At 36.7% G+C, this 128057-nt stretch overlaps 1 protein-coding gene and 1 long non-coding RNA gene across 3 annotated transcripts; one reads left to right on the top strand and one right to left on the bottom strand.

Moving 5' to 3' along the window:
- Positions 1-27814: 27814 nt before the first annotated feature.
- DDHD1 (DDHD domain containing 1) lies at positions 27815-120088 on the bottom strand. 2 transcript variants are annotated; one of them, XM_077122608.1, is made up of 14 exons: positions 119266-120088; positions 119070-119229; positions 82891-83064; positions 73594-73722; positions 72376-72523; positions 64391-64497; positions 52876-52982; positions 43597-43859; positions 42217-42292; positions 38002-38151; positions 36475-36727; positions 35286-35477; positions 32638-32721; positions 27815-30536 (listed from the first exon to the last, which is right to left on the bottom strand). In XM_077122608.1, the coding sequence occupies exons 1-14, from the start codon at positions 119932-119934 to the stop codon at positions 30355-30357; spliced, it is 2694 nt and encodes an 897-aa protein (XP_076978723.1). In that variant the 5' UTR covers positions 119935-120088; the 3' UTR covers positions 27815-30354. The 2 variants fall into 2 exon arrangements, with proteins under 2 accessions (XP_076978723.1, XP_076978726.1); XM_077122611.1 differs by lacking the exon at positions 32638-32721 and having other exon boundaries at positions 119266-120087.
- LOC143651807 (uncharacterized) lies at positions 110675-115131 on the top strand. The gene is made up of 3 exons (XR_013160230.1): positions 110675-110925; positions 111788-112037; positions 114920-115131. It is a non-coding gene; the product is annotated as an uncharacterized LOC143651807 (long non-coding RNA).
- Positions 120089-128057: the final 7969 nt, after the last annotated feature.

The following is a 128057-nucleotide window of genomic DNA, read 5'->3' as shown; positions in this document are numbered from 1 at the left end:
GCGTCTTCCTTCTTCCTCTCCAAAGTCCGCTGGCTGGTGGACTCTCTGCTTCATGGTGCTGCAGCATTCTCTGCTCTCTCTGAATCTGCTTTCTCCAAAAGGTTTTCTCTTTTACAGGACTCCAAAAACTAATCAAGACCACCCGAATGGGTGGAGCCATGTCATCACCTGCTCCAGCTGAACAACCACTCTTGATTAAATCACATCTCCAGGGAGATGATCTAGGTACAGTCTCAAACATACAGCATTGAGTAGGGATTAGAAGAAAAGGCTGCCTTACAGAATGGGATTAGGATTAAAACATGGCTTTTCTAGGGTACATACATCCTTTCAAACCAGCACAATCTGTGTGATTTTTCTGTAAAACTACAACTACTATAATTAAAAAAAGGAACACATGGAGAGGGGGGGAAAAAGGAAATGGGTTGTACTGGTTTGAAAGTATTATGTACCCCAGAAAAGGCACGTTTTAATTCTGATTCAATCTTTTGGGGGCAGTCATTTTTCTAAATCCTGCTTCAATATTGTAGTGTGGGACCTTTGATTAGATTATCTCCACAGAGATGTGGAATGTCTGATTGTGCATGTGGCCTTTTGATTAGGTGGAGATGTGACTCCACCCGTTCCAGAGGATCTTCATTAGTTTACTGGAATCCTTTACAAGAGGAAACATTTTGGGGAGAGTCAGAAACCACAGAGCAGACAGAAACTTCAGAGCAGAGCCAACAGGCAGAGAACAGAGATACTGATCCTTGGAGATGCTTGGAGCCCAGAGGACATCGCCATGAGAAGTTAAGCAAGCCAGAACCTGGAGAGCCCCAAGGGAAGCCAAGAGATGAAAGCCAGTCTTGGAGAAGCAAAGTGAGGATGCCCCACATGGACAGAGACTGAAAGCAATGGAGCCCAGGAGCAAGGGCCAGCAGATACCAGCCACATGAGAGGCTACCCAGCTGTCAGAGGTGATCCTGACCCATCGGCATTTCCTGAGTGAAGGTAACCTCTTGTTGGTGCCTTAATTTGGACACTTTTACTTCCTCAGAGCTGTAAACTTGTAACTTATTAAATTCCCCTTTTTAAAAGCCATTCCGGTTCTGATAAATCACATTCCAGCAGCTTGCGAACTAACACATGGGTTAATAGCCATAGACATAGATGAAATTAAAAGAATTCCAAAAGAAGATTTTTCAGCTCTATGCAAATAAAAAAATAAAAATGCATTAAGTGGATGATTTTCTATTAACATATTAATTGATAATATTGTTCCCATAGAGAGAGATAATCAAAACAGCAATTACTATGATAATTGAAATGTGAAAGGTTGTCACCCTCCCTACAAGAAAAAACCCAAATAAATAATGCCCTAGCCACAGATTATTTTATTAGTAAATGCAAATGAAAACGAGGATAAGAGAAAAATCTCCAGACTCTCTTAATGAAGAAGCCTATAGCTAATATCAAAACCAGAAAAGGTTAACAAAAAAATAAATCACAGACCAATAGAACTTATGAATATCTACGCAAAGACTAAAGAGACTGTAATAGCAAACAGATGCAACATCATATAAAAAGAAGAGTACAAACAGTTTTTTAAAAGAGGACATCATGATAAAGTAAGATTTATACTTTATAGGCATGCAAAGATGGTTCTACCTTAGGAAATATATCTATATAATTTACCATATCAGTGTTTACAAAGAGAAAAATCATATGATCATCTCAATATGCTGAAACAACATTTTAAAATTGCAACAATTCTTAATTGGAATGTTTAACAAAATAGGAACAAATAAATGTGTGTGTGTCCCAGGTACAAAGCCTACGCTTACTAGGACAATAACGGCATTCCCATTAAAGTCAGAAAAATACAAGGATGCTTACTGTCACTATTATAATGAACCATCGTTTTGGAGGCAATAGTTTACACAAAAAGGCAGGAGAAATAATGAAGAGGCATAAAAATTGGAAAACAGAGTTGATATTAATCATTATCTGCAGATAATATGATTGTTTACCCAGAACTCAAGAGAAGCATGTGAAAAACGTATGACAAACAACGAGAGTATTCACTAAAGTAATCATGAAGAAAGTTAATACAAAAAAAATCATTAGCCTTACTATTCAGAAAACATTATGAAATTTCTGATATTTGATCTTTTTCTGACTAATAGAAAAGGCTATTTCATTTGGCTCAACCTAACATGCAAACAACAACTATACAGAAAGCATAAGGGCTGAAAGAAGCCATTTATAAAGGTCAGGATACGTTTAAAAAATGTTCATTACCCATACAATGAGAACTTAAAACCTCTAAGGGGCACAAAAGAAAACATGAATGTCAGATCTCAGGAAATAAAACTTAACATACAAAATGGATTCTCCAGCATGGGGGTCCCTTCAGTTTCTCTCCCTTAGCACAGGACCTGATGTGCTGGAAAGACAAATGAGTATGAACCTGCCAACACCCCACCGCCAGAGGCCAGAGGCCAGACCAGATAACCATGAGCCTAAAGACATGATCTGTACCAGCCTGATATGTCCCAGCAATGCCTGCAGCCACACGTCACCCCCACCCCTCTTGGGACATTTCTTTTCTTTAAAACCACAAGCTGTCAGAAAGCGACTTGGAGCCATTTCTCTTTTGCTAGCAGGTTTTGCTGGCTCCCACCTGCCTGCTCATCCCTTGCTTTCACTGTGTCCATTTATTTCTCTCTAGCAATAAATCCCTTAAACTTTAAATCACTGTCTCATGTGGACTCCTTTAACAACTCTGTGCCTAAGAATGAATGGAAAAGCAAACTCTTTGTCTTGTCTTCAGTGTCAATGAAGATATCTGCTTCCTCCCAATTAATCTTGAAATATAACACAATCCCAGTGGAAACACCACGAGAAAATTTTCAGAAGTAGAAAAACAGATTTTAAAGTTCTCATTGGAAAAAAAAATGTAAGAAAAGTCAACATCACTTTAAAAAAAAGGAAAATAAGTCCTCCTTTGAGGTAGTATAACAGTACAAAATTGCCATAATCCAAACATTGTGTTTTGTGAAGGAAGTCCATGGAAAAAATTCAAGAATTGAGAAATAGATTATTATATGAAGACAGTAAGCACAATAAAAGTGGCATTTTAAGTAAACAGGGAAAAGATTGATTACTCAATTTAAAAATAGTTAGACAGGGTGGGCCACGGTGGCTCAGCAGGCAGAGTTCTCACCTGCCATGCAGGACACCCGGGTTCGATTCCCAATGCCTGCCCATGGGCGGAAAAATAGGTTGGACAGATAACTGATTAGCCATTGTGGGGGGTGGGGAAGAATATTGTATTTTATCCTATATATCAAAATAATTTTGAGAAAGATCAACAAAGGTTTAAATGTATATAAGCTAATTTATAAAAGTGCTGAGGGGAAAACATGAGAAGACTTTTACAAGTAAATTCTTAGGAAGTCCTTTGCAGGAAGCAAGTGTTAAATGTAGCTCAGGAGAAGTTAGACGTTTTAGGAAGCCTGATTTCCCTCTCTAAAACTGGAGACTGGGTTAAGCTTGAACCTCTGAAAGTTTACCTTGTGGAGGTCTTTAGAGGAGGAAGGTATACTCCAGATGTCTTCTAGATTACCTTCTCCTTTGAAATTCAAAAGAAATTAGCTTGAACTCTTGTTTCCCTCCTCAGGGGAATCTGGGTGATTTATGAATTTTCCAGTTGCCTCAGGATTTCAAGAATTAGTTTCAGTTTTAAGCTTTTGCTACTGTTCTGCATTGCTTTATCCCAAGTAAGGAATACCAGCTCTATTCCCTCCTTCTCCCTCAGCATATCAGTTATACAGGCATCTGCGTATGGAGTGAATTTTACTGAAGATTGCTTGGTTTTCCTTTTTACATCTTCTTCTTTAAACTCATCTGACCTCCCTACCCTAGTGTTCTCTCTTCTTTAGCTCAACTTTCTCTCTCTCTCTCTTTTTTCTCCCCGCCCCCGCATGGGCAGACACTGGGAATCGAACCTGGGTCTCCTGCATGGCAGGTGAGAACTCTGCCTGCTGAGCCACCATGGCCCACCCTCAGTTCTCTCTTTAAACCATTTTACTCTCCAGTCTCTTGGTTACAGCCCTTTCTTTACATGTCCCCAAATTCATTAGAATGTTTTGCAAAACAATGGCTCAGCTCAGGAGTTGGGAACCTTGAGCAGCAGCAAGAACTGGCAAAGGTTTTTCTTTTGGTCTCTGTGTGGAGAAGGGAACAGATTTTTCCCCAGAGGTAAGAGTTACTTCACTGCCTTTAGGTAACAGAATGCCTACTGTTTTGGTTTTGAGTAATTTGTTTCTTCTCCATCAAGTAGATTTCAGAGCCATCTGGGTTAGCTTTTCCCCATGGCTAACATTATTCACTACATAAAAGAAACAATGTATAATGGTGCAGTCACTGTAGAAGTCAGTTTGGCAATTCCTCAGAAAACTAAATATTGAATTGCCCTATGACCTGGCAATACCAATACTCGGTATATACCCAGAAGAGTTGAGTGCCATGATGCAAACACAATACTTGCACACCAATATTTATAGCGTCACAATTACCAAGAGATGGAAACAATCCAAGTGCCCATCAACAAATGAGTGGATAAACAATATGTGGTCTATACATACAACAGACTATCATGCAGCAGTAAGACAAAATGATGACCCAAAACATACTACAAAGTGGATGAACTTTGAGAACAAAGTGAAATAAGTCAAAAACAAAAGGACAGATACTGTATGATTTCATTATTATGATGCTAGTAAAGCCTCCAGTGTTTTGGAGCAGCTAGAAGGAGAAATCTGAGAGGACTGTATGGTAGCCCATGACAAACTCTGGGATCTGTCCTGTAACTACTTGTTGAAGAGTGCTTTGAAAACCATTGCTTTTTTTCTTTCTTTGCTTTGTATATATGTTATATTTTATTTTAAAAAAACCAAAAACATTAAGAAAAACTATAGGAAGCTACAGTAATATTAGACAAGACAGTTTCCTGAAATAAAAAATTTGGAAATGTTTAGTAACATAGGTCATTACTATAGCAAAGTTGATAGTTGTAATAACTTTCTACTTGATATTTTGAGACTGTACACAGTTTTGATAGATAATTAAATCATATTTAAGATAGTGTTTAATATTTAGAATTTGATCGACTCTGATGTCTGTATCAGTAGATTTTTTCCTCCCTTGCTTTAATTTTAAATTGGTTTATAAAACATATTGTACAAACAGGTTTAATAATTCTTTAGATATTTTATTTAAATATACTTATGGATAAGCTAACTAAAGATATCCATTTTTGGTGGTTAATATTTCCACATATTCACTGTAAAAACATTTGCATCTTTATATTTTCCTGAAATCAGGAAAATGTTCAGTAACATAGGTCATTACTATAGCAATGTTGATATTTGTAATAACTTTCTACTTGATATTTTGAGAACATTTACAGTTTTGACAGCCAAATAGTATTTCAGTTATTGCTTAATATTTCAAATTTAAGAAACTCTGATATCTGAATTTGTAGAGTTTTTCCTTGTTGCCTTAATTTTAAATTGGTTTATGAAACTTACTGTGCAAATACAAATTTTACAATGATTATTTAGGCACTTCATTTAAATATGATTATGGATAAGCTAAGATATCCATTTTATGGTGATCATAAGTGTGTTGTTCATTTTCTTAAATAAAAATATTTATTTAGGGCGGGCCGCGGTGGCTCAGCGGGCAAAGTGCTTGCCTGCTATGCCGGAGGACCTCGGTTCGATTCCCGGCCCCAGCCCATGTAACAAAAACGGAGAAACAGAATACAATAAAACAAGAAAATGTTTAAAAATGTTTCCCTTTCTTCCTTCCTTCCTTCCTTCTATCCTTCCTTCCTTCTCTCTGTCTTTCCTTTAAAAAAAAAAAAAAAAAAAAAAAAATATTTATTTAAAAAGAAACAATCCAAAGGTAAACAAAACAAACTCATTTTTGAGACCTAGGTCCTGTGAGAAAGTACTCGATCTGGATCTAAGCCTTTTGAGTATATTTAAATACGATTACTAAAATAGGACCTCTCAAAGGCTAGAGTTCATTGACAAGTGTTATGATTTGAAAGTTATTTAGGTTACTAGGTTGACTTAAAGCCATGTCTGAGCCAGCAGAAAGTAGTTAAAGTTCTTCCTGAACACTGGCATGGATCATCCTACTTATAAAGATTCTGATCCCTTATTCCTCTAAAAGTTTTAGACATTTCTCTCAAATTCCCGACATTCTACAATCATCTAATATCTGCCTCTGGAATAATAACCATATTTATAGTTCTCAGGACTCTCAGGTAAGAGAAAAAGGAACATTTTCCTTCCATGTTATTTGGCTTATAACATGAAAACATCTCAGATTATTCCTTATATTATTGTATTTCTATTACTGCTGTATTGCTTGATTCTTTTTAATATTTTTATTGAGATATCATCACTTTCATACTGTCCATCCAAAGTATGCAATCAATGGCTCAAAATATCACCACATAGTTGTGTATTAATCACCATGATCATTTTTAGAATATATGCATCACTCCAGAAAAAAGAACTAAAGGAGAAAAGGAAAAAATGTGTACATCCCATACCCCTTATCCATCCCTCTCATTAACCACTAGTATTTCAATCGACTCAATTTTTGTTTACCCTTTATCTCCCCCTATTATTTATCTATTTATTCTTCCTTATTTTTTCACTCATCTGCCCAAACCCTGGATAAAAGGAGAATCAGACACAAGATTTTCACAGTTACACAATCAAACTGTAAAAGCTACATAGTTATACAGTCTTCTTCAAGAATCAAGGCTACAGGAACACAGTTCAACAGTTTCAGGCACTTTCCTCTATTCACTCCAATACACCATAAACTAAAAAGGGATATCTATATAACGCATAAGAATAACCTCCAGGATAACTTCTCGACTCTGTTTGAAATCGCTCAGCCACTGAATTTATTTTGTCTCATTTCTCTCTTCCATATTTTGGTCAATACAGCTTTCTCAATCCCTTGGTACTGGGTCTTGGCTCATCCCGGGAGTTCTGTCCCATGTTGTCAGGGAGATTTACATCCCTGGGAGTCAGGTCCCATGCAGTGAGTTCACCAGCCAAGTTGGCTTAGAGAGAGAGAGAGGCCACATCTGAGCAACAAAAGAGGTTCTCTGGGGGTGACTCTTAGGCATAATTATAAATTGGCTTAGCTACTCTTAGGCATAATTATAAGTTGGCTTAGCTTCTCCTTTGCAGGAATAAGTTTCATATGGTGGAACCCCAAGATCAAGGGCCCAGCCTATTAGAATTGGTTGTCCCAATGCTTCTGAGAATATCAGGAATTCCCCAGATAAGGAAGTTGAATATTTCCTCCGTTCTTCCCAGTCCCCCAAAGGGGACTTTGCAAATATTCTTTTATTCTCTGGCCAAACTACTCTTGGATGTATGGGATGTATCAGGCATCACACTAACCTGGACAAACCAACAAGATCTCATGCTCTATTCAAGATTCCATGTAATTATGATGTGCAAATAAACGGACCATACAAATTAAATTAGATAATGTGTTATCCAAAATATAAATTTTGCGCCAATTAAATATCTGTTCCTTCAGTTTCACACTAAAGTTGCAGTTTAAAAATATAGACCATATCATCCTTTACCCTGTATTCTAATTTACCTTAGTCTTATCCAGATCAGCTTCATTCATATCTTTAGTCAAAGTTTGATCACTTTTTCAACTTTTTAAACAGTTACTGTAAGGGATAATGCTGACTTTGACAGCTTCAGAACTCTAACTCTGAGTGTGCCAGTCTGAATCTGTGGTGGACCCCAGAAAAGCCATGCCCTTTGATCCTCATTCAATACTGCTGGGTGGGAGCATTTTGATTGTTTCCATGAAGATGTGACCCACCCAATTGTGGGTGGTAACTTTGGATGAGATGATTTCCATGGAGGTGTGTCTCCACCCGCTGAAGGTGGAGTTGCTAGAATCCTTTAAAAGAGGAAACATTTTGGAGAGAGTCCCTTTTGGTAGAGCCACGTGAAAGCCAGCAGACACCGCCATGTTTGCCATGTGCCCTTCCAGCTGAGAGAGAAACATTGAACATCGGCCTTCTTGAACCAAGGTATCTTTCCCTGGGTGCCTTAAATTGGACATTTCTATAGGCTTGTTTTAATTAGGACATTTTCTCAGCCTTAAAACTGTAAACTAGCAACTTATTAAATTCCCCCTTTTAAAAGTCATTCTGTTTCTGGTATATTGCATTCCAGCAGCTAGCAAACTAGAACACTGAGTCTCTGGTGTCACATAAATATCCAAAGTTTCAGGGAACAACTAGGTTATACGCAAATAGTTCAGTATCTCAGATTTAGAAATAACAATTACTGTAGGGGGTCAGGAGCAATAAATCAGGCCCCAGCAAGAAGAAGGTATCCGGAGTCACAAGATCCAGGGCAGGAAGTTCCCAGGAGTTAAAAATTGAGCAATAATCATTGTTAAGAAACAAAAAGAATGGGATGTATTGTGCAACAGCAAATGGCATTTCTCTGCTTCTGTAGATAAAATTGCTTGCTTACAGCTTCAAACCAAGATGTGGCTCAAAAAGAGAATGTCCTTTTTCCTGCTTCTGTGGATACGCTTGTGGTTTTTACCTTTATAAGCCCCCCTTGAGAACTCCTCAGGACTGCTCTCTGATTCCTCTTTCTTGAGTTTCTGAGGCAGTCACTGGCCGGCTAATAAAGACTCCTAATTGGCTTGCAAATTGCTTTGACTTGTGGTCTCTCTTCTGGTGTGCCCCACAACATTACAAGCTCAGAATTTGCTAAGACTGCTGTAAGAGCTTACAATCTAGGACCTTTACAATAGACCCCAACCTGATAACCCATGCTCTCGACTTTAATTCTCTGAATTTGTATATTATAGTTAGTCCATGAGTGAGGCATGATAATATTTTTCTTTTTGATTCTGACATTTTATTCAACATACTATACTCAAGGTTCATTCATTAATTTCCTGCCTCATAACTTCATTCCTTCTTGCAGCCACTCAGTAGTCCATTGTATGTAAACACCACAGTTCCCCCTTTCCTTCCTCAGTTGTTGTACCCGTAGGCCACCTCCATCCGTTGTGAATCTCGAACACTGCTGCCATAAACACCAGTGTGCAAATGTCAATTCCTGTCCCCACTCTCCGTTCCTCCAGGTATATACCTAGCCAACAGGATTGAAGGATCATGTGGCAACCTCACTGCCCTCCATGGGACTGCACCTCTCAGCTTCCCTACTAACAGTGAATAGGTACATCTCTTTCTCCACCTTTTCTCCAGCACTTATTTCTCTCTGTTCATTTTCAGGCAGTTTTATTCGCACATCATACAATCTGACCTAAGTAGATATCAACGGTTCCTGGTATAATCACATAGCCATGCCTTCACCACCATAATTTATATGAAGACATTTCCTTTTCTTCTGCAAAGAGTCCCACACCCCTTCCTCATACTACCCCCTCCCTGCCCCGTTGACATTAAGTTTTGACATAATGCCTTTGTTACATACATATTACAATGTTACTGTTGACTATAGACCCTAGCTTGCACTGATTACATTTTTCCCCCATATACTATCCCATTTTCAACTCTTTGCAATGTTGATATTTGTTTGTTCTCCTTCATGGAAAAACATTCCTATATTTGTACATTTAATCCCATCACTGTCCACTCTAGGCATTCCTAAATTATACCATCTCAGTCTTTATCCTCTATCTTTCCTACCCCTCCTCCCTCAACCATACTCACACTCAGCTTCATTCAGTGAACTTATATTATTGTGCTACCATCAGATACTATTGTGCTATCCATTTCTGAATATTTACAATCAATCCTGTTGCACATTCTGTACTCCTTCAGTACTAAATGCTCAATCTCTACTCTCTTTTTGTCTCTCGATAATCTGTGTCCTTAACTTTAACTCTCAAAATTCACGCAATAATGCTAGGTCATATTAGTTCATATAAACTAACCATGCAGTATTTATACTTTTATTTTTGACTAATTTCACTCAGCATGATGTCTTCAAGGTTCATCCACATTGCTACATGTTTCATGAGTTTATTCTGTTTTACAGCTATGTAATATTGCATTGTATGTATATATGGCAGCTTGCTGAGCCAATCATCCATTGATAGACATTGGAAATATTTCCACTTCTTAGCAATCTTAATAATGTTGCTAACATAATGCTGCTATAAACATTGGTGTTTCTATTAGTGTTGTACTGGTTGCGTCTTACAAAAAACCCACAATTTGAATAGTAACTCATGCATGCAATTAAAAATTCAAAAGGCATAGAAGGAAAAATTCAAAAGGCGTAGAAGGCTGTATAGCAGAAAGTGACTCTCCCTTCCACTCCTAACCCCTAGGATCTAATTCTCTTCTGCTGCGGAAACCACTAGTACTAGTCTTCAGAGGTATTTATATTTTCTAAAGGTATTTTATACTACTCCCACATTCTATACATTCCACATTCTCTGTACACTGTTCTAGGAAGTTTTCCATGCATGAATGTATAGAACTACCTCATCTTTAAATTTTCAATCTTTAAACTGCATTTATTCCATTTATGGAAGCTCCAGTTTATTTAACCAATGCTAATCACTGGGAATTTAGACAGCTTCTAACCTTCTCCTCTAACCAACAATTTTGCAGTGAATTACTTTATATGTAGATCATTTTTCATGTGTAAGGATAGTTTTGTAGAAGTACAATTGCTACATTAAAAGGTGTGGACATTTTCACATTTGACTGTCAAATTGCCCTCCAAAGGGGTTGTACCTGTTCATGTTTCCACTAGCAGTGTTTCTGAGTACCTCTTTCCTTGTACCCTCACCAACAGTATGTTAAGCTTTTTGACCTTCACCATTGTTATTGGTAAAAAACAGTATCTCACTGTACTTTCAGATTCTTCTTTGTGAATGATTTGAAATGTCATCTTTATGAAATTTTAAGTTTCCCTATGTATTTGTATTTCTGGGTGTTCTGGTCTTTCCATTGATCTTTCTTGTTTCTTCCTACACCATATTGTTTTGATCACAGTAGCTTTACACTATGCTTTACCCTATAGTTGTCTTATTTCCCTCATTACTCTTTATTTCATTTATTCTTGGCCATTCTTGTTTATTCTTTCTACATGAACTGGAGAAACAGCTTGTCTGGTTAAAAAAATCCGGTTGCATTTTTATTGGGATTGCATCACAGTAATAGATTATTTAGGAAGATTTCATCACTTGGTAAAGCTCCTCATTGAAGGCTTACCATTTCTTGTCCATATCTTCTGAGTCATATCATCCTTTTGCTTATAATGAGAATGCTTTAAATAAAATGCTATCTTATTAATTCTTCACAGCAACTTTGGGAAACAAGTGGGGCAGACAGAAGGGATTAGCCCAAGATTATATTTGGTAGCAAATCCTAACCTACTTTTATATCTAATATTTGATAATGCCTCATCAGACTTTATCCAAATTATAACAACAACAACAACAACAAAACAAATGTTTCTACTAAGGGTTAAATATTCCTATTGCAAAATCCTAGCAAGACCCAAGTGAAATTCAGCTGTGTATTTCTTGCTTGATACTCTACGGCCAAATACTGCAGAATGCATTCCAATCATGGAGTAACAATCTCAAAAGAATTTTGAAACCAGAGTTGGCTTGACTGCTGTACAATGACACCCAAGATCTTAGCCTATGTTCCAGATTTTTCCCTTTTTGGTTTTCTAACAAGTTCAGTTATGCCTGGGAATTTGCTGAATATGGAACTTGGATCAGTGACTTCCTGAGTTTGGAACTAGGATCAACGGTACTTTTCTGCCCAAGGGTTTCTGAATTATAGTTTTTGGACATAATGTCATTATTGAACTGAGACTCATGAGGCCCTGACACAGGGGACAAACCAGAAGGGACGTTTGTGAATTGGTTTATGAAGAAGTCAGAGATCCTGAGAGAAGGTTCTTTTGTGAATACTGCGTTGCATACCTGGGCACATTGGAGATGCAGCTGGAGAATTATCAAGTCTTTAAATAATGATTTAATGGATTTAAAAGCCATCTTTAATGCCTCTTGACAAATGGCCCTTCACTAAAGACTGGCCAAGTCTTGAGAGACTAACAGTTATCTGCAGCAATCTGGGTACCTCCTACTGTCACCCTAGGTCAGTTAACATGGGGAGAGCTGCGAAAGAACCTGCATTAGTTACAGAATATTTAGGACACAAGTACATTTTGACATACATCTGAATGATTTCTGAATTACATTTCCAGAACATATACTGTATTCATTGATTTGTTTTAGCCAATAATCTCATTGCAATGTGTCATTAAAAGCTGACATAAAAATATTTTTAAAAATATATAAGCTGTATGATATACATATTTAGGTAATGCTTGAGTTTTTTGCCATCACATAAATGAGAGCATTCTTTAGCTTGTCCCTCTGCAACAAAAAGACTACTGTGTTTTAACTTAGAATGTTATGCAAGAATCTGAATAGCATACAGTTTACTGAATGCTCAGCCTGTTTAGTGACATAACCAAAAAGAAGGATAAAGTCTAAAAGCAAAACATGAGGGCAAGTTCCAAGGGATGAAGCTAAAGGCATATGGATGATGAAATACTTAATTATGAAGCCAGAGACCAGGTTGTAAAATCTGGCTAGTAAAAGTATAAAGGTATACAACATAAATGGTGAACCTAATGTAAACTATGGACTATTATTAAAAATACAATTATAATATTCTTTCATCAATTGTAAAAAAGGTGCCACCCTAATGCAAAGTGCTAATAGGAAAAACTCTGTGAGATGGGGGTTATATGGAAACTTTTTGGCATTTTCCCATAAATCTACAACTTCTCTAATCAAAAAACCTAAATTAAACTAAAAGAACTATGAAAAGCCCATCACCTATCTTCAACAATTGTCAATTTATGCCTGTGGTTGAAAACAATTTTTTCATTTACAAAACTTCTTCATATACTTGGATCTGTATCTGAACAATGAACTCTGTTCCACTTTAATCAATGTGGTTATTTTTATAAGAATTACATATGCATTTATTTAAAACTATACAATCTTTACACTGCATTATGAGATAAAAACTACAATAAGGTATAGGCCAAGCTACCATAACAAACAGGCCCCTCAACATAGACTCAAACAAGATAGAAATTTATTTTTCTTGTGGACACTTCATGGTTGGCAGGTGGCTCTGATCCAAGAAGTCATGAGGACCCAGGTTCCTACTCTATTACCTCTCTGCCTTCCCTTCAGGTATTCCTTGTCCATGTGGTTGAAGCTGGCCCACCACCAACATACACCATCCAAAGATAAGCTACGAATGGGATAGCTGGCCAGTTCAACGGTCTCCCTGGTTTGTGAAACAACACAAGTGTTCCAAAACCATGAAATTAAATCTCTGAGCAGAGAAGTTTCATGATTGTGATAGTATTACATATCACCTGCCATTATTCCTACTGTAATACCACCTTAGGCTATAAATACACTATTTATATGTATTATAATAACCATATGTAATATGGTGTTATTAATGAACAGTGAGGCAAAATGGGCAGTAAAAGGACATTCGGATAATAAATTATGCATATGGTATAGAAGGTGAGGAGAGAATTTAAACCCAGTAAAATGACAATGACAATTTCATGATTCTCCTGTTAATAAATTTGTCTTCACCTAAAAGGAATACTTTTAGTAAACATGGCTGTGCTTCCAAGTTTTAAAATATATCTTAAGTGTCTATTAAATGCTGTGGTGATAGGACTCAGCACATCTCAGCTAAATGGAAATCTGAGTGTGACAAGCCTCTCAGAGAAATGTAAAACATGTGCATTCCAGTTCCTTTCTTTTTTTTTTTTTTTGCATGGGCAGGTACCGTCCAGTTCCTTTTGATGGCAATTTATTTAAGATTTATGGACTCCTTAAAGACTTCTGTGACGCTGGGAAATGGAGTGGCCTAGTAATATATATACATATATGTATGTGTATGTACATAGGTATGTAATATATATTCTAGAGAAAACCCTGAACGATTTCAGGGTCAACTCTGGAAAAGACTTCACGCCACTAAAAATGTGGTTCCAGGATGATTGTGATAGATTACAACACAGGATACTTTCAAACTTCTTAAATGTAGGGAATGTGAATGACCAATTCCAGGACTGCTTTCTTCCTAGCTAAGAATATTTAGCTGTTGTGCGTCCTGGAAGGAATGCAGGTAGATTACATTCATTGGGTAACTCATTGAGTTGCCCTTTCTGCTCAAAACCCCAAAGCAGGCAAAGCAGAATGTGCCCACCTTGGTTTGTTCTTTTTTTGTGATATATGATATTTCTATCCCATTTGCAAGAATGAGGCTATTTTTACTAGCAATCCAGGCCAGAAACAGGGAGTAGGCTAGAATTTTGATTGAGTAATACTCAGGTCTCTTTCTACAAATATTTATGAGGAATCTGATTTTGAGGCCCATCCAGAATGCCTTCATACACATGAAGCTGGGAGAGTCATCAGATCACAGGGATAAATATATATACATCGTGGCTCCACCATTTCTTAGCTGTGTGATCGTGGTCTGGCTGCTTAATCTTTCTGTGCGTCGGTTTCCTTGTTGTAAAATAAGGGCTAACAAGGGTGCATGGGTGGCTCAGTAGTAGGATGCTTACCTTCATGTGGGACACCCAGATTTGATTTCCAGACCACATACTCCCAACCCCCCAACCAAAAAAAAGGGGGCTGAAAATAGTATCTACCTCACGGAGTTATTATGAACATTAAATGAGTACCTAGAATAGTGCTGAGCAGTAATGCTTACAATGATTCTACGAAAAGCTATAAGATTGAGGATTTAATAAATTTGGCAAGCTAGTAAGCTCCCACCCCTGCATATATAAAAAATCATTAAATCTTTTTACAGTTGTTCTCGGTGGGGATGAACAAAATCCTTTGAAATGTGTGGTGATAACAATTATTTGCAACCCCTAGATCTGGCTGAGTAAAGCACTCATGGCTTTGATACAATTAAATGGTAGGACCAAGTGTTCTCCAATTTTACTATGATGAGGCAGACTCAGCCCCTAAAAGAAATGGTCTCAGTTGTCCCCATTGCTTGTGTAAATTTCCACTGCCATTATCTGTGAGAGCAGCTTCTCTCCCATACTACCACCTGTTTGCTGTGCTGAGGTATCCCTCCACCCACTCCTTTCCCCAGAGGACATCCTCACTTTAATACATGGTCAACAACCATCAGAGGCAAAGGGTCTGTGTAAGGAGTATAGTGCACCTCCCAAAATCAAACCAATTTACCAGTGACCATTTCCCACGAGCCCCATCTTTTTCTCCTTTGTTGGCAGTGGGTGAATCATAAATCCCTGGCTGGTATATATAGAAAAATGTCTGCAATTGGAAAAGCATTGGGAAAGCACTAGGAATAGGTTTGGTCTCCAATTATAAAAGCAGTGATTACTGCTTTCAAGTAAGTAAAAGTTCAATAAAAGCAATGGGTGCGTGGGGGGTTCAGGGGTAGAATGCTCGCCTTCCATGCGGGAGACCCAGGTTCGATTCCCAGACCATGCACCTGCCCTCCCCCTACTCCCCCCAAAAATAGTTCAGTAAAGGGGAAAAGATGGAACACAATCCAGGGTACAGCAAGGAATCCACGACAGCAAGTACAAAGGTAGAGACAAGTGAAAATGTATGAAGGAAATAGTTCTTGGTCTCTGTAGAAACTGTCACTGATATCACTACGGCACATAAGTTAGGGGAGTGTCTGTAATTATATATGTCTTGTTAGGCATTTTAGTTTGGCACAGGTTAATACAACAATCTGACTTTCAAAATAGCAAGCTCAAGTTCTATTTTAAGTTCATCCCGACATCTAATTCCCATCCTTCTGCCCCACCCCAATGTGGTACCAGAGCTATTAATTTTGCTTCCTTTCATTACGAAATAAGCAAGGTCCCTTTTGCCCAGTCTCTTCATTATAGGTAAGGTTGTCTTTTCTGAAGGCTTCTCCCAATTCAGCAATTCCCTTGATTTTGGTCACATAATTTTCTTCCTACTACAATGTAAACTCCATGAGGGCAAGAGGTTTTGTATTTTTAATTCATGTTTATTCCCAGCACTTAGAACAGAGCCTGACATATATTACCAGTCTAGATACAGTTCAGTACATTGAAGCACATAAAATATGCTGTGGAGGGTCCAATGAAAATTGAGATATGTTCCCTATCTTTAAAGAGCTTGCAAACAAGTGAGAAAGAGGCAAGTAATCAAACCCCAAATCAAGGCAAAATGAAGCCATTGTGATTATTGAAGTGCACGTTGTTAATTGGGGCTCACAGGCAGTAATTAATTTTAATCAGGGGATTGAGGTAAGGCTTTGCAAGATATTGTCCTAAGAGAATTTCTATTAAAGATGAGGTGGTTAGTCTTGGTTAAATTAATCACACTATTGCCTCAAGACTGTGTTTATAACCACAGAAGGCTATTGACATCCCAGGGGCTGCAAATAAAATCCCGTGGAAGCTCTCTGCCCTGTCTAGTTTGGGTCAGGCACCTATCTCTGGGCTAATGAATCCCTTGTTCATGGGAGGGGAAACATGCCATGGCCTAAGTCAGGTCCCTGTCACCTGGCTGTGGGTATAGACAGTGCCGTTATTGAGCTGTTAGTGTTAATAGGGACTCAGACAAAGCAGAAAATAATCTTAACTATGGGTGGGAAAGGCTGCATAAAAAAATATTTTATGGGATCAGTAGCTTTATCAGAACTACATGGAGTGTGAGGGGCTGGGCCGTGTTTCATAAGAAGGGAGGGAGGAGAGGATGTAAAAGGAGGAGGGAAAGGGTGCTTCATGGACAGAAACAGGAAAAGTGTGAGGCATTTAGGTAAATGGCATGTAGTATGCTGTGCCAGAAATACAGTTTGACTGTGGGGACAGGCAGTGGAGGAGTGGGTTGTAGGAACCTTGAATGGTAAGTGGAACCATCAAAGGATTTTAATTGAAATAATGGTGTGATCAGAACTGTGTGACCCTCTCGCTTCTCTGCTGAAATTCAGTCTAAGCTGTCAGACTAGCATGACCATGCCTCAAGTTTATTTCCGTCCCCATGTTAGACTTTTCTTTTTCCTAATAGTCCATACAATGTCCCACCTCAATTCTGAAATTAATCCCTACATCCTGGCCATTCATTTCTGAGTCTAAGGTTAATATCACTTCAGGTGATTACTTTCATCCAGAACTGAAATTCGTGGACTCTTACAATGTAAATATATATAAAACCCTATTTTCAGTCACTCTGGCATCAACCAAACAGCAGGGAATGGGGAGACGGGTGGAAATGTGGTAGTAATTGGTCCCAATCTGCATGTTTTTTTGAGGTTAGTCTTCTATCAGCTACCACATATCAGTCTGAAAGCTTGGAAACTATGGTCTCTTTTTGAATCTTTAGCCTAGACGTTGTGAGCAGATTATATTCTAAAGGATCAGAATTTGCCAATCGTTACCTGTATGTGAAACTTTATCCTTTGATGTTCTTGAGGTAACTAGTAATGAACCATGGCCACCGACCTTCCTAGAAGAACAGATGGTGGTGGCTGTAGCCAGCGCATGAATAGGTAGGTTAAGATCTTTCAGTCATCATAAATGTTTTGGGAGTGCTACCATAGACCATAGGACCAGGAGGATTGTCTTCTCCAGAATGCTTACAATGATCCAATCTTCAATGTAGGGCACAGTTACTTGCTTCTGGTGTAAAACAGTACTTGACAACTTAAGAGGGTGATCTTTACTGAATGCAATACTAACAAGGAGCTGTAGGAGGACACTGGAACTAGGGGTAGAGGAGAGAGAGATAATGAATGGACCAATTCGTTCAGAGAAAGAGTGTAATTTGGAGAAAATGCCACATTTGCCTTTCACCTCTTTGAAATTAAGTGTGCACATACCAGTTCCAACTGAGAGTTTTCAGAACTGGAAAATGTTAGACACAAAGGTGCAGGGTTTTTTTTTTGCAATCCAAGATATGACTGCAGAGATGAAAGAGAAATAATGCGTGCTTCAGTAATATTGGGGATTAACAGTTGAAAATGAGAGGTAGCAAAGGAAAGGAAAAAGAAAAAAGCCACTTTCTAAGAATTGTTACTACAGCCATTGGCAGTGCTTAGTACTGTTAGGGAAAGGGAATATACAAAATATGGCATAGAACCTGAAAGAAAGAAAATAATTTAAGGGTCTCAGGAGAGTCACAGTCCTAGCTGTTTCTGAGAAATGTACAACCTAAGAAGAAAAGGCAAAAAAAAACCCAAAAACCTCCCAGACTGACTCTTACTGGCAGAGTTTGGATTTATGATGACAGTCTTAGGACCAGAAAATCTTACACTTTCCTATCATAAAGCTCATAGAAAATTAAGTATTTTTAAAGTTTAAGAAGAGATGGTGGGCAGAGCTCTAACTTCTATTTCCTGACCAGCCGTTATTGGCAAGAACACTCTCCTATTGTTAAGTCCTAATAAAATGCGTGTCTTAACTCTGTGCCTGTCATGTCCTTGGTCTTTGGGCTGCCCTGATCCAAGCCCTCCAAGAGTTGGGATGGAACAACTGACCAGCCAGCCAGGAGACCAAAGAGCTGCTGGCTGTAGCAGGCATGAGTCTTGGAAAGGGAGACTCTGTTGGGGAAATTCCTCATCTATCTTCCAGGTAGGAGGGGTAGTTGCCCTCTAGATGAATGGGGATTGCTGCGAGAATATGGGGATGCCCAGAAAACTCCAGTGGGCTTGCTATTTTGCAGCAGATTTATTTAGCAGGACAACTAAATTTGTGTAAGAAGAAAGGAGACTGCCAAATAGTGGTAGCCATAGCTTGGTCCCTGTTAGGAGCCTTGCAGATGTTTACCAAGGCAGAACAAGAAGCAAAAACTACTGTGAGCTGTTTAAAGGATAAAGTCACTGTACTACAAAGAATTAGCACTCAATTATATCATTATCACTTTTAGATTTGACTAATGCTTCCTTTAGTATACCCCTAAATAAGGGCAGTCAGCCAGCTATCACCTTCACCCAGGAAGGAGAACAAAGGACTTTTATGGTGCTCCCACAAGGCTATTTACATAGCCTGACCATCTGCCATGGCCTTCTGGCAAAGGATTTGGCTAAATGGAAAAGTTTATTTCACTATATTGGTGATATCATGTTAACCAGTGACTTTTTCAGAACTAAAAGAAGCCTGAGGCTCATTGTTATCTCACCTTGAAAGTTGGGGATGGGCAAATAATCACACAAACTGCAAAGTCTTGTCTGTCCTGTCAAATGTTTAGCTGTTATATGGTTGGGTAAGACCAAAATTATTCCTTTGGCAGTAATTGATAAGGTACAATGTTTTCTTATGCCACATGCGCCATAACAACAAATGGCTTTCCTGGAGTTGCTGGGGTATTGGAAACCTTTTGTTCCTCACTTAGCCCAAATGTTAAAACTTTTGTATATGCTAATTAGAAAAGATGGCTCCTGGAAATGGAGGGACATCCAGTAGGCTGCTTTTGAAAAACCACAAGGGGTGATAACACAAGCACAAGAACTGGAGGACATAGATCTGTCCTGTGAATTGGATGCAGACAGCACTGATATTGGCTTTGGGTAGGGTCTGTGGCAGAGGCAACATTCTAAACAAATGCCACTTGGCTTTTAATCAGAATTATGGAAAGGGGCAGAACTGAGACAGTCCCCTGGAAAAGCAACCAGGCACTGCATATGCCTTTTGCACATAGAGGGACTGACGCAAAGATGCTCAGTCGCCTTGAAAACTGCCATCCCTATTCAGGGGTGGATGACCGACACTAAGCCACACTCTGGCAATGCCCAAATAAGCACACTGACCAAATGGAAAGCCTACCTGCTACAACACAGCATTTTTAATAACAAGCCTCTGAGTGCAGAAATGTACAAGATTCTGGACCAACGGCCTATATAGAAGATTCAACAGCTAAAGTCGCTATACCGGACACAGCTGTTGAAATGCGCACTATGGAAGGCATGGGTATCATTCCTGAGTCTGTTTGGTACACTGATGGGTCCACTAGCAGGCAGCCTCCCACATGGACAGCTCTGGCAGTACAAGGTACTGACACCATATGGTAGGAGATTGATGCTATGCAAAGTGGTCAATGGGCTGAGTTAATAGTAGTATGGATAATAATGGTGGTGCATGAGCCAGCAAACATGCTATCTGTACTGACAGCTGGGCTGTTTACAAAGCCTTTACTACCTAGATGGCAGTCTGAAAGCAGGAACAGTGGATAGTCATAGGTCACGCTTTCTGGGGACAAGAATTGTGGAAACACATCTGGGGTACCTGTGAACAACGGAAGTTCCAACAGCCAATCATGCCCCAGCAGCTAGTGGACGTCATTAGAAAGTGCCCTTCATGTTTGGCCACATGAGCTACCACACCAGATGAAACACACTGGCTGGTCACAAATCCTGGTGACCCAGTGGCAAGTGGATTACATCAGTCCTTTCCACTCTCAGAGGGGCTGAGGTGCGCTTTTACTGCTGTGGACATGGCTACAGAACAGTGGTCAGCTTTCCTGGTGGGGAAGGCTAACCAACCGGCCACTGTCCAAGGTTTGGAGAAAGTAAGCGCTCCAGATGGAGTGTCTGCATAAATAGACAGTGATCAGGGGATCTCTTTCACTGGCAGATAGCCCAGTGGGCCATGGGTCAGGACATCATGGGGATGTTCCATATGCCCTACAACCCTACAGGTGCAGGCCTTAGTGAAAGAATGAATAGTTTGTTAAAGGGACAGCTAAAAGATGATAAAAGATCAGGTCTTAATTCACTTTATTATAATGCTGAGGCCTGCAGCCCCAGTTCCTATTGAAATGCTAACAGCAGGCTCTGAGAATACAAATGAAAGGGCCAGCTGCTTTACAGCCCAAAAGCGGGAATGATGATAATATGTTTTCGCCTGTGCCTCTGACCATACAAATGGCCTTAGTGCTGACCTGGGCAGCTATGCTGGTTGGCAATCTTAAACCCATGGGGAATAGAAGTCACCCAAAATATTGTAATCTAATAAAAAAAAATGCTGGTTAAAATTTTTATCACTAATCCAGGGCCTCCTATTCTCACAGGAATCTTGATATAACTATGTGGACCCTTCTCAGGCCTAGACTAAGGATTGATGTCATGGTGGAGGACTCTCAAGATTTGCAAACGGAAAATATCTGATATTTAAAACCTCTCCATAATTTCCTCGGCCTGGTACCTTAAGGGAATTACCCCCTTAGTGTTCCCCCTAAACATCTTTGCTGTCACCCATAGCATCCTAGCAAACACCTTCCCATACTGGGCTTCAGTGGTAACTCACACCCACAATCAAACCCAACGTTGTATTTGTACAGACGTGCCGTTCTCAGGTGCTACCGGCCTTCCTTAGACTGTGACTGGTGAACTGGACTGTGTGGAACACCCTACTGGCTTGGCAAGATTTAATGCACCAGAAAATCTGAAAAAGAACCTTCTCATTTACAGGACGTTGCATGCAGGGACGGCCCCATGTCCCTGCTACCTTATATAACTCTCTACTCCATACTCCAAATAATCGGGAAATGGTTTGATTCCCTTTCTTGGCAACAGTGGCATCTCTTTGGGGTTATTATGTCTGTGTAGGGGACTCCTAGTGTTCTGTTTTTTCTTTTGCTCTTCTTTTTTTTTTTTGAAAGAAGCCACTTATTATTTGGAAATTGAAGCAGAAAGTTGAGAGTTCTCAAAAACCACTTCATGATAAGGTCAGGTAGGATTAGCCACAGTGTAAGGAAGTTTGGGGGCCGTGGCCCAGGCTTTCTCAGAATCCAGGTGCATTTTAGACAGTAAGGACTCGTACAAATCTTATGACAGTCTTCTCAGGCATGGCCTCTACAACTGATGGATGCTCTGAGCCCAGAAGTTCTGCTGTCCCTGTTAACAAGCCTCTACAGCCCATAGCAATGGGAATTTCCTGTCCACTGGCAACAACATCCTGGAGGCAAAATCTGGTGGGAAATCAGCTCTTCTGTCACCTTGGCTAGGAGGGCCTGCTGCAGGCCCTGAGTCACTATCCACGGCGGGACCCTTCTTCTCTGGAGACATTCCCTCCTGGGGAGGGAAGAAGGGGCATTTTTAAGGATCCATTCCCACTTCACTGTCCACCCCTGGCCTCGAGTTCCCAGCTCTGAGTCCTCTGGGGCCATGGTGATGGGCCTTAGGTCTGCCTGTCAACACAGCATCCTGGGCACTGGACATTTGCCTCCCTGGCAGCCTGGATGCTGTAGCCCACACAGGCCACGTGGAACCAAACATCACAACATTAACACTGAACCCAGGCCACTGTCTCTTCTTGGGGCACATGGCAGCGAGGGGCTGCACAATGCTCCCTACTCCCAACTGCAGGGGAGCCTTGGGGGAATTCACTGGGTGCTTCCAAGGACACCCACGATGATTTCTGAAGGAAGTTGAGGGGAAGACACAAAAGCCAGTGTCACTGGAAATCTGGAGGAAGCTAGAATTTGCCCCTGGTAAACCTGGAAACTCCAAAGCCTATACAGTGAACCCAGATAAACTCTGCAAAACCTGGAAACTTTTCCTGAACCTGTAGGGTGGGGCTAGATCAGTCCCTGAAAACCTTACAGGGTGAGCCCCCCAACTCCCTATCCTCAGGTACTTGAATAATGGGGTTAAAGGTGAATGTAAAAAGTGGGAACTGCATGTCTGCTCACTTACCCAACCTGGCTGGTTTATACCCACTGCCCCATCCCACCTATCTCATATTTGCTTTTTTATTTTCCTGTCAATAGAGCTGACCCAGGTTTTGCCGTTCCAACATCTGTTCCATCTGTCTACCTCTTCCCATGTCCACATCCCAAGCAGAGGGCCTCAGGCTGGGACTCTAACAAGGAATATAAAGGCAGACAAGGAGGACTCTTCACTCACCCACCGGGTGTCGGTGCTGCCTTCGCTCCGTGGAGTTTCTTCCTGGGCTCTATGTGAACGGGTGGGGGGCTCTCAGGAGCCCCTTTCCTCATTCAGTTCCACCCACACTCAGTGGGCTGATTTCCTCCGGTTTCTGGGAACTGGGGGCGGGGCAGAAGGGGTGCTCCCACTTCCCGAGGGAGTGGGAAGGGGCAAACTCTGTGGCTCACTCCTCTGCCCACTCCAGGAGGAGGGGCTGGCGCTGGGGCTTGCAGAGGCTGCCTGCGGGGTTGATGGTGGGCGTGGCCTTCGAGGCAGGCCGAAGGTGCTGAGGGGCTGCTGTGGAGCCCCCGGAAGAGCAGCATGGACCGGAAACCACCCCCAGCCCCCTCTTCTCCCCTAGACAGTGGAATGGTATTGGCAGCAAATTCCTAAGGGTTGACTCGGACTTGTTGGAACATGTAGAACTCTGAGGGACCGGTTCCTAGGGACCTGTCAGGCCACATCATAGAGATCTAGCCCTGTGGCCAAGCGGTGGGTGCCGCCAGCCCTGGTGGTGGCAGCAGGGCAGCATGGCTGTGCCCCTCCACACCACAGCATCCACTTCGGAATGCATCACCCTCCCCACTCCCTCGCCACGCACAGCCGGCCCAAGTTCATTTCCCAGTCTGATGAGAACTCGCATTGTACTTTGCGCAGCTGCACCTTTAAGCATACTCCCTGAGTAGTGTAAATTCAGGGCAAGCAGCAGAAGTGTGCAAACTTCGCTCTTAAACAACTGTGCAACTGAAAAATTTGGGTGCGGTCCCCAGTACAACACAAAACCAGGAACACGCCTTATAGCACCTCAGTTGAGTCAATTCTCATGAAGCAGTATTTGGGGAGCCTCCAATCTTTTGGGTTTCTTCAACGAAAATAGCGAAAGGAGCGCCCAGCGATCATGCAAGACAAACCAGGCCTTCCCCCTCCCGTGCCAGTAGGGTTTCGGATCTACCTGCGCAGTGGAATCTCGGTGTGGTCTGTTCTCTAGGAGGTGCCAGTCTCTGCAGCGGTCCTGGGCTCTCTGGTAGCTGTCTTCTACACTCTCGTTGTGGAATACGGATGCAATGTCTGCCCTATGGTTAACATAGTCTGCTGCGTGGGGCTGGATTGTGAGGGGCAGGGCCACGGCCCCCTCCATACTGAGAATAAGTTTCTGCACATAACTGCCTACAATGAGGAGGCAGAAATCAAAGGTCATTAGGTCTCCTCCGGGTGGGGAGTGGGGGTGGTGCTGGAAGAATGTACAGATGGTATCACCATAAGCAAAGCATTGAAACTGCCCTACCTTGATGACTGTTGATAACCTGCAGACCACTGTGTCATAAGACCCTGTTGAAGCTGTTCTCACACCCTTGTCCTAAACCTTTATTAAGTCTTTGCGCTCCTCACTCCTTTTGTGAAGCTCTAACTTCCGTTTCTGGATTGGCCACCACTGGGAAGAATCCTCTCTGGTTCCTCATTCCCAATAAAATTCATGTCTAACTCCACAAAAAAAAAAAGAGATGGTAGTGGGTGTGTAGTCAAGGGAAGGTATGAGTGACACTCATTCAGTATGAGAAAGTATTACAGGTGAAGTATTATCCTGTTTTTCATCTTACTCCAACAGAAGACCAGATGTAATTTTCCTAAGGAATAATTTCCCAACATATCCTGACAACTGTAGGGTGGGGAGGAAGCAGGTTGAACCCTGTTACGTATAAATGAAAAACCATAAGGTGACAGACAATACTAAGCACATTCTCGCCCTTATTCAAACACAAAGGCAGAGGAAAAGTTCATGCTACAATCTGCCAAAGACTATTTTTGGGGAACACACACACACACACGCATGTGCATACACACACTCAAAATAACAATGAAACTCTTCTTTCTGCAAAAAGTATATAGTATTTAAGTTAAAAATTTTTTAATTAACTTACATTGGAAGGTTTAGAAGTGACCTACTTGTCATGAATTGATAAAAGGCCAACATATAAATACTAGGGAAAGGAATATTCAATACTATTTAACACTTTGCTACTTATTTCTCTACCAAATTGCATTTTTAGTTTGAATAGAATACTAATAAAATCTTTCCTGAGTGTTTTTTTTTTTTCTTCCTTCTTCTTGGCTATTTTGATCCTGAGATATATAAAGGAAATCTGCCCAGATCTAGATAGGGTACTTTCATGAAGGTCTGGGAACAAAGGAGAGAGAACAACTGGGAGCAGTACTCAAGCCTGTAGACATCTGTCATCTGCTTGCTTCATGAAAAGCATCAAGTTTATAGGCTTTGTTGTAAGCCAAGCAGCCCAACATGGGCATAAAAAATGGAGAGAGCACTTTCTCCCCTTTGGGGAAGTTCCCTGTCTATTAGGAGAAATAGGCAGTATAGTTTAATAGACATGGGTGGTAATCAGGGGACCAGGTTCTAATTCTGCCTTATTCATCAGCTGGCCACATGATCTTAACAGGGTCGGAGTGGTCACGTGTAAAATGTAAAATCACATGAGGGAATTAAATGTGATCAGCATTTCTCTAAGTATAGTTCTAAGTCACAAGCAATGTTCCAAAAAAAAAAAAAAGTCTGTTTAAATAAGTTTAGAAAAATGTATACCATGTCACTCTTCCAATAGATTCAAATACATCTAGTGTTGGAGAAGCTCCCGAAGTCCTGCTTACAGGAACCTTTTCAATTTGGCATGTCTCAAACCTATTTTCGCACAAGACAACTATTAACATCTGTAGAACATGCTTTGAAAAATTATGATCTACACCCCTTCCGGTTTTAAAATTTTACTCTCCCTAATGGTATTTTTCCTTAGAGACTCCATCACGTCCATCTTTGCCTCTGTGTAGTCTTTGGGCTGAACCCAACATGATGCCCCTCACTTTACTTTCCCTGACCTTAATTACTATCTTAAATACTTACCTGAAACTAAAAAAAAGGTTGAACTAGATGACTTCTAAAACTGCGCAAACTCTGAAATTTTAGGAATCTGAACATTATCACAAGCATCCACTGAAGACTGAATCAGGTTGTCATTACAGTTACTAATGATTGCCAAATGGAACGTGAGATGAAATTATATATTCTGCCATTCTGTATTCTGCTGTAAGCTCTACATTATCAATATTTCCTTTACAACTTCCTTTCCCCTTGACTAACCCAAAAGGAGAATGGAGGGAGATAGCCTGGTTTTGTACTGGCTCCCTAGACCCAAAAGAGATCTAACAGTGGAAAGAGTTCAGCTGGCATGCTTCCTGCCAAATCTGCTGTTTGTAGGTACAACAGTTGTTTTTTATATAGGTAAAATATTGAATGTTAGGAAACTACTTATACTGTCCATACCCAACTGTGCCGGTTTGAATCTGTTGTGTACCCCAGAAAAGCCATGTCCCTTAATCTTCATTCAACATTGCTGGGTGGTATCTTTTTGATTGTTTCCTGGGAGATGTGATCCACCCAATTGTGGGTGGTAAATTCTGATTAGATGGTTTCCATGGAGGTGCATCTCCACCCATTCAAGGTGGGGTTGCTTACTGTAGCCCTTCAAGAGGGAACCATTTGGGAAAAGCTTCAGAGCCACCAGAACTGACAGCGAACAGAAAAGAGAGAGCCCCAGGGAAGCTGTTGAAGATTCCTGGAGAAAAAGCTAGCGAACATTGCCATGTACCCCGTCAGCTGAAAGAGAGAAACCTTGAACATCATTGGACTTTCTTGAATGAAGGTAACCTCTTATTGGTGTCTTAATTTGAACATTTTCACAGCCTTAAAACACATAAACTTGTAGCTTAATAAATTCTCCTTTTAAAAAGGCACTTCATTTCTGGTATATTGCATTGCAGCAGCTTGCAAATTAAAACACCAACCATTTGTATGTGCTTCAAATTCAGCCAGAGAATCATCAGATTTCTACCTGTGAAGGTTTTCAGTAATACAGGATTCCAGGCAAAGGCCTGAGTTCAGGGATGACAGCAATATTAGGATGAGATGGAAAACTTAAGAATAATCAATTATCTAGCATGGTTTTGTTGTGTTTCCTTTTCCCAGCATATGATTGCTACAATCTTTTTCAGTTCTGCCTTGATCCTGCTTTACCAATTCACCTTTCTTTAGTCCCACTTCCATGTCAACAAGATTATTCAAGAACATTATAAAGACAAACATACAAATTAAGCTTTCTCAATTGTCAAAATGCCTAATTCATCAATAGCTGAGGAGACAGAAATACTAACCAGTCTAATTAATCAGAAAGAACTTCAATTATTTTTCTTCTTACCTTATGGTAAAGAGCTCTTAGTTTGGCCTGATCTTTTTAAAAAATTATATTATTTTGGTTTGATCTTAAGAGGTTCAAATGCTATCACTAGCATAAATGGTTGAATTAGCTATGACAGTATACCGATGATTTCTTTTTCTTCTATCTCTTGGGGGAATGAAAAATTAGAATATGTTATGACAATAGGACACATCAGCCCCCAAAGAGAAAATAGAGAAAAGGAGGTTGAGGATTTAATGGTTACAAATAATGATCTGAAGGCTTCTATAAAACACACTCAGTGTATTTTAAAAAGCCGTTTAATAGGAGGAAATAAAACAAAAGGCCTTGGCTAAGACTAACTTTTAAGTAAAAATAAACCAAGATTTAACCCAAGACATTATTATCCATATTCAAACTTTCGGGAACTTTTGGGAACCTAATAGGATTAAAATTGAACAATTTGACCAGTACTCATGATAATCATCATAGCATGTACATAAAATAGAGAATAAAATTTTAATGGTATAAAAAACAGAACTTTTTGGCCAATTTAGTACTTGCTGGAATAAAGTTGCAAAATGTTACTCAGTAACTGACTCAGCTTCTATATCAAGCCAGAATTACATACTCTCTGGCTATTACTTGAGTATATACAAGTCCATCCCATGATAACATGCAGAAACATGGTAATAAGAATATGATAAAATCAAAACTACCGTCTCTACTGATGAAATGCATTAAAAACAAAACATCTGCTCAGTCGTGCACAAGATCTCATTTTGAAAAGGGGGTGTTGGATGCTGTTCTTTCCAAGGATTCAAATAATTCCCAGTGGTTAAATTTGACATCTCAATGTGAAAAAAAAGGTAAAAGATATATTTTTATGACTATGGGAGCATACTTTTCTTTTTACTCAAGGGCATCAAATTAAAAGGTTTGACAGACTTCCACTCTTCTCAGTGAAAAGGGTTTCTCACATGCCAGTGGTTGAGAATCCCTTAAATATTTAGGCATTTGAATGTTATACCACCCACAGCAACATATGCTCAAGTACCTTTAATGATGCAAGCATATGACATGAGTGATTTTCCTGAGAGCTTAATCAGAATTACGAAATTAATGGCCTATGAAAATGACCTGAGTTCATAGGAATCTCTAAATTTGAGAAAGATTGCTTTTACCTTTGCTAAGACCTCATTAAAAGCCTTTTATAGCAGGGGTTCCTTAGTGAGTCATGGACTTGGTCTTGGAGCCTTAGGATTTTTTTAAATACTAAAAAGAAGAGCTTTACGTTCTGCAAGTTCAGCGAAAGGTCAAAACAGACTAGAGTACTGATGGTGCTGAGTAAAACCTGCAAGTAAGGTACTGCTATTTTATAAAGAAAAGAGTAGATGAACAGTGAAACAAACAAACAAAAAAGTGAACCAGCTTTGTTCTGTTTGACAATGATACTGGGAAGCTGAGAAAATCTTTGCAAGAGAAGCAAAAACAGCACCTTAAGTGGAACCCAGTGGAAGCCACTCAGATGTGAGGGTTGTTTGGCAGAGAGGGTTACCTATCCCTTCTATCTCCTTTGTGTGTGAAAGCTCAAGAAAACAGAAGTAGGGTCGAATATTGGCTTCACAGTTATGTATCCAAACTATGGATTGCAACTTCTATTATTATGGTTCACAAATAACTAAGAGGTCATATGTGAATTATTAGCCACTAAACAGCATATAAAAGAATATGGTCTGCCTTTAATCTGCACTCATATGATTTGCTATGCAATCTGATTCAAGGCACTTTAAATGTTTTTGTGCCTTAGTGTGTATTAATATATAACATGAAAATAACACAATTACTTACCTCAAGGAGCTACTACACACACTGTTGAATGTACACTTTTTAAAGCACTTTGAGCTCCTCAGATGAAAAGCACTGTGGAAACAATTACAGCTGAGGAAAACCCTTCCAGTGCCTTAGAATCCTGAATTACTGTGTTTTATGCCTCAATCATGTTTTCCTGAACACTTCAACAACTGTTAGTGGCAATCCATCCCTTCATTAATGTTGTTTGGCACACAAATTTTTATTCATTTAAAACAGTTGCCATGCTCCATATTCCAAAGAAGTTTACTAATTTTTCAACAAAGTTAATGAAATGTACCCATTATGGAATACTCCATGTCAAGTTTAGAAAACTTCAACTTTCTCTGAGGTACATGTGACATAATAAAAAGTTCTTTTTTCCTTCAAAATAACTGAACTGATGTTATTTGTGTGAAACCACAAGTTTTTAATGAAAAAATACTGAAAGTCTCCCACAGTGTCTGTATATTCATCTGAAGAGTACAAAGATGGAGTTCTGAGAAAAAAAGGTCTTAACACTATATAAAATAAATGTAGTTTTTAAATTATGCTCAAAGAAACAGTGAAAAAAATGTAATGTTTTATACAATGACATAAAGCATTTAGGCAGAGGTAAATTTTTAAATATAGTAATTCAAATATTCTTTCTTTTTAGCATTAGTTTTTATAAACAAGTTAAATTCAGAACATTTTATATCTGTTATACTGCTCTTTCAGTGGAGCTGTGGAGATGGAAGTTTTCATAGAAACTAAAATAATGATACCATCTCATAATCTTTATATAGAATACCCTGGACCTTGACCATTTTACATTTATAACATATTTTGGTTAATATATTAGATTCAACTCATTAATATGCTTTTATATTCAGAAAACATTAGATCGTGCTTTATAGATTTTACATGCAGTTCACCCAAATCTTCCTCACTTCTAGGTCTTTCTTACTCAATGCTCTACAAGGGCTTCTGTCAGATTCATGTTCAAAATGATGAAAACTGCAAATAACTACTTTAGGCATGAAAAAAAGTTTTGTTTTTTAAATAAAATAAAGTGCTTTTAAGTTCAGGTATTTCTTGCCCTAACCAAACCAAAAGATACTTAAACCTTAAATCTCCATGTCTTGACACACATATTTTAACCAAAAAAAAAAATAATAAATCAGTTTTGGGCCATTATTGTCCTTCAAGTGTTCAGATTGGATCAAAATTGGGTTTTGTATCATTACTGTGCTCATGTTTGTGCATGAAGGTTAAAAGAAAGAGGGCAACATCCAAGGACGACCAGTAGGCTGTATGTGACGTGACAGCTGACCAATAGCGGCTCTCCACAAGACCTTCTCTGAGTTCAAAATCAATTCTGTGATCCAATTCCACTAAAAAGAAAAGAAATTAAATAAATGAATAAGGATTATAATCAAATACGTTCCATATAGAAATTCTAGAGCTAAGAGTAAAAATTTAGCTAACAGAAGTGATTTGCCTGATTGCTTTTGCTAAAAAGTAACTTTCCATGCTAATCTTCTGGAGGAAAACATTAAGGCAAAAGAGCCTTAATAATATAGGATTCTATTCGATGAAGTCCTTTCCATTGTATGCTCACGTCAATATGAATAATGGAGAAGGAAAACAAAAAATTCACTTGCTTGCAACATGGTGTTATATAGTATATTTGTAGTCAAGAGGCCAGGTTCAAATCCTAGCTTTACCATTTAACCTTTATGCCCGATCTTAAAATAAGGAACACATCCTCCTTACAGAATTTATAGGCAAGGCTGGCAGCAATAATGCCCATGGGATTGCAAGAGATTACTTGGTGGCTCCTTATATGTCAACTGGCCTTGTGGGGGATATGCTAGAAAATAGCCTATAGAATGTTTTCTTCTCCACCATGCTGAATACCTCATCAGAAGCAGCTACCAAACTTTCTACTCTCCATTACACTAACAGTGCCTAACACTGCACCTGGGACATACAAGTGTTACTAAATGTCTGTTTAATAAAAGAACAATCTATTGGGTAGCTGGGGAAGTTGAACTGGAGGAACAGTAGGGATTCTTAAGTGGAAGGTCTTTGTTTATCACACTGCTGTTCTCAAACAATTCAGTGAATTCAATCAAGTCTTTTCTAAAACTCACAGAAAATCCTTGCAATTCCTGTTAAGAGAAAATCACCCTAACAAATCAAGGCTGTAAGGAAATCTCACCGGATTCGTTTACCAATCCTTAGAGATAAATAACTTAGAAAAATGATCATGTGATCTTCAGGAACTCCTTTAAGACCATCAGTGGGCCACAGAGTATTTTAAGGGTCTTTCTTAAAAATGAAATAAAACAAAACACCTTAAAGTACGCTCTTTGTTCAGAGTGTCAAACGATGCTAAGAGGAAAGCTGACAAAACTGAGAAAACGTTGGATTTTGCTTCACACTGGGAATCTGATAATCCCACGTGAGGAAGTCATAATAGACCACTAGGGAAGGATATCATATATATGTTTAGCTATTGCTTATTAAATAAACACTGTGGCAATGCTATCTGCTCATTTAAAAGTGCTTACACATTTGTTATTTTTCTATTCAGTTACACTTTCCTGAGAAGGAAGGTCCATGGATCTATCTACACATTTTCAGAGATGCACATACCAGTTAATCTATAAAACATGTGTAAAATAGATTGAGATAAGCTCTTACAAAATTTGTTGTTGTTGTTAACTGTATTTTTTCCTTACTTCAAGTACAATCGGTGAATTCATAATAAGTCAAACAGCTTAAGCCCATATATGGACCTGTGGCATAGTAATGTCCTGATCTTTGACATTTTTTGTATTCACTGGAACATTTGTGTTAGATTCGTAAGTGTGTTCCGGCATACGAGATGGGAAGATGATAAAGAAGAAGAAACTGGAATTCTCTAGCATGATGAAGAGGAGTCAAGGTGAAATTAGTTACAAAGGAAAAAGGAGAAATAAGGAGAAAAACAGAAGAGATGGAAACATAGTACATCAAGTTGTTATTTTTACAAATTCACTTTCACCTGCCACTGCATAATTTCTTCCCAGACTGACAGTCGCGGGCTGAACCATTCTGATACAACTAGGAATGATTACATTCCTTCTACTAATGAAGCCCTTTTATACGTAAGTATAATACATGAAAAGAATAGTGAGCCTCTTTGAAGTCTTTAGGAAAACAGGGAAGAAAATGGCCTAATGCTTTGTTCCTCTCTCTGAAAGGTGCCTCCTTTGTAGGGGTATACAGTAAGTATTTAGTACATTAAGTGGCTAATCGATACTTAGGTTCAGGACCACTACTAGTAAAGATTAGGAAACAGGGAAGAAAATATGTGTTAAATAGTTTGCAATGGTAACATCCAAGCTGATTTCACAGAAGAATTGGACAAATTTTTCAATGAGCAGAAGAACTCTGAGTAGATCAGTTTCATAGTATTCTGAGTGCTATTCCTGACAAATACCATACCGAGGCTATTATCTTTATTCTGCATTACATTTTCCGGAAAAAGAAGTTGTGGGAGATAAAAGAACGATTCTTGAAGTCTGAAATCTGTGAAAAAAAAACATAAGATGCTGTAAAGGTTGGCTGATGTTTAAAACTGGCCTCCAATGATGCAGTGGCCAAAAGTTAGAGCAATACTCCCAAATAAGCTGACTAAATTTAGCATACATAAAGAAACATACACTTTGGTTTCTGTGAAGAGTTCTTTTATGGAAAATGTAAGCATAATTAACTTTGAAATATAATGTCATAATCTGTAAATTTTCAGAAATCCCCCAAATACATAAATCATTTAGGATGTTAGCTAGAAGCAAAACAAGGCTAAAAGAAACAGATCTTTTCTTTATATAACAGGGTATAAATACAGGGGGCCTTAAGAAATGAAAACAATAAAATCCCTGAAAATAAGCCTAGACTTTTCAAAAGAAACGACAAACAACTATATAAGATACTTCAACTTGATGACAACAAAATAAGCCAACTGACAACACATGCTCTTCAAAGAGAAAAACCCTGAATTCAATCTATATCCATTTTACCCTCAAAAGTGAGAGAATCAAAATTGGTAGCTTCAGAATAAAGGTTTTCCAGAAGAACTGAGGCAATCATTTTGAGCAGATGAAAGAAAAGAAAGGAAGTCAGAATCACCTAAAGACAATATCCCAATTCCAGAAACAAGATTTAAGGAAAAAAAGTTTCTTTATTTGCAAGATACAGGCAAAATAGCAACCATGACATTTGCTGTAAAATTTAGAAATTTGTCTAAATCAGGATTACATAGAAGCATATTACTGAAGCAAGTAAAAAAATTACTTAGACAAACCTTAAGGACTTGATTAAAAGGCAGAATCCTACTGTAGTAGCTCAATTTTAATAGTTACATCTATGTCTAGAGAAGGACATACGTAACTAAGACTCATGATTAGCTCATATTTAGTTGAGTCTATAGTTGACAAGAAATTTATCATTAGCACCAGTAAAGAGTTTTATGGAAGAATGACAGAAAATGTATTCTGTTAAGCTATCAAAACATAATGATGTAATATAACTAAGCATCTTTACTGACTGCTGTCTTGGAAGAATGGAAGTTGCTCAATTATCATTTTGAAATTACAATGTTAAATAGTCAATATTTAGCTGTTTTCTTCCCTTGGATCTGTTTTTGTCTTCTGTACTCTTTCTCTAGTGCTCATATCCTGTCCTGCTCTCCTTGCTCCCTCCTCCATCCTAATGTTCACTGGCATCAAGTTGTGCATTACCAACATCGCAAAGAATTGTATCTCTTTATCTAACAAGATTCCTTGAAATTAATTTTTTCAGAAGTTTAGAGTTTTAACATTTGCATGTCACAAAAGAATTCTGTATCTTCACAATCACATTTATGATATAAAGTAGAAATGAGAGCTTACATTAGCACTGGTATAGGTACTCTTGTAAGAAAAAAATATAAATTATTTACATAATATCAAAGTCAAAAGACTTGCAATTATAAAAGTCAGACTCAGAGTCTGATATAGAAAGAATTAACTTAAAAACGCCATTGGCCCAAACAGGAATGTTGAACCCTATCAATAATTCATCTTGGAGTGGGTCTGCCTGTAGGGGAAAGGTCCAGCTTCTTCCAGAACGGAATTACACTTTCCTTTTAAGAAAGTTTTATGGATGGCAATGAATGTTGGTCATTTTCAAATTTAGAGTAGCAGATACAATAAGAAAACAAGGGTACAAATATCTGAAACAAAATCTGTTCTATAAGTTTTAGGGAAAGAAAGCAAAGTTTCCCTTTGGCTATAAGTAGAGAAAGGAACTAGCCAGTTTCTGAATCTTCATTTCCTTATGTGAGTCAATAGAAAAACTGGACTTATCAGTCTTAATTTACCTGACGCTTAAAAAATAAGGTTCAAGTTTAGGTCCTTGGTAGTGAATATGTACTAAATGTATTATGCAAAAAACTACTCAAGATATAAAATTTTATAAGTTCACTGGAAAAAAATTAATAAAGCTCCATCCTAATGCTAAGCCCAACATAACTACAAAGATCTCATGCTCTATTCATTCAACTAAAGATTTCTTAGGTATCTAGTTCACACTAGGTAGCTGAAATAGGATGAAAGCCAAACAGGGAACCGATTAAAAGTTTTAAGCTTTGAAGTTCTCGTAATTAGGTTGGATGAAGGGAACTGTGGCATCAGGCATAGGATGGTTTTGGCATCGCAGTTTTAAAAAAGTCTCAAGACTAAATACAGCATAGAATTGAAGCGATTTCGTGTGGCTGTCAGAATTTTTAAGACTAAGACCATGTTTTTAAAAAATCTATTTTATAAAAATTAGGAGTGCTTACCCGAAGAGACTTGTTTTATGCTTGGTGTTTAAGAACCTGGTGCCACAAGGCCCTGATTATTAATGTTCTCTGCTATGGACTCACCAACACAGAGTAAAACTAAATATACCTGGAAAGTATCCTTCAGAAACAAAAGGAGAATGAAAAGCATTTTTTTCTTTAAAAGCTTAATGTATGCTTTAGATCCTGGACTGACGGCTAGTTGACTGTTAATATCTTAATCTTTGCTGTCCCCTAGTATAAATTTAAGGAAAGAACAGTATGAACTAACATGCAGAATCAAGAAAGCCGGAACTGCTGTGTGGAAGGGTCTGTGTTGCCACAGTGGTAGTAGGAGGTGAGGCAACAGGCTTCTTCTCGTCTTCTATCGAGTCTTTTGATGTCTCAGATGGGTGTGATGGAGATGAACGCCCAAATCTTGAGAACAACATTCCTCCAAGTCCCTTTCCAATGCTAGCTGCTCCTGTATTTTACAAAGCAGGGCAGTCATTCTGTTGAATTATACCACATATCAAGCTAAAGAGTGCTACCTGCAATTACAACCAACTGGCAGAAGGACAGAACCCTAGTCTTGTTTTTCCAGGGTGGGAACATACACTTCAAGAAAATTACAATCTATATTATAGATTTCTAAATAAAAGTGGTGTTGAATAGAATAAAAGCTGCACAAACTCTAGGAATTTAGCTTACAAACAAAGGGATAAAGGTTCTATTTTACTCGTGATCACTATTTATTAAAATATTTGGCAAGAATAAAAGCTTTAACAAAAGAGCCAGGCCACTGATATGTGTATATATTTACTATTGATATGCTTACTATTGAAATTAAGTGTTATGAATAAAACACCAATAAACAATCAGTGAGTATGATAAAGTAAAACAGCAAATGAGTCCAGTAGACAAAGCCTTATACTGCCATCTTGTGTCATATTGTATTAAGGCAGCTTGTAACCAAAAGCAAGACAAATCCAAGTGGCACACACTGAGCTCCATTAATACATAAAACATTGTACTGGTACTGGAGACCATTCAGAGAAATATTAAATATTCTTGCTGCATCAGGAGGCACACAGTTTGGGAGACTTTTATAGTACAGATCAGAGCACTGGTTAGGAAAGCCACCTTCAGAACTCAAGTACGCCCTCTTTTTTACAGAACTAGGGCATTAAAAACCATGTAATGCGCCTAGAACCCCAGTCAGTAGGAGGCCAAGATAAAAATGAGGGGCTTGATTTCTCTTGTCCATTCAATTATCACAAATTCTGAAACTACAGGATATGATCTAATTAGAGAACTTTAGGGCTTTCAACCTTCATATACAAACAGTAAAAAGGGAGTTAATTCTAGACATGGCAATAACTGGTAGAAATTGTATATCTAGTATTTCCAAGTCCCCCCAATTTAATGGCTAGTCAAAAAGTGCCAATGTTGATGGATAAAGAATACTTAAAAGAAATTACCTAATATGCTTGCTTTGCCTATATTGGTTATAGATTCTCCATAGTGTCGGCGAGATAAGACAGGTGAGGTCATTGGGCTTGGTATGGTCGGAACGCCTTCATTTTCAGAAGCTGAGGTAGGTTCTTTTGCTGGGTTGAGAAAGCTTGGCTTCATATGCTCATAAGGTAGAGGATTTGAAGTATTATACCAGTGGATCTGGACAGGTGATATGTTGCTGTAGTGTTTCAGTATTAACGGTTCTAATCTATAAGCCTTGATTTAAAACAAAATTCAGAGAAATACATCATTGTCACAATGCTTGGATTTTAGTAAACTGTTTCTATTCTGCAGCCTGCTGAATAGACAAGTTCTGACATTAAAAAAGCATTACTAAAAAAGTGAATACTAAAATAATTTATAATAATAAAATGAGTCTGAAATCCTCTTTTTATGATGTAATGAAGATTAAGGCATATATAGGACACAGGACAGAATATATAATGAAAGCTCAGAGTTCACCTATTAACTCAAGTTCAACTTTAAATTATGAAAGAATGAGTAAAATGAAATGTTTATTAAGGAAATGCTTATTCTTTAGCTGGGTGTTTTCATTTATATTTACCTTAATACCATGTGAGGATTATACATCAACCATATGAGGTGAAATACTATCATCTGCATTATATAGATAAGAAACAGTCTCATAAGTCAGTTGGCCAAGATCATGCAATCTTTATTTGATTCCCAGTTCAGTGAAGGCTATTTCTTCCATACTACAGTTTTGATTCTTTAATGTATGGGAAATTTTCTAAAATTTTTAGTGTTTATTCAATGTTATATTTACGTGGTACCACTAAAGATCCTTTAGAAGACTTTACATGATTATATAGAAGTATTTTTCATAGAATGAATGCTGTCAAAAATACTTGGTTTTAATATTTAGTTTTTATCCAGCCCTATGCCCAAAAGGATTTAAGGACTCATTTTCTTCATCTACAGTTTTATTTGGTATTAAACTCTTTATCTAATCCAAAATCCTTGGAATGCTTACACTAAAAAAGATTATTACAATACAAACATAATAGCAAATTTAAGAATCCAAAATTTTACAATTCCACCATCATAAAATAAACAGTTCTATGTTTTCATGTTTAAAACATCTGAATATCTTCATTTCTAAGAGGATCTACCAAACAGATTTCATTAGTGTGGCATGCTTTATAGAAAAAGTGTTTAAAGTGAGATTTTCAAAATTTATGGTTGCTGTGTTATGGGAATTACAACTGGTTAAGGTTTGAAAGTCCATTGATAATTTTACATTATGCTGCTGTAATACACATACAAAATGAGCAGATAATCTCTAATGTATTTTATATCATGAGTCCTAAATTAATTAAAACACTAATGTTTGAAAATATGAACTTTTATAAATATATCAGATGACTAAACTCTCTCTCATTACTCCAGTGGTACTTTTCAAGGTTTCTTACTGATTCTTTTAGGAACAATTTAATATTGAGAGAAAAATGTCTATATAGGCAACTCACCACTGGATCTGTCGGATGAAAAATATTTAGTAATCGGTTACAAATCTCTCTGGGTAAAATATGGTCTTGACTTCCAGTGTTTCCTGGGCGGATGCCACGCAATGCCAAAAAAACAGCTAGTGGGGATCCCATACAGAAGAAATTTTCAACCTAAAATAAAAAGTTATCCTAAATTTAAAAAATGGTGAAACTTTATCAACAGAATATGGCAAGACATAATAGATAGTAAAATATAAATAATAAAATTATCTCCAAATATGTTTATCTTTTTTTATGGGCCTTGTCTAGATGGTTTATCTGCATTATTAACTATATGCCCCATTAATCATTCTGGAACAATTATTTCCAGGAGCAATTTAGTTCATTACCTTTAAGTGTAATAACATGTAAAGAATGAGAAGAAGGGAAGGAGAATAAGGAAAAGGAAGATCATTTCATTGTGTCTGACTGTTTCTATACATTAATCAAAATTTCCTTAAAGCTACTATTTTGTGTGAAGAAATAAGCTGGGTGCTGTGAAGGATTTAAGGACTTGTAAGACAGTGATTCCCTGTACTCTTGGGGGGGGGTCTATGTAAAGTATTTTGCACTTGTTATAAAACAAGGACATAATAGGAAGGAGTGCTATAAAGCATAGAGAAATGAATCATTAATTCTAAGTCTGAGGGCTTTACAGAAAGTAGCAATTGCATTGGCCATTAAAGGATGAACAGATTTTTACAACTGGGGTTGGGACATTGGGGTTAGAAGGATATTCCAGACTGATACTAAGTAGCCGAGACAGGAAAGATCCTGGCTTAACAAAGAGAACAGAACAGTCCACTATAGCTGAAAAAGCATTGAATGTTGGGAAATGCAGCTAGGAAAGAGGATGTATTTGATTAAGAAAGTTGGATTTTACTTTTTAGGTAGTGTAGGAGAACAGGATTTGACCCATGTTTTAGGATATTAAACATGTATGGCGTATGGATGAACTGGAAAACTGAGAGACTGGTGACTTGAAAAAAGTTATGGAGCTACTGAAAGAGTTTAGACAAGGGATAATCTGAACCAGGGCAGGGCAAACTGTTCCAATCAGAAATGGAAATGCAAGCAGACAGAATGGAATCAACATGATTTGAATGGATAAGGAATGAGACAATTTACAAGATCTGGGTCTGACTGACAGGGAGGACAGTGGTTTCATTAATTTTAACAGGAAACGCTAGATAAATTCTGCTTTTGTTTATAAGTTTGAGGTATCCGTAATATATTTAATATGTAACTGAAAATTTAGGCCAAGAGACACAGAGTTGGTTATGTCATCGTTAAAGTCAGCATGGGTAGTGACCATCCTAGAAGTGACAGGTGAAGCCCAGAGAATGAATGAGGTTACCTAGAAAGTATACAGTGTTAAGAGGGAGGCTTTAGATAGAGCTATGAGGAATGCCTCTTCATGTAATGAGCAGGTGAAGGATGTGGAATTATAAAAGGGAGGGCGAAAGGAGGAGAAAGCCAGGATAATGTGGTATCATGGAAGCTAAAGGAGGACAGGCCTTCAAGAAAAATAGGGTGGTTAACAGCACTGGATTGCACACCAAACTTAAAACTTTTTCCCCTCTAAATCCATCCTACTCCTTGTATGTCTGGTCTTGATGAGTGAGACATCTCAAATCCATCCTTCTGTTTCATTCCTCAAAACTAAAATAAGTCACTCCAACAGAGTCTAATTCTAACATTTCAATTTAATGTCTTTCATCTGTACTTAACTGTAAAGGTGTCCATGCCTCAAACTTTATATTCCTCTAATCCTTTCCCTATAATACCGCTGGAGTGATTTTTCCCCTTTTAAAAATATATATATATTTTTAACATATAAAAATATATATATTTTAACATATGTATATATGTGTGTTGTTTTGGGATGGTATGTTTATGTCAAGGAAGGTTTAAGAAAGTTTTCTTTCTTTTTTTTTTTAAAGGGTGACTTCAACATGTTTGAAAGCTGAAGCAATTTAACCAGTGTTAATAAAAACTTAAATATATGAAAATGCATTTGGAAAATGTTTAGCTAGGTGCACAGATGAAAGCACAGATTTCTGAAAGGAGTAAGTCACTTCTATAAAGAGAGAAGAGAATAAAGAACAGAGAAGAAAAAAAAATAGTAGAGATAGATAAAGCTATGTAAATTCTTTCTGCCCAATACACACTCTTGTGTGTATAAACATCTGTAACATTTCCCCTGCCTAGCATAATGCTGTATGCATTAATGGATCAGGCAGTCCATGACATATTTGTTAAACTGTTAAATCTATGGAATTAACAACTTTCCTTCCTTTATGATAGGACTGCAGTGTGATAGACACAAAGATATTATTCTATTTCAGAAAAGGGTAATGATTGCGTTAGCGCTGTCTACATTCAGAGAACTTTAAAGGTGAAAGCGCTTTAAACATTTAGTCTAATCCTCTTGAGCAGAAATGAGTAAACAGATGAGTTCAGAGATTTAAAATAATCTGGCTAATGTTAACATCTACTTTGTGGCAAAGCCTCATCATCAGAACCCTCAGCCCCACTCTCCAGATCAATATTTATTGTCTTCTTTTCCTTTTTTTATGTTCATCGGTCAATTGTGACAGATCTAACACCTGTAATTCTGAAAGCAAACCTAATTGCTGGATAACAGGCATGGAAAGATTTTTGTTCCCTGCAGCAATCTGCTTGGAGTCCTAAATATTACTTTGTCAGTCCATCAGATAATTCCTTTTTAAATTTTGGATTTCAAAATAATTTCTCTATGAGTAATTAAATGGCATTAAATCTCATATTAGATATGATCAGGAGTTCAAGTAATATGATATCGAATTTTTAGATTTCAATATACTTAATGAATCGAACCCAACTTATAAGTAAAAAAAAGCTCAAAACATGTATTAGAGGAGTTATTTTTTCCACCAGACAAATTGTATACATTTAACACTGATAAAATACAATTTTGGTGGTAGTGATGGAACTCAAATCCCAGGTCGACTCCAAAGACCATGGCTTTTAAATGTATGGTATAATTTCACATTATAACTTTTAAATGTATGGTGTAAATTGGAAAAAAAAAACAACAAAAAACCTTATAAGTCATGGAGATAGGTTCAATAAGAAATTCTTACTGTTAAAAAAATTCCATCATTCTACTACTTAACCTGTATATTAAATTCTTGTGAAGAAAGAAACAGATTTCATGAAGAGGTAAGTAATATAGTATATTAGACGTGAGCAAATATTCAATAGGAAGTAAGCATTAGGAAACTTATGACATCGTCCATTCAACATTGTAAATACATTATTTGTTATAGGCTGTGTTCTTTCCATCAGCCTAGTTGATGTCAATCTCTCTCTGCCAGCTTGTATCCTTTCTAAACCACTGCTTTCAACGGGTCACTGATGCTCAAAAACCCTGAAAAGCTTCCCCCTACCCATATCAAATACAAGTTCCTTGCTGCTAGGTATTTTTGCTCTCCCTACAGCTTCTCTGCCCATTGTGGTCCCATAAACTCTAACCAAACTAGTCTGCTCACTCTTGCTCCAAACTAACTATATGTCTTATGTTTTTGGCATACGCTTCTCATTGATTGAAATGCCAGCTTTCCATCCTTGGAGTCATCAATGGCATATTTCCGCTTATTTTTCTCACCACTTACAAGTAGTTGGTCACTGAGTTCTGTTAATTCTAAATACAAGGCATTTTTTCATAACTCTACCTATACTTTTCCATTTCTACTACTACAAATTATTTGGTGTTTCTTGAAGGTACTATGAAGTTACAAGCCTCCATGCCTTTGTTTTATGCTGTTCCTTTTACATAAAATAGCCTTTCTTCCTTCCTCCATTTGGCAGTATCCAATTTACTGAGATCAAGTAAAAATGTCATTCCTTTGTAAATTTTTCTAGGCAAAATTAAAGTCTCCCTCTCTTGTATTTATCATTCTGTAATACTGCTAATCGCACCAATAGCACTGTGTTAAAATACACATCTTCAGGGCTGAGGAACTATCTTATTCATTCTTTTCTTTGTAGGATGCAGAAACCAGCAGTGTCCAACACATAGTATGTATTCAGTAAACAGTCATTTGAAAGGACATCAATAACACTTTCAGATGAATGCTAATGGCACGTTCTATTATGATGTTTTTTAAAAAAACATACTGAGACATAATAAAAATCTCATCATTCTTCCCTTACCTTAAATTTTAAGGCAGGTGTTTGTGTCACAGATGATGCCTTTAATCCATGTAACCGCTCTTCTATTTCCCTCAGCCTAGGAAGAAGTATGACATTACATATATACACACATATTTACTATTTCATAAATATTAGATGTTCATAGTCTGCTGAAGTGTAAAGAAAATGACCCATTATCCTATTCCTTAGATTAAGTTCTGTTAAGAATATTTAATAAATTTACCTTCTGGACTTCTAGTAATCATTTTATAAACTCTATTTTAAAAATGACATCAAATGGTTAACACCATATACAACATTTTTTCTATATTTAATAATGAATCTTAGAGATCTTTTCATTTCGTTGCCTCCTGGTCTACTTCAATCTTTAGAATAGCTATGTAACTGTCCATCAAATGGCTGAACCGTAATTTATTTAATCCTCCCCTGCTGATGAACATTTGGGTTCTTTCTATTTTTTTTTCCCATTACAGTGCTCAGAATTTACTTACATTTAATAAACAATGGAACAAAGTTACAAAAAATGTACAATTCATTTTCTGAGCCTGTTCTTAAAAAATGTTTTACTGGATTTCATGTATTGAAAATGTTATTCCGGAGCTTGACAAACTAGACATTTTCTTTCAAAAACAACCAATTATTTTGACACTCTAAACCTTATGTATCTAGCTTTTAGCACTTAAGATTCAAAACGAAATCCTTAGCCAACTTCTATAAGGCTAAAATAAAGGCTACCTGAAAGTAAACATTACAGTGAATTAAACTGCTGCTTTTATACAATGTCACACTTTCAAAATGAGTGATTTTCTTCCCCTACTGTTCTATTAAAATTGACCAGAAGAACTTGTATCATTAAGAGGATAAAGAAGGGCATGTAACTATTGATAAGGATAGGAATGTAGCAAAGAATTAAGAGATAGTATTAGGAAGGCCAAAATGATCCAATAGTTATAAAATCTGCCAAATGTACTTGACAAGAATAACAAAAAAGGTTTTAAAATTATCTTCAAAATAATAAGGTAGAGGCCTGTTTCTGAAGATCAGTAAAAATACAAACAATTACAAACTTGTAAACATTTTCAATAAAGAATCTATGCAGTAATTCAACTTGGAACAAGTTTTAGGTTTTACTCCCAACACCCTATGAAGAAAAGATAGAAGGAAATAAAGCAGGATGACATAATTTACTTTATACAATAGGGAAATGCATATAGTCAGAATGAAAATTAACAAATACTTTCTAGCTTAATTTGGCATGTTATCCAGTAATCTTTATACCCTGAACAATGTATTTTTTCTTCATTATGAAAATTTTAAAGTTCTCTCTAAGAAGCCCAGTAATTCCATGAGGACATTTTTCATTCTTTTAAGATATTTCACCTTTGTTTTGTTATATAGAGTTCATCGAGAAGACGCCGCTCTTCATAAGTCATCCATCGCTCATCAGGCAATTCTTCCTCCTTCTGCAGTAACTGCTCATACAGGCGAACTGGATTCCAGCCAGTCATTATGTCATAAGTGATTACACATCCCAAGGAATGTGACACTATTGAGACTTTACCCCCCTTCTCTTCAAAGTCTGGATTCCGAGAACAGAAAAGGGAATATAATCGATTCAGCTCTTGCTGAAGGCCTTTAACTAGCTGTTTGAAATAAGAAAACATTATCATATTAGAGTTATCACTGACTGCTATAAACTTTATTTCTAAACTCAAGTACATTAAGAAATTAAAATATACATTACTGGCCAAATATACTTCAGTTATTAAATTAACTTGGGTGCCCCTAACTTTGCAGAAATTACCATTTAGGAATATAGGCTGATATAAACTGCTCTGCAGTTCTTAAACCAACTATATGAGCCAGCAGACTTCACAGATTTTTTTTTTAAGTTTAGAGGTTTTAATAATGTGGGATGTATCTTTGTCCCTTTTCTTCATAGAACTGGTTTCTTTGAAATTTAGATTTAACCAATACTACTGAAATATTACACAAAGGTAGAATAACAAGGTCCGTTTGTACTCAAATCCATACTGGGCCCTGACCTGAATTTTGAGAAGGATTCTACTCTTCCAATCATTGCTTACAACATTTAGGTTATAAATCTCTTGCTTGACATTTACTTTCTCAACTCAGTACTTCTTGATTTGTCAGTTCCTATTCCTATTTGTATATGTAAATATATTAGTTAACCATCGTTTCAATTTTCAATTTTGTTATGTTTCAAGAGACGACTAGCCTCCATTAGCTTTTACTGATCGTTCTTTTAACCCGCCGACAAACTGAAAGCCATTGGAGCCTCACAGTTGGCAGGGCTAGCAGTGACATGATTGAAGGCATGGTGCCGTCTCTGGTCTCAGGGCTCTACAGTGCAACACTGAGGTCTAATTAAAGTTACTGAAATCATGAACTGCGTCTGATGAAATATTTTCAGCCAATGAAGGAAGAGAAGGACAAGATGAGCTGGTAGCATGTGGAAGGAAATAAGCTGCCTTTCTTCAAGGGAGGAATTAAAGTTTTAATTTCTTTGAATATTCTTCTTCCCAGGAAAAACAATAGAATCCCATGCTTTAGTGTAATGGTTGTTCAACTTTTAATGTGCATTAGAATTACCTGGAGGACTTGCTAAAGTAAAGATTGCTAGGCCACATCCTTGAGTTTCTGATTCAGGAGAACTGGGGTAGAGCCTGAGAACTTGCATTTCTAACAAATTCTCAGAAGATAATGATACCGCTGGTTTTTAGGAACACTTTGGTACATCTTTAGGAACCATGGCTTTAGTGGCAAATGCACATAAAAACCTAGGAAATGGTTTGTAGGTAAAATTCTAGACAATACAGTGTAAGGAGTATGCACTATAGTATGATATTACATGGCTCTGTTCAAAGGGAGTTATAATGAAATGCTTTGGACTAGGCTTTGATAAGATAATCAATTAATCCTTCAAATGTTATAATCTGCCTTATTTACAATCTACATGAAGGGAGGTATAGACAATGCTTAGATAAAAATAAATTCCTTTAAAAGCAAGACTTTTAAAACAGTTTTTACTTTTGGGTGCTTTGATTTTAAGACTTGTACCATGTAAACGTAGAACCACTCAAAGGTATGGAAAGTATTTAAGTTCTCTTGGCAATGATTACCCAATATTTCTGTTTTTTCTAAAAAACTAACCACCCAAATTTAAATTAAAAAATTAAAGGAAAATATCCCTAATAGTGATTAACCTATTTTATATTAAAAAAAGTTAAAGGGTCTCTCACTATATCAAATTCTTCATTAGTCTAGCAATCATATATGGATACCAAAACTAGGGTATCCATATATGATTTTCAAAGACATTCTGTTTAATACTAAGATACGTCAACATGGAATGGATCATTCAGTAGAAGGTTTCTGAAGACGTGATGATTTCATTTGTTTTGATAATATGCTTGAATAGAAATGGTCTTTGAATTTCCTTATTAGAATTTATCTCGATATGGTACAGCAATCTTTATAGGCAAGACATTATGATTTCAAAAGCAAACTTTTAAAATGGCTTTGCATTACCTCTCAATGCTTCTATAAATCATCCACTCAGTAGCAAAACAAGAAATTCAACTCTTTGTTATACCAAAAAGTCTACTCTAATTAGGGCTTTTCCTCCTTATTACAGTCTCCTAGCTAGGATCCCTTTGTGAGCAAGTATATTCATTTGGGACATATAACCAAAATTAATGACAAGTCCTGTGATTGTAATTTTATTAGCACTACAATATTATCTGGACAAATCAGCTAACCTCTTTCATAGTAGGCATCTGCTGGCTTTTCAAAAGCTTGCTTAAAAGAATTTCTAATTTTCATAACCATTTGTTAACAGTTAAAATTTATGAAGAAAATCAATCCAAGGGGGAAAAATAAACAACAGTTTCAAGAGTGAATCCAAACACAAAAATATATGGCCAAGAAATATAATTAGTGCACTGTCCTTTTTCCTGCTTCATGAAATTTTAATGAGAAAAAGTAACTTTAGAGAGTTTTAGACAGATACACTAACAAAATAATTTTCAAATAATAATGACAATACGACTATGATAATTCCTTTTGTAACTCTTCATTTTAAAATCCATTAAAAAGAGTTCTCTGGATTCTTCTTCCTAATAATGTTACTTTATTAAGGGTTGAAGTACTGACCAAATCGCTTTCCATGATCTTGATTCCTAACCATGGTTTTCCAGTGATTATTTGTATAATCACTAATTAGAATCCTCCCAGAACATCCCAGAATCTCAGTTGAAAGAGAACCAAAGATGATCTAAAGTAATTGCTCAGTGCTCACCCTTGTGACAATCTCCATTCTAAAGGTCAATTCCATATATTTTTTTGGCAGCTCTAGTTACTTCCAAGTTAATTACATTAAATAAACCTATTCTTTCCCATGCTTTTTATTCATTGGCCCTTATTTACTTTGTAGAGTTATAAGCCTATTCCCTCCTACTTTTTTCCAAGTATGCCTTGAAATATATAAATGGATACATAAGTACAACTTGTCTATGAAAAATAACAAGAACAACAACAAAAACCAAATGAGGTTCATTCATGGCATGACTTACTCCTAATGAACCCACCCTGGATGTTGTTTCTCACTACCTCCCTAAGGAAACACACCAGCCTTTTAAAGAACCGTTCCAGAATACTAACATCAACTTCATACTACATGGACTTTAACTTGCAGAACCAACTTCCCTTTTCTGAAACTAAAAACTTTGCCCACCTCTCATTTACTTAGCTGATGGAATCACATAGGATTGTTAAAAATACAAATTCCCAGGCTCTATTTCAGACCCTGAATCAAAATCTCCATGGGAAGGATCTGGGAAACTAATTTTTTGCCTTCCCTTTTTTTTTTTTTTTAATGTAGAAATAATTCCAAATTTATAAAATGTTGCAAAATAAAAATACAAAGACTATCATGTTCTGTCTATCCAGATCCACCCACCATTCACATTTTGTCCTATTTGGATTATCATCTGTTCTCTCTCTCTACGTAACATAGACACCCACAATTTTGGGGGAATCACTTGAGGGTATATTACATAAGGCATGGTCCTTTACTCCTAAATACTTCAGCTTATATTTCCTAAGACTGGGAATATTTTCTTCCATAATCACAGAAAAGTTAACAACTTCGTACATTTATATTGATAGAATATATTCACCTAATCTACCATCCATACTTCAATTTTGTCAGTAGACCTAATAATGTCTTTTATGGCACCATCCTTTGCCCCCTTCAGTACATGATATAGTCAAGAGTCAGATATTGTATTTAGCTATGTTTCTTTAGCTTCCTTTCATTTAAAGCATTTTCCATAACTATTTTTTAATCTTTTATGATATTAATACTTTAAAAGGACACAGTCCCATTCCAATTTTTTTTTAATTGGATCTTCCTCATTTTGTGTTCTTTAGGATTATTAGAATTTCATAAGTGATGCTGTGTCCTTCTCAGGGCATCACAACCCGAGGCATATAGTAGTCATCTGTCCCTCAATGGGAGACCTGGTAAAGGTGTTGCCTGGTTTCTTCTTTTTAATTAATAAGCAGTCTATGGGGACACACTTTAAGACCATGCAAATACTCCACTCCTCATCAAAATTGTACCCTACATAAAAATGTTCTTTCATCATCAATTCTAACAAATGCACCATAGTAATGTAAGTTGTTAATAATAGGGTGGTATATGGGAACTTTTATGTGTGATTTTCCTGTAAACCTGCACCTTCTCTAATAAAAAAAAATATAGGCTAAAAAAAAATGCCTTAGATTTAATATCCATTGGTGATCCTTGCCTGATTCTACTGCTACCCTGTGGCTAAAAATGGAATATTTTCTAACTCTAGCAATCCCTCCACATTCACTACTCAGACCTTGACATTCTACTGTCAGTAGGGAGTTCCTTTCTCCCTCATTTACTTATCTATTTATAATGTATATGGATTCATGAAGTTTTTAATGCTTTATATCCTTATTATAATCCTGTACAAAAGTAATAACCATTCCTTATTAGAAGTAACAATAGCTATGCAATTATTTTGGTGCTCAAATTGTTCCAGATTTGGTCAGTTGAAGCTCCTTCAATCTACTCTTGTGTCCTTGTGACCTGCCCCCATCATTCTTTTGAGCACTTTCTTACTAACTTCCTCACAAGCTGTTCTAGGTTCCACCTTGTACCTATTCTGTTCATGGCCAGAAATCAGCCTTTTTTTTTTTTTTCCATGAAACTCTAGTTCATTTCAGTGGGGAAAAATAATATTAGAGACAAAGATTTTGGTGCTGGGTACACTCATTGCAACTGGAGTAGCTTTCTTTCTTGGATTGCTGATAAATTGTAGTCACGGGTTCCCAGTGCTATATGGGTTCATATAGCAGGTACATAAACATGTATGTTTACATATATATACATACATGTCTACACACATTCCCACACTTTAAAAATCATGACTTCATACTGACATCTCCAATTTCTCCACCCTCACAGGACTTTTTTTTGGCAGAGGCAGGCACCAGAATCAAACCCAGATCTCCAGCATGGCAGGCGAGAATTCTGCCACTGAGCCACCACTGCACCGCCTCACAGGACTGTTTCTTGCCTGTATTTTTAACAAGGACCCCAATGATTGTCCTAATCAGGGACGTTTGGGAAATACTGCTAAAGATTGCTGATAAATTGTAGTCACGGGTTCCCAGTGCTATATGGGTTCCATGCGTTCCATGAATGTCATCTGTAAGAAAAGACTAAAGAAAAGCATTGGTGTTCTCTTCCCTACTCCTTTACAGTTCTCTCTTTTTATTGATACCTGTTTTACTCACTTACATTATGAGGATAATTATTTTTGAAAAGATAAAAGCAATTAAAAAGTGAGCACTCTCTTCGTTAATGGCCAGAGCTTTGACTCTGACACTTTCCTCTCTGTTTCTTCTTTCTGTTAATGTTAACTGTTATTACTTTTGGGTGACATGCCTCAGCACACTTGAGCCTTGAACATTCAGGAAACTTTTTTACGAGTACAATTAATCATCTATATTCATTTTTGGTTATACATTCTCAGCCATCCTCTTTCCTTTTTGTTTCCTTCACTGGTTTTCTGTGCTATAGTTCAATTTTGGAGCCTTAGGGAATATCTTTTAATGCCCAATGAACTATTTAAAGGAATATGAACATTTAAGTTATTGGTATTCTACTTCACCAACTAGGACAACTAATTTTAGAATTAGGCCTAGAATAGCAGTTCTCCTTGTGGCTTCTTTTACCTCTGGGAAACAAAATATGAACAGGGCAAGTAAAGAACATATTGAAGTCATGCTCACTTTTAGCAAATGTTTGGAGGCTAAAGTCCCTAATCTAAATGAAACCTAGACAAGTTCTGTGAAATGTGTGAAGAATAAAGTATCTGTTTCCTCCTTAGCTACATTATCAATCAGATCAAAGCAGACCTTGCCCAATACTGGTATATGGCAATGAGGGGATATAGAAAGAGGAATGGAGAACAATCTTAAGGGGATGGTAGTTGAAAGAGAAGGAAGATTCCCTAGGAACAAACCAAACAAACATACTGCTGTGGAAATGTAATGAATTTTGTAGAAGGGATCTTATTTAAAACAATCTAAAACCCAGTGAACAAATAATACTGCCAAAATTTAAGTACATTTCTCTTGAAGCGGGCTAAACACTTTTCTGATATTTTGGGTAAGTAGTTCTTAAAGTAGTTCAAAATAATGCTGTGTGTTCTACTTGGAAGTTGACTGAAACTAAAGGTTGCCTATCTATGAAAGTTAACTTGCAGAGGTGTTGATCTGAACATACTGATAAACACTATAAAGTTTTCTTCCTGTTCAAAAATACTTTACCAACCTTCTAGGAGTAAAATTTTGGTATTGAGAAAACAACTTTGGACCAAAATTCTACCTGGAGCTTTGTAGTTCTACCCATTTATCCCGCAATAATCTCCTAACTTTACTTTCTTCTTCATTCCATCTTTTAGAGCCAACCACCTAAACTGCAAATTCTTCTTCCTCAAAATGTTCGTCTTTGTACAGCTCAGCCCAGTATCTTCTGTTACTCTCTCCATATCCTCTCCTTCCAACCGCTGCAACTGCCACACCTAGACTTTGTACAAAATGGTCTCTTCACCTATTTGCCTTATCAGAAACTTTTTTTTGATAAGAATACAGAATAACAGAAGCTATTTTGGGGTATACCATTGTTTTCTCTCGTTTGATTTTCGAGATGGAATTGGTATGTGGGATAGAATTAAATTTTTTTCTCCCTTCTGAAAAAAATGTAAGACGTTTTGAATGAATGAGATATATAAAACACTATTTTCTACTGCCTTTACCAAATTCAAGTTACTTTATTTTTTTTACTTTTTTTTTGCTAGCAATGTCATTTTTAACTTTTTATTTAAAATAATTTCAAATGTACAGAAGAATTGCAAAAATAAAAATAGAGCCTAAAACACATATGCACCCTTTACTCAGATTGTCTTTTGGCTTCATTTTCCTTATCACTGCCTTCTGTCTCTCTGTGAAACATGAGAGTAAGTTATAAACATGGCCCATTTACCTGAAAATGCATCAGTGTTCATTACTTTATTTGCTTATAAAAATGAAAATTTATCAAAATGTGCTCAGAAAGTATAAGGCAAACTAAATCTACAAAGTTACGTTAATGCATATAAAAGCAAAAAATTTGCTAACTTCGAAATGTTTTACATGTTTATCATAAAGGTGGCTATAGGATACATGACCTTAAGAAACTTAGGTCTTTGAGAAGCATATATAATCTTGAAAGCATCAACATTAAACCCTATTGCCAGGGTCCACTCCATACTCAGTTCTCTGAAACTTAATTAGGAACATTTTTAGATTAGAAAACATCAGTCAAATAAAGCTCCCATAGAAAACATCAAACCATTCCTTCTCTTATGAAAGCTGATGTGCTACAGACAGCAAAGTAGTCACTGTATCATAGAAGAATTTTACTCATGATTCAAATATTAAAATAATCTCATATTGGTAGTACCTGTATTAGTAATTATTGACTGCTATGTGCCACATACTGATATAAGTATTACTTCAATTTATCCTTACAAGAACCCCATGAGGCAGCTACTATTAGAACACTCACTTCTAAAGATGAAGTCACACAAAATCACTAAAGGCAGTCTGTCTTTGGAGCCCAGATGCAATCTGCATAAAATAATTTCTACTGCATGGTTTTATAAATAACTTGGGGCCACATATGGTTAAGGAGAAATATGAAAATAAAATTTATCTAAAATACTATAATATTAAGCCTAAAACATTTTTTTTTCCAGGGGGGAAAATAGCACAATTTCAAAAATTCCCATGGATTTCTTTTCCTTACACATCACTTTTATATACATATGTCTATGTATTGTAACTCACTGTTTTTAACCTTCCTGAGGGCAGGAATGCATATCGTGGTACAGTGCACAGAATATAAATTCTTAATAAACAAAAATTTTCAATAAATATGTAGATAATCTCCTGAGTTCAAAACACCTTTAACCAGCTGATTCAGCACACATACATTACCAGATCTTAGAAGGAAGTTGTAATTGATCTATAGAGTTGGAATTCCCAATAAAGGAATTTTACCACAGCAACTAATTTTACTTTTTGTATTTTATTTTTGAAATGCCTACATTGATTTAGGATCTTTTCCCTGCTACCCCACTACAATCCTCCAACACTGAGGGGTAACAGTTTGCAGTAAAGTGGCCCAGTGTTAGTCAGTGCTTGGTACAGAGTAATTCTCACTAAATATTTCTTGAATAAATGAAACATTCAGTAAAGTCAAAATAATCACCCAATAAATAATGGGACAGCATGGTTATACTGTGAACCCAGAGAAGAGGAAAGGTGGAGAGCATAAGCGGCAGGGCTACAATGTCTGGGTTCAAGTCCTGGCTCTGACACTTACTAGGTGGGACACCTTGGGCAAGTTCTTTATCATTCTTTGCTCCAATTTCCTTATTCTTCAAATGAGAATAGTAATCTTACCAATTTTATAGGGTTTTTAATAGGATTAAACAAGTTAATATATGTTAGGCAACTAACAAATGTTATTTCTACGATACAGACTTTTTCATAGAAAAAGGACAAAATGCCTTTGGTAGAGATTCTCTCTTCCCACTGAATAAAGTTTCACCCTTCATTCCCCTTCAGGGTTATCTTTGTGATACATCAGCAGTACTACCATTTGAGAACCATATGAATCCATCAGATAAATGAGTCAATAAAAGTTAGTATATTATATGTAAAAATACTTGAAGGAAATTTCTAAGTGCCTAAAACTCTTTTGTGAAGGCAATACCCACAGATAGAATTAGTCAAATTTAAGAAATCTGTTATTTTTTCAAAGAGCTATTTTCTAATCAACCCTCAACTCCAAGACTACCCATTTTATTAAAGATCCCAATGTCTAGTTTGAAGACTATCAAATTCACTATTAAACGGAGCTGTTTACAGATTAATGGATTCCTGTAATTTCTCATTTGCTTTTAAAAAGGGCATAAAATGTTAAGTTCAGGACAGTTACATGCTTTCACTCTAAAATACCCAACAGCAATAAGACATCATAATACTTACTTCATCCCTATAAAGTGGACTAGTATAATACATTATGTCCATTGCACTGCTGTTCAACATATCCCTTAAACCTCGTACTTTGTCAGGAGTAATAGAATCAACAGTATCTACAAATAAAAAAAAAATTAAACTTCTGTGAGATCTCTGTTTTATGGGGGAAAAAAGTGACAATTACATTCTCTGAATAATAGCTCTTTAAGTTAATATCACTTAATATTCAAGGCTAGCTTTGATCTAAAGGACCTTCCCTTCTTGCAAAATATAAGAATAAACAGTAAAAGATAAAAGGGGTCATGAAAAGAAAAGGGGTATTAAAGGATAAAGGCCATTATCAAATCTATAAAGCTTCACTATTTTGTGTATATACTGGCTTTCTCATGTCAGTCAGGGCTACCCAGAGTAAAGCCAGGCCATCTTGGTACAGGTATCACGGGACACAATCTCACTCTTTTTCTATCTCCTCTTCTGTTTCCTTTATCTCTCTCTTTTTTTCTTTTCTATTCATCTTGGGCCTTGCAATACCCATGTGGAATGCCTAGAGCCACTGATGGCAAACCAACAATAAATTAAAAAATAGATAGTTCCTTTGTACATTATATGTATTATCTTTAGTGAATCAAAGATCCTATGAAGAACTGCCAAATTATAAATGTACACAGAGGCAAATAAATCAGCAATGGTTCTCTTCAGTAAATAAGATAAAATCAAAGTTGGTTTAATTTATTGCACTGCTCATTGCAAACAAGTACAGCCCTCCATATTTGGTCTATGGAAATTCTACCTTGGGAAGATTATTCAATTAAACACCTCATAAAATAGATATGCATAAAATTTTGCATTTCTTATGGCAATACAAAGAAGTCCTATACTTGGATGAATATCATGATTTCTTTTATCCTCCAAATTTCACTGCATCAGCTTAGGTTACTTTATTCTTATTTCCCATTTTAAAATAATTTAATAAGACTAGAAAGCAATGACTTAAGCAAAGGCTAGAAGTCTTTTCAAAGGCATAAAGAGAAATATTGAGGCTATTCATGGGTATACGACTTATTTATAGCCCATGCTTATTTTAAATTTAAAAGTGAAAGGTGTAAGTAACTGCCATGCTGATACAGAGTTGAAACGTCATTTTGATGCATCTTCCCCCAAATGTTTTTACTATGAAATATAGATACAAGGGTATGTTTAACATATATGTGAAGTTGAAAAAGAGTAATTTATAAAAATGAGACACATGTTCTACCACCTTAAGAAACTGAATATTACCAGTATCCTTAAAGTCCACAGTATACCCATAAATAATTGCATGAATCTCTCTCTGCTTGAAGAAACCATCATAAGAGGTTTTTTTTTATCATTCTTTTACTTTTCTTCATGGATTTACTACGTTTTCAACAATATTAACAATTGTAGTTAATTATGTATATAGCGTTCCCTATGTGCCAAAGCCTACTTCATTTTGCCCGTTTATGAACACTATGTAAATTGAGGCATTGTCTATGGCTTGTCCCCCCATTGTGTTTCTGTGATTCATCAGTGCTGATGCACATAGCTGTAACCCATTCATTTCAGAGACAGCAGTTTACTCTCCCTCTCCATATCTCACAATTTTTCTAGTCTCCTTTGAGAGACAATGGAGTTGCTTCTAGTTTTTTTGCTATTATAAACTATGCTCCCAATAATATTTTGTACATATCTTGGTACACATGTGTGAGAGTTTCTCTAGGGTATATATCTAGGAGTGAAAATGCCATTTCACAGGGCATATGTAAGTTCAACTTTATGAGACAATGTCAAATTGTCTTCCAGGGTGATAGTACATCTCCACCAACAACAAATGGAAGCTCAATAGCTTCGACAATGCTTGATATTGTCACATTCTTAGTTTTTTGCCTAATTGATGGGTATGAATGATATTTTCTTGTGGTTTTAATTTTCATCTCTTTGCTTACTAATGAGATAACCATCACTTCATGTATTAAATCCACTTAAATTTCCTATTCTCTGAAATTGGTTTTTCTACTGGTGTGTCTAACCTCATTCATTTAAAGGGGTTCTTTATCCTGAATACTAAATCTTTGGTGGCTATATCTATTGGAACATATTTTCCCAGTTTGTGGCTTGTCTTACTCCTATTTATGGCATCTATTGATAAACAGAAGTTTTAAAGTTCTATCTAATCAAATTTATCTATGTTACTTTATACTTGTACTTTGTCTTGGTTAATAATTCCTTCCCTACCCTGAGGTCATAAAGATATTCTCCTATGTTTTCTTCTACAACTTCTTAAAGTCTTAGCTTTCATATTTATGTCCCTGACCCATGTGGAATGTGAGGAAGGGCTCATTCTTTTTTCTTTTCTCCATAAGGATAGCTAGTTAACCAGCACCATTTATGGAATAGCTCACCCTTTCACCAATAATCTGTAATGACAGCTCTGTCATATATCAGATTCCCAAACTAGACATATATTTGTTAAGGAACTGTCTACTCTGACACACTGGTCTCTTTACCTATCCCAGTGCCGATACTAAACTGTCTCATCAGAAGTTAAATAATAGTTCTGGCTATCTAATAGGACACAACCTCCCCCTCCATCGATCCCTCTTATTCCGTGTTGTTCTGGTGAAACTGTTATGTACACGAGAAAACCCATGCTCTTTTAATCCAATCTTGTGAGTACAGAGATATTGTGGGTGGGACCTTTTGATTAGATTACTTCCATGGGGATGTGATCGCACCAAGGTGGGTCTTAAATTAGTTTACTGGAATCTTCAAGAGAGTTCAGAGAGACAGCTCAGAGCTGACACAGAGGGCAGAGAGATGAAACCAAGAGACGGAGAAGTTTAGAGATGCAGATGGAAGGCACCCCAGGAGAGGTCAGAAGCCCAGCGCTGTCTGAAACCAGAAGCTGGGACAGAAAGACAGCAGACGCTGGCACGCGCCTTCCCACGTGACAGAGAAATCCCAGACGGGATCGGCCTTTTTTGAGTGAAAGTATCCTGTTGATGCCACGATTTGGACATTTTCATGGCCTTAGAACTGTAAATTTTTAACTGCATACGTCCCCTTTGTAAAAGTCAATCCATTTCTGGAATATTGCTTTCAGTAGCTTTAGCAAAGGGAAACATGTACCTTGGCTATTTTTGACCCTGTGCTTTTCTACAATCATTTAAAAGTTGGTTTGTCAAGTTTCATGAAAAAAATCCAATTGGGATTTTGACTGGAATTACATCTATAGATCAATTTGAGAGAGTCAACATCTCTAGCATATTGAATTATCCCATCTAAGAAAATGATGTATCTTTCTATTTATTTAAGTTGTATTTCATGTCTTAGTTTTTCATTTTTAATAGAAATATACATCTTTTGTTAGATTTCTAGTAAACTTGTCTATTTTGATGCTATTATATCTTAAGAACTGCATTTTCTAACTGTTGCTGGTATATAAAAACACAATTACTTTTACATATGGATCTTCTATTTTACAATCTTGGAAAATTATTTTATTAATTCTAATAATTTTTCTGTAAATAGGCCTAATAAGTAGGCAACCATATAAACTGTAATAAAATAGATCTTTTCCAGTCCCTATCATTGCTTTTTCTTACTGCCCTAAAGACTTGAAGTAAAATGTTTGAGAGATGATTGGACATCCTGAGCTTGTTCCTGATTTAAAGGAAATGTTTTTAGCCATTCATTATCAATGAATATGATCTTTGCTGTAGGTGTTGGTAGATACCCCTTTTTATAATTAAAAAATTTACACACAGTAAAATTGACTTTTCTTGGTGCATAGTTCTATGAGTTTTAATGCATGGACAGATTTGTACAACTACCACCACAATCAGCACGCAAGACAGTTCCACTGCTCTCAAAATTTCCCACGGGCTATTTCTCAGAATTCAAGTCACCTCCCCCCCACTAATCCCTGACTATCAAAGATCTGTGTTCTTTGACCCTATAGTTTTGCCTTTTCCAGAATGCCATACAAATGGAATTATAAAGTATGGAACCTTTTGACATTGGCTTCTTTCACTCAGCATAATTCCTGTGAGACTCATACACATTGTTATGTGTATCAATAGCTCATTCTTTTTTATTGCTGAGTAGTATTCCATTGTATGGATGAACCCCAGTTTGTCTACCCATCAAATCACATAAGAACACATGGGTTGTTTCTAGTTTATAGTGATTATCAACAGAGATGTGTTAACATTTATGTACAGGTTTTTTTGTGTGAATATAAATTTTTTTATTAATTTTTTAATTAAAAAAATATAAAAACAAACGCAAACATTCTTAACTTTTACTCATTCTGTTCCGCATATATAATCAGTAATTCACGATATCATCATATAGCTGCATCATCATGATGAATATAAATTTTTATTCCTCTAGGGTAAATACCTAGGAGTGGAACTATTGAGTCAAATGGTAAGTGAATTTTTAATTTCATAAGAAATTGCCAAACTGTTTTCCAGAGTGGCTACACTATTTTGCATTGTTGCCAGCAATATATGAGAATTTTAATGACTCAGCATCCTGGCCAACACATGATATTGTCAATCCTCCCATCTCCCAAAATGAGCCATTTGAATAAGGTATGCAGTGGTATTTATTTTTTATGGCTTTAACTTGAATTTCCCTAATGGCTAATGTGTTATTTTGCCATCTGTAAATCTTCTACCATTAAATGGCTGTTCAAGTCTTTTGGCCACTTTTTTTTATTGTGAAAAATAACTTATATACAAAAAAGCAATAAATTTCAAAGCATGCCACAACAATTAGTTGTAGAACAGATTTCAAAGTTTGGTAAGGGTTACAATTCCACAATTTTAGGCATTTACTTCTAGCTGCTCTAAGACACTGGAGACTAAAAGAAATAGCAATATAATGATTCAGCAATCATATTCATTTGTTAAACCCTATCTTCTCTGTATAACTCCACCTTCTCCTTTGATCTTTCTCCCAGTTTTTAGGGGTATTTGAGCTGTGCCCATTCTAACTTTTTTGTGTTGGAAGGGGCTGCCAATAATATGGGATGGGGGATGGAACTAGCTGATGTTCTGGAGAGGCTGGTTCCTCTGCTTTCAGGACTTATCTGGTCTAGGAACCTATCAGGAGGTTGTAGGTTTCGGGGAAGTAATTATAGTGCATGGAACCTTTGTAGAATCTCATACAAGTCCTAGGTGCTCTTCAGGGTTGGTTGGGGCTTGGCAAAACATGATAAGTAGCAATGACTAGCTGAAGCATGCCTAAAAGTAGCCTCCATAGTAGCCTCTCAGCTTTATTTGAACTCTCTCAGCCACTGATATCTTATTTTTGCTCACTTTAAAAAGCTGTTTTTTCTGTTTTCTTATGTAGAGGTCTGAAAGTCCTTTATATAATCAGTTTATGAGTCCTTTATCAGGTATATATGACTTGCAAAATTTTCTCCCAATCTGTAACTTTTCTTTTCATTGTTTTAAAAATATCTTTTAAGATTCTGGAAAGGAATCTAGAAAAAAAAAAGCACCTAAAAATAATGGATGAGTTTTGCAATAGGCAAAAATCAAGTGTATTTCTATATTCTAATAATGAGCATATGAAAAACAAAATTAAAGAAAAATACCATTTACAATATAGCTCAAAAAATAAGTATTTAGATATAAAGATACAAATCTTAAACTGTATAGGATCTGTACGCTGAAAATTACAAAATGCTGATTAAGGAAATACAGAACTAAATAAATGGAGAAATATATTAAGTATGTATATAGTGTCCATGGAAATCCAGAACTAAGTAAATGGAGAACTATACTATATATCTATATCCATGGACATTGGAAGACGCAGTTTAGTTAAGATGTCAGTTCTCCCTAAATTGACCTAGAAATTTAATTCAATTCCATTCAAATCCTTATTGCTAGATCTGATATGATAATAGTTTGTTGAGGACTTTTGGTAATATTTCCATAAAGGATATTGGGCGGTTATTTTCTCTTCTTGTACCTTTTTTTTCTGGTTTTGATATCAGAGTAATTCTGGCCTCATAAAACAAGTTCAGACGTTCTCTCACGTCTTCTAATTCTGGAATAGATGTATAGAACTGGCGTTATTTCTTCTTTTAATGTTTGATAGAATACACCATTAAAACCGTTTGTGCCTAGTGTTTTCTTTTTTGAAAAGTCATTAAATACAAATTTAATTTCTTTAATATATATAGGACTATTCAGATTATCTATTTCTTCTTGGGTAAGTTTTGGTAGTTTGTGGCTTTCAAGGAATTAGTCCATTTCATTTACATTGCCAAATTTATGTGATTAGAATTATTCACAGTATTAAATTTTTAAAATTTGTGGTAGTCTACAGTAACCCTCTTTTTTAGTTCCTGATGTTAGTCATTGAGTCTTCTGTTTTACTTGAAAACAGTATGACTAGAAATTTATCAATTTTACTGATCTTTTCAAAAGCTAGATTTTGATTTCATTAATTTGTTTTATATATTTTATTTAATTGCATTTTGCCCCTTAGGGTGTCCTTCCTCTGCTTGCTTTTGGTATGTTTTTTTCTCCCTAGTTTCTTAAGGTGGAAGCTTAGTTTATTGATTTGAGACCTTCATTTTCACTCAGTTAAAAATATTTTCTAATCTCCCTTGAGACTTCTCCTGTGACTCACAGATTACTTGGAAGTGTGTTGTTTAATTTCCAAATATTTGGAGATTTTCTAGTATCTTTCTACTATTGATTTCTAGTTTAAATCCATTCAGGTTAGTTAATCACTTTCCATGAGCTCAATTTTTCAAATTTTATTAAAATTGTTCTATGATCCAGGATATGTATTTCTTGGTGAATGTTCCATGTGCACTTGAAAACAATGTGTATTCTGCTTTGTTGAGTGGAATATTCTATAATAGATGTCAGTTGGACTCAGATGGTTGATGGTGGTGTTTGGTTCTTCTATACCCTTGATGATTTTTACCGTCTATTACTGAAAAGTGAGTGTTAAAAGTATACTACTACAATTGTGGACTTGTCCATTTCTCCTTTCAGATCTATCAGTTTTGCTTCATATATATTTTTTTCATAATAGATTTTATTGATTGTTTTGAAGAACAGCACACAGACATTATGAACAATTTGTACCCAATTCTTAATGTATGTACTGGAAATCTAAAAAGCCATGTAGTCGTAATTCTTTTCTAAAGTTATTCCAGTGACTTTCCAGCTTAAAATTTGGAGGCAAGATTTCCTTAAGAGGATATCAAGTGCCAATATCTTCAAATGCTCATAGGCTTTTCCATCATTAAGTCCCAGTAATTTACAATTTAATATTAAACACAGTATATACCTACATATCCAATCTTTCACAGCATATAATAAAGTTATTAGGAATACTGAATGACCACAACCAAGGATATTACATAATGCACACAGTTCTGATAGGGAAAGTCAAGATCATGGAGCAGTTGTAAGAAACAATTTTACTAAAAAACATGGGCATAGAAGTAATTTAAAATGTCTGACATACAACAAATGCATGACTGACTTCAAATTGTCATATACTATGCAATGTATTATAGGGTATAAAAACTACCCCCCCTCCCCCATGGGATATTATTTTGACATTCAAGACAGTCAAGGCTGCCTGTAATTCAATATCCCATTATTTTCTGGTTGTACCAAAAAGTAAACAACCAGCAAATGATTTACCTTCCTAAAAAAAAGAATTTACACTTAAAAAATGTGATGAGGTAGGATTTCAATCTACTTCTTTAAAACATTTTTTCTAGAGTTACTAAAAAAACTTGCATTTACAAAACAGTTGATAAAAATATTCCTCTGAAATGTACAAGAAGGGAGAAACAGGGAGCACTGATAAGTAATGGTATATGATATTTATCAGACTTGACTTCTTTTTCTTCTGCTTCATCAGAGGCTAGACTCCTCATTTTTAGTTTCTTCATTTTCGACAGGTAAATCTTCCTTAGTTTCTTGGCCAGCTACTTCAGCTTGTTTTCTCTTTGCTCCCCTTTTCCTTTCGGTTGTACTTTTTTTGACTGAAGATTTACCCTTTCTCCCAGCCTTTTTTCAGCTTCCTTTCCACGTTTGCAGGAGCAGGTTTAGCTAACAGCCTCACTGACCTCCTCTTGGGCTCCTCCTTCCCTGTCCCTCCTGCCAGGCTGACCTTCCTTTTAGTCACCTGGCGGCAGAGTGTGTGCATGCCAGGTGCTGTGGGAGGTGGCAGGCTGAGAGCCTTTGGAAAGTTGGGCTGCTGGCTGCCCAAGTTGCTCTGCTTCATATTTTGAGACTCTACTGTTAGATGCATATACATGTAGGATTGTTATACCTTCTTGGTGGATTGAACCTTTTGTTTTATTATGCAATATCACTTTTCATCCTTGATAATTTTCTTTGCTTTGAAGTCCACTGACTAGTCAATTTTTCTGTTACTTTATTTTTCTTTCATCATAATTTCAATGTCTTCTTTAATTTCTTTAAACCATTAAATATATTTGTTTTCTCTGTCTGCTAATCCAACATATGTGGTCTTTGTAGGTTAGATTTAGAAATTGCAGTTTCTGCAAACTCTTGCTCATGATAGCTTGCTTTCTTATGTGTTTCAAGAGTTTAAATTAAGAAGTCACGTTTCTTGGAACCTCATCAACAGGAAATCTATGAGGCCTGCATTTAAAACGTGTTCTTGGAGGACTGGCATTTGCTTATGCCAAGAGCCCAAGGATGCTACTAAAATGGAGTCATTTTAGGATATGTGGTTCTCCCACCAAATGGTATCTGTAACTTAACATTGTATCCAGCTAGTGCTATGACAGAGCTTTTCTCGATTACCAGGAACTAATGAAAAAAAAGGAAAAGAAGAGGGGACAAAAGAAAATATCTTTCTCATCTTTGTAGTCTGACCTGTGCAAGTGCTCTCTTCTTCAGCTTATGTACAAATGAGCTTAGAAAATAGCTCATAGGGGTGAACCCTGATCCTTTCTGAGCATGCATCTCGTCTTGCATATGAGCATGTGGCACTAGGAATTCTCCGTTTACATGGTTCTGAATGTCCCCTCTTTCCTAGGAAACAGTTTCCTCACAGTCCTGGGCACTGCACTGTTACATCCTACAGCCAGCAATCCCTTGATTGCTTTTCCACAGAACTCTGTAGGAGAGCGCTGTGAGCTGCCTTCTACACACGGGGCAAGTTCGGGGGGGGAGGGAGGTGGAGCCAGTCTCACAGGCCACTAGTGGACAGATTCTACCAGATAAACCTGCTCCCAGAATGTGCACAAGGGTTACTCTGCTCCGTCCAGAACTGAGACCAGGGTTCCACACTGGGAGCAGGCCAGCTCTGTGCCAAGGGGGTGAAGGGTTGGGGTGGGGCAACAAGATTTTACCACTTTTAAGTAGGCTTTTTCTTGATTCTGTCCTAGCTCTGTGTTTCAGTGTTCTAGCTGCTAAAACAAATACCATACAATGAACTGGCTTGACACAGGAATTTATTGGTTCATGGGTTCAAAGTCTGGAAGGCTTGCTCCCTCCCAGGGTTGTTATCTTCTGGCTGGCCCACAATCTTTGGGGTTCCTTGGCTTTTCCATTACATGACAAAACACATACGGGTGTCTTCTTTGTCTTTTGGGTTGTTGACTTAAGAGCTTCTGGCTCCTCCCCATGTCCTCTTCTCTTTCTGCGTCCAATGTCCTTTGCTAATAAGTACTTCAGCCATATTGGATTAAGGCTTATGTTCATTTAGTTTGGGTACAACTTAACTAACAACATCTTCTAAGGTCCTATTTACAAACAGGCTCACACCCAAGGTTAGGACCTGAACGTGCCTTTTGTGGGGAACACGATTCAATCTCCAACACACTATTACTGAAGTCCTTTAACTGTTTTCTGGAGCTTTGAGAAATACGTTTCTGCCACTTTTTTGCTGGTTGTTCAAAGGTTTTGTGGGGGGATGGAGCCCTGAAGTGCCTCACTCCACCTTCTTGATTGGAGTGGACCGTCCACTCCGAGTTTCAACCATGCCTAAGCCACAGAAGGCTTTGTCTTCTATTTCCTGTGCTTGTGGTTTATTAAAAACCAGGCTCTCAGGCAAAAGGTGACTCTGATTTTCCCCAAAAGAATTTAAGAAACTTTAAGAAAAAAGAAAATTTAAATAATTTAAGAAAAAAAATAATTTAAGGAAGTTTAAGAAAAAAGAATAATTTTAAAAAGTTTATCCAGCATATTTTAGGTGAGGCATTTCATAAGAAGTATCTCTGAATATGTAGGCTGGTATTTTCCCAGAACCAGAAGTCCCTGTTGCACTTCTGAAGTTAGGCAATATTCTAATAGTGCAAAAATTATCTAAAATGGGACAAATCATAAGTCAGGAAGATCCAACACAAATGGCATCAAAGGGTGCACTGAGCCAAAAAAAAAAAAAAAAAAAAAAAAAAGCCAGTGACTGAAAAATAGCCAGCAGTAGCAGTTAATAAGCAAAGTTGTGGTGTAGCAAGAACACATTCTTTTGGGCACTTTCCATTCACCCAGATAAATTTCTCAGGCTCCTCAGGAATGTGAACAATATGAATGAACTAACATTTAACAAAACCCCTAAAGAGTTTGTAGCTTTCTATTAGGTTTAAACTATTGAGAGAATTACAGACTTATAAGGATCTTTGGAAATCATCTAGGAAGGCACCTTAGCATTGTGATGAACACAGGCTCTGGCATGATACAGAACTGGGTTCTGCTTGCCATTCTTAGTTGAGTTAATGTACCTTTTCAATAAATTTCAATAATTAAACAATTAAATAAGATAATCCATGTAAAAATGAACGACAGAGTGCCAGGCACATAGTAAATGCTCCACAAAAGACAGCTGCTAATATGTCCAGTGCACTTTTCTCATTATTCAGACATATAAATTAAGCTAAACATTCTATTTTGATTGATTAGTTTTAATAATCAGAGGATACAAATTTGTTAAGATATGCATATTTTGACTGATAACAGCTCTTTAAGGAATAAAATGAAAATGATTTCAACAAACACATTGTACAATCTCTTTACATTAGATTATGATTCACTTGCCTAAGGAATGCAGGAGCAAAACCAAACCAAACCAAATCTGAGGTTTTTATCTTCCAAACATAGGAGAGGAAAATTATTCGAAAGCAAATGTAAGCTCATGGAATAGTGGACAAGAAATTTTTTAAAGTATTGATAAATTATTTTTCTATCAAAAAATTTAGAAAACATTTAGTTCCTTTAACATTCTATTCCCTAAATACAGCAAAGACATGCATGAAAGCAGTGCTATGGGCGAAAACTGATTTAGTGTTTTAAAATTATATATGTCAAAATAATTATTTTGAAAACCAATGTATTTTAGTAAATAATCTAGAACAAAGAACATATAACTCAAAACAAAAACTGAAGAATTTCGTTCCCAATGAACAATCTTTTCTAAGACTTTCTACATTATTTGGCGAAAGTTTGCCATTGGTTAAATACTTCAATTTTTGAACAAAATGTACCTCCATCAAGTGTAAGTTTTGACCGCCACTCAACAGGCAGAAATTCAACATGTGTTGCATGGTTAGAAAAATGCTTTTCTTCTATCTTTCTTGCAGCTTCTCTCATCCTAAAAAAATAAAAGACAAAATGAACAAAGGTCCATCAGAGTAACTTCACAGATGCATTAACATAGTATAAAATCTTTAATCTGAATGTTTTAATTTACCTAAAATATTCTACTTCACTCAATTATATTTCAATTACTATGACACTAAGCAATAGTTTGCAACAAGAGGGTACCACCATTTCAAAGCTATTTTCCTAGATTTGCCATCTATGGTTTAAAATATTCCAAACTTTTACCTTATATTCTGAATAACTAAGTATGTTTTTTTATGAAAAATTTCAAAATGCATAAAAAAGTAGAGAGAATAGTATAATGAACACCATGTACCATCACCCACCTCCAAGTATTAGCAAGTTGTGGCCTGTCTTATTTAGTTTATTCCTCCACTCATTCATCCCAAAACACGTAGTTTTCAATTTTATATTTTAAATTTTAATACAGCCAAATGAACTTTTTCCCTTTTGGTGTCATATGAATTTTAACACATATATAGATTTATAGCTATCCACAATCAAGATATGGAACAGTTTCACCATGCCTCAAATCTCCCTTTTTTAGTTATTTTCTCCTCCACCCTCATATTTTAAAGCAAAGGAATAGTGATGAGGGTGGACATCACTACTTCATCTGTAAAGTTTAGTGCATATTTCTAAAATGTAGAACTATATATAACCTATTCAGAACTATTATCACACCAAAAAGAATCCTTTAATTTCAACAAGTATCTAGTTCAGATGTCCCAATTTCCCACTTGGACTATAAATGTTATAACAGTAAAAATTTCTGAGTTGTTTTCGTTGAGATCCAAATACAGTCTATGTATTGCCATTAGTCGACATGTCTCTAAAGTGTCTTTTAATCTATGGTTTCCTATTCCTCCTTTTATTTTTGCTTTACAATTTTTTTTTTTGTCCTGTAGAGTTTCCCATTGTCTGATTTTTATTGACTGCAACACTATAGTGTTATTTAACTGCTCCTAGATCCCCTATTTCCTGTGAATTGGTAGTGAAATAACAGATCTTGATTAGACTCAAGTTATTCTATTTTAGCAAGACTACCTCCATAAGTAGTTTTGTGTACTTCCAATAGGGGATATATACATTGTGTTTTCCCCCTTTTGGTGATGTGAGCAGTTGATGAGCATCACTTGGATGCATTAATTTATTATAGCTACAAATGGTATTTTTCTTAATCCAGCACCACTTACATGTTTATTAGCAAGGGCCATGAGCTTTTCCTACCCTTTTTTTTTTTTAATAATACAGGTTTTTTATTTGTTTGTTTGTTTGTTTTTGCATGGGCAGGCACCAAGAACTGGACCCGAGTCTATGCCATGGCAGGCAAGAACTCAGCCTGCTGAGCCACCATGGCCCACCCTCCTATTCTTTTGAAGTTGTGTTTTCTTGATTCAGCGTTTGCCCAATTACTTCAACCCTTTAACTGTAATGGAGCTCTGAGAAAGATGGCTCTGCCAGTTTTTGTTGGCTGTTTGAAGATTCTGTGGGTAACAGAACCTGAGAGTATCTCATGCTCCCATCTTGGTAGACCAGAAGTCCTTTGGACTCTTGTCAGACTGAGGAAGTTCCCTTCTGTTCCTAGTTTGAGTGTTCTTAAAATGAAAGGGTGTTGGATTTTTGTCAATTGCTTTTTCTGCAACTATTGAGATGATTATGTTCTTCATTTGTCCTTTATTTTATTAATATGGGTATTACATTGATTTTCCTACGTTGAACCAATGTTGCATTCCTGCGATAAATTCTACTTGTTCATGGTATGTAACCATTTTTATATGGTTATTTTTGATGTGCTGATACTCTGTGGAAATAATTGTGTCAATATTTATTAGGGATTCTGACCTATAGTCTTCTTGTGATGTCTTCATCTGGTTTTGTTATCAGGGTAATAATGGCCTTAGAGAATGAGCTGATAAGTCTTCCTTCCTCTTCTATTTTTTGGAAGACATAGGAAGAATTTGTGCTAATTCTTCTTTAAATATTTGGTAGAATTAGCCAGTGAAGCCATCTGGTTCTGCCCCCTGTCTTTTTTTTTTTTTTGAGTGGGAGGATTTTTGATTATTAATTCAAAGAAGTGTATTATTATAGGTTTATTCAAACTTCCTATTTTGTTTTTAATCAGTCTAGATAATTTGTGTGTTTCTAGGAATTTGTTCATCTCCTCTAGGCCCTCTAATCTGTTGGCATACAATTGTGTATAGTATTCTTATAGTCCTTTTATTTCTGAAACGTTGATAATAATGTTCCCTTTTTTCATTCCTGACCTTGGTAATCTGAGTCTTCCCTTTTTTTCTTGGTCAGTCTAACCAGAAGTTTCTTGTGGATCTTTTAAAAAAGGCATAGAATATATAGAGATCTTTTTCATTGCTTTTTACAACTATATAGTATTCCATTGTATGGATGGTAATGACGGTTTATGTAACTAAGTCTCTTACCACTGGACATTTGGGTAGCTTCTTTTACAATTAATGTACAATGAACAGCCTTGTGCATAAATCCATTTGTATTCTTGCTGATATTATCTTTGAGCTGATTAGCAGAAATAGATTTGCTGGTCAAAGGGTAAATGCATATGCTATTTTGATAAATGTTGCCACATTCTCCTCTACTGCATTCCACTAGCACAATAAGAATGCCTATTACCTACCACCTGGCTAAAAGAATATGTGGTCAAACTTTCAGATTTTTACTAATCTGATAGTCAAGGAATGGCACCTTAGTTTAATTTTAATGTACATTTTATTAGTAAGATTGAACATCATTTCATATAGTTAAGAGCCATTTGCATTTCCTTTTCTGGGAATTGACAATTTACATATTTAGCATATTTTCACTAGGGTAGTAGGGCATTTTTTTCTTTATCTTTAGAAATTCTTTACATATTAGGGATAGTAATCCTTTATCTGGATAGGAGTTGTACATATTTTCCCTCAGTTTGTTTTTCCTTTCTTTTTCCATAAGTTTTTTTTAAAATCTCATTATATCTATCAATGTTTTCCCTATTGCTTCTAGATCAAACCATGACAGTTTTCTTTACTCCCAAAGTATAAAAGATTTCAACCCGCCTTCCCCCATTTAAAAACGGCTTCATTTCTTATTTAAATGTGATCCATCTGAAGTTTATTCTGGTATGAAAAATGGATCTAATTTTATTTTCCTTCCATATGGCTATCTAGTTTTCCCAACACTACTTATTAAAAAGTCTTTCTCTCCATATCCAGTATTATATAAGGCATTACTTATAACATAATTACATTTTATAGACTCTATATCCTCAAAGTTGCCTTTGAAAAATGTAAAATGATTCTAGGTTTTCAAAAAGAAAATGTATTATCCTTATCATCACATCAATGAAAGCAAAGATAGTTGCCAAACTCCAGAACTGAAGGTAGGATCTTTTTATTTCTCACAAAGTCTAAAAGAACCTTGTTCACAGTAGACGCTAAAATAATGGTTCCAGATACACTTTTTAAGCTTCTTTGCCATCTATACGAATGCTTACTTTTAACAAATAAATGCAAAATAAGAATATATACTAATTTCTAATATTTTTTTTACCCAGCTCATTCATTTTTTTTTTTAATGCTGTGCAGTGGGGGTCACATTTCATCCTTTTTTCCATGCAAATATCTCATTATAGCAGCACTGTCTGTTGATTTTCTTTTTTTTTTCTTTTTGGAATTCATGGGCTGGGAATCGAACCCAGGTCTCCTGGCATGGCAGGTGAGAATTCTACCATTGAACTACCAGTGCATCCCTCCCACTTATTTTTGATGGGTATATAGTACTTACATATTTCATTGTGATATAATAATTAGGAAGTGGTATATGTGTTAATGTCTGAATTTACACACACAAAAAAATTCATTTAGAATAATGCTTCCCAACTGGCAATGTCTGGGGACATTTTTCATTGTCACAACTATGGGTACTATTATAATCTAGTGGGTAGAGGCCAGGAATGCTGCTAAACCTACTAAAAGACACAGGACAGCCCCACACAAGAAAGAATTATCTAGACAAAAATGCAGTAATGCTGAGGCTGATAAACCCTGATTTGGGTTATAAGTTCAGAAATGTATTTGCTTACGGTGATATCACTTCCTAAGGCAAACTTACACAATCCTCAACTGTGATTACTATTATAATTCTGAAATGATTACATAAGTAGATAACATTTAGGAAATACGTCTATTGTATCACTTCATTATAATTAACTGGAGTGAATCTTTAAAAAAGGAAGGAAAGGAGAAAAGAAAGACATCAAAGAAGACATGGGAGAGGGAAAGGGAGGAGAGAGAGAGAGACACTATTCCTATGTCCCCAAAAGTGCCTCATTAAAATGGTAAAATATAGGGTGCACGGGTGGTTCAGTAGTAGAATGCCTGCCTTTCATGCGGGAGACCCGGGTTCTATTCCCGGACCATGCACTCCCAAAAAATAAATAAATAAATAAATAAATAAAATGATACAATACATTGTCTAAATTTGTATGTTCTGACTACATGAGAAACATTGAGACTAACACAGGATGGCAGAAATGAGAAAAAGGAATGATTTAAAAATATTTACTACCACTGAGACTAGGACCTATCACTGTGCCGTTGTACTACCAGGTACAAAACTCATGATTTCAACCTGCTTTAAGCTTATTAAACTTCATAGTTCTCCTGCTGAGCATTGCATGTTTAGTTCATAGTCTGAGAACTACGAACTAAAGGAAGAGCGTAACAGCATCTAAGAATTTCTGTCCAATTAAGGATCAATAAATAGTTCTGAAAAAAGTCTTTATAATTCTTTCAATTAGAAAACAATTAATAGTTTTAAGAATATGAATAAAATTTCCAAGACATATTTTTTTAATTAAAAAAAGCAAGGTCTAGAACAGTGTGTATGATGTCACATTTTGTGTAAAAAAAAAAATAATTATTTTCCTACTGAATCCTTGAAAGAATATAAAATACTGAGTAACACTGCTTTGAGACACAAGAACAAGGGATAATGAGGGAAGAGAGGGATAGTAGTCAGCCTTTTCACTCTATTCATTGTTTTATTATTTTGACTTGTGAATGATGAAACCTATCAAAAAATTAAGTTTTGTTGAAATTGTTGTGTGCTATTGTCTCTTCTCCCACTCATTCCTACTTAAGAATTTATACCTTTTTTCCTTTTAAAATTCCCTTGCTATCATTTTTAGTGAGAAGGGTGTCAAGGTAAGCTGATTTGTTTGATTTGCCATGCTTAACTGAAATTCTCTTTATACTCTTCTAAAATCACAGTTTTAAAATCACCAATTTATAGCATTACATACACAAGTTCAGTGAAGATTTCTCTTGCAATAAAACTTCACAGAAAGTAAACCCAATGTATTTGAAATACAGTCACCACTTTTAGCAAATAAATTCTGATTTTAGGACTCATGTAAATAAAAACATTTTGCTGGAACAAAAATGATTAAAACAGTTTGAATTCATTAGAAGATTTGTTAACATAAGGCAAGAGGGAAGAACCTCTGTTTTCAGACATCTGAGGCATGATTTCAAAAGATCCTCAGAGAACAAAAGGTTGCCAATGAAGCAGAGTGTGCTAAACCCCTTAGGTAGGTTGTTCATTTCAACTGCTGTCTCATAAATCAAATCCTAAGTACAAATAAGCTTCAGAATGGGACTGATAAAGAAGTGGATTTTACATTCTTCATACTTCCAGACGACTAACAGGAATGGTAGAAAGCAGGGAAATGAAAAGAAATGCCATTGGTTTTTTCATGTTATTAGGCAGAATTCCTTTCTGTTTGATTATAAATCCACTGGGAAATTCTCCATAGAATTAATATGTCTCTGAAGGAATGATGACAATCATCCTGTAATGGACACTTGATTTTTCGAGCCACCTTGCATTCATCTACCCTACTTGCAATAATGAACAGCTCTCGATTTTCATCTGTGGCTCCACCTCTCCCTATCGTTATGGTGAAGACCACTTCCACCTGATTCTAGGGGGGGACTATGACAAATTTTGGCCATTCAGACCCTGTATTCATTAAAATGTAGATGGATTCAGGCAATGAAAGCATAGACTAGTTGGAACTTCTGGAAACAAAGACTTTTTTTATTCTGAACTTGAACATTCAGGATATAAGATCTAGAGCTACAGAACCACTGGAGATGTCTGAGGAGAGCTTCAAAATGAAGAACGGTAGAAGACAGAAACTGGATGCTATGACTTGTTTGAGCCATATATTTAATAAATTAAATTTAATAAATAAATTTAATGTATTTAGTAGTTTTAGGAGCTATTAAATCTTCTTTTTGGTCTAAGCCTTTTTTGGGTTTAGGTTTTCTCTCACACTCAAAGAAATCAACCTGATATCTTCCTATTTATCAACGGATCCAGAGAGAACATACCTACAAACCTACTTCTGAAATTACAAGCTATCTAAGCCAAAAATTTGCATCCTGACAGAAGAATATAAATATTATGGGAAATAATGTGAAACTGATCAAAAAACTCTAGCAGGATCAGAGAGAAGGGATCCTGTAATACAAAGTGTGGAGATGGTCTTTGACAAAGTGTTTTCTTCTTTGTTTCAGGTTGAAGTTTATTTTACTCCATTAGCTGGCATTAAGGGATATTACAATAAAAATTAAACAAGACTCAGAGTTGTTGAAATGTTGTTGGGAATACAGTTCACAAGATCACACAGTGTTTGCTTCTTAGGGACTCAAATACATTTTATTTGAAGCCTCACAATCAGATAAATTGTGCTTCTTATCAGCAACTGGTTTGTTCTCATAATATCATAAACCTGTAACTGATCAGATTTTTCTTTTTTTTTTTTTTTTTTTTTTAAAGAGAGAGGGAGGAAAGGAAGGAAAGACAGAGAAGGAAGGAAGGATGGAAGGAAGGAAAGGAGGAAGAAAGGGAAACATTTTTTAAACATTTTCTTGTTTTATTATATTTTGTTTGTTTGTTTGTTTTTTTACATGGGCTGGGGCCGGGAATCGAACCGGGGTCCTCCGGCACGGCAGGCAAGCACTCTTGCCCGCTGAGCCACCGCGGCCCGCCCAGATTTTTCTTTTTACTGGCTACTGGCTCAGAGCTGAATTTGTGGTAGAACCCTAACATCCTACCATCTCCTTTTAAGACAGTCCTTATCATTTCTGTAACATACATATATTCACACTCAACAATATCTTATATAGTTTTTAGAATAAAGCTGAGTATAAATAAATTAATAAGGTGAATAACCTGCCTGATGTGTTAGGAAAACATCTACTGTTCTCAGTATAAAATCTAGAGTTCAGTTTACTCTGGTAGCAATTAATAGGATAGGTTAAGTATCTATCTGACAATTTAAACAATTCGTAGCTTTTTCATAGTTATGCAGCCTTGCTGTATTCTCGGTTTCTGTAGTTCAGAGTAAGATAAAAACTTAAAACTAGATCTTTTTTTTCATTTTTTTTAAGGGCCAAACTTTAATGTGTTGAGGGCATCCCAAATGAGTTATTGGTAGGGTTAGAGGTTTCCATTCATGCCACCCAATGAGAAATAAGAATTCTCAAAGTTATAGCTTTTTTTTTTTAACCTCTGGATACATAAAACATATTAAAAGTACATCACAAAGGCTTTCTTATACCACTCCTTCTCTCATGGTGGCAGAAAAAACAAACAAACATACAACATTATCATCTAGATATAATCACTCTTGAAATTTGGTCCACAAACTTGATGTATAACTTGAGAGATATAGAATAGTGGGCACTGTAGAACCATGCGGTGGAATGAAAACTCTGTTAGTATTGCATAACCTGGAAAAAGTTTGGATTTTAGGCCAGACGTAGAATGTATTCATCAAAGAACTCACATGGCTGTATTTTTGATAATTCTTCCTTGGTCCATTTTCTGCCCGATGCCGTGCACGACAAACACAACGTGGGTAGTCTGCAAAGGCTTGTCTTCCAGTGTGGCTTCTTCTACGTAACCTCGGTGGAGTCTGGTCCCACTACTGGATGCTGTGGGAAAATATGATTCTAAGTTTACTTGTTTATTCTGAGAAACAGCATTTTCACAGTATGTTGAAAGAAAAAGAAAAGAGTAAAAGCAATGTCGGAAAAAATCTCACTGGGTAGGGGGAAATAAAATTCATAAGATGATCTATATTGATCAACTCTGATATAGAGTGCTCAAATAGAAATGACAACAAGGCCAGAAACTATCAAGAAAAAGAAAATGAAGGAAGGACGAACTAAGTAAAAATTAAAACTTCTATTAAAAAAAATACTATGAAACATAGATAAAAGATGAATGGCAAACTGGGAAAAATTTTGCAAAATATGACACATACTAAGTTTAATCACCTACATTTACAAAGAGAGCTTATTAATCAAAAAGTAAAAGGTCAACCACTAAAATAGCAAAATGGGCTAAAGATAGGAAATAATCCACAAAATAAGAAATACAACTAATAAACGCATAAAAAGATATTCAAATTTATCAAAGGAATTAAAATTAAAAATAGGATTGTCAAAAACTTGTATCAGACGTAACAAAATCTAAAAAAAAATTTTTTTGATATGCTCTTACATTCCCCAGGTACCATTCCCCTTTCTTTCTTTCAGTCAGATTTCTTTAAAGGGTTGTCTATTTTCACTGCCTCTATTTCCTCATTTTCTACTTAATTTTCAACCCATGCAATCTGGCTTTTCCCCCGTTAGTCCATCTAAATTCACCAATGACCACCACCTTGTCACTAAATCCAATGGAAAATGTAGTTTGTTTCAAAAGCCATGTTTTCTTTTCACATCACTGCCTCGGGTTAGACTGCTTTTGTTCTTTTAAAAAGCACAAAAGACATTTATTGATCTTTGTCAGATCATTATAAATATACAATTATTCATTGATGAATACATGTCAACTCTATCACCTCAAAAGTTTCATTTACCCGGATAGTACCTGTCACTAAGTTTAATTTAACATATATTTAAAATATAGTAAAAAAAGCATGTGTATGGTCTAATTTGAATGTGTAAGAAGAAAGTCAGATTCCCCAAATTTGAAAATTATAGCAATATTTAACAATTACCTTTAGAAAACCCCAGTTTTTGGGTAACTGTTCTTGCGATTTTAGATGTTGTTGCATCACTGTAAAGATATACTTCATCCACACTGTGCCAGTCCACATGGTTTCTACTCAACTTGAAACTATGAATAGCTGTTGCAAAAAGGAAAATCTAACTTGAAGATCTCTAAGACAAACTTCATTGTGTGAAAAATCATAATACAACTATTTTTAAATTAATATCACATAGTCCAGTTCATATATTTAACTCTGTTGAACAGAAAACTATTTCAGTTAAACCCATATTTATGTAAAGTAAACAATATATAGGGACTTTATTTTATAAACGATTAACCAACTACAGCAAATAGCAGCTTATTAAACCTGTAGCGTCTGTAAACCACCAGTACTTATCCACATGACTGAACTACCATAATCTTAACCTCTAACACATAGTTAATACGTATTTTGATTATTATTGCTTTCCCAGGTGATGTGACTGTTAATTAAGTGCAAGGGATATATACTTGATAGTCCTCAATAGCTTGGACACTGATGTTCCATTCCTTCTATTGATTTTACTGAAAATATCAAAAGATCTAAGAAAATTCTACTCAGTTAAAAAAAGCGGTATTTGAGGGAAAAAGTTACCTTTCAACTGAGAAGAGAATGATCTAATTAGAACATAAGGTATTTCTGAAATGGATATGAAAGTTAATTATCATTGGATATTGCTCACTGCAGAAGAAATCCAAAGTTGAAACATGTTTTAATAAGAAATCAAAGAACGTTTTTCTATCATGATTTCCAAATCAGTATGGTTATTACATTACTGTAACTGGGTATATGCTTGGTAAGAACATGCTCTCAAAAAAAAAAAAAAAAAAAATCAAACCTGCATACTCCAGGAAATACATAAGCTTGAGGTTAGGGACTGTGTCTTTTTTTTTTTGCATGGGCAGGCACCGGGAATTGAACCCGGGTGTATGGGATGGCAGCTGAGAATTCTGCCTGCTGAGCCACCGTGGCCCACCCAGGGACTGTGTCTTAAACATGCTTATATCCCTAAAACAAAAAGTGCCTGAGTACAGTGCCCAGCACACTCAAAAAATTCAATGTCTGTGGAAGCAATGAATTCAGAAATTTGCCCTAACATATCTACCAATTCATAATTTGACAGTTCTCATATTCTGAAGGCCCTAAACCTTTACTCAATATCTGTTGTACACAGATAAGAAAAATTCACATACCTAGAAAACCAAGCACCTTCAAATAATTTGCCTTATTTATTTTCTTAAAACACTCCCAAGGCAAATATTATGCCCCATCTTACATATAAAGACAGAAGTACAAAGAGACTAAGTGGCTTGTCCCAAAGTAGGTACTGGCAGAACTATACCAGAATCAGACACTTCTAATGTAAAGATGAATGAGCTTCCCTCCAGAAAAATTTAAAATGTGTTGAAAATACCTCAAGCTAAATACATAATAGAATATAACCGTGTTCGTGTACTAAAACAAAGAGAAATTTTTATCAAAATCTATTCCTAACTGCAATACACAGAAATATAAATCCTTCATGAGCAAATTTACTTCTCAGCTATATTACAAATGCAATTTCAAAATGCACGCAAAACCAATTCACATTTTACTTACCTGCTAGGATACATTACTAACACTGAACATAAGACCAAGATAAAATTAACATACCAAACAATATCTTTGGATGCAAAGAAAATTATGTACTAACTCAGCTTTTAAAAGAACTTTCCATTGATTAAAAAAAAATATTTTGCAAGAGTTTAACAATTATTTTGCTTTTCTAATTTCATGTATAACAGTAACTGTTTTAAGCATTTCCATCTAATGTTTCTAAGCCACATTTCATTAAAACAGTTTTAAGCGATGTATGTATAAAACATTGAAACTACAATACTACATGGAGAATAATGCTAAAGCCAAGAAAATTTTGTTCCTCTAAATCATCCACACATTGCTTAAAGCATCGTAATATTGGTGAATATTCCTTTTTGGCCTATATAATTGTTGACAAGTGATTATACGCACCTATAGTTCTAACACTAAGCAAAGAACACAGTTTTTAAAAACTAAAAATTTCTCACTTCAAATTCACTCTTTCAATACATTTTATAGCAAAATAACTGAATACTATAAGCCAGGAATATAACTACATGGATAAATAAAACTACAATTACTGTACCTTGGGAACGCTTTCGTTTAAGACCTGCCGCTTCTGTATTCTCCTTATATCCTCTCCATTTGAACAGAGAAGGGAGGGAGAAGGGAGGGAGGTGGTAGACAACTAAGAAAGCAAAAACACTGAGCTTCAAAGTAAATTTTAAATGAAGTTTGTCATTTTGCCTTTTTGTATTAACTTAAAAAAATAAGTTATATTTGACAAACATTATTCTAAATGCTTTATTTATATAATTTCTAATTAAAAAACAGTAAAGCAAAATAACAGCTTAATGTTTATCAAATATATGCTCTACTTTTACTGGGAAAAAAAAAGGCTAATCTGTTAAAGACAACTGTGATTATCACATGTAAAGTCTTTTCATAAATAGAAAAAAAAAACTATAGCCTTTTTGAGCACTTAGATTTGTAAACCCCAACTTTACAATAAGGTTGTTTACGCTTATCAAATTTGTGACTACGACATAGCCAACAGTTGATATACAAATCAAGAAAGCAATAAATGTCAATTTAAACATCTAATGCAGCTTTTCTGCATTAGATACTACAGTATACATTCTGCTAGATGCTTTCCATTGCTGAAGTATAATGGCAGGTTCTCACAGAAATAGTCTTTACACAACTCTGTTCAATACGTCAAAAGATCTTAAAAAATGAAACTTAAACTAAAAAACAAAAATCAGGGCCACGGTGGCTCAGCAGGCAGAGTTCTTGCCTGCTATGCCAGAGACCTGGTATATATTGCTTCTCAGTGCCTGCCCATGCAAAAAAAAAAAATCAAATGGGAAATTCTACTGCTAATGCTCTCTTTTGGAAAATTTTATAAATGATAAAAAATCGTAAAATGTCATTAGCAAAAGTGTGTGCTTTGTCATCTTGTAAACATGAAACAGACAGAGTCTAAAGCCATGGATAGACTTGATATTTGTCAAATCAGTCGATAACCTTACAATCAATATTTTCTCTGTCAAATTTTACTAGTTATGCCTCAGTACATTTCTTTCCAATTTTAAGTAAGCAACTATTTAAAAATCCACTTGAAATTGAACCTTACAAATCGATTTATTACCAGTTCAGTTAAGGAAATACAGAACTTTTATGACTTAGTTCAAATTTATGTTCTATACATTTGATTTTTACTTACTCCTTTCTATATAAACCTGACATTCAAAGGTTGAATACTGCTTGAACACAAAAATATTTAATTCCTACTGTACAGTTTAAGAAATATAATAAATATTTGTATATACAGATGAAATATATGCAAAGATTTGTGTCACAAAAGGGAACTGAGAAATGCTACAAGGCACTTTAAGCCTACAGGTATTTAAATGGCTACAGAAGACTAGAGATTATGACTAAAAGCTGAGTTGTTACATAAGGATTATAAAAACATCTCAATGCTTTAGAAAGGTACAAATGACAACTGAAGCAATATTCTTCACTGAAAATATTCCTTCTTTCAGGTGCCTTCTAATCAGTTACTGAGGAGCATCTTAAAACAAAAAGTTCATTAGGAAAACGCTAACATCGAAGTAGATCAAATTGCCATAAACTTGAGACTTTACTACTCAAAGAAACAAAACTTAGATATTGTAAATCTAGCACTAAGACTTCCACAAACTACTCAATATATACTAAAAGAGAATTAATGGTAAACATGGGCCATTTGACCACATTTAAAAATTATGCACAGGAGACCCAGGTTCAATTCCTTGCCTGTGCACCATCGCCCCCCCCACACACAAAAAATTCAATAAATGGTGCTGCAATAATGAGACAGTCACATGGAAAAAGAATGACGTGTGACCCTCATCATACAGCATACAAAAAACAATTATGCAAACGCTTTTACAAAGCCAGTCAAGACACAAAACTGAAGGTTTTTCTTCCTAAAAAATAGTTTAAGGAAAAAAAAAGACAAACACCCCAATATACTAAAAACAGAGAAATATATTTACCTCCTTTTGAAAATTTTTTATTTTCACTTGAAAGTTATGTGCTTTGTTACACATCCTGTAGTATAGTTAGCTTAATTTAAGAAGTTTTCAACACCACTGAATTATGGGTACTACCAAAAACACAGTAGAGAAAGAGTATTTACTACCAATCCAAACCAGTACCACTGTTAAAGAAAATATTAAGTGCCAGAAAGCATTATTCATTTTTTTCTTTTTAAATAAGTGTAAGTTAGGAATTCTTATGTAGTATTAAAAAGTTATAAATTCAAAACATAACTGAAAATGGTAATTTATTAAATGTTAATATTAAAACATTCTTTTATGTATAAAAGTCTTATACAACAATGAAAAAGACAAAGTACTAAAATATAATACTGTCAATAAATCTCCTTACTAATTTATCTCTTAAAATTTTTCATTATATAATTCTGAAGGCAGCAGATTATAAAAAAACAAACAAAAAATGTTGCTGATGATTTACTAATCTCTGGAAAGGAACAGAAAAATTCAGCAACATTTCACTTTATAAAAGCTGGCAATTTGGATAATCTCAACCACTTAGAGAAGCCAGTTTGCTCATCTCAAAGATGCAACTATGTAAAAAAAAATCCTGGCAATTTTCCTTGGACTTCAGAGAAATTAAGTTAGATAATTTTATGAAAATTAAATAATACCATGGCGGGGATTCTCTTGGTCACCAAAGTGAGAGGAAAAGGAAAGCTGGTTAAAAATATAAATTTAGTTTCCTCGTGCCTGCCCATGCCAAAAAAAAAAAGTAAATTTAGCACACCCCCTTAACCCCTTACTTTTTACTTCTGAAATGCTATGTTCAGTTTTGGGATATCCTTATTCAGCAATAGTGATAGTAACACATACTCTATAGGCCAGATTGTTAAATGTTGTAAGTGCTTACAGATCCACCAACAGCTGTGCTGCAACAACACTCCAAATCAGCTTGAACAATAAAAAACCATTCTTTTACTGTCAAGCTATCTGTGACTTTTTATTTATAGTGCTACACTTGAAAACAGTATATAGTTACGTCTTTCACTTTTATCACTTACATTTCTGTAATTATTGATATGGTTAGATTTAGGGCTACCATTTTAAAATTTATTTTCTCTTTGTCCCATCTATTTTTTTGTTCCTCTGGTCTTCCTTTCCCGATTTCTTTTGGGTTAACTGAATATTTTAAAATATTTTACTTTAATTCTTCTGCTAGCCTTTTTTCTTCTCATTTAAATGTTGTATTCTGAAATTAATTTTAGACTTACAGAAAAGTTGCAAAAATAGTAGAGAATTACCATATACCCTTCGACCCAACCTTCCATCATGCAAGCATCTTACATAATTATAGCACAATTATATAAACTAAGAAATTAACATTGGTAATATAATAATAACCAAAATACAGATTTTATTTAGATTTCTCCACTAATAACCTTTAGCTCTTCCAGGCAGGATCCAGTCCAGGGTGTTGCATTTCATTAACTTGTTCTCCTCACAAACAATCTGTGACAAATTCCTCCAACCTTTGTCTTTCACGGCCTTGACACTTTTAAAAGAGTGCTGGTCAGTTATTTTGTATTTGTCCCTCAATTAAGGTTTATATGATGTTTTCTCATGATCAGATTGAGGTTATACACTTTTTGGCCAGAGCAGTGTGCAATAAAATCCATTTTATTCAACCTTTTTTTTACTGATGACTGCATGTGCTCTGATAAACTGTAAAATGAGTGAAACACTAAGCTAGTATCAGATTTAAGGATTTACCGAATTATTTCTTTGATGGTTTAATTTCATCTGCATGATTCATTCCAGGTGAAACTTTAGGCTTTCATTTGTCAGGTGGCTAGATAAATATTTCCTAGCCTGGGGGGTGGAGTGGGGAGAGAATCAATGTTCATTTTAACTCTTAGAGAGAAATATTAAAGTATCTAAAATCACTTTATGATTTTATATGAAATAAATTTTATATGAATTTTTATATGATTTTATATGAAATAAATATGAAATATGAAATTCATATTTCACAAAATATGACTTTTTATGTATTTTATGCTAAAAAGTATACTAAACTCTCATAAATTCAAGTTTGAGATTATCAGAGAAATTAATACAGGGGAAATATGAAATATATCCACTTTATTTGCAGCAATAATTACCCTAACCAAAACAAAATGTCAGAAAAAACTTTTAAAAAAAGAATTTTTTAAAAAAACTTTAATGTCACTGAGGAAAAATCTTTGAAATTCCTAAAAGCACTTAGTATGAGTCCCTGAATACAGTAATTTTAATAAGGCTTCACTGCACTGTGATCACTGCCTCTATTTCAGATATGTCTTCATAATGCATAATATTCATTGTCTACTACACTATCTTGTATTTAACTCTTTTGTAACTATTCTGATCTGTGCTTTGTCTTCCCTCCTTGAGAGCAGAAATTCTATTTCTTTCACAAAAATGCCTAGTATATGTTCTCTGCAGATGGAAGCATTACAATTCTCCTAATTATGTAGAGTCAAGGCTTTATTACATATGTAAAAAATTTAGGTGGAAAAGGTATTTTTTTCCCTTAAACTAATGAAATATGAAACATCAGAAGCCTGGAGGTAATAAGCAAAATAATCAAAAATTACATTTTCATCTTTACCAACAATCATGACTCTTAGACTGCAAATGTTCTTTCCTTAAGTTCAGTTATAATTTTAAAATATACTAAAAAAATTCCCATAATTTTCAAAACTCAAATGTCACATCTCAACACATAAACGTCTGTTTAATATAACACTGCATAACAAATAAATGGCTAGAAATTTATGACAATGGGATATAATGAACTGAACTTTTGAATCTTTGATTATTAGCAAAATATGCTGATGCTTTACCTACACGCCACAACAGTTTTAAAAATCAATTGTTCTAAAAAACATATAAGAATCATCATTTTGAAACATTGCAGTGCAAAAGCATTACAAAAGTTCAACAATTTTCTGTTATTAATTTAAATTATATCACTAAATGTATATACCCTTTAAAGGTAACAAAAAATGTTACTATTCTAGGTTGACATCTAGAGTTAACACACACATACATACATACAGATAAGAAATACTAAAAAAATCGACTCAAATAAATCATGCACTTATATTAGATTTACTTAAATAATAGGCTCATAAAATTATGGCACTTTGAAGAAAATTTAAATATTCTGCTACAGTTAACATTAGTTGGGAAGTAGAAGCAAAAAAGAAAAATAAAATTCTAATTTTTTTTTTTGTAACAGAAACTAGACTCCAAGTAAGCAGGATCTAAAGGTGAACAGAACTGATGATCAACATCCACAGAGAATTAGCAAGTGAACAAGACAGGGGAACAATCTACTAATATTTTCACATCCATTTGTTTTTCCTACAAGCTCATGGATTTTTTCATGCATACTATAATAGTAAGCAATCTAAATAGCTAAACTGGATTTTTAAAGAGGTATTTGTGAGGCAGAAGACTTGAGAATTAACAGAAGAGAAAAGATTCAAAGCTCAACCTTCTCAAATAGCAATGAAATTATTTTATGATAAAAACTTCTGCCTTCCACAAATACTATGAAGCAGGCTTTTGAGTTTATTATGGTAGTGGTGATAAGTTACAAAATATTTCTGTCACTAACAGAAGATTAGATATATATAAAATTTGCTACAACCAGAACAAAGTATTGTTTCTATAGCAATCTGCAGGAATGTAGATACAGCTCTTATACTAAACTGTTCTTTACATATTGGTTTTTAAGACGTTTTAGTCTGAATTTTATAGTGAATTAAAGACATACTTGATTTCACAGATTAGGAAAATAATATAATATATTTAAAATTCCTAGAGTACGGTATCTGGCACATAATAGACAACTATTATATAAATTTGTTAGATTTAATAAATTTAACTTATTCCACATTTTAAGACATAATTTTCCTCGGTTATGTAGGCATTTAATCAACCAATATGAAAGATATTTTAAGTTGTTATAAGTTAAACTATTCAATTTCCTCACTTGTGACAAATGTGTAAGTATATATATACTTATATATATATATATATATATATATATAGTCAGAGAGCTATAAATAAATGAGAGCAAAAGTGAGAGAGAAAAAAAGACTTGGATGTAACTAATTAAAAGGGTGGGGGGTAAGTGGGGAGAAATACCCAGTTAATCTAAACCTTTATTTTGCCATTAATTATGTTATATAAACAATTACTTCCAACCACATAATTCATTTTTCAATCTGCGTTCTGTGACTTATTTGAACATACTGAGCTTTAGAGATGCTTTATAAGGGGAAGAAAAAAAATTACTTAATTTGCATTTCAATTCACTAGATTCATAGGGCTTGCCAAGAAACTTCGCCCCAAAAAGGCAAGCATGGATGAAGAGATGCTTTCAGAAAAAAAATTGAGTGAAATCTACAAATTCTAATCTACCTGCACTGTTATACTCACCAGAATAGCTGATCCCACTGCCTGCAGTAAATGGAACAATAGAAGTATTTTTAACTTTACCATATATTTTGAATTTTATTCAAGATTCAGACACATAATAAAAACACCTTGCTATTATATAAATGTTTTTTAAACTCTTACAAACATATCCAAATGTTAAATAAGAAAATGTAAGGAGTAGATTGTTTCAAATTAGAAATATAAGGTTATCACTATGGAAAGTGCTAAGCACTTACAAAAAGGTAAAGTTTTTTTTCCCCCTTTAAGACAAGAAACAATATTAAAATATTAACGAATTGTTGTCCTGAAATAATGGCGGGGGAATTTTTTCAAGTTTAATTTCTTTGGTAACTAAGAAAACTGATAAAAAGGACTAATTTAGAACTACATTATAAAAATTTGTACACTTATAGTAGATTGTTTTAGAGTCATGCCCTTGAACATAAATATTACATAAAATAAAAATTAGGGAAAATTTAGAAATTCATAGTTGTTTCAAATTCTACAATAAAAATCAAATGTTTAAAAAAAACAGGAATTGTATAAATTCTAATCCTCCTGAATAAATATATCAAACCTATGAACTTCTCTAAACTTTATCACAACTTACTAGGTTTCAGAATATATTAAACGTATGAATTGGTCTTACCATCTTTTCCATCTATGGATTTTGACACTTCAATATCAAAATTTTCCTGCATCTGCTGACCCCTAAAACGGCTGAGATGTGCTTGCTCAATTAAATTACTTTCTTCTTCTTCTAGAGGCTGCCAAGTACCATCAATAAACCACTGCCCACGCATTACTGGTATTTTATCAGCCTCTGAAAAAAAGAAATCACAGAATGATACATCTTAGGATTTACCCTCCCAGAAAGAGACATTTTCTACAATTGTATATTTTGCTAATAACACTGCGGCAAAAACAGACTTTTATGACCCAATCGAAACATTTCAAGTTTTAAAATCCAGACTTCGTGACAGACTATATATTTTTTTACAGGATAAACTTTATACTCAATGAAAATTACCCACAAAAATTGCTTTGGCATAGGAAAATAGATGATCAGTTACCTATATAACTGAGAGCACGAAGTATCTGAAATTAGTAGGCAAAGGTATATTTAATATAAGTTTCATGCAAAGATCTGGTGATGGTACTAATACTTTAGAAAATGATGATTTTATAAAATTTCAGAAGTAGTGTTTTGAAATAGTGTGTGTAGTAGTAGTGTGTTATACCTTTAAGATAGACTTGAACTTCCAGTTAGTATTTAGGAATGACTGACACTTTTAATTTTAACAAATTTCTCTGTCATTTTAGAAAACAATGGGAAATATTTTCTTGATTAACAACATTTCCTTGACTAACTTAAAACTGTTCCTATACGTCTAGGACTTTTAGTTATCTATTTTTAATAAACCAACACAAATGTCAGCTAAGCTATCATGAATCTTTAATCATTTTTTAAAATTTTTTAAGTAAAGCAAAAATAAATAAAAATAGAAACACTAAAATCCTAAAGTAAAAAGCAAAATGAAACAAATGAACCTAATTATACAAGGTACTGGATTATTTAACCTCAATTAATTTAGAACCCAGTTATTTGTATATAGTATGATACATCTCAAGGTCAAAAAGGACTGTGAACTTGCAGAAACCATACTGTTAGTAATAATACTGGTACTGTTAATTCAAAATTGTGTTAAGAATAATATATTAATTTTTTATATTGATTTTGTTAAAATAGTTAGGAACCCTGATTTTCAGCATTAGAGAAAAATGATACAAATATAAAAATCAAAGAAGTAAAAACCGTGCAATCCTAAATTTCAATTAGAAATATCAGCATGGATATATTATGTATTTTCTCTTTAAAAATTTTCACTGAAGATTTTTGTCCACTGAAAAGGCCTAGATACAAAGACCAACATTGCAGAAGTGAGTACTCCTGACATAAAGATTTTTATCCCACTAAAAGAAACCATGAAGAAATAGCTAATTTCAGATTTGGGACATGATATCCTAAAACATCTTTTCGAACCAGAAAGTAGGGAGGTTAGCACATCTACCGGGGTCATATCCAAAGGCATGGGACCCATTTTGTCATGACCCTCGCCAAAGATGGAATGATTTAGACAAAGAAGTAAAACAGCAATAATGTTAAAATCTATGGCTTCAGAATCATAATAAAAAATCACATTAGTCATCTCTGCATTATGCTAGAAAACTAACGATTTTGAAAACTCATAAATAAAGGGAAAGAATCAGGCATTAATTGCTTTTCTTGATATGTACCTTAGGTTAAGCAATGAGTTATAAAAAAGTTCTTTATAGAATTCCAGCAAATAAATTCAGAAAGGATGACAGAGTTATAATATCACCATTTTGCAGCCTGTAATGAAATAAGTGATTCAGGTAATGATAATTAATGAAATTACTGGAACAAAGGCTAATAATGAATGGGGAAATTTATATGGATGGAATAAAACCTGAACCCATCCTTATCAATTCTAACCTCTTTAAGAGAGACAACCAGACAATATATTGCCCCTGAAACGTCAGAACAGAAAGTATATAGCGCTGTTTATGAAGTACACATATGTTAAATAAACTACATCTGTAAAACCTCTAGATCTAACAGGAAGTTTACAGGAAATGAGGCTAGACAAATTTGTTAAATGACACCTTAGGAATGCAAATGGCACAATCCATAAATAATGTGTGATTTTTAAAAAATTAACAAATAAATAGCAAGGAAAAGGGAGAGGGATATTGATAGCTTAAAAGAGACCCAAGAGACATATAAATCAAATGCAGTATACATATGATGTCTGGATTCTGAATCCAACAAACTTAACTGTAAAAAAGCATTTTGACACCTCACACCTATAAGAATGGCTGCTATGAAACAGGAAACTACAAATGTTGAAGAGGATGTGGAGAAATTGGGACACGTATGCACTGTTGGTGGGAATGTATAACGGTACAGCTGTTATGGAAGGCAGTGTGGCAGTTCCTTAGGAAACTAAATATCGAGATGCCATATGACCCAGCAATAGCACTACTTGGTATATGCCCAGAAGAGCTGAAAGCAGTGACATAAACAGACAAGTTCATAGTGGCATTACTCATAGTCGTCAAAAGATGGAAACAATTCAAATGCCCATCAACAGACGAGTGGATCAACAAAATGCGGTATATACATACAATGGAATATTATGCAGCAGTAAGACGAAATGATGTCCTGGAGCACATGACAAGATGCATGAACCTTGAGGACATAATGCTGAGTGAAATTAGCCAGACACAAAAGCATAGATACTGTATGACTCTACTTTTATGACCATGGTAAAGGTAAAATCAGAGGCTTATAATACAGAAGATAGGGGACTCAGAGATACATAGAAGCTAGAGATGGGTGAACAGTTAGCTAATGAGGTTGAACTCAAGTATAAGGCAATAGATAGAAGTGAAGGTGGTTCTCTAGTGGGTCTATTAGTAATTTTACCATATTGAAGGTGAACATGATTAAAAGGGATTCTATAGACCTATGTGTCCCACTGATCAAAACTAGAAATATAAATAAATTCTTGCAAGAACTACTTCAAAGGTATTGGATTTGTGTACAAAGAGTGTTTAAGTCCAGGGTACAGGGGGAAAATTGCTATTGCATGCCATGGACCATGTTTAACAGGAAAACATCAGCACTACCACAGCAACAGCAGGGGTAAATGATGGGGGGAGGAACAAGAACTAAGGGAAGGTTTAGATTTCCTATTTGGCGAGGGTGTGTTTATTGGTTATCTTTCTCTTGGGAACAATGAAATTATTTAAAATTGAGAATGTTGATGGACTGTGGACTTTAGGCACTATACATGATGCCTGGTGAATGCAGGTGGCTGAAGGATGCACTGACAGAGAAGTAGATTGGCGAATGATGGTGTATATTTATGAGTGATATTGTGCTGCTACAAAAAGGAATGAAGTTGTGAAGCATCCAGTGATGTGAATGAACCTGTGGGACATTTGATGAGGCAAAATAAACCAGAAACAAAAGAATAATTATTGTATGGTCTCCTTTAGAATATGCTTTTAAGAAAACAGGAGCGTGCATGAGGAAAAACAAAGGAATGTCATTACTGCAGGGTGCTAAAAATAGATGGTAATTAATATTTTAAAATTTCAACTTATGTGTGAGACTAAAGCAAAAAAATGTTTATTTGGTACAAAATTTATATTTTGACTAGTGCATTTCCTAATATAACTTATGTAGACAGCTTAATTGAACACCATAAGTACATGGAACCTTGAGAAGTAAGTACATGAAATTTTGTTGGTTTGTCCAGAGTGATGTCCCGATAAATCCCAGAGTGATTTGATCAGTGAATAAAAATCTATTTGCAAAGTCCCCTTCGGGGAATGGTGAGAATGGCGGAAAATTCAACATCCCCAAGTTGAATTCTTGATGTTTTCACAAGCAGCGTGGATAACCAAAGCTATAGGCTAAGCCCCCAGGCTTGGGGTTTATTCATATGAAACTTAACCCTGCAAAGGATAGGTCAAGCCTACTTAAAATTAAGCCTAAGAGTCACCCCCAAGAGAACCTCTTTTGTTGCTCAGATGTGGCCTCTCTCTCCAGCCAACACAACAAGCAAACTCATCACCCTCCCCCTGTCTATGTGGGACATGACTCCCAGGGGTGTGGACCTTCTTGGTAACATGGGACAGAAATCCTAGAATGAGCTGAGACTCAGCATCAAGGGACTGAGAAAACCTTCTCGACCAAAAGGGGGAAGAGTGAAATGAGACAAAGTGTCAATGGCTGAGAGATTCCAAACAGAGTTGAGAGGTTATCCTGGAGGTTATTCTTATGCATTAAGTAGATATCACCTTGTTATTTAAGATGTAATGGAGAGGCTGGAGGGAACTGCCTGAAAATGTAGAGCTGTGGTCCAGTAGCCATGTTTCTTGAAGATGATTGTATAATGTGACTGTGTGATTGTGAAAACCTTGTGTCTGATGCTCCTTTTATCTACCTTGCCAACAGAAGAGTAGAACATTTGAAATTAAAATAAATAATAGGGGGAACTAATGTTAAAATAAATTTAGTTTGAACTGCTAGTGATCAATGAAAGGGAGGGGTAAAGGGTATGGTATGTATAATTTTTTTTCTGTTTTCATTTTATTTCTTTTTCTGAATAGATGCAAATAAAAAAATAAAGTAAAAAAGAAAAAAGAAACGGGAGCATAGATTGTAAGCTCTTACAGCAGACACATTTAGTTCAGAGTGGTAATTATTATTTCTGGATTTTGAGAGGATGTTTTATATATATATATATAACCTGGTATTTAGAGATAAAAATGAAGCCGATCAGGTCAAGATTAAGGTAATTCAGAACACAGTGGTAAGGAAGACATTGTCTATACTTTAGAACCACACCTACTCTTTGAGACCAAAGGAAGAAAGTTTTATTTTGTCCGGAACCTAAATTTTCTGCAGCACATCATCTAACTCAACCTGTCTGGATAGCTCATTTGAACAACGGAAACACAGAGAATCCAGTATAAGAATGAGGGCCTTTAATCCTGTATAGCTTAAAGTAATACCTGGATATATCCTAGAATATAGTAAGCAGATAATCAAAAAGTATTGACAAAGTCCCTTGAGGGGGACTTCTGAGAGAAAAAATATGGAACTATTAAACTTAACCAATTATTACACTTTTCCTTTATCAGGAATCCCCTGATACTGTGTCAAACATTAGGGACACCCAAACCAGAAGGTCAAGCCCTTGATCTTGAGGCTCACTCTTGTGAAGCTTATGTAGGTGGTGGAGAAGCTTAGCCTACCTACAGGTATGCCTATGAGTTACTTCTGGAGGATCACTTTTGTTAGTCAGATGTGGCCACAGTCTCTCTAAGCCCAACTCTGCAAGTGAAATCATTGCCTTTCCCCCTACATGGGACATAACATCAAGGGGTGAAAGTCTTTCTGGTGGTGTGGGAGATGACTCCCAGGGATAAGATCCACTGTGGGATCAACAATTCCATCTGACCAAAAGGGGGAAAAGAAGTGTAATTAATAAAGTATCAGTGGCAGAGAGAGTTCAAATAGATCTGAGAGGCTACCCTGGTGGTCACTCTTATACAAGCTTCAGTTAAACATTGCTACCTATCATAACTTGCCAACCCTCAACCAAAATCATTCCAGTCAATCCTAAAGAACACTAGGGCAATATATAAGATTCTACAAAGGTTCCATGTACTAGGGTAATTTTCCAGAACCTACAGCCTCCAAATGGGTCCGTGGACCAGATAAGTCCTAAAAGGCAGAGGGGCCAGCCTCTCCAGAACATCAACTACTTCCATCCTCCATCCCATATTATCAATAGTGCCTTCTAACATGAAAAAATTAGAAAGAGCATAGTTCAAATACACTTAAAGTGTGGGAGAAAGATCAAAGGTGATAGTGGAGTTATACAGAGAAGATAGGGTTTAACAAATGAGTATGAGTGTCGAATCATTATATTGATATTTCTTTTAGTTTCCAGTATCTCAGAGTAGCTAGAAGTTAAAACCTAAAATTGTGGAATTTTACCCCACACCAAACTCTGAAATCTATTCTACAACTAATTGTTGCGCTGAGCTTTGAAATTTATCACTGTTTTGTACATATGTTATTTTTCACAAAAAAGACAATTGTAATGATAAAAAAAATATTTATTCCCTCTAGCCTCCTTTATTCTGGAACAGCTAGAAGGAAAAACCTAAGATGATGGCATGTTAGCCCATGACAAACTCTGTGATTTGTCCTGTAACTACTTGTTGAAGAATACTTTGATAACTATTGCTTTTTTCTTTCTGTATATATGTTATATTATACAATTAAAAAAGCTAAAAAAAAAAAAGGGATTTTGAGACAACAGAGAAATTAAAGGAAATAAAAAGGGGTCCTTATCTTTTAGTGAAATATTGAAGTTTATATAGAATAAATTACATATGATATATAGAATTGCCTTAAAATAGTACAGTAAAAAGGTATGGGTATAGATGAAATGAAATTGGTGCACTAAGTATTGAAGCTTGGGTGATAATCCTCAAGATTAATTTTATTATTCTTTCTTTGTATATACGTGAAAATGTCTGAAAATAAAAAGTTTGAGGGCAAATTTTCAATTTATTTAATTAATTTAAATAAATAAATTTGAAAAACAAAAGTTTTAAATAAATGCTCCGCCAAAGAAGATTTTAGGACAACAAACAGACATATGAGAATATGATCAACATCGTTAGTCATTAGAAAAATGGGAATTAAAAGCACAGTGAGCCCCTGAAAAAGCTACCCCAGAGATTTAGTGACTAAAAGGACAAACTTCACTTGCTTACAACTCTGGAGGATGGTCGAGACTGGAGAAGGACTCCACATATGTTGAATCAAAGAAACAGTAAAATCCCAGATGGAAGAATTCTGTCCCTGAGGTCAGTCAGTCCCTTCTCCCCCACGTCTCACTCAGTCCCAACAACTACGGAGTCCGACAGAGGCAGCACAGTCCAGCTCCCCATGACTGCAGACTCAGATGGGAGGCTCACAGCAGAACTCCATGCATATCCAGACACAGGAGTCTAGGCCTGCAGAAACCCAAGGCAGAACCCAAGCTGCTACAGAGTTGTGCACACAAAAAAGCCTCCCCCCTCTACTCCTCGGATGGGGGTGGTTAGGGAGAGAGACTGATAGAAAGACTGGTAAGAACTGTTGCGCCCTCACTCTGGCAGACACCTAAAAGCAAACAGACTTTTCTGCAGTTCTTTCTGGATTGACCCCATCTGGTTCCCAAGGGCAAGAAATTCTAACAAGAAAGAAAATAGAGAAAAGCCTAACAAAATTAATTAACTGATTAAAAAGGGGGCTAAATGGAACTGCTGTAAGATAGGACGGGTCCTAGAACTGAAAAGTGTAAGGAAAAGTGGGCACCGAGTGAGGGAAAGAATTTAAACAGATCACAGGAACTACAGTAATAGCACACTATCTAATTTAACTTTTATGGTCAGCTTATTTGAACACTGTAATTACATGGAACCACGAATAGGGAGTGAGATCTTGGTGTGGATGTCCTAACATATCCCACAGTAAGCTGAGCAGAAGATTTAAAAGTATTTGCAAAGTTCCTTTGAGGGACTGGGCTAAAAAAGTAGAAATATTAAGCTACCCAACCTGGGGAAGACCTGATATTCTCACAAGCACTGGGGACTGCCAAGTTGATGGGCCAGTCCTTCAATCTTGGGGATTGCCCTTATGAAACTTTCCGGCAAAGGAGAAGCTAAATCTACCTATGATTATGCCTAAGCGTCATCCATAGAGAATCTCTTTCGTTGCTCAGATGTGGCCTTTCTCTTGAAGCCAACTCCGCAGATGAACTCACTGCCCTCCCACCTACATGGGGCATGACTCTCAGGGGTGTAAATCTCCCTGACAATGTGGGACATGACCCCTGGGGATGAGCCTGGCCCTGGCTATGGCAATGAGAAAGACTTCTTCACCAAAATGGGGAAGATAAATGAAACAAAATAAAGTTTCAATGGCTGAAAGATTTCAAATAGAATTGAGAGGTCTTTCTGGAGGTTATTCTCATGCAGTATACAGATATCCCTTTCAGTTTTTAGTGTACTAGAAGCTAAAGGGAAATACCTAAAACTGTTGAATACAATAGCCTTGATTATTAAAGATGATTAAATAACTATAGAGCTTTTAAGGTGTGAGAGTGTGAGTGTGTAAACCTTGTGACCAACACTTCCTTTATCCAGTGTATGGACAGACGAGTAAGAAAAAAAAAGACAAAAAAAAAAAAAAACCAACAACAATAGGGAAGTATGGGGGTTATGGGATGTTTTGGGTGTACTTTTTTAATGGTTTTGGAGTAATGAAAATATTCAAAAATCGATTGTAATGATGAATGCACAGCCTAATGATGATACTGTGAATCACTGACTGTGCACTTTAGATGATTACATCAATAAAAAGGCTGCTGGAGGAAAAAAAAAAAAAAGACTTCACAGGTGAATTCTAGCAATCTTTTCAAGAAAAATTAGTACAATTTTGCTCAAACTCTCCAAAAAATTAAAGAGGAGGGAACAATACCCAAAATGCATTCTATGGGGCCAACACCACCCCCAAATACCAAAGCCAGATAAAAATACTACAAAAAAAGAAAACCACAGACTGATTTCTCTTATGACTATAGATGCAAAAATCCTCAACAAAATCAAATCCAACAGCACATCACAAGAATTATACAACACAATTCATTAGGTTTTATCCTAGGCATGCAAGGCTGTTTCAACATCAGAAAATCAATCACTGTAATACATCATACACACACAACGAAGAAAAAACACATGATTATCTCAAATGATGCAGAAAAGATATTTGACAAAATTCAGCATTCTTTCTTGATAAAACACTTAGAAAAACAGGAATAGAAGGTGTGCTGGTTTGAAATTATGTATGTACCCTAGAAAAGTCATGTTTTAATCCTAACCCCATTTTGTAAAGGCAGCTGTTTCTTCTAATCCCTATTCAGTATTGAATGTCTGAAACCGTAATTAGATCATCTCCCCCGAGATGTGATTTAATCAAGAGTAGTTGCTAAACTGGATTAGGTAGAGGCGTGTCTCTACTCATTTAGGTAGGTCTTGATTAGTTTCTGAAGTCCTAGAAAAGAGGAAACATTTTGGAGAATGAGAGATTCAGAGAGAGCAGAGCAGAACGACACAGCCACGAGAAGCAGAGTCCACCAGCCAGCGACCTTTGCAGATGAAGAAGGAAATGCCTCCCAGGGAGCTTCATGTAACAGGAAGCCAGGAGAAGAAACTAGCAGATGATGCTGTATTCCCCATGTGCCCTTCCAGATGAGAGAGAAACCCTGACCATGTTCACCATGTGCCTTTCCAGATCAGAGAGAAACTCTGACTGTGTTTGTCATGTGCCCTTCCACTTGAGAGAGAAACCGTGAACTTCATCTGCCTTCTTGAACCAAGGTACATATCCCTGAATGCCTTAGATTGGACATTTCTATAGACTTGTTTTAACTGGGACATTTTCTTGGCCTTAGAACTAAAAATTAGCAACTTATTAAATTCCCCAATTTAATTACCAAGAATGTAAAGGACTTGCACACAGAAAATTACTAAAAATTGCTAAAAGAAATCTAAGGAGACTTAAATAAATGGAGGGAACTTCTGTGTCACGGATTGGAAGATGAAATATCATTAAGATGTCAATCCTACCCAAAATGATTTATAGATTCAATGTGATCCCAATCAAACTTCAAGCATCCTACTTCGCCAAAATGGAAAAGCCAATTATTGAATATATTTGAAAAGGTAAGGGACCCTGAATAGCCAAAAACATCTCGAAAAAAAGAGTAGAATTGGAGGACTCACACTTCCTGACTTTAAAGCACATTACAAAGCTACAGTGGTCAAAGCAGCATGCTTCGGACATAGGATAACTATATCAGCAAATGAAATCAAACTCAGAGTTCAGAAATAGATCTTCACACCTATGGTCAACTGATTTTCAACAAGGCTAATAAGTCCACTCAAATAGGAAAGAATAGTTATCTTCAACAAATGGTACTGGGAGAACTGGATATCTATATGCAAAAAAAAAAATGAAAGAGGACCCCTAAGGCACATTTATACAAAAATCTACTCAAACTGGATCAAAGACCTAAATGTAAGAACCAGGACTATAGAAGGGCTAAAGGAAAATGTAGTGAAGGATTTTTGGGACCTATGTTAGGCAATGATTTTTTTAGATATTACACTCCAAAACACAAGCAACAAAAGAAAAAAACAGATAATGGGACCTCCTCAAAATTAAAAACTCTTGAGTATCAAAGGACTTTGTTATGAAAATTAAAAGACAACCTACTTAACAGGAGAAAATATTTGGAAACCACATATCTGATAAGGGCTTAATATCCAGAAAATATAAAAAAATCTCACAACTCAACAATAAAAAATGAACCCAATTAAAAATGAGCAAAAGACTGGAATAGATATTTCTACAAAAAGGATATACAAATGGTAAAAAAGCACATCATTAGCTCAACATCATTAGCTATTAGGGAAATGTGAATCAAAACCATAGTGAGAGAATCGAATGGAGAGTGCAGAAACAGACCACCAAATCTATGGCCCAAATCCCCTGAACTTGGCCAAAATAGTCTTTTCAATAATTGGGCATGGAGGAATTGGATATCAATAGCCAAGAGAATGAAAGAGGACCCTTATCTTACACCCTACACAAAAATTAACTCAAAGTGGATCAAACACCTAAATATAGGAACTAGCACCATAAAGCTTCTAGAAGAAAATGTAGGGAAACATCTTCTAGACCCAGTAACAGGAGGTAGCTTCCTAAACTTTACACCCAAAGCACAAGCGACAAAAGAAAAACTAGGCAAATGGGAACTATTCAATATAAAATGCTTTTGCACCTCAAAAGACTTTGTCAAAAAGGTAAAGAGGTAGTCAATTCAATGGGAGAAAATATTTGGAAATCACGTATCAGACAAAGCTTTGATTTCCTGTATATACAAAGAAACCATACAACTCAACAACAAAAGAACAAACAATCCAATTATAAAATGGGCTAAAGATATGAATAGGCATTTTTCTGAAGAGTAAATACAGATGGCTCAAAAGCACATGAAGAGATGCTCATTTTCACTGGCTATAAAGGAAATGCAGATCAAGACTACAGTGAGATACCACCTCACACCTATAAGAATGGCCGCGATTAATCAATCAGCAAACTATAAATGTTGGAAAGGATGTAGAGCAACTGGGACACTTATGCATTGCTGGTGGGAATGTACAATGGAGCAGCCACTATGGAAGACTGTTTGGAGATTCCTTACGAAACTAAATATTGAGCTGCCCTTTGACCCAGCAATAGCGCTACTTGGTATATACCCAGAAGAGCTGAAAGTAAGGGCACAAACAGACATTTGCACACTGATGTTCATAGCAGCATTGTTCACAGTCACTAAAAGATGGAAACAAACCAAATGCCCATCAACAGAAGAGTGGATCAACAAAATGTGGTATATACATACAATGGAACATTATGTAGCAGTAAGACAAAAAGACATCCTGAAGCACATGACAAGATGGATGAGCCTTGAGGACATAATGCTGAGCGAAATTAGCCAGACATAAAAGAACAAATATTGTATGATTCCATTTTTATGACGAGCATAAAGGTACAATCAGAGACTTAACAGAATACAGGAGACTTAGACATACATAGAAGCTAGAGATGGGTGAACTGTTAGCTAATGAGGTTGAACTCCAATGTAAGGGAATAGATAGGAGTGAAGGTGATTCTCTTGTGGGTCTAGAAGTAATATTACCATATTGAAGATGAACAAGACTGAAAGGGGTTGTATAGACCTATGTGTCCCACTGACTCACACTAGAAATACGAATGAGTTCTTGTAAGAATTACTTCAAAGATAAGATTCTTGTATGAAGAGTGTTTAATCCAGGGTACAGGAGGAAAACTGCTATTGCATGCTATGAGCTACGTTCAAAAGGAAACCATCAGCACTACCACAACAACAGCAGATGTAAATAATGGGGTGAGGGACAAGAGTTAAGATGAGGTTTAGATTTCCTATTTGGCGAGGGTGTGTTTATTGATTTTCTGTCTCTTGGGAACAATGAAATGATCTAAAATTGAGAATGTTGATGGACTGTGGACTCTGGACTCTGGACCCTCCACATGATTTCCGATGAATGCAGGTGGCTGAAGGATGCGTTGATGGAGAAATAGATTGGTGAACGATGGTGTCTACTTAAGAACGAAGGCTGTGCAACTACAAAAAAGGAACAATGTCATGAGGCATGCAACAATGTGAATGAAAATGTGGGACATTTAGTGAGACAAAATAAGTCAGAAACAAACAAAAAAAAACAATGGTACGATCACCTTTAGAAAATGCTTATAAGAAATCAGGGGCCTAGATTGTAAGCTTTTAGAGCAGACACATTAAGTCTGGAATGGTGATTGTTATTTCTGGATTCTGAGAGGCTGTTTTATATATATAACCTGGTAATTAGAGATAAGAATGAAGCCGAACAGGTTGGGGTTAAAGTAATCCAGAACATAGGGGTAAGGAAGACAGTGATCTATATTTTAGAACCACACATACTCTTTGAGACCAGTGGAAGGAAGGTTTATTTGGTCTGGAACTGAAAATTTCTGTAGTGCATAATCTAATTCAACCTATCTGTATAGCTCATTTGAACAACTGAAACATAGAGAGCACAGAATGAGAAAGACGTCCTTTAATCCTGTATAGATTATTGTAATGCTTGGAAACATCCTAGAGTATATTAACCAGATAATAAAAAGTATTGGTACAGTTCCCTAAGGGAGGGGAGAAAGAATATGGAACTATTAAACCATTATTACCATCAGGGAATCCCCTGATACTGTGTCAAAGTTTAGGGACACCCAAAACAATAGGCCATGCCCTTGATCATGAGGCTTACTCTTGTGAAGTTTATGTAGGTAGCATAGAAGCTTAGCCTACCTATAGGCATGCCTAAGAGTTACTTCCAGAGGACCTCTGTTGCTGCTCAGATGTGGCCTCAGTCTCTCTAAGCTCAACTCTGCAAGTGAAATCATTGCCCTCCCCCCTACATGGGACATGACATCCAGGGGTGAAAGTCTTCCTGGTGACGTGGGAGAGGACTCCCAGGGATGAATCCAGACCTGGCACCATGGGATCAACAATTACATCTTGACCAAATGGGGGGGAAACAAATGTAATTAATAAAGTATCAGTGGCAGAGAGAGTTCAAATAGTCGAGAGGCTACTCTGGAGGTTGCTCTTACACAAGCTTCAGGTAGATCTTGCTACCTATCATAACCTACCAACCCCCAACCATGACCATTCCAGCCAATCCTAAAGAACATCTAAGGCAATTTTTAAGATTCCACAAGGGTTCCAGGCACTAGAGTAACTTGCCAGAAACCTACAACTTCCAGATGGGTCCCTGGTCCAGATAAGACCTGACACCTAGCCCAGCCTCTCCAGATCATCAGATAGTTTCATCTCCCTACCCCATATCAGTGGCAGGCCCTTCTAACATAAAAAATTTAGAATTGCCATAACCCAAACAACCCCAATGAGAGGTATGGAAAGATCAAAGGTAATGGTGGAATTATACATAGAAGATAGGACTTAACAAATGAATATGAATGCTGGAAAATTAAATTGATATCTATTTTAGTCTCCAGTATTTTAGAGCAGCAAGAAGTAAAAACCTAAAATTGTGAAATTGTAACCCACGTTACAATAAAAAAAATTAAAGTCTGAAATATGTTCTACAACTAACAGGGGTGCTGTACTTGGAAATTTATAGCTTTTTTGTATATATGTTATTGTTCACAAAAAAAAGAAGGAAAAAAAGTCAACTGTGATGATAAAAAAGTATTTACACCCTCTATCCTCCTATATTCTGGAACAGCTAGAAAGAAAAATACAAGAGGATAGCATGGTATCCCATGAAAAACTCTGGGATCTATCCTGTAACTACTTTTTTAAATTTATTAATTAAAAAAATTAACAACAAACGTACTAAAACATTAACATGTAATCATTTCGTTCTACATATATAATCAGTAATTCACAATATCATCACTTAATTGCATATCCATCATTTCTTAGAACATTTGCATCAATTCAGGAAAAGAAATAAAGAGACAACAGAAAAAGAAATAAAATGAAAACAGAAAAAAAGATTATACATACCATACCCCTTACCCCTCACTTTCATTGATCACCAGCATTTCAAACTAAATTTATTTTAACATTTGTTTCCCCTATTTATTTTTATTCCATATGTTCTACTTGTCTGTTGACAAGGTAGATAAAAGGAGCATCAGACACAAGGTTTTCACAATCACACAGTCACATTGTGAAAGCTATATCATTATTCAATCATTATCAAGAAACATGGCTACTGGAACACAGCTCTACATTTTCAGGCAATTCCCTCCAGCCTCTCCATTACACCTTGAATAACAAGGTGATATCTACTTAATGCATAAGAATAACCTCCAGGATAACCTCTTGACTCTGTTTGGAATCTCTCAGCCATTGACACTTTGTCTCATTTCACTCTTCCCCCTTTTGGTAGAGAAGGTTTTCTCAGTCCCTTGATGCTGAGTCTCAGCCCATTCTAGGGTTTTTCTCAATCCCTTGATGCTGAATCTCAGCTCATTCTATATCCTGTAACTACTTTTGAAGAGTACTTTCAAAACTATTGCTTTTTATTTCTTTGCTTTGTATATATATATATTATACTATACAATAAAAAAAGTTTTTAAAAAAATACCATAATGAGAAATCATTTCACACCCACTAAAACGGCTTCCATTAAAAAAACAGAAAATACAAGTTTGGAGAGGAGAAATAGGAACACTCATTGTTGATGGGAATGTAAAATGGTGCAGCTGTTTAGAAGACAATTTGGCAGTTCCTTAGGAAGCTAAACATAATTACCTTATGACCTGACAATGCCACTACTAGTTATAAATCCAGAAGAACCAAAAGCAGAGACTTCAACAAATATTTACACACCAATGTTCATAGCAGCATTATTCAGAACTGCTAAAAGGTGGAACCAATTCAAGTATCCATCAACCAATGAATGGATTAACAATATGTGGTATACACATGTGATGGAATATTATTCAGCTGTAAAAAGGAATGAAGTCCTGATATACGTGACTTTATGGTTGAATATGGAGGACATTATGCTGAGCGAAATAAGACAGGCACAAAAGGACAAATATACATGATCTCACAGATATGAACAACTAAGAGTTAGCAAACTTATCGAGTTTGAATCCAGACTATAGATTACCAGAGGATAGATTAGGGATAGAGAATGGGGAGCTGATTCTTAATCTGTACAGAATTTTAATTTAGGTTAATCATTTCACCAGATGAAACTGCAGTGGAATGCCCTGAGGTAAATGGCTTGAAAGACACTTATAATTCTTTTCATGACCCACCCCCACCACTCTTCTTTTCTTCAAGGCATATAACAAAAGTTCCAACAGGCCTAAATGGTGAGGTGCAAAGTGTGACCCTTGAGGAGGTATGCTATACTCCCGAAGAACTGCATGAGTTCTCCAATTTATAAAGATGGAAATCAGGGGAATATGTGTATGAATGGATATCTAAGGTGTGGGATAATGATGGAAGGAATATAAAGTTCGAACAAGCTGAATTTATTGATATGGGCCACCAAACAGAGATTCTGCATTCAATGTTGTACCTTTCTAATCAAGGGATTAGAAAGAGCATTAACTGTCTGGGTGGTTACTGAAACATGGATTAAAAGGTGGTTGACATTACCTCAGTCCAAACCAGGACTTCCCTAACATGACACACATGAAGGATCCAAAGGCTTAGAGAGACTGGAATGTTAAGAGTGAATTTATCATGGAAGACCTGCTCACACACCCCAGCAATGTCCAGAGGACACACCTTTTACCAGATTTGAGAGGAATAAATTTGTGAGACTAGCTTCAACATCCCTGAAGAGCTCTGTAGTGGGCCTTCTCTGTAGGACAAGTATCACTGTGGGATCTGCTTTCCCTGAGCTGGAATCCTTAAACATAGAACGGAGATGATAGAATCCTGAGTTGGCAGAAGCCATGTGGCAACAGTTACTCGCCATAGACAAGGGGGCATGGCCACCATAATGAACAGCAGACTCAAAGCAGCAGTCAAAATAATCTGACTTGCAGAGACGGTGCTGACTACATCATGGGGTATCAAGCAGTAAAACAGATGGACAGTCTACTGAATTCTTGTTTGAGCTGTATAAGCAGAAGAGTTCTAAGTTAAGTGAAAAAAAACTAACTTGAATTACAAAAACATGGAGTCATGGTCCCTTAATCAATTCCCAGACTTGAGAAAGTTTACAGATCCAGAGCCCCTTGAATGACAGGAGGGCTGAGGGCTAGGTACCCTTGGGGAAGGACCCTGTTACACCACCCCAAATTTTATACTGTTAACCTTCCTCCCAGCCTTCCCCAAGGAGACCTATGGCTTTTTACTAGGGTAATTGTGATATGGGAAAAGGAAATGATCAAATATTTTGTGGATTACCAGACACTGGCTCAGAAATGACACTAATTCCAGAAGACCCAAAATGTCATTCTGGTCCACCAGAGTAGAGGCTTATGGAGGTCAGGTGATTGATGGAGTTTTAGCTCAAGCCTGTCTCACACTGGGTCCACTGGGTCCCCACCACACTCTGTGATTATTTTCCCAGTTCCAACATGCATAATTGGAATTGCCATACTCGGCAACTGGCAGAATCCTCACATTAGTTCCCTGATGTGTGGAGTAAAGGCCATTATAATAAGAAAGGTGTGGAAGCCACAAGAAAACCCTCTACCTAGTAAAAGAGTAATTCAGAAGCAATACCAGGTTGGATCCTGAAGGGACTGCAAAGATTAGTGATACTCTGAAGGACTTGAGGGATGAAGGGGTAGAGATTCCTATCACATTCCCATTCAACTTTCCTATTTTGGCCTGCAACTACACAATGGAGATAAGTGTTTCCCATGAATACAGGAGATTTGCTAGGGCATCTCTTAATACTACTATGCTCTGTGATTAAAGTCAATGGAAAAGAGTGAATGTTACCTTAGGACTTACACCCTTTTCTGGAGAGATTTAGTGCATTTCCAGTTGTTCACAGCATAGTTGAGTACTGTTAGGTGAAACATGTCTGTTATTGTCATTCTATTTAGAAATTAAGCATGGTTTAAGGTGATGTATATAGCTGCCAAGTTGACAAGGGGTGGACTGTGATGGTTAGGTTCTGGTGTCAAGTTGGCCAGGTGATGGTGCCCAGCTGTCCGGTCAGGCAAGCACTGGACTAACCATTACTGCAAGGATATTTCATAGCTGGATGATAAACCGGAAGGCTGATTTATTAAAATACCAGTGAGCTGATTGCATTTGTGGCCAGTTACATGTACGATCAACTAAGGGGGCATCTCCCACAAACGAAATAATCTGATCAGTTGGATTTGACCCAGCTGGCTGGAGACTTTGAAGGGATAAGCGAGAATTTTCACTGCTTCTTCAGCCAGCGAGCTTCTCCTGTAAAGTTTGTCTAGACCCTTCATCAGAGTTGCCAGCCTTGCAGCCTGCCCTATGGATTTTGGATTCTTATGCTTCCATGGTTATGCCAGACATCTTTATAAATCTCATACTTACAGCTATCTCTTGTTCTGTTTCTTTAGAGAACCATGACTAGTACACTATATGATTACAAGTATATAGCATTCTGGAAAAGGCAAACTATAGAGACAGTAAAAAGACCAAGTTGTTGTAAAGGGAAGGAGAAGGATGGGGAGATAAATAGGTAGCACACAGGCATTTTTTTAGGGGAGTGAATCATTTCAGTATGATACTGTAATGGTGGATATATAACATTGTGCTCTTTCAAAACTCAGAACTGTGTAACACAAAGTAAACCCTGGTTCAAATATGGACTTTAGTTAATAATAATGTATTAATATTAGTTCAGGAATTGCAACAAATGTACCTCACTAAAGCAAAATATTAATAATGAGGAAAACTGTGTGTTTGGTGGGGGGTGGTGGTAGTTTTGTACTTTTCTTCAATTTTCTTGTAAACCTAAAACCACTCTTAAAAAATTCTTTACATGTTGGTGTCTAGCTTATTCTGTCCTATTTAGTCAGTCTAGTGTTGTGTCAGTATTCCATTGTTTTAATTGAAGCTTTTCAATGTTTTATACCTGGTAGGAGTGTAATCTCCTCACTGCTGTTTTGTACCTTCAGTTTCCTGGTTATTTCGTTTGCCCTTAGGTCTTTAAAAAATGCTACTCTATCCAATGTGCAGCTTGGGTCAGAGTGCTTTTTAAGAATTTCTTTAGTGGAGTTCCTTTCCTCCCTGACCACAGAGTGGGAGAATACTTACTTCTTTCTATTCAGTCTTTTAACATCTTCCCTTAATGCCTTTGTGCCTCTTCTCATCTAGCTGCAGAAAACCTTTGGCACTTACAAAATTTGGGGAAACTATTAAAACTCTAAATTAAGGTAACACTAAGTATAAATAGTACCAATTAAATACTTCTTTCTTTGTACATATAACAAAGTTACTATATTGGCATGGATGTAAGAATTCAGTTAAAGCCTTGAAAAAAGAAAGGCTTTAAAGATAAGGGCCACCACTTACTGTGTACACCACTCCCATTTTAGAGAGAGGAGGGAGTTGTGACTGATACACAGTGGACTCAGATACTCAGAATAAATCAGAGATTTGGTTTTTGTGGAATTCCACATACAAAGCTCTCAAAAAGTTAGAAGAATTAAATAGCTGCAGTTTACCCAATGAGTAAATTAGAAGGGAGGCTGGTCCAGCTCGTTTGACAGAATGATGGTGAACAATATCACCCTTAAGAAAATTAAGATTCCGCAACTTCCATTGGTAATCTGCTCTAGTGAGTTCGCAATTCTTTCAGCTAAGAGTTTCTTTTCCATATGGCTAAATAACTTGATGCTATAACTATATATTCTGGTTGGTAAAAAAACCTAGGAGTGAAAGATTTTATATTTTTACTGATAAAACAACATACAAACACAAACATTCTTAACATAACAAACATTCCATACATGATGTACAATCAAAGGCTCAATCACATAGCTGTACATTCATCACCATGATCATTTTTTAGAACATTTGCATCACTCCACAAAAAGAAAAAGAACAAGAAAAAACTCATACATACCATACCCCTTACTCCTCTCACTGACCACTACTATTTCCATCTACCCAATATATTTTAACCTTTTTTCCCCCATTATTTATTTTTTTATTCATATTTTTTACTCATCTGTCCATACCCTAGATAAAGGGAATATCAGACACAAGGTTTTCATGGTCACACAGTCACACTGTAAACACTGTATCTTTTTATGCAATCATCTTCAAGAAACAAGGCTACAGGAGAACAGCTCTACAGTTTCAGGTACTTCCCACTCAAATACACCATAAACTGAAAAGGGATATCTATATAATGCATGAGATAACCTCTCCAGGATAACCTCTCAACTGTTTGAAATCTCTCAGCCACTCACCCTTTATTTTGTTTCATTTCTCTCTTCCTCCTTTCGGTGGAGGTTTTCTCAGTCCCTCGATGCTGAGTCCCAGCTCATTCTAGGATTTCTGTCCCATGTTGCCAGTGAGGTTTACAACTCTGGGGGTCATGCCCCACATCGAGAGGAGGAGGGCAGTGAATTTGCTTGTCGTGTTGGCTGAGAGAGAGATAGGCCTCATCTGAGCAACAAGAGGTTCTCTGGGGGTGACTCTTAGGTCTATTTTTAAGTAGGCTTAGCCCATTCTTTGCGGGGATAAGTTTCATATGAACAAACCCCAAGATCGAGGGCTTGGCCTATTGATTTCATTGTCCCCACTGCTTGGGAGAATATCAGGAATTCGCCAAATGGGAAGGTGAATTTTCCCCCTTTCTCCCCATTCCCCCAAGGGGACTTTGCAAATACTTCTTATTCACTGTTCAAATCACTCTGGGCATTACACTAGCCTGGACAAATCTATAAACTCTCACACCCTCCTCAAGGTTCCATGTACTTATGGTATTCAATTAAACTGTTCCTATAAGTTAAATTAGGAAATACACTAATCAAAATATAAATTTTGTACCAAATAAACATTTCTCGCTTTAGTCTCACACAGAATTGAAGTTTTAAATATGAATGTCTATTTTCAATACCTTGCAATATTGACATTCCTTTGTTTTTCCTCATGCAAAAACATTTTTTAATTTGTACATTTAGTCACTAACTTTGTATAGGCATTCCTACATTATACCACCTCAGTCTTTATCATGTATCTTTCCTTCTGGTTTCATATGTGCCCCCAGCCTTCCTCCCTCTATCATTCTCATATTCAGCTTCATTCAGTGTGCTTACATTATTGTGTTACACTCCAGTAGTATTGTTATCCATTTTTGAATTTTTACACTCAGTCCTGTTGCACAATCTGTATACCTTCAGCTCCAATTACTCAATCTCTACCCTATTTTCTACCTACTGATAACCTCTTTTCTTAACTGAAATTCTAGGAGTGGAAGCTTTGAGTCATAAGGTATTTTAGATTCCTAGGCTGCTCAAACAAATACCACAGAGTGGGTTGGGTTAAACAATGGGAATTCATTCTCTCAAGTTTTGAGGCTTGGAAAAAGTCCTAATCAAGGTGTCATCAAGGCAACACTTCCTTTCCAAAGACTGGTGTTCTGGGGCTGGCTGCTGGTAACCCTCGGTTCTTAACTTGTGACATGGTAGCATCTCCTGGTCTTTCTCTTTTCTCCTGGGTCCCACTGATGTTCTGCTTCTTGCTTCCTGTGACTTTCTGAGGGTCTGATTTATAAAGGACTCCAATAAAAGGTTTGAGACACATCCTCCTGGGCTACGAAAGTATTACTAAAGGAATCTCATCAGAAGTTTCTACTTACAATGGATTCACACCCATAGGAATATATTAGAATTAAGAACATGTTTTCAGGGGTGCATACAGTTTTAAACTGTCACATATAGTATACATATATTTAGCTTTATTAGATACTGCCAAAAAGTTTTACAAATCATACCAATTTATATTACCATCAGCAGTATGAGAATTCCAGTTGCTCCTCATTCTTGTCGACAAACTTAGTTTTTTTCTGTTTTATTTTAGTCATTCTGGTAGTGGGCAGTGGTAATGAACTGTGATTTTTTTGCGTACGTTTGTTCTTTTTTGGCATGGGCAGGCAACCAGGAATCAAACCTGGGTCTCTGGCATGGCAGGTGAGAACTCTGCCACTGAGCCACCATGGCCCACCCTGAACTGTGGTTTTAATTTGTATTTTTTCTGATAACTAATAATGTTGGACACACTTTTCAATGTTTACTGGCCATTTGGACATCCTGTTTTGTGAACTGCCCATTTAATTCTTTTGCCACTTTTCTACTTGTTTGTCTTTTTCTTATTGATTTGAAGGTGTCTTTTATAAAGAATTCTAAAGCACTTTCCAGTATTTCACAATTAGAAATAATGATGCAACAAATTACCCTATGCATGTATATTTCTACACTGTCAGAGGTATAGCTTCAGGGTAAATTCCTAGAAGTCAATTTTTTTCTTTGAAGAGTAAATGCCTGTGTAGTTCTGTTAAATATTACTGCCAAATTCCCCTCTACAGAGATTAAAATATTTTGTATGCCCACTAGCAGTCCACAGCCTTGCTAATATAATGAATTGCCAAGTTTTTTTTTAATTCCTGCAAATCAAATGGGTGAGAAATTATCTGTTTAGTGTTTTTATTATTATTTTTTTTGCATGGCAGGCACCGGGAAATGAGCCATCAGTTTAGTTTTAATACACATTTCTGTTAACATATGCTAAGTTGAACATCATATGTTTAAAGTTATTTTTTATATCTTTTGTGAATTGCCTGTTTTGACAATTTTCCCTAATACTTTGGTCTATTTTACTCCCCTCTGAATTTTTTAAGAGATCTTTAATTAGCCCATTACCAATGATATATGTTGTGAATATTTTCTCCCAATTTTGTCATTTGTCTTTTGATTTTGTTCATAGAATTTTTATTTTTGCCTTGCAAATATATTTTTATTTAATGTAATCAAATTAATTAGTTTTTTTATTGTATCTGGATTTTCAGTTGTACTTAGAATGGAGTACAATATTGTACTCCATTAAGTGTGCAATAGCATTATGTCTAAAAAAACAATGTACATATCTTAATTAAAATGTGACACTGAAACATGAAGTAAGCACATATTGTTGGAAAAATGGTGCCAGTATACTTGCTCGACATAGGGTTGCCACAAACTTTCAATTTGTAAAAAACATAGTATCTGTGAAGCGCAATAAAGTATAATAAAACAAGGTATGCCTGTACTTCTATGGTGGTTTGGACCTTTGTACCCCAGAAAAACACGTTCTTAAACTTCATCCATTCCTGTGAGTGTGAACCCATCTTAAATAGGACTGTTTGATGGGATTCTTTTAGTTAAGGTGTGGCCCAATTTGATCAGGATGGGTCTTTATCTTATTACTGGAGTCCTTCATAAGCAGAATGAAATTCAGACAGAGAGAAAGCGAAGCTGAAAGTCAAAGGAACCTGGAAAAGAAGGGAGAGAAGCCAAGGGAGGCTACCATGTGCACTGCCGTGTAACAATGGAGCCCAGCCCCAGTACGTCAGTCTTTGGGGAGAAAGCTAGCCCCAGTATGTCAGTCTTTGGGGAGAAAGCATTGCCTTGATTTGGATTTTTTCTTAGCCTCAAAAACTCGACCCAATAAATTATCATTGTTTAAGCCAACCCATTGCATGATATTTGCTTGAGTGGCCAAGAAAACTAAAACACTATCATATGACCTAAAAAGATAGTTTTTTTCCTTCTTCCCCAATTAATATGCCCCTAATTCTTTTTCTCTTGTTGAATAGTTGGAGAAAATGGACACACTTGTTTTCTTTACCTTCGTGAGAATGTCTTTTAAGTACTTTTCCATTAACCAACATGTTTGGTCTAGATTGAGATATATATTTTATACAGTATAAAATCAGGTTAAATAAGCATTGATCCATTCCTATCTTTGAGAATTTTAATTAAGAATGAGTTGAATTTGTCACAGCCTTTTCTGAAGTATAATATTCTCCTTAAATCAACAGAAAAGGTCAATTATATTAACAGATTTTCTAACACTGAACCATCCTTGCATTTCTAGGTATTAATTCCACTGAAATTACGGTACTTTTTTTTAATATGGTTTTGAAGTCCACTAATGTTTTATTATTTATTTTTTACTTCAATAGTCTTAAGTTTCTTTTTTTTTTTTTTTCCGCATAAGCAGGCACCAGGAATTGAACCCAGATCCCTGGCATGTCAGGCAAGAATTCTGCCACTGAGCCACTGTCACATTGCCCTTAGTCTTAAGTATTTTAATTATGCAGTTTTATTTTTTATGTGTGTGATCATTATCAGGTTGAGATATTAGTTACACTTGCTTCATAAAAAAAGAATTTGGAAGTTTTATTTCATATTCTCTGAAACAATCTTAGTAGTATCGTGACTACCTATTCTCTAAAAGTTTAATAGATGTCCCCTGTGAAATCATCTAGGCCTAGTCCTTTTTTTGTGGGATAAGTTCCTCCTCTAGCTTGATAATTCCTCTATTATTCCTATAGAAATTGTCTAAGCTTAACCACTTTTATTGAGGTTAACTTTGATAAATGGTATTCTCCTAAGAAAGTACTCATTTTCATCTAGGTTTAAATTTTATTTGTAGAAGTTTATGAAAATAGTCTCTTATTTTAAAATATTCTTTGCAGGAATAATTGTTTCCCCTTTCATTTTTTTATTTGGTGAGTCTTTTCCCATTTTTCTTGCATAAGCACTTAGGGTTTTGTCTATAAATTTTCAAAGAAGCAAGATGTTAGTCTATTAATTTGAACTGTTTCTATTCTTAACTCACATTTCTGCTTTTATCTTTACTATTTCCCCCTATGTGCTTTCTATTGATTTGCTTGGTTGCTCTTTCTAGCTTTTTGAATTGGGAATTTATTCACTTTATTTTCATTCTTTAATTTTTATTGATAAAGGTATTTAAGGCTATAAATCTTCTAATCCCTGCTCTAAATTTATTCTAAGAATTCTAATATATAGTTATTAAATATTGTACTTCAAATATTTATTTCCATTTATATTTCCTTCCCCCACCCTTCATTCAATAATTGTGTAACAAGGTTTTGAATTTCCAGGTTGAAAGTCTTTTAATTTTCACTTTCAATTTCTACTTTTATTGCAAGCATTTTCCATATATTTTTTATACAATAAAGAATCTGGCTGGCTTTTGTCCCACCTGGGGTAGGGCAAGCTCTAAACACTTGGAATTTCCTGAGTTATAGGAATGTGTGTGATTCATAGTGGTGGCCCCTCACCAGACCTGATAGTTTATGCTAACGAGATGGCTTAGGGAGGGCGAGGCTAGCCACCTGTAATCTTAGGGTAAGGTCTAGCTGCAGCACAAAGACCATATGATTAGAGGGCTGACAAGAGGGATGCGAGCTAGAGACTAAGCTTAACCATGGGGGCACTGATACAATCAATCATGCCTAAATAATGAACGACCAATAAAAAATCTGGATACCAAAGCTTTCATAAGCTTCTCGCAAGAGTATACATGGATGTGTTGTTTCATTTTTCTGTTTTTTTATTGTGAAAATAAAATAAATATATAAATAATATATATACAAAAAAATAAATAAATTTCAGCAGTTAAGGACACACATCCTTTGGGACATTTCTCAAAAATGCTGGCCTATCCTACTATGCTTTATTTTTCTGTTTTTTTCTTAAGTTGTGGATAATAGCACATATACAAAAAAGCAATAAATTTCAGTAGAAGTCAGAAGTAGCCAGAAAAACAGGAAAAGCCAGAAAGAGAGATTACTATGTGGGTGGGGGGAGGGGGGAAGAGAGAGAGACAGAGAGAGACAGAGAGAGCCAATGAATCCCTGTTGTTTATGCCAACCCACTGTGTGATATTTTTCATAGCAGCCCTGGCAAACCAGGAAACTGCTTATAGAAAAATGTGAGAGGAAAGCAATAAACTGAGGACAGAATGGTTAAGCCCAAAGGAACCATCAATTAATGATTTGAAAAGTCTCAGCCTGTCCAGATAATGTGTTCTGAGACCAGACTCTGGGGTTACATAAAACAACATGGACGGTTCTTGTAGTGTTGAAGCTAGAAATACTAAGGTTACTAGGAGGCTTCTGAAACAAAACCCATTCAAGGTGGGGTTGCTTACTGGAGCCCTTTAAGAGGGAACAACTTTGGGAAAAGCTTTAGTGCCGACAGAGTCCACGTAGCCAGAGATTTGTGGAGATGCAGAAAAAAAAAAATACTATCAGGGAAACCTTATGAAATCAGGAGAGAAAACTAGCATACATCGTCATGTACGTTTCCAGCTGAGAGTGGTGTCCAGAAACCAGAGATCCCAGTAGACACCAGCCATGTGCCTTCCCAGCATGACATAGGTGGTCTGGATGGTATCAGCCTTTCTTGAGTGAAGGTAATCTTTTGTTGGTGCTTTAATCTGGGCATTTTCACGGCCTTAGAACTGTATACTTGCAACTTAATAAATTCCCCTTTTTAAATTCCATTTCTGGTATATTGCATTCCAACAGCTTTAACAAACTAAAACATCAACGTCATGCCCCTGTGATACTCTCTTGAATTAATTCTGTGCACATCCATCAGTGTTTAAATTACTGTATTCTATCTGTTCAGTCTTTCTCACTTCTGTGGGATTCTTGGGTACAGGCACTAGTTATCATGTATCTCTAGAATCTTAAAGATACTAATACCTATCAAAGTATGATTTCAATAAAAGTGTGTTGAATGTTGCTAAACAAGGCATGTCTCAGCATTATACCAATAGATGACAAGTTTGGTAGTGTGAGCACTTTCATCAGTTTGAGTAGTGCTTATCAATCTGTTTAGGTGGTTTATGCTGCAGTGGTCTCTTAGCCATTAATATTCTATTTTCTGAAAAGCATCCTTTGATTCAGAGGAAAGAACTTGATTATTTTCCAAGAATAAAATAACATGGGATTTTTTAGCATAAATCTTTTGTTGAAGGATCATACATACATAAAAGTGCACAAAACAAAAGTATATATACAACTCAGTGATTTTTACAAAGCACCCAGATTAAGAGAGCACCCAGATTAAGAGAGACCATTATTAGCATTCAAAAGCCCATCTCTTGCTTCCCTCTCCCCCATGGTAAACACAATCCTAACCTCTAGTATCACAGACTAGTTTTCCATTAAAAAATGTATATAAATAGAGTAACCCAGAATATATTCTTATATATTTGGCTTCTTGGGTTCAACATTATGTTTTTAAGAGTCAATTACAAACATGGGATTATCTTAATGGCTAAAGTACTTGCCATATCTTAGTAGCTAAGCATCGGACAGCAATGAGCTGTTTCTGGCTTAGCTATTCCTACCATTAAAACAATACTAAATAGTAGAGGTATGTCAGCCAATAAATCCCTAATTATACACTGTAATAGTTATTAAATCAACAAGTCAGAAATGGATCTCCACAGGGATAAAGCTCTAATGTTGGAAACCACCATAAATGAGCCTTTACTTGTACAAATGTAGAATATTCTTTCTGGATTAGGGAGGACTGAGACACTATCTGCCCCATCCTCCACCCCACAGGCATTCTCTTCATTCTGCTCAGGCTTAGAACACCTCATGCAAGGCTGGCTCCATACCTGGACACCCTGCTAATCCTGTTTGCTGGTTTGAAATGATGTATGTACCCTAGAAAAGCCATGTTTTAATACTAATCCAATTTTGTAAAGGCAGCCATTTCTTCTAATATCTATTCAATACTGTATTGTCTGAAACTATAAGCAGATCACCTCCCTGGAGATGTGATTTAATCAAGAGTGCATGTTAAACTAGATTAAGTGATATCATGTCTCCACCCATTTGGGTCTTGATTAGTTTCTCAACTCCTATAAAAGAGGAAATATTTTAGAGAATGATAGTGATTCAGAGAGAGCAGAGAAGAACGATATAGCCACGAGAAGCAGAGAGCCCACAAGCCAGCAACCTTTGGAGATGAGGAAGGAAAACGCCTCCCGGGGAGCTTCATGAAACAAGAAGCCAGAAGGGAAAGCTAAGATGACACCTTGACACCTTCCAGCTGAGAGAGAAACTCTGTCTGTGTTCACCACGTGCCCTTCTACTTGAGAGAGAAACCCTGAACTTCATCAGCCTTCTTGAACCAAGCTGTATTTCTCTGGATGCCTTAGATTGGACATTTCTATAGAATTGCTTTAATTGGGACATTTTCTTGGCCTTAGAACTGTAAACTACCAACTTATTAAATTTCCCTTTTTAAAAGCCATTCTGTTTCTGGTATATTGCATTCTGGCAGCTAGGAAACTAGAACACCCTGCTTGGGCTCAGACATCCCACACTAAGTCTTCATACCTCTTGGCTGCCCTCCTCACCCAACCTGGCCTCCAAAATTCCATACCAGACTTCTCCCTAACGTGAACACCCCTTCTTACAACTTGGGCTCTGAAACCTCATGTTGGGCTGTCCATATATGTACAAAGGACAGGAAAACAAGAGAAGGTCTACTGTGGTGGCTTTCAAACCCAGGATGACTTTTGTGCTGCCAGGGATATTTGGGAACGTGCAGAGACACTTTTGGTTGTCACAATGGGATGGGGTGGGGTGTGTTACTGGCATCTAGTAGGTAGAGACCAGGGATGCTGTTAAAAGAGGAAGGAAGCCACAGAGCAAGGGAAAATAGGAATGATGGAGCACTGATGTTCAGAGGAAAAAGAAATCAGCAAGGATTAGAAATAAGAAAAGTAGAAAATACAAGAAAAGGAAATGAAGATATGAGAGACAGAAAGGAGGGGAAAGAAAGAGGTTTAGAATCTGCAGGAGGTGATTATGCAGGTTTAAGATGAACACACAGATATACATGGTACGTATGTGTAACTATATGGTCATAAAGTTTCATAAAGTTGTTTGGAAGTAATTTTGGTAGAACCACAGCTTCCCACCCTCTTTCACAAATAAGACAGGTCTGTCACACAATTTTTAATTTCCAGAACCTAGATTTCTAGGGCAAGAATGAATATACCATAAACCAGCCTGGTTTATATATAATAGCTAATACTTACTGAAGTCAGATATTGTACTAAGTGCTCTACATATATGTACTTCAACCAAATCTTCATAACAACCCTGTGAAGCTGGATTAACGTCATTTACAAAGGAAAAACTTAGCCACAGAGACATTACATATAGTCCAAAGTCATACAATTATGGCAAACTCGGGATTCAAATTCCTTTAGAATTTGACAACAAAGATCTCTTCTCTGAACCCAATCAGCTCTGATTGCCAATGCTGGGTAAGGAACGGCTGCCTCAATCCCTGGGCTAAGGGTAGGCTCAAGATGATTCTAAACTATACCTTGCACTAGGTGCTAGACGTATCTGCCATCCCCGCCACTGCTGGTACATTACATGATAATCAGGAAGAATACTTCAAAGTTTACTTTGCTGTATTGACCAAGTTATAAGCTAGCTATTTCTTTCTTGCCAACATGGCTGAAATGCAAAAACATCACGGGCTCTGCCTCAACGGAAAACTGAGGAAGTTTTTTAGAAAGCTATGAAGTTTTCTATAGTATCAAAATTTCTAGTAGTTGGAAGAGATCTTCAAATGAGCTTTTGGTATGGAAACAGCACTGCCCCCATCCGGTGACAAGTTCTGCAGAAAAAAGTAGATGCTCAAAAATTTAAAACGACTTTGTTCACGAACAATTCCTCCTTTTCCACAGGCAGCAGGCTCCTAAGAGAATGACTGATGCGCTCCGCTGGGGGTCCAAACTAGGAAGACTCAGGAGAGCAACGTTCCTTCTGGGACTCAAAATACCAGGCCAAAATCCTCATCTTACAAGGGCAGACAACGGTTCCATGGGTTCTAAGGCTCTGACTAATCAAGAGTCAATTACCACGATAGCCTGCCAAGAAAACGCCATTTAAGGAAAGAGACTACAAAACAGAAGCGCTGAAAGCGGAGAATTTCAGGTGAGTTGTATGTTTGGAAGAATGAAAAGACAGGAAGATGGAGTAACAATAACAACGAACAGTTACTTATATAGAACTTACTATGTATCAGAGGATGTTTCAAGGTCTTTAAATATTTTAACTCATTTACTACAACAATCCTAAGGTGTAAGTACTGTTACCCACATTTTACAGAACAAGAAAATGAGGTACAGAAATTTAAATTGTTCAAGGACACACAGAGAGTGTACGGCAGAGTTGGACAGCCTGGCTCCAATGGTCATTTACATTCTTCACCATCACATGATGTTGCCTCTCTGGAAAAACCAGTTAAGAGTTTAAATGGAGGTGGCAGTTGATTTGAAAATAAAGCTGTAAATCAGGCATACCTTTTATGTTCGACCTATCATACTGTGATTGGTTGTAGCAGGATTCTGTCTTTTATGATATCAGAATAACAATTTAATTCAGCAATCCAGGATTAGGGGCATTCACTATATACAAGGGACAGTTATACACCCTCACAACAACAAAAAAAATTTAATAGATATTGCAGTTTACAAAAATACTATACCAGGCTAAATGGTAAATAGGTTAAAGAACAAACTACAACAATACCCAAAAATGTATTCTAAAACATAAGGTTCCAATTTTTTTTGAGTGAAAGACAAACTGCAGAAATATGGAAAAGTTGAATTAATTTAAAATAAGAGTAATAATGGCTGGCTATACTCATGAAAATATCAAGCAAAGGCAAGTATCTGTTCATAAGTTTTACAGACAAGTGACACCTGTCTTGTGTAGAACTAGCCACATGGTAACGATTCATTACAGCAGTGAATCGATAGCATGGAAGAGGAGTGTCACAGAAAGTACTTGAGCAGCCATACACGTACTTTCTCAGTTTGAGTGGTGCTCAACAATCTGCTTCATTACTTTGAGTAGTCTCTTTTCATTTTCAAACTTCTTATTTTCCAGTAACTGTCCTTTGATTCACAGTCAAGAATTTGTTTTCCAAAGCATAAACAAACATGGGAGTACTTAATGTTAAAATATGCCAGTTCTACTGAAAGTCTAGGTGGGTGACTCAAGTAAACATACATAGGACACTCTGGGCCTACCCGGAAGCAGGTCTTTAGAATGAGAAGAAAACAGTGGGTTCAGTGAATAATATTAATTGAAAGTTGATCATCTATAACAGATAGTAAATTACAAGGTGTGATTACATTTAACTATGCTTATATCAGGGCTCAGAATTAATTTCAATTCTGTTTCCTGAGTGTCTACTGGCACATAATTTAGAAAACTTATGGTTCAGCATAGTTCATCTTTGTGCCAGATAATATGTCTTACAGATTATCTTGCTTCAATATTCAGAACGAAGGCCCAATGAGAAGAGGCCAAAGGGAGAGCTAGTAGTATCAGAGAGATTTCCATTCGTATAGCTAAACTTATATTCTAGCAAATAAAGACTTATCTCCCAACTCTTTGAAAAAGTCATCCATTTCATCTATCCACTTCCAGATATCTGATGTCTTGGGATACAGAATACCCGTGTAATTTCCAAAGGCTGGCCTGGCTCCCAGCAGGCAATTAACAGACTTCATCTGAATATACAACAGCTATGATTATAAAGATTATCAACATATAGTTTAATGAAACAAAACATTACAACAAACATTAATGAGTGTATAATTTATTCTGTTGTATGGCATTCCAGTAAAATTGGAAAGCAGTACATAAAATTAATTAGAATTTCTTTTATACAATCAAATACACTTTTCTACTTTTTGTTAGTTTCTTGGCACAAGCAAGTCCTACTTTTCACCACCTTGAATTTCACCTGTCTCCTAATCCAGTGGTATCAAAAAGCATCAGAATTATGCATTTCATTCCATTAATCTACTCATTTGTCAATGATCAACATGTTTTGCCCATGCAAACTCAAAAGAGAGAGTTTTAGCTTATGTAATGGCTATAAAAATTACGTTTTTTCCCTTGTTCTACTTTTTAATTGAGCTTTAGGAATGTATTTTGTTAAAAACGAAGGCAGTGCCTATACTGATACTGTTTTATCAGTGTTGACAGTTTTTCTTGATAGCCTGCATAGTTTAAACTCCATCACACTCATGAAAAGATAAAGCTCTTAGGTCAGATTTCCCAACAATCAGGGAGTCCAAGAACTAAATACACCTCTCCCCATCTCTTCTATCAATAATCTTCAATTTAGGCTTACTGTGAATACATTCCCCATTTACCTCTCCCCTCCTTTCTCCCTCTACTCTCCATAATTCTCAGAGGATTCCTTGACCAGAATACGTAGCTTTGTCTGGTTCTCTACAGAAAACAATGAGCCCCAAGTTCCAGACATCAAAGGCCTCAGTAAATAAAAAACTATACAGTACACTGTGGGGATAAAAGACCCAGGAAATAAAATTTGGAAGGGGAAAGAGTACAAAAGACCTCTTTTATAATAAGACAGTAAAGGAAAGAAATGAAAGGGTTGACAGAGGAAATGAAAGGGTTACTGTTTACTTTGCTGAATATTTATATATTCACTGTACAAACCTGTTTTATGATTTTTGAGCCATAGATTAAAAAGTACACAAATAACCGGTATTGGATCAGCTGTTAAACTAACTAATAATACAATGCCAAGTGAAAGAGGAGTCCTGTGCGCTGTCATCAGGTAGTGTCAAGTCCATACATGCCACTAGTCATATCCCTGTGCTGTTTCAGTAGGTCACTGAAAACCGCAATCTAAAGCAGACTTAAATGGAGATAGGGTGGGTTTCCAGAAGCCCTAAGCAGCCAGGACTACAATGCAGGCCACTGCTGCTTTCCAGTCTGGGCTGGTGGAAGATAATACCAGTAAGAGATTAACGACTGTAACACTTTTTTAGGTTCAAGATGTGGATGCTGGTCTCTACCCCCTCTACTTTGGTTTTTACTGGAGGCAGAAACCGACCAAGAAAGAGTGCCTTCTATCCCCTTGAACTCCATTACTTTCCTATAATGTGTGTGCTTCATAAAGGACTGTTACCAACACTTGAATGAAAAAGCATGAGAGATGGTTACACATGCCAAGTTAATAAACATTATATAGTTTGGGTACTTGTGGGAAAAGATCTAATTTCTCTATCTCATTTTATTGGCCTATTATTTTCCTTTCAATTTAATTTATCATGAAGCTTACCTGTTACTTTCTAAATTACGTGAAACTGAAAATGGTTTAGAATTCTAATAATGTAAGTCGGCCTCATGTGTACAAGAAGGAGAAAAAAAGGAAATCGTGGCTTATAACTAATGATTGCTTCTGGAAACTGCACATTCATATAAAGATTTGTTAAATTAAAGAACTTTACTAATTAAGCCAATGAATGGAAATTACATGTCCTCTATTGCTATGAGACTATTTTCTATGCTCATTTCTCTAGACTGTTTCACATGTCTTCTCATCGGTTATGCTAAATGTTTTTGCTATTTTCTTGCCAATTCTTTACACACATACTCTCATCTCTGATGAGGTACAGTCAATAATAACAAACACCGGACACTTAATTTTGCACTGATCAACCTTCCTAACCTTCACATGAGCTCCCGCAAAGTAAACAGTTTTTGAGATCTACACAGATACAATTAACGCTTACCTAGTACTCACTACGTGTCTATCACTGCTCTCAGTACTTCACATAGAAGAATCTTCCAAATATGTCTATGGAGTGGGTATAAACAGCTTAGAACACTGGGAGCAAGGGAATTCACTAAGCCACTACTCAGTAAGGATCAGCTTTGATCTAACATCTCCACGTGGAGCCAGAAGAATATCTAAACATATAACAAAGCAAAAACAGATTACCTATAACCAATACTTTTTACATATGTAAATACACTTCTTGTACACAGAAGACAAATTCTATTCCCCTTCTGATTAATTTACTGTAAACCAGTTCAAACTTCATTTGCTAAGAACTTAAAAGAAAGGGAAAATTAATGCCTTTCTTTTAGACTAGGCATAACTTACTTGTTAGCCCCAAAACCCAGAGGCAGTGTGCTCAATTAAGTCACCAAAGTCTAAATGACCACAGGAATCCTACTACCATGATAATAGGAACTTGGACTCTTTTGTTTTTTTTTTAAAACCTTTCATTATCACTTTCAGAAGGTTTTCATAAAGGTTAAAAAAGAAAAGTAAAATGGGGGAGTCAAAAGCTGTAAAATATTGAAAAGGGGTGGCAGAGACCATATTGGGACTGTGAAAACTTACATAATACATATAGACTTGAAGAACCAATTAGAACATTTACATGAGATTTTTAAGAAATGGTAAATTCTGGGATGCCACAAGAAGCACTATCTTTTCTTTTCTTTCTTTCTTTTTTTTTTTTTTGCATGGGCAGGCACCGACAATTGAACCCGGATCTCTGGCATGACAGGTGAGACTCCTGCCACTGAGGCACTATCACATCACCCAATATTGTTTTTATTGTAGCTTTTTTACAAGGGTCTTGGACACCCACAGGATTGTACATTGCATAAAACTGTTTAGAAAATGTTAAAAAGGAGTCAAAACAGGTGCTGCTATTATGGTAGTTAAAATTAACTGGACTGTTGTCTATCTGCTTTAGGAAAAAAGATTCAAGAAGACTAAGTTCGTATTTCCTTTCAAAGGCCCTCACCATTTCTCACTTGATTTATGACACTAGCAGTCTAATGACATCCTGTTTCCAACCCTTCAATCTAATCTCTACATTGTCACCAACCCACTTCAGTAACAGAGAACCTCTGATTGGTTCCCCCTTACTCAGAGGATAAACAACAGACTCCTTAGCATTGCACATCCACTCCTGCTCCTTTTCCAGCTATTCTCTTAAATAAACCATTCATAATGATCTCCATCCTGTCCCAGACGAAATGCCAGGTCTCAAGCACTTCGCTCTCGGGGGTTATCACATCCCAAACCCAAACTAATATGTCTTGGCCTCTGCAAGTGCAGCCCCATTTTCTCAAAATTGCTTCGTAGTTTATTGTCACAGAGACACAGAACTCCATCTGGCTAGAATACCTTTCCCTCTACCTCCCTCTTTCTTACTAAACTCATCCTTTAGGACTCAGCCTCATAAATCTTCTGAGTAAGCTTTTCTGATATGCTCTTTACCCTGGGATGGGTCAGATGCTCTTTGGACACTGCACTATTCGCCCACTAAACTATGAACTGTTTTACCATTTTCTAGCTTAGTGACTTGGACAAGCTCATTAATTTTATTGAGCCCATTTTTTTCATATATGTTAATCTTCATTTGATTATCAGTGAAATAATGTGAAAATTCTTTTATAAACAATAGTGAAGCACTTTTAAAGATTAATAATTTTATCATAAATCAAAAGAGTACAGAGTATTCTATACGAATATGTTTCAGTTGTGCTAAGGGTAAGATTCATCTTTTGGTTTCCAGTTCTCTGTACAAGAATACCCTACATTTTATCCAACTTCCAGGATCTGAAAGTCTTTGTGCTTCTATCTTTGGGAAAAAAATCTATAAGGATGTTCACATTACCTAAAGAAAAGATCAAGTGGGACGCTCCTGAAGGGTAAGGATTTTCCTTTTTTCCACCACTCCTAATGCCTTCACAAGCATTTCATACATAAACATGAAAGAAATGAATGAATGAATACAAACATATTTTACCCTTAGTGAGCTTATTCTCAAAAGGAGTGATATGACAGATAACACAACTCTGACCTTGTAACAATGGTGAAAAATGCCTTCAGTGTCATCTTACAGTATAGTTAAGAAATTCAATTTCCTGCTATGCTGATTTTATTTGGTGATTTGGCACATGCTGTAATTGCTATCTTAGTGACTCATGCTTAACATACGAATTTTTAATGTTATCAGAATCACTGATGCAATTCAATATATATTGAAAATCTACTGTACTAGGACCCATGAGAGTTCAAAGATGAAGGTGATGGACTCTGTCCACAAGACACTAAACATATAGAAAGGTAGCTAAGTCATCAATATGCATAATCAATAAAACAATATTTTAAGAAGTATGGAGGACCTAAGGCTAGTGACAACCAGTGAAGACACTTGAGTTACAGCGCTGGGCCCCTGAGAATTAAAATCGATATGACAAATTATTGGTGGCCAAACAGCCTCTATCGATCAGCTATAGCTATACATTACATAGATAACATCTGCTACACACACTGGCGTGTATACTTCCGATGGCCTTCCTCTTTAATTATCAACCTAACTGTGGTGTTGTCTCATAAAGAAGGAGCAACTGTTAACACACACAACACACACACGTCATAGTTCTAAGCCCTTTATGTATATTATCTCAGTCCCCATAACAACTCTGGGAGGGATGTACAATTAGTCCCTTCTACTGAAGAGGAAACCCTAATTTTTCAAGATTAAGACACAAAACTAAAATAAAAAAACTAAAATACAAAAACTAAATATAAAACAAGCACTTAGACAAAAACGGCTATTACACAGAGAGAGAGGGCCCACTTGCCAAAATCCGGCTGCTGCTTTAGCCAGCGGTCGCACCCCGTGGGAACAATCTTTCTCCCCACCTCTCCCGCCAAAGATTTTCTGTTCCTAAATCCATAACTGAACTGTTGATTCTCATGCAGCTTCTTTCACACCTTCCCACGCCAGAACACATGCTGCTATGTAAGAGCTCAGGTATCTGAGAGTCAGTCAGATTCCAGGTGGAAACCGCTCCCGCAGGATGCTGAAAGGAAACCTTTCGGGCTGGGCACCCGCTCCTGGACCCCTTCCAAGGGATGGCAGCAGCCCCCGGCTCACAGAGAGGCGCGCCCCCACCGTGGCCTCTCCCGACTCCCTGCAGCCCGGGGCCTGCCTGCTCACAGCCGTCACCTGTCGGCGCTCCAGCCCACCTGAGCGCTCTCACTGGCCTCGCGCGCCGCCCTCCAGCCCCAAACCCACGCGGATGCCCTTCGGCCCCGCGGATGCCGCCCCGCCCAGACCCAGGCCTCTTTCTGGCGAATCCTCCCCCCGCCGGGCTACTCACGGTTCCAGTACACCGGGTAGCACTCTCCCTGGGTCACATCCACCTCGTAGAGCCCGCCCCGCACGCACACCGGCTCCAGGTTCACCAGCTCCTCCATCTCCGGCTCGCGCCCCGCCGTGCGAGAGCAGAAGCCGCAGGCGCGGTTCTCCTCCTCCTCCTCCTCCTCCTCCTCCTCCTCCGCCGCCGCCGCCGCCGCCGCCGCCGCCGAAGCCGGGCTAGAGGTCAGGCCCGCGGGGGAGACCGCGCCGCACACTGGGTCGCCGTTCGCGTCCTCGGCCTGGGACCGGGCGCCCGCGCCCTGCAGCAGCGTCCGAAAGGCGAGCTCGATGCGGAGCGAGTCGTAGCCGATGAAGGGCTTCCAGGTCTTCTTGTCCTCCTTGTAGAACCAGCGCACCTCCTCCGGGCCGAGCTCCGTCACCACCTCGTAGCGGTGCCGGGAGGCCGGGCCTCCCGGCCGACTGCGCTGCCGCTCTACCGGCCCCCCTCCCACCGCCCCGACCAGGGGCTGCGGCGGCTGCTGCGGGGGCAGCGACGAGGAGCTGCCGCCGCCGCCGCTCTCCCCCTCGCTGTAGTAGCGCAGCGAGGAGCCCGACTCGGCAGAGCTCAAGTCATAGTTCTCGTCACTGAGGCAGGAGTCCAGCGCCAGGGATGCGTGGTGGCCATCCGCGCCCGGCTCCCTGCGCAGCACGGCCAGGGTCACCGCGCCGTCGCCGGGGTCCCCGCCGGGCAGATGCTCGAAGCTGGAGGCACTGGCGCCGAACGTGGGCTCCTCCTCCGAGGCCAGCTCCCAGGCGCCGCCGCCGCCGCCGCCGCCCCGGCCGTTATGCTCGGGGTTCTGGGGGGACCCGCGGCCCGGGTAACTCATGCTGTGGAGACGCCGCCGGCTGCCCGGCTCCTCATCGAGCCGGAGCCCCCGGCGCTTCCGCCACACATTAAACGCCGCCGCCCTCCCCACCGCGAGGTTTTAATCTCAATCCTGCCCGCGCTGCGGCGGCGGCGGCGGCTCCGCCCCGCCCCCTCCTCCAGGCCGCGGCGGCCGCAGCCGCGTTCTACCGCCCGCCCCATTGTCACGCAGCCCGACGTAGGCGGTGCTTGGCGCCGGCCCCGCCCCCGCCGGCCGCGCGCGCCGCCTCGGAAGCCCCGCCCCCGCCGGCCTCGCTCTCGGCGGCGCCCCCTACCCCTCCCGCCGCAGTGGCGGGGTCTGCCCGGCTCACCCGCCATCTTTCAACTCTTTCCGCTCCATTTCGTCCGGCTTCTCTATTTCCCGAGGGGCTTCCTCGGTATCCGCCCTTCTGGGGGAGTTCAGAGCCAGATGTAGAGAGGCTTTAGCCCACTCATTCTGGAAATGTGGGTCATGATCTCAAAGGCTAGAGGAGGAGAGGGCCCCGGAAGTTAGATTTCCCCGACAGGACTTTTGTGACCTTAACCCCTCCTGCGGCCTCCGCTGGACCTCCTCGGTCACCTGATTCTGTCCCGTGGGAGGGCGCCGCACCCCACGCCTACCGATTCTTCACCTGGTAGTCACCTCGCCTACTCAGACACCTGAGCCTGAACCCCCTGCACATCCTCTCCGAGCCTCGCTCCTGGGCCCCTTCATAGTATTGCTTATCTCTCAGTGCCTAGTTCCTGCCTGCTCAGCTGCACCGGGAAGTCCTCGGGGAGACCCGAGCCCAGTGCACGCTGGTGTGCACGTTTTGATTATAATGATAAGTCCACCCTGGACCTACTTTTACTAACCAGTACTGGCAAGTCCATTTATCTCCTTGATCTCTTCGGTTTCATGGTCTGTAAAATGAAGTGATTATTGAACCAGATGATCTCTAAAGTCCCTTTCAGCAATGAAATTTTATGGCCTTTAAAGTGTCTTCCAGTTCTTTATGCATCTCTGATTCCGTAACTCACTCTGGGATTAAGTCTGATGCTAAGGCTCTCTTACGTGGTTCTTTTGCACTTAAAAAATATATTTTAGAAGCCCATAACCCTATTTGTTGAGAATCCGGAGAAAAACTATTTTCAACTCCAGTGTTCTTAAAATTGCACAATCGTAGTTTATTTTACTCCCTGTGTGGTGCAATGGTGTTGGTAAGGCAACTACTCCTGTTGCTGTTACCTAACCTGTCGGGTTACTCTTTCTACAGTCTCTAGCTTGTATAGTGCCTTTGTACAAGTTTTTAAAAAGAAATTGCTTCCTGTGGGCAGGTACAGACCTGTGTTGGGGTTCACGGCTTGCCAAGTGGAGTATAGGTTGGATTTCTGCCACAATTTATGTCTTTGGCTGATTAATCATGTGCAGTGAAAGCCTTCCCAACTTAGAATGCAGCCCTAACTCAAAGTATGTAACATCAGAGTCGTCTTTCCCATTCATACTGCTTTCCCAGTACCTGCTTAGCAGTTTCTCCTCCATTCTGTTGACAATGTGTAGAAAATGAAATTGGCTATGAGCTTTGTTCTATTTACTACCCATGAAAGCATTCATTAGACAATGTTTTGATGGCCACCAATGTGCCAAGCTGCTGTGTGATAGACAATGAAAGGACTCAATTCCTCCTTCAAGGACCTGACAGTCTGGTGGGGGATACAGACAAGTAAACAGATACAGTACAGTGTGAAAAGAATTATAAAGGGATTCAAGATAAAGGATATCACAACATTTAAAATTTCTCCCTTTGAGTTTCTTGATGGAACATAGCCTAACTATAACATTATCTAGTCAGATTATTTTACTTACAGTTTAACTCTTAAGCACAGTGCAACTCCCATTAATGAATATTATCCTATGGAAGAAAGTTCCTCCTGGCCCTTTACGTAATGAATATTTCTATTGTTTTAATGTTGCGCTTATTTTGGTTATGTTGAAAAAATATATATCCTCTTGTAATCCATTGGGGAAGGCCACATTCTTTCATATAGGATGACCTTTCTATATAAAAGAAGATTGTTGGTCCTTAATGAAGAAGGTGAAAAAGTCACAATCCAACTGGCTGGAGAAGGGAATTCCAGACTCTTTTCTGACCTAGCAATCTTGGACTAGACCTGTTGAGAGTAATCAATAACCTTAATCAGTATTTGTGGAGGTTAAGATTGATTGCTTTAGCCCCATGGAAGTGAGCTGGGACTGGAAGGACAGATCCATATAGTGGGCTTCAGGCCGACAGTGAATAAAAGATATTTGGAAGTATGATTTCTAATTTCATGTGACTGCATGTGTTTATATCCTTTTTATTCCCTAGCTTATCAAGGCAAAGGCCGTGAAGGTGTTCTCAACATTCTTTTCTGCTTTAAAAAGACATTCTTTATCTGATGCTTCCTGCCCCTACTCTGTCCCTTTTACTTTCTAGAGCATCTTTTCAGGTCATATGATCCTGACCATAGGGGAAGGGCTAGTACCTCCATTCCAGTCCCCACTTGCTGGAACAGGTGTCGAGTGGCTCCTCACCACTCTGTCTTTACTATGTTGCATTGACACAGCAGTATCAGAACTTACATGCTCTACATAAAGCATTCTGTTGTATTTTAATAATTTCCCAGGAGAAAGCCTCTTTAATATAAGACAAGTCAGTATGATTGATTCAGATTCCTGGCATTTGCAGACCTGAGCTGCTGCAAGAACTAGATGGATCTGGAACCAAGCCTGAGGGAGCTCTTGTTGGTGGGGTAGAGGGAACGAGGTAAAGCGAGCTTGCTTATACTGTGCAAGATGAGTGGCCCACCTGCACATATCACCATCCACCCTTCCCCATTAGGCATATGTCAGCGGCCATCTGGCAACAAGAGCCATTTTCCCTTCCCCACCTCTTATGAGTTATGTAGTGCAATTTCATGCCACCATTCCCGTTTCTTCTCCTTTGTCTGTTGTCCATTTTAACCCCTATAATAGGCCATGCATTTATTCTGAGCTTAAGCCCACATCTCCACTTGAAATGACTTCATCCAAAGTGGATAAAATGAAGAAAGAGAGAAGTTATAACCATACCCCACTTCCTATATCTCCTGTTTGATAAGCCATCTAATCTATTTGAAATATTACTTTCCTTTTTATGTGTAGGATTTCTATTTCTCCAGTTTCTTAAAATGACACTGTTTTGTTTGGTGCAGAGATGAAATGAAATAATATCCTAGACTGATGCAGGGGACAGTCATTGAACATATATTAGGTGTCTGCTAAGTTTTCGGCACCATGCTAGGTCCTATATTGCAGCATCCAAGCTAGAGGTATCCTTAAATAAAACCAGAATGCAAACTTTTACATTCCTTTGAGGAATATAATTTTAATGCTAAAATAGCTGTTTCTACAACACAGTGTTATTCTCTCCCTATAGAAAGATCAATATAGGAAGTTAAATTATAGTCAGAAGTAGCTAGGTGGGCAAAAAATAATGTAAGAATGCATTCATTATTTTATTTATTCATTCAGCAAATATTATCTAGTGTAATTGTTTTTTGGGAGAAGGGTGCATGGGGTAGGAATTGAACCCGGGTCTCCCTCATAGCAGGCAAGCATTCTACTGCTGAACCACCTCTGTACCCATCTAGTTCTATTTTAATGACAGTTTTATTTTTGTTTTTAACAGAAATCACACTTGAAATGTAGAATTCTCCAATGTATTAAAGATTGTGAAAGTCTGTGAAAAAACTGTACTTACCAAAAGCCCATAAATATGTTTTCTATTCTGTCTGGAAATAAAGGTCAGTGGTTTGAAGATGTACATTCAAAGGAAAGAAAATGTGAACTGATCCAATATTGAAATAAGCTATATGGAGGTAGCTACAAAATCCTTATCCACTCGTGTATATCAGAAAGAGAACATTTGGCTATATTCCTTCTCTTTCGCTATAGAAATTCGAGTTAGGCCATAGCTATAGGCTGCTGTGAGATCCATAGTATGCATCCATTGTAGATGTATTTGATGACTTTTGGGGTCCTGAATTTTCCCCTATCTCACTGAAGAGATAAACTGAAAGTATGTATTTGTTCACAAATCATATACAATTAACTCATATGGGTCTTCAACAAAAAGTAATTAATAATCATAATATTGTACTGAGAAAGACTTAGAGGCAGCATCTGGTAATATATATTTTATTATGGTTTTCATATAACAAATAATAAAGGAAAAGAAAACAATAAGCTATGTTCCAGTAGGGATTTCCAATGGTAATACTTCCAGTAGTTTGCTGAGATTTTAAAGGGCTAGACAGCGAATTGATTTATTGTTCTTGCAACTAACTGCTGCTTAAGAAAGTATGTTTATCGTTACGTCATAAATCAGGATTTCGAATTTAAGATGTCAGCATGAACAACATATGATTCTAGACTCACAGGTCCACAAATCCATTCTACAGCTCTCCCATTGCCTTTTTAAACTAAACTAAATATCCATAAAATTCTTCAGAAATTTAATCTTTTTTTTAATGAAATAAGTCCCAACCCATTCTTCTTTTTTTTTTTTTGCATGGGCAGGCACTGGAATCAAACCTGGGTCTCCAGCATGACAGGCGAGAACTCTGCCTGCTGAGCCACTGTGGCCCACCCCCTACCCATTCTTGATAGAAAATTTTTTTCTTTATTAGAGAAGTTGTGAATTCATAGAAAAATAATGCATAAAATGCAAGATTCTCATTTACCATCCTATACTTAATGACTTGCATTGGTGTAGAATGTTTGTTATAACTGATAAAAGCACATTTTAATAATTGTACTACTAACTGTAGTCCATGCTTTAACTTAGGGTTCACTGTTTGTGTAGCTCAGTTCCATGGATTTTTCTTTTAAATTTTAATTCTGATACCATATATACAACCTAACATTTCCCCTTTTAACCACATTTGGATATATGTTTCACTGCAGTTAATTATATTTACAATGTTGTTACCGTCCCCAATCATCCATTACCAAAACTCTCCATCATTCCAAATAGTAAAGCTGTACATTTTAAGACTCAGCTTCCCATTCTTTAGCCCCACACTCTACCCTGGTAATCTGTATTCTAGACTCTGACTCATTGAGTTTGCTTATTCCAATTATTTCATATCAGTCAGATCTTACAATGTTTGTTCTTTTGTGTCTACCTTATTTCACTCAACATGGTGTCTTATACCTCATATTGAGGTATAAGAACTTCTTTCCTTTTCACAGTTAAATAATATTCCATTGTTTATATATACCACATTTCATTTATCCATTCATCATCTCATGGATACTTGGAATGCTTCCATCTTTTGGCAAACTGGGAATAATGCTGCTGTGAACACTGGTGTGCAAATATCTGTTCAAGTCCCTGCTTTCAATTCTTTTGGGTGTATACCTAGTAGTGGGATTGCCAGGTCATATGACAATTCTATACTTAACTTTCTGAGGATCCATCAACTGTCTTTCACAGCTGTTGCACCATTTTATATTATCAACAATGAATGAGTGTTCTATCCCTCTACATCCTCTCCAACACTTTTTATTTTCCTTTTTTTTTTTTAATAGCAGCCATTTAATGGATATAAAATGGTACCTCACTGCGTTTTTGATCTGCATTTCCCTGAGGGCTAATGATGTTGAGTAGCTATACATGTGATTTCTGATCATTTGTATAGCTTCTTTGGAGAGATGTCTGTTGAAGTCTTCTGTCCATTTTTAAATTAGGTTGTCTTTTTGTTTTCAAGTTGAAGAGTTTCTTTATATGATTCTGGATATTAAACTTTATTGGCTATGTGGTTTCCAAATATTTTCTCCCATTCTGTAGATCATCATTTTCCTTTCTGTGCCTTTGATGCACAACATTTCTTAATTTTGATGAGGTCCCATTTATCTAGTTTTTTCTTTTGTGGCTTGTGTTTTGTGCATAAATTAAGAAACCATTGCCTAACAAAGTCCTTAAGATGTTTCCCTACACTTTCTTCTAGGACTCTGAGAGTTCTGGCTCTTCTATTTAGCTATTTGACCCATTGATTTTTTTTCTTTTATTTATGAAACATAACCACATACAAACACAAACATTCTTACCATATGATCATTCCATTCTTGTTATATAATCAATAACTCACAATATCATCACATAGTTGTATATTCATCGTGATCATTTCTTGGAACATTTACATCAATTCAGAAAAAGAAAACAGAAAAAAATTTATACATACCATACCCCTTACCCCTCCCTTTCATTGATCACTAGCATTTCAATCTACTAAGTTTATTTTAACAATTGTTCCCCTTATTATTTATTAATTTTTAATCCATATATTTTATTCATCTGTCAATAGGGTAGATACAAGAAGCATCAGATACAAGGTTTTCACAATCACACAGTCACATTGCAAAAGCTGTATCAATATACAATCATCTTCAAGAAACATGGCTACTGGAGCACAGGTCTATATTTTCAGGCAGTTCCCTCCAGCCTCTCCATTACACCTTAACTAAAAAGGTGTTATGTATAAAATGCGTAATAATAACGTCCAGGATAACCTCTCGACTCTGTTTGAAATCTCTCAGCTACTGACACTTTATTTTGTCTCATTTCACTCTTTCTCCTTTTGGTCAAGAAGGTTTTCTCAATCCCTTGATGCTGAGTCCCAGCTTATTCTAGGATTTCTGTCCTATGTTGCCAGGAAGGTCCACACCCTTGGGAGTCATGTCCCATGTAGAGAGGGGGAGGACAGTAGTTTCCTTGTGTTGGCTGAGAGAGAGAGGCCACATCCGAGCAACAGAAGAGATTCTTTTGGGGGTGACCCTTAGGCCAAATTTTAAGTAGGCTTAGCTTATCCTTTGCGGGGTTAAGTTTCATATGAACAAACCCCAAGGTTGGGGGCTCAGCCTATTGCTTTGGTTGTCCCCACTGCTTGTGAGAATATCAAGAAATCTCCACTTAGGGAAGTTGAATTTTCCCCCTTTCTCACCATTCTCACAAGGGAACTTTGCAAATACTTTTTTATTCACTGTTCAAATCACTCTGGGATTTATCAGGGCATCAATCTGGACAAACCAACAAAATCTCATGCCCTACTCAAGGTTTCAAGTATTATGTTGTTCAATTAAGCTGTCCACATAAGTTATATTAGGAAATGCACTAGTCAAAATATAAATTTTGTACCAAATAAACATTTTTTTTGCTTTAGTCTCACACATAGGTTAAAGTTTTAAAATATGAATTACCATCTATTTTCAACACCCTACAGTATTGACATTCCTTTGTTCTTCCTCATGCAAAAATATTTTTAAATTTGTACATTTAGTCACTATCGTTATACACTCTAGGCATTCCAAGATTATACCATCTCGGTCTTTATCGTCTATCTTTCCTTCTGATTTCATTTGGGCCCCAGGACTCCTTCCTCTATCATTCTCACATTCAGCTTCATTCAGTATACTAACATTGTTGTATTACAGTTAGGTAGTATTGTGCTATCCATTTCTGAATTTTTACAATCAGTAAAATTTCTGTTGCATAATATATATCGCTTCTGCTCCAATTACCCAATATCCACTCTATTTCTATCTCCTGATGGTCTCTGTTACCAACTGAAATTCTCTAAGTTCATTCACTAATGTCAGTTCAAATAGGTGAGACCGTACAGTATTTGTCCTTTTGTTTCTGACTAATCTCACTCAGCATAATGTCCTTAAGTTCCATCCATGTTGTTACATACTTCATAATTTTATTCTATCTTACAGCTGCATAATATTCCATCATATAAATATACTGCAGCTTGTTTAGCTACTTGTCTGTTGATGGACATTTTGGCTGTTTCCATCTCTTGTCAGTTGTAAATAATGCTGCTGTAAACACTGGTGTGCAAATGTCCATTTGTGTCCTTGATGTCATGTCCTCAGAGTAGATATCTAGCAATGCTGTTGTTGGGTCATATGGCAATTCTATACTTAGCTTCCTGAAGAACCAATGAACTGCCTTCCACAGTGGTTGTACCATTTGACATTACCACCAACAGAGGATAAGTGTGCCTCTTTCTCCACTTCCTCTCTAGCACTTGTCGTTTTCT

This window comes from Tamandua tetradactyla, chromosome 12 (assembly GCF_023851605.1).
Source record: "Tamandua tetradactyla isolate mTamTet1 chromosome 12, mTamTet1.pri, whole genome shotgun sequence".
NCBI lineage: Eukaryota > Metazoa > Chordata > Mammalia > Pilosa > Myrmecophagidae > Tamandua > Tamandua tetradactyla.
The sequence above is the reverse complement of the archived record's forward strand: the minus strand, read 5'-3'. Positions and strand labels throughout refer to the sequence as shown.

What these genes read in the sequence shown, in the direction of transcription:
- DDHD1 (XM_077122608.1), bottom strand. Translation starts at nt 119,934, where the DNA reads ATGAGTTACCCGGGCCGCGGGTCCCCCCAGAACCCCGAGCATAACGGC. An exon ending in CTCTATATAACAAAACAAAG is followed by an intron (nt 42,293 to 43,596) that starts GTGAAATATCTT and finishes ACTTCTTCCTAG; the next exon opens with GCTGAGGGAAATAGAAGAGC. An exon ending in TTCATCCGACAGATCCAGTG is followed by an intron (nt 36,728 to 38,001) that starts GTGAGTTGCCTA and finishes TTTTAAATCAAG; the next exon opens with GCTTATAGATTAGAACCGTT.